We start from the raw sequence: 144,179 nt of genomic DNA, 5'->3' as shown, positions 1-144,179 counted from the left end.
AGTAGGGACATATTTGTCTTTGCCTTATCTCTGATCTTAAGGGGAAAGCGTTAAATCTTTCACCATTAGTATGATTTTAGTGCTAAGTGTTTCATAGATGCCCTTTTATCAGGATGAGGAAATTTCCTTTTACTCCTAGTTTGTTGAGTGTTTTTATCATGATGGGTGTTAGAGTCTATCAAATGTTTTTTCTTCATTTCTTGAGATGATCATTTTTTTGTTTCTTTATTCTGTTAAGATGGTGTCTTATATTAATTGATTTTCAGATGTTGTATCAACCTTGCATTCCATAAACTCCACTCAATTTTACTATGTAATGCTTTAATATGCTGCTGGATTCAGTTTCCTAATATTTTGCTAAGGATTTTTTTGTATCTATATTTATGAGAAATATTTGTCTGTAGTTTTCTTTTTTTGTGATATGTGTTACTGGACTTATGAGTTGGAAAGTATTTCCCTCTCCTCTGTTTTCTGAAAGAGTTTGTGTAGAATTGGAATTATTTTTTTTCCTTAAATATTTGATAAAATTTACCAGTGAAGCCTTCTGTGCTTGGGAAAAATTTAAATTATTAACTTAATTTCTTTACTTTTTGTTCCAGAAATTTGTCCATTTCAATAAGTTGTCTAGGGCTTCCCTAGTGGCGCAGTGGTTGAGAGTCCGCCTGCTGATGCTGGCGGGGGGGACACAGGTTCGTGCCCTGGTCCAGGAAGATCCCACATGCCACAGAGCGGCTAGGCCTGTGAGCCATGGCCACTCAGCCTGCACGTCCGCTCTGCAATGGGAGAGGCCACAACAGTGAGAGCCCTGCGTACAGCAAAGAAAAAAAGAAAACAAAAAAAAAACCAAGTTGTCTAATTTGTTGGCATAAAGTTGATCATAGTACTACCTTTTAATCTTTTAAATTTATGTACTTCTGTAGTGAATTCCTCTCTTTCATTTCTGATTTTGATAATTTTTATCTTTTCTGGTTTTTTCTTGGTTAGTGTAGCTATATTTTTTGTCTTTTCAAAGAACAAACTTTTGGTTCTGTTGACTTTCTGTATTGTTTTTCTGGGTTTTTTTTGGGTTTTTTGTTTCTTTTGTTTTTTTTTTTTTGCAGTACGCGGGCCTCTCACTGTTGTGGCCTCTCCCATTGCGGAGCACAAGCTCTGGAAGCGCAGGCTCAGCGGCCATGGCTCACGGGCCCAGCCGCTCCGCGGCACGTGGGATCTTCCCAGACCGGGGCACGAACCCATGTCCCCTGCATTGGCAGGCGGACTCTCAACCACTGCGCCACCAGGGAAGCCCCTGTTTTGTATTTTATTGATTTCTCCTCTTACTTTTATTACCTTCTATCTTCTTACTTTGGATTTCAGCTCTAGGTGTTTATTCCTGTTTCTCTGTAGCTTAGTGTCTAGCCACTGATTTCGGCAAAGTTATGCTGAAACATCTCAAACCTATAAGATTTTCACCTTCTACTGATTGATTTCTGTGTGGGTTGGGGGATACATTCAAATTTGCTACTAATTTTCAATTCTCCCTTGGTTTTTACCCTTTGCTCAATTTTCTTGGGTTTCCTCTGTGCCTGTGTGTAGTTTCTTAGATATCCAGATATGTGGAGATCTTACCTCAACCCTTTTATAGCTCTGTCATTTCCAGGATCTCACTGTTAAATTTTTGGCTTGTTACTCAACCGACCCAGGACTTCGTCCTCAAGCTGAGAATGCTGTGGATTCTCATTTGTTTTCTATCAAATTTGTTAGTTGTAGCTGATGGAACCATGATTAAACCACACCCATCCCCAATTGAATCTTCATCCTCTAGTAGCAGAGCTGTTGGTTTTCACGGCCAGCTGCATGCTGGTAAAATTAAGTTCTTACCAATGAAGCTGGGAACAGTGTATGTAAGCAGACCCAGGAATGAAAGCCATAGACTCCTGCTGTTCTTACCTGAAGCTCAAGCAATTTCTCAAGAATAAATGCTTCTCAAATTGTTTTCTACCTTTGGCCAGTTCCAAAGCTCTAAAATGGTTGTTTTCGACACTTCCGTTCAGTTTTACTCTTGTTCTTTGCTGAGAGGATTCAGCAATGTCTTAATGCCTTCACACCATAACCTGAAGTGTTTCCCCTGTTTTCTTTCTAGTGAAATTCTTAAGGTTTCTCATAGTCTCTCTTTTGCCTTCTGGTGCCAGAAATATCAGAAAACTCTGGATCTCATCTCCTGGCTTGACCATATTCCAGGATGCTCTTGGTCGGGCAATTCATTCCCTTGAACAGAACTTCCATCTGACTATCCTCATCCTCATCGTGGAACCTGGAAGCTTAGTTCTAACATAGTGAAATTTTCCGTGCATAGAGTAAGTTTTCACATGCCAAATCTTCTGCATGATAATGAGATTATTTGTATATCCAATTAGTAAAAAATTTTATTTTACTGGAAACAACCTAAAATTTGGAACAATTGCATTAAGACTGGAAATCTGGCAATCCTAGGTATGAACAGGAGACAGTTTACTTGGATTATGAAAGAGGACATAAAATTTGGGGTTGAGCAATTTACAAAAACTTTTAAATGTTGAGTGCTAGTTAAGTGTAGGTTGTAAGGTCTTTTATTACAAACCTCAATTCACAAGGCAAGAAGGTATCCACTGTGTCTAGCAAGGGTGTGGCATGAGTCCCAAGCAGTCTAGGCGGATAATATTTACTGTTGTCCTTAAGCAAATTAGAAAAGAACTGAGACCAGAAAAGTTATCTTGAAGGTGGTTGCTGTAGAATAGGAGGGGGCTTTGAAACCATTTGTAAATTGTTGTGTCATGGTGGGTTTTACCAGTGAACGATAATCCCAATTTAAGAGAGGCAATATTGTATGGTAGTTTTACAGCATATTCTTTGGAGTCAAACACATTTAACTATAGTAGGGAACCAGAAAGATCCCCTGCCTAGATTTTCCTGCTCAAACCATCTTTAGAAAACTGATATTTTTGTGCAGGGCATCTGGTAACCCCATTCACAGAGATCTATTTTTACCTGCAATTCACAACTAAGGGGAACTTTAGGTCTGACAAATTTTAAAATTCCAAGGACCACAAAATGCTAAGGATTCCCTTTTTTGAGGGTGTGGGAGTAGTATCCTGGCAGTAACAAGACTGTGGGTAACCCCCTCTCAATTCCCACAGTCTTGTGGATCCCACCAGGCTGCTACTAAAATCAGAAGCAAGGTTTGTCTGGGCTAGCTTGGGGTTCTAGGCCAGGTCAGAGGTAATTAGGGTCCATCATAGGATCAGTGATATGGGAGTGGAGAGATGGTGAAGCTTCCAAGACTGGGGAGGAGGGCTATTTTTAAAATGTTTCTTAAAGGCATTCTTTAAAAACAAACAAAAATAAAAGGGGAAGAGGAATGAATTGGGAGTTTGGGATTGACATATACACTCTACTATATTTAAAATAGATAACCAACAAGGACCTACTGTATAGCACAGGGAACTCTACTCAGTATTCTTTAATAACCTAAAGGGGAAAAAAATTTGAAAAAGAATAGGTATATGTATATGTATAACTGAATCACTTTGCTGTACAACTGAAACTAACACAACATTGTAAATCAGCTATACTCCAATATTATATAAAACTTTAGAAAAAAAACCCTCTACGTTATAACTATAAAACCTTATTAAAAATTATCTTGACAAATTTTCAGGTCAGTTTGAACCCTTTGAGATAGGTCATGTGGCTGGTGCTACCTGTTCACAGGAGCACAAGAGGCCTATAATTCAAAAGAGTATGCACTGAATACCTAGAATTTTTGAATCTTTTCAGCACTTTGCTAAATGCCATTAATACTATACTGCAGAAGTTCTCTTTGTCTTTTTGACATCAGCATTCAAAGGAAACTGTATTGCAAATATAATGTACCTCATTTTCTTACTACTTGAGATACCCATTTTTGCATTCTGAAATTGAGATACATTTTTCAATCAACCTATTCATTTAATGTGGTAGTATTCCTTATTTCTTTGAAAAACTCTTATTAAATCCAAGGTATATCTTACAATCTATGAGGTTTTAGAATAGAAGAGACAGTGAAAGTGTTAGGAGCATGCACTCTGGTTAGGCAAGAACAACATTTGAATTCTTCCTTCATAAACTACTGGTTCTGTGACCTTGGACAAGATACTTAATTTTTCTAAGCCTGAGCTTTCTTGTTTGCAAAATGGGGATAATAATACCTATTTTGAGAATGAAATGAGATAATATACATCAACTAGGAGTGAATGGTCAATTAATATAAGCTATCATCATGATATATTCATTTTTCCTTCCTGTTTTATCCTTGGATGGCAAGTATTATCTGGTTTATACTCCAGAAATCAGGCTGAGGGAAAATTTATCAAACCACTAGTATGTATGGAGGATCTCTTATGTATTCAGAACCATACGAGGCACTTTGCAGAAAGTTATAGAATCATGGTATGGTCTCTGCCCTCAGGGTTCTTATAACCTTGTTGAGGACAAAAGATAAACTCAGATCAGAGAATATATTTTTTAATAATTGGTACTTATATAATTTAACATCTAGTTATGTAAATCAGAACAAAAGTGACTCAGCACTGCTTAAAGGAAGGGACTTCAATTCATGGGAATAACATGGATCCTAGAGTCAGTTCATGGTTCAAATCCTGATTCTATCATTTACTAGCTATGTAACCTTGGGAAAGTTATCTAACTTCCTTGAGCCTCCATTTTCTTGTTGATAAAATGAGGGCAACCATATCTATGTTACAGGGTTGCTATGGGAAGTAAATATAAAGTCCATGGCCTCTATCTGGCACTTAATAGGTAGTAGTGATTATTTGATACATGTTTGTTTCCTCTACAGCACAGCACCTAACTCAGCGATCTATACAGAAATATGTAATCAGCAAATGTTTACTGAACTGAAAAATTAGCATTTGTTCGGTATTTTCTTCTTCAGGCTGTTTTATTCACTGCTGTAATACATAGGCTCATGGTGATCATCCAGGTGAAGTAAATTGGTGGACAATTTTTGGGCTGTTATATTTTCAGAACCCATCTATGATCTGGAAAAGATTCATGAATTCAAATTAAGTAAAAGGTCATTGTCTTCACCATCTCACTGATGAATATTCTAGCAGTCAATTCTAGCAGGAAATGGTATAAATTTCCTCCTTGATATTTACCGTACTGTATGTGTGTTATCTTATCCAGAATACTCTATACAGGCAAATGGATGGCTTTCCATATTAGATGTTCTTGAGAAAAATAGCAAATTACAAAGTTACTCAGTCAGTTTTCCCATTAAGGAGATTGCTTTCTGGTTAGCTTGTCAAGGGAACATTTGCTTAACAACAACAACAACAAAAAGCCTCCCTATGAACTGAAAAATATCCTAGGCTTAATCTTGCACTCATTACAGCTGGATTTTCTTAATTCATTTCACAAATATGTGTAAACTCCCACAATGTGCAAGGAGTTGTAGTAGGGGATATGGGGGGGAAAACATATATGGAGGTATTCTCTACTTTCAAAGGGTTTTGTAGCAGAGAGAGGTACAAAAACAACTATAACATGAGGCAAAATATTATTACGTGGCTTAAGAGAGGCGCAACATGCATTAGGAACATGAAAGATGGGGAGATTGATTTAGGAACTATGAAAACTCCAGGAGGATATGGGACCTAACTTCAATTCCTGAAACAAGCTGAGACCTTCTTAAGCTCTGTTGGCTACTGAAGCCAGTAAGTTTTATCGAAATCTTACATCCACTTTGGGCAGAACAATTCGTACTTTTGTGACTTTGCAAACACGGCTGATCCCCAGCTTTGACATACAACGTCAACAAACACCTACTTTCTTTCTTAAGCTTTCCCCTTTCCTCCCTTCCACAGGTTGGCACTCTTTAGGTGACCAACCCTAAATATCCCAGCTTTCTTGGCTCCTGATTGAAGTCAAAATCTATTATGTGGAGTTTGTATTTTCTAAGGGTATCGAGTTACAAATTGGCTCTCTATTCTTCACAACCTATTTTGCCTCATAAAAATATCAAATTTATCAATAAAACAAATTTCAAAAAGAAAACGCAAATACATGTTAATTTGAAATATAAATATTTATAAGATATGTAAAATGAAGCACTTATAAAAGCTGTACTTTAAATACTCTTTTGGAGGATTTTTTCTGGGAAATAGGTAAGTTAAGCCTTCTTAAAATAAATAGTTAATGAAGTTTGGATTAAAGGCCACTTCTTTTTTATTTCTTGGTAAATCTCCTTCCAGTAAGCATAAGCATTCATAATTAGGGTCATCTGTCTCAAATTTTTTTCTCTGCTGATTTGTTGTGGATAAATGCTTCTAAAAATCTCTGAAAGGCAAATGCTAGTGGGAGGCAGTTTCCATGGTGACTTCAGAGTTTGCATTGTTGTTTTTAGACATCATAAATACGGGGGTTGTTTTTGCTTGTTACTGTGCAGATCTTACTCATGATAAGAAAGGGTACAAGGTGAGGAGGGTGTGGCCAGTCCAGTGGTCTGGGCCTCCTGTGGTGTATGTTTAGAATCTTTGTGTCTCTCATGTCTATGTGTCTGTTTCATTTGATGCTGAATCTGATCTGAGGTGGACACGGAACTCAGATACCCAGATGAGCACACCAGAGAGCTATGCAGGCAGCATGCACAAAGGGGTTGGGGGAAGGGTTTCCATAACAAGTGAATGAAAGTTGATGAATGTATCTTAATAAAGCAGAAAATACAGTACTTTTTTCCCTGACAAACTCATTCTCTCTCTAAGAAAAACTATTTTAAAGTTTAAAGTAAGAGGCGAAAGAAGAGCCACGTCTTACTGCAAAGTCAAATTCATTTCCCTTTACCATCATAATGGACATATTTATAAAACATTAATATTAGGAGAATGAGAGTCTGTACGTTACACAACATTTGTAATAACTTCATTTACATTAAGACAGGTATTTCCAGATAATATACCCTTATGGAATTTGGAACTCTATTTTTTTTCCTTCAAAAGTCACATTACAACTTATGTAGTAAAGAATTCAACCTTGCCCAAAGAGAGGTCTGCCCCTTGTCCTATGCTCCTGGGAAGTAATTTCTAAGCCCCTGGAATGTCTTGCCTTGATAAAACTGTCTTTGTTTATCTGGGGGCTATGAGGCTGCTTCAGATAGTCTAACAATGTGATTTAGGGCGGGGCCTTTGGGTCATGTAGTATCAGTTTGACCAATTGAAGGGTTGGAGACTGAGGTCAGTAGAAAACCAGATCTATGTGACTGAGCTCCAATAAAGACCCTGAACGTGAAGGCTCAGGTCATTGTTATCAGGAAAGTGAGCACTGGGAGAGGACAGGCAGAAGCTCTGCATGTAGAACTTTCCTGAACTCTGCCCCTTGCATCTCTTCCCTTGGCTGGTTTTAATCTATATCCTTTCACTATAATAAACTGTGAGGATAACAGCTTTCAGTGAATTCTGTGAGTCCTATTAGCTAATTATCAAACCCAAGGGTGGCTTGGGGGGCCCTTGAACTAGCAATCAGTGTCAGAAGTAAGGGTGGTCTTGGGGACTCTTCCCTAAGTTGGCACAACTTTAGAAGAAGTTTTTTTAGAGAAGTTGGTGAGGTTCCCTCCTGTTACAAATTGGGTTCCCCAGGAAACAGATCTTGAGACTCTGAGATCTGTGTGCAGGAGATTTATTGGGGAATGTTCTAGGAACAACCCCTGTGAGAGAGCAAGGGAAGCAGGATTGGACAGAGGGAATGTCACAACAGGAGGTCTCAGCTGCTCCCTTGGGAAGCTCTGGAGCTGGGATGGGCTTTCAGAGTTGGCATGAACTGAGGCAAATGGACTGGGCCTTTATACGAACCCTCTTCACCTCCTCCACTCGCAACCAATTATTACATATAGGTTATACCCAGGGAGGGTGTGTAACCTTTGCTGAGACAGCAACCATGGGGAGAGACTCAGCTGTGAGTCATCATCAGCCAACACTCCTAGTGGCTGGAGAAATGAGTGCCTTAGGCATAAAGAGAAGATCTAGATGTGGCACCAGATTCTCCTCTATACCTCCCTTTTTAATTTTCTCTGGGTTCTACTGAGTGGCTATCAGGGCCAGGGACAACTTAAGTGGCTCTCATTTTGTGAGATGAAGATCACAGAACAGGGTGTAGGTGAAAGTCTTCTTTGGAAAACCTCATGTAGAATTACATGTTCCTACAAAATAAAATACTTGGGGAGAGACTGTTTCAATTCACCTCTCTGCCATTACATGATAGAGAGGAAAGAGGTGATGGGGAGCAAAGACAAAGAAACAAAGAACATAAAGAAACAAATTCCAACTGAAGCGCAATCACAAATAAATACAAGACATCATTAAAATTACCATGTGTGTTTGTGGAGAAAATAGTTTGGGATTTTAGAAAAGTTAAAAAAAAATGGTTCTGAAGAACCTAGGGGCAGGACAGGAATAAAGAGGCAGACATAGAGAATGGACTTGAGGACACGGGGAGGGGGAAGGGTAAGCTGGGACGAAGTGAGAGAGTGGCATGGACATATATACACTACCAAATGTAAAATAGATAGCTAGTGGGAAGCAGCCGCATAGCACAGGGAGATCAGCTCGGTGCTTTGTGTCCACCTAGAGGGGTGGGATAGCGAGGGTGGGAGGGAGATGCAAGAGGAAGGAGGTAAAGGAATATATGTTTATGTATAGCTGATTCACTTTGTTATACAGCAGAAACTAACACACCATTGTAAAGCAATTATACTCCAATAAAGATGTTAAAAAAAAAAGTTCAAGTGTAGCAGATGCTGCCAGTGCCTTACCCATGTCCCTGTGTCTATCCTGGAGAGTTCCCTACATACAGTTTCCTGTGCCTCAACCGAGGGTGTTTGACTACTTTGACCAGAACCTGAGACAGTCCAGAAGTACCACAGTGTCAATGCCACAGGGGTGCCCCTCAATTGATGTGGGGTGGAAGTTAGTGGGTACATACCCCAGCTTCCTTGATCCTCAAAGGGATATTTCTGAAGCCTGTTCTAAACAGTGCTGTTCAATGCAGTAGCCACCAGCCACATGTGGCTCTTGAGCATTTTAAACTGCAGCTAGTCTGATTTGAGATGTGCTGTAAGTATAAAATACATGTTGGATATCAAAGTCTTAGTATGATAAAAGACTATCAAATATCTCATTGATATTTTTCTATTGATCACACATTGAAATGATAATATTTAGATATATTGTGATAAATGAACTGTATTATTATCATTCTTCTTACCTGTTCCTTTTTAGTTTTTTTAATGTGGCTATTAGAACATTTTAAATTACATATGTGGCTGGCATTTTATTTCTATTTTACAGCACTTTTCTAGTCTCAGAAAATCCCCAGAGAATTGAAGCCCAGCTGCCTATAGGTATAATCAGCTCATTAGCAAACCCTTTGTGGATTTCTCCCTTCCCTGTCTTACTCCCTCATTCTCTCATCATGCTTCCCGGGATCACCTCCCAAATAAACTACGGGTGCCCAAGCCCTTGTTTCAGGGTCTGCTTTGAGTAGGTGCATGGGTAGGGGTTGAGGGGCAAACTAGAGACATTAGATGAGCTATTCTTTTATGACCTGAACCCAGAAGGTTCCTGGTGCTACTAGAGTTATGATCCCCTCCTCCCATCAAAAATTTCTTTTGACCCTTTAATGCACCTAAGAAAAAGTTCATACTTTAGCATGGCATATGAGATCCCTCACCATCTGCCCAAGATATACCTCACCTTGAAACTCACAGACTTGTTACACTGCATGTTTGTTATATTTCCTTACTCATATATTCTTTTCTCCAAACCTGAAATTTGATTTCCCTTTCTTTCCTCTCTCTCTCTGGCAAATTCTCATCCATATTTGAGCTCAATTGTCAACAATTATGTTAGATATTCCCTAGAGTATCTAATCTCTTGGAATCTTACCTCTTGGTAATCCCACAATTTCCTTTTCCGTATATTGAAGTGTTACAAGCCATATTATAATTACCCCCTTTTGTCTATCTCCTACATTGTAATTACTATGTGCTAAGAGCACTCTGTGTCTCCAGTAGCAAGCATAAAAGCTGACTGTGAAATGTGGACTGAAGAGTCTTAGGGGCCTTAGAACAGGACTTCTCAAAGGTTTCCATTTAAGAAGCCATGACTGGAAGGGATGATAGGATGTGAGGGGAGAAGTGAATAGCAGGAGAGTATTCACTATGAGACAAACTCATGGCAGTAAGTAAGATTTCATAGCTAATCTAAAAAATCCATATGGAATTTGTATTTTATTCTATAATCTGTCTCTGTATTTTAGTATTAAAATGTGTTAAACTGACGCTAGGGAAACAAAACACACAAATTCTTTCCCACTTGTCTCATTAGCTAATAGGCAAGATGCTTTGGAGTTGAATTTATTAATTAAAAAATACTGTACTGAACTGAAGCAAGCAAAAATTACCTGGAAGATTCAGTATTAGGCAAATCCCTGCAATGTCTAGAAAACTACAATATATTGAAAGCCCAGATGCACGTAAAACCACGGATAAAAATGGCAACAGCTTTTTTCTTGTCTTTCCTTTCCCTTTTTGTTTTCATTTTCCTTTTCCTTTTCTCTTCTCTTCTTTCCAAGCTTCTGTGCTTTCTTCAATGTGTGTTCTTGGTGCCTTTGTCAAAGATTAATTGACGGTATATGTGTGGGCTTATTTCTGGACTCTCAATTCTGTTCCACTGGTCTATGCGTCTGTCTTTATGCCAGTACCATACTGTTTTGATCACTATAGTTTTGAAATACAGTTTGATATCAGGAACTGTGATGCCTCCAGCTTTGTTCTTTCAGGGGGTTGTTGTGGCTATTTGGGATCCTTTGTGGATCCATACACATATTAAGCTGGCAGCATGCAGTTGCACAGATGCAGGGACTGGCTGTAGGCACACATAGAGGTGTAGGTCAGTGACAGGAGTCAGAACTGGATCCAAGCCTACAAACAGCTGTGCAGGCCTTGGCTGTTGGTGTGTACTTGTGTGGCTACAGAGGCTCCCCATGTGCATATGCCCAGTGGTGGAGGCTTGTGATGCAAGATGGTGCTGGTGGCATGCAGGTGCACAACTGCAGGGGCTAGCTGCACACACATACAGCAATGCAAGCCAATGACAGGATTCAGGGCTGGATCCAGGCCCACAAGCCTCTGTGGGGACCTTGGCTGTCTGCATGCACACGCAACTGCAGAGGCTGGGGCTGGCTGCCACTGTGGATCCCTGGCCCTGGTGGGGAGGGGGGGCAGAGGGAGTGGGAAGGAACCCAGGCAACAGGCATCTGCAACCACGATAACTTGTGGGGCAAAAACCTCAGCAGTAAATTCTGCAGGGGGTCTGTGGTGGCTTTACTTTTTTTTTTTTCCCATCTCTGCTCTAACACTCAGCACTTTCTACTCCATCTTCTTCCTTATCACTGCTTTTTGCACTATGTTGGCCAGTGCATTTCACACAGTGTGAACACTGTAAATATTTGTTCAATATGGTTACTTCATGAAAGTGCCTGTTTTAAAATGAGTGTGCTAATGTGGTAATGGAGAGAAGTGAGTTTTTAACTTTATTATGACTGAGTTATGGTATTTTTTTTAAATATGGAAAATAAAAAATGCAAAATGTCAAAATCCTTTTATAAAGTGGGGTGCTGGCCTTTCTCCCCCTTTTTTCCCTGTAACTGCCTAACAAAATTTGTTTCCAAATTAAGCCAGCAGTAGATTCTTCAGCATTATCACTCAGTGGTAATTTTCTGAGACTTTGGTTTTTCAACCTCATGTTATAAAATGCGGTGCTTTTCTGTTCAATTTAAGATACCAATTACTCTGGCTGCTTTGAAAGGCATCACAGCAGTATCTCCTCAGTTAGCTCAGTGCATTGAAGTGTGTATAACATCACTAGGCAGAAATAGTCTCTTGTTCCTTCTACTCCAGGCAAATCTGAAAAACGTCTGTGGGGAATTGGATAAACATAGCACAGGCACAAGGGAAAGGGTCTTCTTAATTGCATTTTTAAAAACTGGATTACCCTAATATTCAATCTGGGATCTGGTAAGTTCTCAGCTCCTTCATCACCACTACCCAGATCTAAGGTACTATCATCTCTTACTTGAAATCCTGCTGACTCCACCTCCCCCCCGCCCCCCCATAGTTTATTATCCACATAGAAGCCACCTGATCTGATAATGTCATTTGGCTCAAAATCCTCCAGTGGTTTTCCATCTCACTCAAAGTAAAATCCAAGTTCCCATTACATGATCTAATCTCCTGTTAACTCTTTGACCTTATTTCCTACCTCTCCAGCTCTTCATTCCTGATGTATTGGTAGTTTTGCTATTTCTTGAACTCATCATACACACTCCTATCTTGGGGCCTTTGCAGCGTCAGTTCCCTCTTCCAGGAAAACTCTTCCCTCAAATACCCACTTGCTTCATTCTGCATTGTCTTTTGATGTCTGTTCAAATGTTACTTTATCTAATAGGACTCTCCTTTCTGATAACAAAAGAATATTCTCTATATCCTTACCCCACATTATTCTACATCTGCATTGTAGTATTTGTCATCACCTGGCTGTATATATTTATATTTATACTTAATCCTTGTTTATTTGCATATTGTCTTTCTCCCCTGACTAGAATGTCAGTTCCATGAGGGCAGGGACTTTGTCTGATTTGCTCTCTCCCGTATCTTTTAGGACCACACCTGGTGTATAGGAAGGTCTTGGCAAACACTTGTTAAATGGTTGACTCCAGGTGCTATAACTACTCCTGACTAACAGAATTAGCCTCAGGCTCACATAAGCATACACTAGGCTCTATTTTCCTTTGTATTAATACCTAGTGATGTCTAATATGGTCCTTTCATTCCTCTCCAGGACTGAGTAAGCTTCTCATGGGCAGGAACTAGGTTCTGAGTCACTGGATGATGTTTAAAGGGCTAGGACCAGAGGGGAAGGATGATCTTGTAGGTGTTACTGAGTGATTAAAAAGGCAGAGTAGGGAATTCCCTGGTGGTCCAGTGGTTAGGATTACATGCTTTCACTGCTGAGGGCCCGGGTTCGATACCTGGGCAGGGGAATTAAGGTTTCCCCCAGGCTATACAGCCAAAAAAAAAGGGGGAAGCAGAGTAGTAATGGACCTCTACAGCACTTTTCCATCCCACATGACCCACATTTCTGCCCAACATGATGGCAACTAAGAGGAATGCTGGTAACCTGTATTGTTTTTTGTTTTTTTTATTTTAGACTGCTGGATTTCTAAAGCCAGAGAATTCCAGTGGCAAATTCCTTATTGTGTGATTTACTAGCAAGTCCGTTTTGACAGCTATTTCTCCACAAAGAAGAGTAGGTAATGGAGAGTGGAAAGAAGACTGGTAAATTCTTTTTTTGAAAGCTAGATCAAAACTCTTTCAGGGATGTGAAAGGTAGTCAAGCATTCTTTAATCTGCTGGCAACAGTAAAAATCTTTGGAATCTTTAAACTGATCTGACCAAATCTTCAGGAGAGTTGGCACTATTAATACTAAGGATGGTATCATACGAAGGAAAGTTGAGGAGATTTTTTTTAAGTTATATGTTTCTTTCCCAAGATGTTTTAGTAGCTGCAAATCTATACATCAGCATACATGATAAAGGTCTTTTCTCCATTTTTTTACCAGACTAGGCCAATGGCAATAAGGTGTGGATATCCAGGAGGTTCACCCAATTTAAGGTTTTGTGTATTACTATTGAGTGACACAGTTGTAATGCTACAAGAGCAATCAATAGGTGTAGTGTTTCAATGTCTCTACTTAAAGGAAACACTGAAAACCATGGTGACTTGTACAATAAAAAAAAAAAACTTTGTAAGCTTCCTCCCAAAATGCCCTGTTTGCACCAACATGGTTAATGGGAACAGAGAAACATTAAATAAGGACTCCAGGTGTTGTCTCATGGGCTTGGTAATTAATTCATGCAATAAAGCACTAACTTAACTTTTCATGGGTAATTATGATACTGAAACACCAATGAAGTCTAGTAAAACTTCAAATCTTTTAAGTTACTACCAGATGTACAAGCTTTGGAATAATTCTCAGTTTCATACCAATAAATACATGCTGTATGTTTTCTTAATTTCAATTGAATATTTTTTAGTCTAAAATGAACTTGAGTGGCAATAAAATGGTATCCATAAAAATAAAACCACTGCTTATTTCACATTTGAAAGTTAGGGTTTGGTCATCATAAAGCCTGAGTTAACAGTGTCTCAGACTTATAACTTCTCTATTATACTGAACATCTGAAATTTAGCACTAAAAAGACCCTAGGAAGTGAATCCAGAGTTTTCCCTTAAGAAAACTGAAAAATAGAAAAAATAGCTTCTTAATGTGTTTCCCCACATTGATTCCCCTTTGATTCTGAGAATTCATATCTCCAAGTCTGACCACTCTTTCAATGAACATTTACATAGCCCTTGACCACCCAGGTCTCTCCCTCTCCCACCCATTGAAATTTTAGGGGTCTCCATCCTGTTAGGATGGAGTCATTTGACAGAGATAGACTTGAATATTTTGGATAAATCTTGTACAGTTGTTTCCAGATTAATCATTTTAAACTCTTTCCTGCATCTCAACACCAACATTAACCATTAAACCATAAATTAAAAGGTGGAATAAGGGACTTCTGATTTCCAGTTCCACACATAAGGAGCGAGGAAGTCATCACTCTCTCCTAATAATAAGCAAACACCTGAACAGACTGAAAAATCAACAGTTCTTCTTGAATCCAGAAGAGAGGAGACAGGGCAAACTGTTGCCCTCAAGTTTGGAGAGACAGACAAGTGAACACAAGGAGTTGCAGTTCACCTGAGCAGAGACTCACAAGTGGAAACCACTGTAGGCACCAGTGCCAGGATAGGAAAACGTGAATTGTAATTGGCAAATATAGGCTCAGGCTGGACAACTCTAAGAGTTATAAACTCCAGGGGGACCCAGTCATGGGGGACCCCACAATATTATGAGATTTACCTCTAGGAGTTCTACCAGATTCCCACAGTAAATATCAGAGAAAAATTACCTTGGGCAGGGGGAGGGGAAAATATCAGAGAAAAATTACCTGCAGGCAGGGGGAGGGGAAAAGTAACTGATCTGAAACATTACAGAGGACTCTGTTCTTAAGGCCTGCTCTGAGGGGACATGAGTTAATCAGTGCCTAACCAGCTGGGGTATTATCATAACCTAACTAATCTGGGGAAGGGAAATACCCAATTCCAGCCCACTCTAGTCATCTTGTCACATGGAAAGGGAGAGAAAAAACTGAAAAACACCTGTGAAATTTACAGTGCAGAAGCACAGGCTTAATAAAGATTGATACCTAATTATAGGATTATAGAATGCTTCCCCTTATCTCACACCTCACCACTTATTACTAAAGGCTTATTTACAGCAGTTCTTTTACCCAGTATATGATGTCCAACTTTCAAGAAAAAAAAAATACAAGGCATACCAAAAGGCAAAAAAACACCATTTGAAGAGACAGAGCAAGCATCAGAACCAGACTCAGGTATGGCTAGGACGTTATAATGATCACCCAGTAATTTAAAACAACTATGATTAATATGTTAAGGGTTCTAATGGATAAAGTAGACAGCATGCAAGAACAGATGGACAATGTAAGCAGAGGTATGGAAATCCTAAGAAAGAACCAAAAAGAAATGCTAGAGATCAAAAACACTGTAGCAGAAATGAAGAATGCCTTTGGTAGATTTATTAATAGATCAGACATGGCTAAGGAAAGAATCTTTGAATGAGAGGATATATTACTAGAAAACTCAAAACCGGAAAATCAAAGAGAACAAAGACTGGAAAAACAATTGAACAGAATGTCCAAGGACTGTTGGACAACTACAAAAAGTGTAACATACATGCAATGGGAATACCAGAAGAAGAAGGAAAGGAGAAGAAAATAGAAAAAATATTTAAAACAATAATGACTGAGAGTTTCCCCAAAATTAATGTCAGACACCAAATCACAAATCCAGGAGGCTCAGAGAACACCAAGAAAGATCAATGCCAAACTTATATATATATATATACACACACATATATATATATACATCCAAACTACAGAATTACAGATATATATATATATATATACATATACACACAGAGGGGAAAAACACCTTTCTTATAGCGGAAGAAAGATAAAAGTTACACCTGACATCTCCTCAGAAACCTGCAAGCAAGATGAGAGTGGAGTGAAATATTTAAAGTTTTGAGAGAAAAAAAAACCTAGAATTATGTACCCTGCAAAATTATCCTTCAACAGTGAAGGAGAAATGAAGACTTCCTCAGGCAAACAAAACTTGAGGAGAAAGGCAAATACAGTATGATATTACTTGTATCTAGAAAAGCCAATCTCATAGAAACAGAGAGTAGAATGGTGGTCACCTGGGGCTTGGGGGTGGGGGAATTGGGGAGATGTTGTTTGAGAGTACAAAACTGCACCTGGAAGATGAATAAGTTCTGGATATCTAATACACACCATAGTGATTATAGTCAACAATACTGTATTGTAAACTTCAAGGAAGCTTGATCTTAACTATTCCTACCACAAAAAAGAAATAATAATAATGTGATGTGATAGGGATCTTAGCTAACACCTCAATGATAATCATATTGCAATATATAAATATATCAAATGAACATGTTGTACACCTTAAAGTTACAATGTTATGTGTCAATTATATCTCAATAAAAAATTAAGGAAATTTGTTGTCAGTAGACCTACTTTGCAGGAAATGGTAAAAGAAGTTTTTTTAGAGAGAAGGGAAACAATATAGGTAGAAACTCAGATCTACATAAAGAAAAGAAGAGTTTAAAAGAAAGAATAAGTAAAGCTAAAATTAAAACTTTTTTTCTTGTTCTTAATTGGTCTAACAGATAACAGTTACTTCACAAATATAACAACAATGTACTCAATTATATATGCTTAGGTATAATTATGTATAATTGAAATTAATGAAATGAATGACAGCAATTGTACAAAGACTGGGAGGAAGGAATTATTATAATCTTATTATTATAAAGTACTCACACTACCTGTAAGTGGTATAGTGTTGGTTGAAAATGGACTTGGATTACTTGTAAAATGTATATTGCAAACTCTAGTGCAATCACTAAAAATGTTTTTTTTTAAGTATAACCAATATGCTAAAAAGGAAAGAAAATGGAATCATATAAAATTCTCAATTAAACAAAAAAATGAAGAAAAAGAGTAAAAGACAAAAACAGGAACAGAAACCAAGGGCAACAAATAGGAAACAGTAATGAGTATGGTAGATATTAATCCAAATATATCAGTAATCCCTTTGAGGGTGAAGCATCTAAATGTTCCAGTTAAAAGACAGATTATTAGAATGGATCAAAAAATATGATCCAACTATATGCTGTCTACAAGAAACTCATCTTAAATATAAAGACACATATAGGTTAAAAGTAAATAGATGGAGGAAAATATACCATGCTAACACCTTTAAAGGAAAGAAGGAGTAGCTCTATTAATTTCAGACAGAGTAGACTTCAAAGTAAGAAATGTTATCAGGGATAAAGAGGGACATTACATAATGACAAAGGAGTCAATATCTCCAAGATGACATGAGAATTCTTAACATGTATGTGCCTAACAACAGAGCATCAAATTACACGAGGCAAAAACTGATAGAACTTCAAGGAGAAATAGATGAATCCACTATCATGGTTGAAGACATGAACACCCCTTTATCAGAAATACACAAATCCAGCAAGCAGAAAACAGTAAGGGCATAGGTGAACTCAACAACACCATTAATCTACTGAGTATAATAGATCGGCTACTTCATCCAGTAACAGCAGAATACACATTTTGGGGGGCTCACATGGAACATTTACCAAGATAGACCACATGCTGAGCCATAAAACATACCTTAACACATTTAAAAAAGAGAAATCATACAATGTCTCCATTCTGACCACAGTGGAATTAGACTAGAAATCAATAACATAAAGATAGCTGAAAAATCCCCAAATATATGGGGATTAAACAACACACTTCTAAATAGCACATGGGTCAAAGGAAAAAAGTCTCAAGAGAAATTAAAGTATTTTGAAATAAATAAAAATGAAAATAGAATTTATCAGATTTGTGGGATGCAGTGAAAGCAGTCATCAGAGGAAAATTCATAGCATTGAATGCATATATTAGAAAATAAAAAAGACGTAAGATCAGTAATCTAAGCTTCTACCTTAGGAAATTAGAAAAAGAAGAAAATTAAATCCAAAGTAACCCGATTAAAGGAAATTCTAAGAACCACAGCAGAATCAATAAAATCGAAAATAGGATATCAATAGAGAAAATCAACAAAACCAAAAGCTGGCTCTTTGAAAAGATCAATAAAATCAACAAGCCTCTAGCCAGGCTAAGAGAAAAGAGAAAGAACACAAATACTAATATCAGAAATGAAAGAGGACACATCACTCAGGTGCCATGGGAATTTAAAGGATAATAATAAAGGATAATAAAGTAATACTCTATGCCCACAAATTTGATAACCTGCATGAAATGGATCAATTCTTTGAAAGACACAACTTGTAAAAACTAACAAACACAAGAAGAAATAGATGATCTGGATATACCTGTATTGATTAAGGAAATTGAATTAATAATTAATAACCACTCAAAATAGAAAACACCAAGCCCAGAAGGGTTCATTGGTGAATTCTACCAAACATTTAAGGAAGAAATTATACCAATTCTCACAATCTCTTTCAGAGACTAGAAGCAGGATGAATACTTTCCAAATCATTCTATGAGGCCAGTATTACCCAAATACCAAAATAGGACAAAGACATTACAAGATAAGGAAACTACAGGCCAATATCTCTCATGAATAGAGATGCAAAAATCCTCAGCAAAATATTAGCAAATTTAATCCAAAAAAGTATGAAAAGAATTATACACCATAACCAAATAGTATTTACCCCAGGTATGCAAGGCTGGTTCAACATTCAAAAATCAATGTAATCTGTCATATCAACAGACTAAAAAAGAAAAATCACATGATCATATCAGTAGATGCAGAAGAAGCATTTGATGAAATCCAACCCTCTTTCATGATAAAAGAATTTTTAAAAACTCAGTAAGCTAGGAATAGAGGGGAATTGTCTCAATGTGACAAAGACTATCTACCAAAACCTACAGCTAACATCATATTTAATGGTGAGAAATCCAAAGCTTTCCCACTACCATCAGGTACAAGAAAGGAGGTTTGCTCTCACCACTCCTTTTTAACATCATACTCGAAGTCCTTGCTAGTGCAACAAGGCAAGAAAAGGAAATAAAAATTATACGAATTGGAAAGGAAGACATAAAACTGTCTATTTTCACAGATGTCATGACCGTCTATATAAAAATTCTGAAAGAATTGACCAAAAAACTCCCGGAACTAATAAGCAATTATAGCAAGATTGCAGGATGCATGGTAAATTTTAAAAAGTCAATCACTTTCTCATACATAGACAATGATTAAGTGGTATTTGAAATAAAAACACAATACCATTTACATTAGCACCTACCTCCAAAAATGTAGGTATAAATCTAACAAAATATGTACAAGGTCTATATGAAGAAAACTACAATAGTCTGATGAGTGAAATCAAAGGACTAAAAGAAATAGAAAGATATTCCATGTTCATGGATAAGGAGAATTAATGTTGTCAAAATATCAGTTCTTTCAACTTGATCTATAGTTTCAATACAATTTCAATCAATAATCCAGCAAGGTTTTTTTTGTGGATATCAACAAACTAATTCAAATTTTTTTGGAGAGGCAAAAAACCCAGAATAACCAACACAATACTGAAGAAGAATAAAGTTGGAGTACTGACACTACCCAACTTCGAGGCTTACTATAAGGCTACGGTAATCAAGACAGTATGGTATTGGTGAAAGAATAGACAAATAGATCAATAGAACAGAATAGAGAGCCCAGAAATAAACACACATAAATATAGTCAACTGATGTTTGACAAAGGGGAAAAGGTAATATTATGGAACAAAGATACTCTTTTCAGAAAATGGTGCTAGAACAACTGGATATCCACATGCAAAAAAATGAATCTAGACACACACCTTACAACCGTCTCAAAATTAACTCAAAAATGAATCATAGACTTAAATGTAAAATGAAAAACTATGAAACTTCTAGAAGATAACATAGGAGAAAACCTACATGAAGTTGGGTATTGTGATGCCTTTTTAGATCAACACCAAAGATATGATCCATGAAAGAATAATTGATAAGCTGGACTTCATTATAATTAAAAACATCTGCTCTGCAAAACACAATATCCAGAGAATTAGAAGACAAGCCACTGACTGGGAGAAAATATTTGCAAAAGATACATCTGATAAAGGACTATTATCTAAAATATACAAAGAACTGTGAAGACTCAACAATAAGAAGACAAATAACCTGATTAAAAATGGGCCAAAGACTTTTACAGGCTCCTCACGAAAGAAGCTACATAGATTGCAATAAGCATAAGAAAAGATGCTCCACATTATACGTCATCAAAGAAATACAAATTAAGACAAGAGTGAGATACCACTACACACCTATTAGAATGGCCAAAATCTGGAACACTACAACACCAAATTCTAGCAAGGATGTGGAACAATAAGAAGTCTCATACATTGCTGGCGGGAATGCAAAATGATTACAGCCACTTTGGAAGACAGTTTGGTGGTTTATTACAAAACTAAACATACTCTTCCTTAACGATCCAGCAGTCATGCTCCTTGGTACTTACCCAAAGGAATTGAAAACTTATGTACACAGAAACACCTACGCATGGATGTTTCCATCAGCTTTGTTCATAATTACCAAAACTTGGAAGCAACCAAGATGTCCTTCAGTAGGTGGTACATCCAGACAATGGAATATTATTCAACACTAAAAATAAATGGGCTATCAAGCCATGAAAAGATATGGAAGAAATTTAAATGTATTTTACTAAGTGAAAGAAGCCAATCTGATAAGGCTCCATAAAGTATGATTCCACCCATATGACTTTCTGGAAGAGGCAAAACTGTGGAGACATTAAAAAGATCAGTGGTTTCCATGGGTAGAGGTAAGAGGGAGTGATGCATAGGCAGAACACAGAGGATTTTTTTAAAAAAATAATTTATTTATTTATTTTTGGCTGTGTTAGATCTTCGTTGCTGTGCACGGGCTTTCTCTAGTTGTGGCACGCAGGGGCTACTCTTCGTTGCGGTGCACGTACTTCTCATTGAGGTGGCTTCTCTTTGTTGCAGAGCACGGGCTCTAGGTGCACAGGCTTCAGTAGTTGTGGCACGTGGGCTCAGTAGTTGTGGTGCACGGTCTTAGTTGCTCCGCAGCATGTGGGATCTTCCAGGACCAGGGCTTGAACCCCTGTCCCCTGCATTGGCGGGCGGATTCTTAGCCACTGCACCACCAGGGAAGTCTACACAGGATTTTTAAGGCAGTGAAAATACTATGTATATTACAATGATGGATCTATATCTCATACATTTGTCCAAACCCATCAGAGGTACAATATCAAGAGTGAATCCTAAGGTAAACATGGATCTGGGTAATTATGACATGCCTGTATAGGTTCATCCTTCATTTAGAAAAATGTACCATTCTGGTAAGTGATCTTGATAATGGTGGAGGCTATGCATGTATAGAGCAGGGGATACAGGAAAAATCTGTACCTCTCTCTGAATTTTGTTCTCAATCTAAACCTGTTCTAAAAAAATAGTCTAAAAAAAAAGGAAACCCAATGTAGGGATAAATGAACAGTCCCACAGTTCCTCTACATACACGTCCACACACCAGAATTAGAGGTGGTATCACACTGGTTGTAAGTTTAGCAGGAAACCTTCCAGACCTTTACAATTAAAGAAAAAATTTTAAATACCAGTGGTCTCAACAATGCAAAAAAAGAGTGAAATAGAATAGAAAGTACTAGAGTACATAGCATGTAGTGAAGATAAATACCATTTCAAGAAGGTTATATTTATATATTTCGAGAAGGTTTTATATATATGTATATTTATATACAAAATCTTATACACAAACATACATACACATACACAAACATGCATACAAGTATGTGTCTGCTGTATCACCGTGCATTTAATGTATTTCTCCCTATCAGTCATGATCAAAAAACTTGAAAGAGAATTTGAGTGAGCCCGAGAAAAGACAAGCCTTTCAAATGATGTCTTCCAGGGAACTACTTGATAATGACTCCTATTTGGGAGTAAAGTTTTAAAAGATTTCCAGCCCTCCTCTGCTTTTCACAGTACTGAGAATGTAGGCTGTTATTTTTCAAGAGGCTGTGGAGCTGTGGCGACATGGATGGGACTAGGGTACGTTTAAATGCTACAAATCTTGCTGTTCCTATCAAGATGCAGCCACTTTTCTGGACTAAGTACTCCCCCGTGTTGCTGCAAGCCTTTAGCTAGTTTCGAGTACTATAAAAGTTGATTTTGACAATTTTTGTCAATTTTCTCATTGCTTTTACGAAGCAGCAAAATTTCTGAGTTCCTTACTCCAACGTTCTCACTAATGCCTCCTCCTGTTATTTTTTGACATTTCATCTTGTAATGGAAAAATCATCCATTTTTTAAAAAGCAAAATTTCAGAGTTCCTTATTTGAACGTTTTCACTGATGCCTCCCCCCTTATATTTTGACATTTCATCTTGTAATGAAAAATCATCTACTTTTTAAAAAGAGTTTTTTATTTGTTCGTTTTGTTAACCCAACTGTGGCTAGAATGACTTCATTAATGAAAATCTTTACTTTTGAAGCCAAATTTGACCCACCATATTATTATTCCTTTAGACATTCTCACTGGAAAAGAAGTAAAATTAAGAGAACAAATTTAAAAGTCTGAATCAACATTTCCAGAATCATAGATACAAAGAATTATAAATGTACACAGCATTTTGAAGATGGTAAATTATATAGAAGCAAGCAAAAAGTAAAAAGCAATTTCTGCCTAGAAGAGTTTAGATTCTATATAATGCTGAGATGGTGACACAAGCTATTTCAAGTTAAAATTAAGACTGACACAGCAATGAACCAAATTCTATTTCAACTTACTTTGAAGATGCTGTAAGTATGGAATAAAGTGTCAACTTGTCTTAATTTGGACTTCTTTATTACCTTTAAAAGTTAACCTGAAACATTAATTCTATCATTTGAAACTGAGTTTTAGGGTATTTCCAAGTCTTACACATTCTTCCTAAAGAAAATGGTTAAAGCTTTTGTGAAAAATTTGCCTTCAATAGGTCAATAATGAAACTACTTGAAATGCAACTGAAATTTGAGTCATTTTAAATGCAAAATATCTGTGACTTTCTCACATAATGTTTATATAATGATATAATCATTAACAGATCTGAGGTGGGACGTGGATTTGATTTCAAAATCTTTTATAGACTTGTCAGAATATGGAAGTGTGTGTGTGTGTGTGTGTGTGCGTGTGTGTGTGTGTGTGTACGTGTGTGTGTGTGTGTGTGTGTGTGTTAAAAAAACAGCTTGCCTTATTTGGTATTTGAACATGTCTTATATTTCCAGTTAACAGTAATGGAAGTGTTGGCCGAAAATTGATCAGATTAGTGGCATGTGGGTGGGATTCCGGCAGCATCCAAATATTCACATGAAAAATAAATGCAAACCCTGGAGCAAAAAATGCTTCCTTGCATGGAGGACTTGGCCACATGTCATAGCTGGAAACTGTGCAGAGACAAAATGTGCAAGATGCACTACATTTCAATTCTCTGCACTTTCAGCACCCTCCAAAATATTCTCTCTGTGCAAAATGGTGATACAAATTCTGTTGCCAATATTCAGATTTAAGATGAAAATAGAAGCTCTGAGGACAATCCCTGAGTCCCTCATCCTTAGATTTCAGAGGCATACGGTGCCTTGAGATATTAGTTTGGGGTCTAGAATTTTTATTGTAGTTTGTTCTGTAAATAGGTGTTTTACTTCATGGAGGAATCAGAGGGAGTGTTCTGATTATTATGATAAAAAAAATGTACAGACTGCCCTTGCATGCAAAACAAGTCATCAAGTCATCATACAGGGAGTTAACATTCACAGCCGTAGTCCTCCAGACATTTCAAGTATGAAGTAGACAGCATTGCCATGGTTACGCATAGAGGAGGGCTGCACAAAGCAAGCCCATTACACAGCGTTATGCACATACTGTGGGTAGTGCAGGAGGCAGTTAGAAAGCTGTATGTTTAGAGGATGTGGAAATATGAAAACATGCCCTGTCATGGCATGGTCATGACTCTCTAACTCAGTATATAAGCACCGATGTGATCTCATTCTTTAATGGCTCAGGGCATAATTAAGCTGAATTCTGACTACACACTCAGAATAATTCATTTATTCAAGTATCAAATATTAATTGAGTACCCACTATGTGTCAGGAACGGTTCATAGAGAAACCATTGGGCATTTGGGAAACAGAACTACAAAGCACTTCCCAGCAAAGACTACATTTAGAAGTTCTCTACAAGCAACCAAGAAGCAGGATTTTGCAATTGAAATTTGTAGCTGAAGAAGAGTGAAATTCATTCATTAATATGTACTAGTATGTTCCTCCCCTGCCACACTTTCAACACTGGGCCTTGAAGACTTAATGGAATTTAGATAAATGGATGGGGAAAGCCTTTCTGATGAGGAGAACAGCATGAGCAAATGGATAGATGCAGGACTATATAGAACACAATGAGAAACCCAGACTCCTTAAAATGAAATAACTTGAAAGTCTCAGTTATCTGATAAAAATATGGAATGTTTTCTGTACAAATTTAATTTGTTTAAGTGAGAAATGCAAGTATAAAATTGCCACATTCTACCAGTAGAATTCTTCTCTAAAAATGTAGTCCAACATTTTAATCAAATAAGACACTGTATATAAAAATGTTTTGAAAGCCCTTAAGTGCTCTAAAAAGTGCCTTATTTAGTGCATTATTTAGTCTTATCTTCCTTACTTACTCCATGAAAGTAAGCAAGAATGAGAAGAAGAAAACTGGTGTGCTGGCCACTATTTGGCTGTGTCTTCCTGAAACTAGAATCTTTTCTGAAGTTTTCGTTTTCTTTCTCTTCATTTCTTTTCTTTTCTCTTCCTTTCCTTTTCTTCCTTTTCCTTTCCTTCCCTTTCCTATCCTTCCTTCATTCAAAAGATATTTAATCAGTGCCTTATTTTTGCAAGGTTCTCTCTGCTAGGGATATAGCAGTAAACAAAACAGGCAAAAATTCTTGCCCCCATACATCTTAAATTATAGTAGGGGGAGAGAAATAGTTTCTTAGATGATGATACATGCTATGAAGATAAATTAAGTAGGGAAGAGAATAGGAAGTATGTATGTAGGGTGGGGGAGGGGAGTTGTAATTACCTCATTGAAAAGGAAATATTTTGACCAAAACTTGGAGTGATCCATTTAGATATCCGGAAGACTATTCTAGGCAGAGGGAACAGCTAGTGCAAAAGCCCTGAGGCAAGTTTCTGCCAGGATGTTCAATGAACAGCTAAGCAGTCAATGTAGTAACAACAGAGGTTACAGAGGGAGAGAGTTGAAGTCAAAGAGATGTGTGTATGTGTGTACATTGTGTGTTGGGGGAAGGGGGTACAGATGGTGTAGGGCCTTGTAGGCTTTTACGCTGAGTGAAATGGGAAGCCATTGCTCATTTTGTTTTTGACATGAGTGTATTTGATGATGCAATCCATTAAAAAGATTTCTGTGTTTTAAATGCTAAGAGCATAAACAGAAATATATCAAATAGTGACATGGGGGGAAATATGGAGCTTTGATTTCAGTTCAGTGCATTAATATCTATTTGCAATCTGTTTTAATCAGAGGAAGGCCCCCAATCTACTACTTTGTGATGAATCTGCCCATCTCCCAACTCTCCCAAAGACAGGATATCCTCTGATGAGTATTCACTCCCCATTGTCTATAGCCCATCCAAATGTGAGGGGATGTAGGAGGAGACCACGAGTGTGGTTCTTCCCCAAGGGTTCCTGTAAATTTCTCCATTGCCTTTTACTCCCTGCTCCACTTCCAAGCCAGTGATCTAAGAGGTTTGCCTCTCCCTCATACAAGCATGCGAGCTACACAAAAGCAGGAGCCTTGTCTATCTTGTTCAGCACGGTATCCCAGAGGCTAGAAGATTCCTTGACCAGAGGACTTTGTTGTATTAATTTATAAAAGAAAGTTAGCCCCTCAAACGTAATAGCTGAGAATCCTTAATCCAGGGGTACTCAAATTTTAATATATCTACAGGAAACTTTCTTCAGTCCAAATAAATGATTCTACCAAACAGTGATTATATTAGTCAGGGTTCTCCAGGACAGAGCCAATAGGATGAATATCTATCTATCTATCTCATATACACTTTTTATTATATATATCAATCATATTTATTATAGATTTATATGATTTCTTGGAATTGGCTTATGTGATTATGGAGTCTGATTCTACTAAACAGTGGTTGTATTAGGGTTCTCTGGAGAATGCAGAGAAATCAGTATATACAATAAATCATATATATACAATATATATAATAATCATATGTATATAACCAATAGCATATGTACATATATAATAGTGTTTATAATAGTTAAAACCAATAGTGTGTGTATATAGATTTTATATATATATATATATATATATATAATATATGAGGCTAAGAAGCCCCCAAATCTGCAGTCAGCAAGCTAGAGACCCAGGAGAACCAATGTAAATTCTGATTTGAGTCTACATCTTAAGGCTGGAGAAGACTGTCGTCTCAGATCAAAGACAATATACTCAGTCTACCAATTCAAATGTTAATCTCATCCAGAAGCATTCTCACAGACACACCCAGAATAATGTTTAACCAAACGTCTAACCAAAACTAGGCACCCATGGCCCAGTCAAGTTGGCACACAAAATTAACATCACAGTGTTGTACAAAGGGTGGGGCAGCAGGAAGTGATATGCCATGGATACAAGCAATAATGGGGTATATTGTCGGTAGAGAATGTAAAAAATAAAATCAACTGAAATCAACCTTACTTTTATTATTATCATGTACTAGCAATTCTATCAGTATCAGTAATTACATAATTCTCCCTCCCCCAATCTTTTGTTTGTCTCAATTCTAAGCAATTACTGCAATTATTGATGAGGTTTAAAAAATTGTGGTAAAATATATATAAAATAAAATTTACCATATTAACCATTTTTAAGTGTACATTTCAGTGGCATTAAGTACATTCTGACTTCTGACCTACTTTTGTGTATATTCTATAGATATTTTCTTTGTGGTTACCATGGGAATTACATATAATTTTGTCATACAGTGGAGTGGGATGTTAAAATATTATCCACTCTGGGTATCAAATATGCAAGGTTTGCCACTGACATTTGAGTAAAACCATATTCAACAGTGAGCTGATCATTTAGAGAATGATATTCTCACCCAATACTCATATTCATTCCTAGAGGAATCCTCACCCTCTCAAATGTTAAAATGCAGACCTTCTCGCCTTGGAGTTGTGGCAGAGTTTCTAAAACTGTCACATTCCAAAACAAGGTGCCAGAAAATCTACAGAGGACTTGCAGAAGAGGTGGCAAAAGATGGTTTGCTCCCCTCAGGTCATCACATGTACAGGGCATACAAGATTAATAAGGAGAAATTGTTGCATTGATAGGGAAAAGTTCTTTAGAGAAGCATTCAATGAAGTACTGTCGTGTTTCCCTATTTTCCTTTTCCTTGGTTGAGTGGTTTAAGAAAACCACCTGGGCATCTGTGCCCTCTGAAATTTGGAGGCTGCAGGGATTGGAATGGAATTGGGCTCACAGGCTTTCCTTAGGGCAAAGCAAGAAGAGAGGCTACTATGGAAGTGAGCCGCACTCTCATGAGTGGAGTGGGGAGGTTGTTGGTGGAGTATGGGGGGGTGCAAAGATATAAAATTTATTGAGAATCTCATATCATCTTCAATCATATTAGACTAATGCCCTCTTTTTATAATAAATATTTTATAATACTCCTCTTTAATATCCTGAAATGAAATTTATAAATAATACAGCCTACACATAATTTGAAAAATAAAGAAATGTAATGCTATAACTGTAATATGGAGAAATAAAAGAAAGGAAAGCAATTTATATAATAAAATATTACACATTTTGATATATAAATACTTTAGCATGACTACAGTAGATGGTGACATAATGAATCAAATACTGGCAACTACTTATAATGAACAAATCTAGATTGAAGTGAAGTAACACCATTCATTTGAATATAGTCAACGTTTTTTCTTCATATTTAACCATTTGAAATAAGAAGTAAATATAACCATATATCTAACTATATATATATATATATGTATCTACCATGAATGCAACAGCTACTAATAAAGTCTGTTACAAATGTGTTGTATTGTTATTTACATGACACAAATGATGTGTCTCTCAGTAAAATGATTTTCCAAAATGGTGAACAATTCTTTGTAAAGTTCTGAACAAGACAATATCCAATAGTCCTTTGACTTATTCAGTGTTTGCAATTTTGGAAAATTGAGTATATAGTAAACCAGTGGAAAAAATACTTTGTATTTATATGTTTTTCATGTACATGAATATCTAGCAAGACATTCAAAATCCATGCTGTACCACAAACAAGTGTTCACTTACTGGCAGAAACCCTATTCTATCTGGCCCTTATCTAGACAAATTCCGTTAAATCTCACCCACTATGAACGCAACAACCAAAAGTGCCCCATGAATTTCTAATGCTCACCCTCCAGTGAGTGGTGCCTCATTTGTTGAGAAACACAGCTTTAGAATTACTGGACATTTTCATATCTAAAAGCCATCAAATTAGCCATGCTTATCTGTCTAAGATTTCATTCAGGGCCGAGGAAGAAACAATTTGACAAAAGAGCAGTAGTAAGAAAGAGTAAATTGCTTTCTGCTTGCACTCTCTATGGAATTTCGCTAGTTCAATGAAAATCTGTTGTATTAACAATAACTCTAGCAATACTAGAATGATGGTTAGTTCTAGTAACCAGCAAACACAAGAACTCAGAGGTAGAAATACTTGCCATGTTTAAGGAAAAGTATAATGGCTAGAATGGCTGGAGTGTAATGGTAGGAATGTAGAAAGCAAGGGGAAAAGTAAAAGGATTTAAGGTAAAAGAGTGATTACAAGATGTAAGGCCTTGTAGGCCTTGGAAAGGGGTTACAATTTTATTTGAGATGCAGTGGGAGGGAGAGATATGACATGAACTGACTTGCACTTATAAAAAAGTATCAAAGTTATACTGATCTGAGAAGTATAGGTTGTAAGGAAATAAGAATGGCGGCAGGGTAAACATTTAAAAGGTGATTTCAGGGCTTCCCTGGTGGCGCAGTGGTTGAGAGTCCGCCTGCCGATGCAGGGGACACGGGTTCGAGCCCCGGTCCGGGAAGATCCCACATGCCGCGGAGCAGCTGGGCCCGTGAGCAATGGCCGCTGAGCCTGCGCGTCCGGAGCCTGCTCCGCAACGGGAGAGGCCACAACAGTGAGAGGCCCGCGTACCGCAAAAACAATAATAATAATAATAATAAAAAAAGGTGATTTCACTCTTCCAGGCAAGGGCTGGGGCTAGAATAGAAGCAGCCAAAATGAAAATACTAAAAGAGATCGAAGAGGCTGAGGTGATTGTACTTGCTGATGAATGGGTGTGGATGGAAGGGGGCTAGAAGCTGTAATGGCCTTGACCCACTGTGGGGATGATGATGCCCTGGACTGGCGTGGGGTAGATACTTGAGAATAGAATTCGATAGACCATTAAAAAGACAATTTTTCCCTTTCATCAAAATATGTCTTCTTAGGGGAAAGACAAATGTGTTAAGTAGATAGTTAAGGACTTCCAATTAGAAAATAGCCATCTCAGAATCTTCATCCTCACTGTCACTGATTAATACCTTTAAAGGTATGAATACCTTTAGCATAACCTGGCCTGAATCTAGCTTTCAGCAATTTCCATCTGAGTTCAAGTTGAAATCTTGCCTCTCCCTTATTTTTAAACCAGGATTTCAACATAATTTCTTTATCCATAAAACTTTCATAAGGATAACTAATTCCATAAGATATGAGAATTAATTATTGAATGATTATACAACCCTCAGCAAATATTAAAACTGATATTGTAAGGGGAGCTGCTTTTAAAATGGAAAAGTGTTTCTTGATGTCTCTACGATTAAGAATAAGAAAATCAATAATCATGTGCTCCTCTCATTAAGTCTGGGGAACAATTGCCACACACAGGTGTTGGAGAGGGGATCATGTATGGGTGGGCATGAAGATGAGCCAGCTGGGCATGGTTCCACTCCCAAATGAGCCTCCAAATTATTGTCCATACGTGGAAACAAAAACAAGAAGCAACCTGAATTAGCACTGAATTTAGAACCTAGTCAAGATGAGTAAAAGGGTCAAAATATTGTGTCTATTCAATTTGTTGTAGCTCCTTCAAGATGCCATTTTTCCTGGCAGAGTACAAACACAACCGCTTGAAAGTAACTGTTATGGGGCTCCCAGTTTCTTGAACATGTCAATGTGAAGGGCCAGGGCTCCTTTGGGGTGTTGCTAGAGCAAACACACACATTAGCTCAGGTTCTGTGGGGCAAAGTTGAACAAGGGAAAGAAAGGTCCAAATCACAGGATGTGATCACATCTTGGTAAGTGGCAAAGGGAGAGGCACAGCATGAAGACAATTGCAGTTTAACATTGGAAAAGGGGCTAAAGATGGATAGGAGGAGCAAGTAGAAAGGGGGTCTGAGGGCACCAGAGATCATGTCCACTATTACACTATTTTTCCTAGGGCTGGCTGATAAAAGAGATGGTGGTGGAGAGGTTAATTCGAGGGAAACAGGGTTTTGTCAAGAGACTCTCTAAGGTAATAGAACAGTGAGAAAGTTTTCCTCCTCCCAACCTCCTTACCATCCCATCGTTAGCCACCCCTTACATCCCTCTGTCTGCTTCTCTCAGTGGTGGAGCTGAAGTAACCAAAAATATAATCAGTGGGTAAACCCCGCCACTGGTGGTGCCCACTGATTGAAATCTTCCCTAGTGAGCCATTTGGCTTTCACACCTCAGCTAGTCACCCAGAGTATTTGAGCCCCAGGAACTCCTTTGATGAACTGATTGCCTTTTGTCTAGTTGAGAGCAGCAAGGGGAGAAAACAGAGACCTTAGAGGGAATTGCAATCTATTCTTTTTTTTTTTTTTTTGCGGTACACGGGCCTCTCACTATTGGGGCCTCTCCCGTCACGGAGCACAGGCTCCGGAAGCGCAGGCTCACCGGCCATGGCTCAGCGGCCATGGCTCATGGGCCCAGCCGCTCCGGGGCATGTGGGACCCTCCCGGACCGGGGCACAAACCCGCGTCCCCTGCATCGGCAGGCGGACTCCCAACCACTGCGCCACCAGGGAAGCCCTGCAATCTATTCTTAATCTATCTTCTGCAAGACAGCTTGCTTGGGCTGAGAAGATAAGCAGTGTCTGTTCTAAGCTGTCTTATAAAGTATTGGGTTTAGTTGAAGAGTGGCCATGTGAAAAGGGCAAGTCGATGACCTAAACAAGTTAAGTTTTCTTTAATATTTCTGAATCATTTCTTCAGTTGTAAGAGAAATTAATAGCATGCTGGATTTGTACCAATTGTTGGAATCATGGTATGGCTGAAACAGATCAAAAATAAAGTGCTTGCCTCTGGTCAAAGTTCACATTAGGCTTGCACATTCTTATGGAATATCAGATTACGGTAGGCCTCTTTAGTTCTGAAAACCAAATGAATCTTTTTCTATCTAGGGGAGCATGCATGAATTTGTTTAATCAGGCCTGTGACTGTCAGTGTTATCTGGGCATAGGGTTCAGTCAGCTGCACACAATTGGGCACAGAGCATGTGCCCTGGAAAAATATGGGTGTGGAGTCTTATATTCTCTCTTTGCCTTATTTCACTGTCCCTATCCTCGCCCCCCACACTTCTTCCTACACGCTCAGTCCCTGGCCTTGAGCCCTGCTATATCTTTCCCCATCCTCATCCTTATAGCTGTTGACAGGCTCATGCCTGGACCTCCCCAGCCTCCCTTAGGACATTTCAGTACAATCCTGGTTGTTCTTGCCACCTCTGGTTTCTCCTCAAAGAGCCCTATTACTGTTCACCATATGCTTACTGGATGTTCCCTGCATGCTCACTGCAGTCCAGACATTGAGCCAAGCACTTTGTATGCATTTCTTCATTAACTTCAGAACAACCCTATGAATAGCTCCAACTTGCAGATGGGAAAACTGAGATCCAGTGAGCTTGGGTAACAGGTCTTAGGAGACAGAGCTAGTAGAGGTGCATTTTTTTAGCGTATGGAACACTAAAATTTATTCACTTTATTTACATATTTAACTCAGGACTGCTTGATCCCCAATTGTGAGCTCGTAACCATCACAGTACAAGTTCTGCAGTTCACCTCACACACTGACTACAGAATTATCTTTGTATTGATAAAGCACTGTACAGTACCAAGTTATTCACCTCCTTAAAGCCTTCAGTCATCCACTCTAGTACTATGCCTTTAAACCAAATTAAACAATTTGCCTCAGATACTCAGACTCTGTTTACATGAAATGGATGGGATTTCACAGCCTTGCTTGGCTCTAGTTTCTTATTCTATTTCAGTTCTGCCTAAGTCCCAGTCTGTGGGGTGTTTTTTTTCTGCTTTTGGTCTTTTTCCTATCTGCTCGGACTTGATGATTAAGCTCAGTTTTCTCAGACTTGACCCTTAACCTCCTTTCAGTATTCCTACTTTGCCCTTTACTGTTCTTGGTTTCTTTAAGCAAATGGGCCCTCATCCTTCCTCAGGCTTCTGGGATCCCACCCTGACACATTCCTTCAGTGTTCCAATATGCCAAGCCACCACAATTCAACTCCTTAGACTGACTGAGTACCTGACACTGACTTCAAACTGCCTTTCAAGTCTCAACTCCTGTTCATTCCTTAGGGTTTATAAGCCTTTTAAAATGACTTTTAAAGATCAATTTTGGAAAATTTTCAGCATTACCTTTTTTTTTTTTTTTTTTTAGCATTACCTTTTTAACTGTTGCTCCTGTATAGGTATTTCTTTTCTTTTCTTCTGGGACTCGAATTAAATATAAACAAAATCTTATCACTGATTCCTCTAGATAATTTACTCTTCCTTTTGGATTTGTCAACCTTTTTTCTCTCCATGTTTCTGTCTGGATATTTTCATCTGGTCTATCTTCTAGTTCACTAAATCTCCTTTCATTTGTGTCCAATCTGCTGTTAAACATACCCAACAAGTTCTTAATTTTTTAATTTCTAAATTCTAGAATTTCCATTCCTAATCATGTATTTTATCTTGTTTGTAGCAAACACAATTATTTTTAAGTTGTTGCCTGATAACCCTAATACATGGAATCTCTGTGGGTATATTCCTACTGTCTATTGTTCCTCTTTGTTTTTAACCATGTATCTTATTTTCTTTGGTCCCTGATTATTGTGTGTGTGTGTTGACATTGTATTAGCAAAATTGTTAGAAGTTATTTGAGGCCTAAATTAATGTTCTCGTCTCCAGAGGGGATTTATGTTTGATTCCATCAAGTGGATTGTTGGCACGAGAAATAAGGGTTTATTTCAGTGCAAATCTAGGGATTGAGATAATGGTTTAAAGCTGAGCTAGAGTCAGAATAATGGACGCTTTCTTCCAGCCCACTCTTCTGTTACAATACATGATTTAGAGTCCCATCCGTAAGTGAGACTCTCTAGTCCCTGACCTCCCCTATCCCAACTTTGGCAGTCCCAGGACTCCAATCCCTGTCTACCCAGCCCTGCAAAGTTATTAAAAATGCTACTCAACAGCTCAACTACTTACTATCCTCCTCTGAAATGGGAAAACACAGCCAGAGAAAACAGGGTCCAAGTGAAGGTCTTAATTTCTGGGACCTGTGCCCTCACCACATTCTGGTTCCGTAGTTTTTCATTCTCTTTTTAGTTTTCTGATGCCTTTATAAAGATATTTTTTATATTTTTTCCAGTTTTTAAAGTTGTCATCAATGGGAGAGTTGGTTTGACTTTGCCAGTCTGTAATTACCTGAACGGGCAATGACATATCATTCCATGACCTGCTGGCTTTCATTCATAGAGAGTTTGACACGTGTCCCTCTCCCTCCAAAAATTTACAGTGCAAACTAGTTACCACTGACAACTCTATCACTTGAAGGATACAGTTAAGTCCATATTGAAACAATATATACAAATACATTTGCATTTATGCTAGTCATAGTGCACCATGATTTCCACTAACTTCTACCTTGTTCTTAGTACTGGCCTCCTTTTCTCTAGCTTTGATTAATGAAGCACTATTTTGCAAGCAAAATGTTGGTTACTGGTAATCAAATGCCCACAATATTTAAACCCCATGGCCCAGTTTGCAAAATATAAACACAATATGGCAAATTGAGAAGATTTTGTCAGTGATCACTGGTCCCAAATGGACGGTAAGTCATTTTGCTTCAAGGAACACTTAGACTATGAGGATATTGGTAAAGAGTGTGGAAGATGTACAACAACTAATCTCCATTAAAAGCACATTTAGATCTGAGAGTAATAGTTGAAAGTCTGGAATGGAAAGTAAAGCCATCGGTGGAGATAGCAAAAAGGTTACTAAATTTGGAGGTCAGTATCTGAAATGACTTTGCCTGTAGATAGATATTGGTTTTTAAGTATAAATAATGTATAAATACTTAAAAAGCACATTTGGTTTAAAATCTAAAAGTATTTATGAAAGTGCATTTGGATTATTTTATTTGACTATCATTCAATTTCTTTATAAATATTTATGATAACTATTACATGACATTACACGAGAGAATTTTTTAAGGAAAAATTATCCTACCTCTCAAATTAGTCTTTCTCTATTTTTTCTCAGAACCTAACTCAAAACTCCAAGACTGCTTTACTGAAGTATTTTCCTACTTTAAAAAAAAACACACACACACAATAGCTTTTTCACGAGGGGAGAGACAGCATGCTCCATCACATTAAATCTTTCTTATTGATGCCTCTCTTAGTCTTTAGTGGTACCAGGCCATCAGAAATCAATTATGGATCTTCCCAACAGTTCCTACATTTAAGCTCCTGAGAGCTACTAGAGAAAATCTTACAACACACAAATATTTGCCTCTGGAAATAAAAGACCTCCAACCTCAACTGGATCATTAACTAGTTGGTCCTGGGTTCACTCATTTTTTCATTCCCAGAAGAGCTATTTCAAACTTTTACCATTCCTTTTAAGCCCTCAATCCACAACCTTAACTTCCAGCAGAAACCCTTTTCTTCTACTTCACAGAGAAACTTAAGCCATCTTCTGAGTATTACAGCAATCTTCTACCTAAAATTTCTTTCTTGATGTTTTTCAGCTATTATGGAAAAGTTAAAACATATTCAGAATTAGACAGATTATAAAGTGAACCCTCAGGTACATATCATCAAGTTTCCATAATGATCAACTCATGGCCAATATTGTTTCATCGACTACACCTTTTAAAAACTGCATTTCTATTCATTCTTACTTTCTTCATGTCACTCTGAAAGAAGTTTCTTTTCTATCTGAGGTTATTCTCTGCATCAAGATCTGGATTTCATCCCTTGTAGCCTCTTCAAACCCTTGCTCTATTATCCCTCTTTTTAAACACTCCCTTTATACTGACTGATTTCAGTCAGTATTTAAACAATTAATTTACTTTTTTTTTTTTTTTTTTTTTTGCGGTATGCGGGCCTCTCACTGTTGTGGCCTCTCCCGTTGCGGAGCACAGGCTCCGGACACGCAGGCTCAGCGGCCATGGCTCACGGGCCCAGCTACTCCGCGGCATGTGGGATCCTCCCGGACCGGGTCACGAACCCGCCTCCCCTGCATCGGCAGGCGGACTCTCAACCACTGCGCCACCAGGGAAGCCCCCAATTAATTTACTTTTATATTAGGAAACACACACACACATACACACACACACACACACACACACACACACACACACACACACACACATCCTCTTGACACTACATATACCTTTAGCTACCATCCTTTCACCTTCCATTTTCTGCATAAAATCTGGAAAGAGTATTCTGTACTCACTGTTTCTATTGCCTTATTCCCTCCCACACCACAATCCAAGCAGAAAGGTTGTTTCTAGATACAACACTCTGCTGAAACTGCTCTCATTGAATTTACTGATTTTTTTTAAAGAAAATCTTCTTCAAACTCTTGCTTCCTTTTGATCCCATGAAAACAATTTCTCCCACATTTCCTCCTACAGCTCTGACTTCTCCCTCCTCAATCTCCTTCTTTGACTCTCCTTTGTCTCTTTCATGTGGGTGTTCCCTGGAATCTGTCTTTGGCTCTCTTCTCATTTACAATATCTTGGACCAATCTAGCCCACTGCTTATGTCATCACCATCTGTACAGTTTTTCTCAAACATTTGGAGTCTAACCGGATAATGACACATGTGAGAATGAACAATTTTTTTTAATTAAAAGATTCATTTCTACTTGTAAAAACGAAAAAATAAATTCATATTACTAAAGAAAAACTGATAATAGGTATACAACAGAGAAAATAACGACATTATTTGTAGCAGTTCTTCACTGTTTCTGTATCTGACTTGTGGAAACGCTTGGCTTTTAGGTCAAATTTCATATGTATCTGCTTCTTTTTTCCCCCTCTTTATACTAATTTAGAGGGTCTTAACTCACAATTTTGACTTGTAGGAATGGTATTAAAGACTTGCTACATTTACCAGATAAATTTTGGATATTGGATTAAGCAACAAACCAGAAAATATGAAGATGATTCTAACTAAAAATTAATGTTTTTACAGATGCTAAGCTGAATAACATATCACAGACAAAAACTAGAAGAATGAATGATTTGACTTGGAAAATGAGAGCAAATGGATTATTGATCTACTCTTTGGTTGTATTCTATTTTGAAAATATTACTTCATATTCCGATGTGGTACTTGGAGGTGTTTTAAAATATGTTCTATGATATATCAATGACTAATCCTGTTAGAAAAGTGTCAGCTCTTGAGGATTGAGAATTGTCTATCACAGTTTAGTCTTCTTAAGACATCCTAATTTTTTAAAAAATATTTTTACTTGAGTATAACTGCTTTACAGTGTTGTTTTGGTTTCTGCTGTATACCAAAGTGAATAAGGTATATGTATACATATATCCCCATATCCTCTCTCTCTTGCATCTCCCTCCTTCCCTCCTGATCCCACCCCTCTAGGTGGTCACAAAGCACCGAGCTGATCTCCCTGTGCTATGCGGCTGCTTCCCACTAGCTATCTATTTTACGTTTGGTAGTGTATATATGTCCATGCCTCTCTCTCGCTTTGTCACAGCTCACCAATCCTCCTCCCCATATCCTCAAGTCCGTTCTCTAGTAGGTCTGTGTCTTTATTCCTGTCTTACCACTAGGTTCTTCATGACATATTTTTTTCTTAAATTCCATATATATGTGTTAGCATACGGTATTTGTCTTTCTCTTTCTGACTTACTTCACTCTGTATGACAGACTCTAGGTCCATCCACCTCATTACAAATAGCTCAATTTCGTTTCTTTTTATGACTGAGTAATATTCCATTGTATATATGTGCCACATCTTCTTTATCCATTCACCCGATGATGGGCACTTAGCTTGTTTCCATCTCTGGCTATTGTAAATAGAGCTGCAATGAACATTTTGGTACATGACTCTTTTTGAATTTTGGTTTTCTCAGGGTATATACCCAGTAGTGGGATTGCTGGGTCATATGGTAGTTCTATTTGTAGATTTTTAAGGAACCTCCATACTGTTCTCCATAGTGGCTGTACCAATTCACATTCCCACCAGCAGTGCAAGAGTGTTCCCTTTTCTCCACACCCTCTCCAGCATTTATTGTTTCTAGATTTTTTGATGATGGCCATACTGACTGGTGTGAGATGATATCTCATTGTAGTTTTGACTTGCATTTCTCTAATGATTAATGATGTTGAGCATTCTTTCATGTGTTTGTTGGCAGTCTGTATATTTTCTTTGGAGAAATGTCTCTTTAGGTCTTCTGCCCATTTTTGGATTGGGTTTTTTGTTTTTTTGTTATTGAGCTGCATGAGCTGCTTGTAAATTTTGGAAATTAATCCTTTGTCAGTTGCTTCATTTGCAAATATTTTCTCCCATTCTGAGGGCTGTCTTTTGGTCTGGTTTATGGTTTCCTTTCCTTTCCTTTGAAGTTTCATTAGGTCCCATTTGTTCATTTTTGTTTTTATTTCCATTTCTCTAGGAGGTGGGTGAAAAAGGATCTTGCTGTGATTTATGTCATAGAGTGTTCTGCCTATGTTTTCCTCTAAGAGTTTGATAGAGTCTGCCCTTACATTTAGGTCTTTAATCCATTTTGAGCTTATTTTTGTGTATGGTGTTAGGGAACGATCTAATCTCATACTTTTACATGTACCTGTCCAGTTTTCACAGCACAACTTATTGAAGAGACTGTCCTTTCTCCACTGTACATTCCTGCCTCCTCTATAAAAGACAAGGTGACCATATGTGCGTGGGTTTATCTCTGGGCTTTCTATCCTGTTCCATTGATCTATCTTTCTGTTTTCGTGCCAATACCATACTGTCTTGATTACTGTAGCTTTGTAGTATAGTCTGAAGTCAGGGAGCCTGATTCCTCCAACTCCATTTTTCGTTCTCAAGATTGCTTTGGATATTCGGAGTCTTTTCTGTTTCCATACAAATTGTGAATTTTTTTGTTCTACTTCTGTGAAAAATGCCAGTGGTAGTTTGATAGGGATTGCATTGAATCTGTAGATTGCTTTGGGTAGTAGAGTCATTTTCACAATGTTGATTCTTCCAATCCAGGAACATGGTATATCTCTCCATCTATTTGTATCATCTTTAATTTCTTTCATCAGTGTCTTATAATTTTCTGTATACAGGTCTTTTGTCTCCTTAGGTAGGTTTATTCCTAGATATTTTATTCTTTTTGTTGCAATGGTAAATGGGAGTGTTTTCTTGATTTCACTTTCATATTTTTCATCATTAATGTATAGGAATGCCAGAGATTTCTGTGCATTAATTTTGTATCCTGCTATTTTACCAAATTCATTGATTAGCTCCAGTAGTTTCCTGGTAGCATGTTTAGGATCCTCTATGTATAGTATCATGTCATCTGCAAACAGTGACAGCTTTACTTCTTCTTTTCCAATTTGGATTCCTTTTATTTCCTTTTCTTCTCTGATTGCTGTGGATAAAACTTCCAAAACTATGTTGAGTAAAAGTGGTGAGAGTGGGCAACCTTGTCTTGTTCCTGATCTTAGTGGAAATGCTTTCACTTTTTCACCATTGAGGATGATGTTGGCTGTGGGTTTGTCATATATGGCCTTTATTATGTTGAGGAAAGTTCCATCTATGCCAACTTTCTGTAGAGTTGTTATAATAAATGGGTGTTGAATTTTGTCAAAAGCTTTTTCTGCATCTATTGAGATGATCATATGGTTTTCTCCTTCAATTTGTTAATATGGTTTATCACATTGATTGATTTGCGTATATTGAAGAATCCTTGCATTCCTGGAATAAACCCCACTTGATCATGGTGAATGATCCGTTTAATGTGCTGTTGGATTCTGTTTGCTAGTATTTTGTTGAGGATTTTTGCATATATGTTCATCAGTGATATTGGCCTGTAGTATTCTTTCTTTGTGACATCCTTGTCTGGTTGTGGTATCGAGGTGATGGTGGCCTCGTAGAATGAATTTGGGAGTGTTCCTCACTCTGCTATATTTTGGAAGAGTCTGGGAAGGATAGGTGTTAGCTCTTCTCTAAATGTTTGATAGAATTTGCCTGTGAAGCCATCTGGTCCTGGGCTTTTGTTTGTTGGAAGATATTTAATCTCAATTTCAGTGTTTGTGATTGGTCTGTTCATATTTTCTATTTCTTCCTGATTCAGTCTTGGCAGGTTGTGCATTTCTAAGAATTTGTCCATTTCTTCCAGGTTGTCCATTTTATTGGCATAGAGTTGCTTGTAGTAATCTCTCATGATCTTTTGTATTTTTGCAGTGTCAGTTGTTACTTCTCCTTTTTCATTTCTAATTCTATTGATTTGAGTTTTCTCCCTATTTTTCTTGATGAGTCTGGCTAATGGTTTATCTATTTTGTTTATCTTCTCAAAGAACCAGCTTTTAGTTTTATTGATCTTTGCTATCGTTTCCTTCATTTCTTTTTCATTTATTTCTGATCTAATTTTTATGATTTCTTTCTTTCTGCTAACGTTGGGGCTTTTCTATTCTTCTTTCTCTAATTGCTTTAGGGGCAAGGATAGGTTCTTTATTCGAGATGTTTCCTGTTTCTTAAGGTAGGATTGTATTGCTATAAACGTCCCTCTTAGAACTGCTTTTGCTGCATCCCATAGGTTTTGGGTCATCGTGTCTCCATTGTCATTTGTTTCTAAGTATTTTTTGATTTCCTCTTTGATTTCTTCAGTGATCACTTCATTATTAAGTAGTGTATTGTTTAGTCTCCATGTGTTTGTATTTTTTACAGATCTTTTCCTGTAATTGATATCTAGTCTCATAGCGTTGTGGTCAGAAAAGATACTTGGTACAATTTCAATTTTCTTAAACTTACCCAGGGTTGATTTGTGACCCAAGATATGATCTATCCTGGAGAATGTTCCATGAGCCCTTGAGAAATATGTGTATTCTGTTGTTTTTGGATGGAGTGTCCTATAAATATCAATTAAGTCCATCTTGTTTAATGTATAATTTAAAGCTTGTGTTTCCTTATTGATTTTCATTTTGGATGATCTGTCCATGGGTGAAAGTGGGGTGTTAAAGTCCCTTACTATGAATGTGTTACTGTCGATTTCCCCTTTTATGGCTGTTAGTATTTGCCTTATGTATTGAGGTGCTCCTATGTTGGGTGCATAAATTTTTACAATTGTTATATCTTCTTCTTGGATTGATCTCTTGATCATTATGTAGTGTCCTTCTTTGTCTCTTCTAATAGTCTTTATTTTAAAGTCTATTTTGTCTGATATGAGATTTGCTACTCCAGCTTTCTTTTGGTGTCCATTTGCATGGAATATCTTTTTCCATCCCCTTACTTTCAGTCTAGGTCTGAGGTGGGTCTCTTGTAGACAGCATATATATGGGTCTTGTTTTTGTATCCATTCAGCCAATCTGTGTCTTTTGGTGGGAGCATTTAGTCCATTTACATTTAAGGTAATTATCAATATGTATGTTCCTATTCCCATTTTCTAAATTGTTGTGGGTTCATTATTGTCGGTATTTTCCTTCTCTTGTGTTTCTTGCCTAGAGACGTTCCTTTAGCATTTGTTGTAAAGCTGGTTTGGTGGTGCTGAACTCTCTCAGCTTTTGCTTGTCTGTAAAGGTTTTAATTTCTCCATCAAATCTGAATGAGATCCTTGCTGGGTAGAGTAATCTTGGTTGCAGATTTTTCTCCTTCATCACTTTCATTATGTCCTGCCACTCCCTTCTGGATTGCAGAGTTTCTGCTGAAAGATCAGCTGTTAACCTTATGGAGATTCCCTTGTGTGTTATTTGTTGTTTTTCCCTTGCTGCTTTTAATATGCTTTCTCTGTGTTTAATATTTGACAGTTTGATTAATATGTGTCTTGGCATATTTCTCTTTGGATTTATCCTGTATGAGACTCTCTGTGCTTCCTGGACTTGATTAACTATTTCCTTTCCCATATTAGGGAAGTTTTCAAATATAATCTCTTCAAATATTTTCTCAGTCTCTTTCTTTTTCTCTTCTTCTTCTGGAACCCCTATAATTTGAATGTTGGTGCATTTAATGTTGTCCCAGAGGTCTCTGAGACTGTCCTCAGTTCTTTTCATTCTTTTTTTCTTTATTCTGCTCTGCAGTAGTTATTTCCACTATTTTATCTTCCAGATCACTTATCCGTTCTTCTGCCTCAGTCATTCTGCTATTGATCCCATCTAGAGTGTTTTTAATTTCATTTTTTGTGTTGTTCATTGTTGTTTGTTTCATCTTTAGTTCTTCTAGGTCCTTGTTAAATGTTTCTTGCATTTTGTCTATTCTATTTTCAAGATTTTGGATCATCTTTACTCTCATTATTCTGAATTCTTTTTCAGGTAGACTGCCTATTTCCTCTTCATTTGTTAGGTCTGGTAGGTTTTTATCTTGCTCCTTCATCTGCGGTGTGTTTTTCTGTGTTCTCATTTTGCTTATCTTACTGTGTTTGGGGTCTCCTTTTTGCAGGCTGCAGGTTCATAGTTCCCGTTGTTTTTGGTGTCTGTCCCCAGTGACTAAGGTTGGTTCAGTGGGTTGTGTAGGCTTCCTGGTGGAGGGGACTAGTGCCTGTGTTCTGGTGGATGAGGCTGGATCTTGTGTTTCTGGTGGGCAGGTCCACGTCTGGTGGTGTGTTTTGGGGTGTCTGTGGACTTATTATGATTTTAGGCAGCCTCTCTGCTAATGGGTGGGGTTGTATTCCTGTTTTGCTAGTTGTTTGGCATAGGGTGTCCAGCACTGTAGCTTGCTGGTCGTTGAGTGAAGCTGGTTGCTGGCGTTGAGATGGAGATCTCTGGGAGATTTTTGCCATTTGCTATTATGTGGAGCTGGGAGGTCTCTTGTTGACCAGTGTCCTGAAGTTGGCTTTCCCACCTCAGAGGCGCAGCACTGACTCCTTGCTGCAGCACCAAGAGCCTTTTATCCACACAGCTCAGATTAACAGGGAGAAAAAGTAGAGAGAAAGAATTAGTAGAAGTAGGAAGAAAGAGAGAAGGAAAGAAAGGAAGGAAGGAAGGAAGGAAGGAAGGAAGGAAGAAGAAAAGAAGGAAAGAAGGAAAGAAAGAAAGAAAGAAAGGAGGGAGGGAGGGAGGGAGGGATGGTGGGAGGAAGGAAGGAAGGAAGGAAGGAGGCAAGGAAGGAAAAAAGAAAGAAAGAAAGAAGATAAAGTAAAATAAAATAAAGTAAAATATAATAAAGTTATTAAATTGAAAAATAATTATTAAGAAAAAAAATTAAAACAAAAAAAACGGCCGGGTAGAACCTTAGGACAAATGGTGGACGCAAAGCTATACAGACAAAATCTCATACAGAAGCATACAGATACACACTCACAAAAAGAGAAAAAGGGGAAATAATCATAAATCTTGCTCTCAAAGTCCACCTCCTCAATTTGGGATGATTCGTTGTCTAAAGGAGGGAAGGAAGGAAAGAAAGAAAGAAAGAAAGAAAGAAAGAAAGAAAGAAAGAAAGAAAGAAAGAAAGGAAGGAAGGAAGGAAGGGAGGGAGAAAGAAAGAAAAGATAAAGTAAAATAAAATAAAGTTATTAAAATAAAAAGTAATTATTAAGAAAAATAATTTTTAAAAAAAGACAGACGGATAGAACCCTGGGACAAATGGTGGAAGCAAAGCTATACAGACAAAATCTCACACAGAAGCATACACATACACACTCAGAAAAAGACGAAAAGGGGAAAAAAATCATAAATCTTGCTCTCAAAGTCAACCTCCTCAATTTGGGATGATTCGTTGTCTATTCATGTATTCCACAGATGCAGGGTACATCAAGTTGATTGTGGAGCTTTAATCCGCTGCTTCTGAGGCTGCTGGGAGAGATTTCCCTTTCTCTTCTTTGTTCTTACAGCTCCCAGGGGCTCAGCTTTGGATTTGGCCCCGCCTCTGCGTGTAGGTAGCCAGAGGGCATCTGTTTTTTGCTCAGACAGGATGGGGTTAAAGGAGCCACTGATTCGTGGGCTCTGGCTCACTCATGCTGGGGGAAGGGAGGGCCACGGAGTGAGGGGCCAGCCTGCGGTGGCAGAGGCCGGCGTGACGTTGCACCAGCCTGAGGCACGCTGTGCGTTCTCCCGGGGAAGTTGTCCCTGGATCCCGGAAACCTGGCAGTGGCGGGCTGCACAGGCTCCCCGGAAGGGAGGTGTGGATAGTGACCTGAGCTCGCACACAGGCTTCTTGGTGGCGGCAGCAGCACCCTTAGCGTCTCTTGCCTGTCTCTGGGGTCCGCACTTTTAGCTGCAGCTCGCGCCCATCTCTGGAGCTCCTTTAAGCAGTGCTCTTAATCCCCTCTCCTCACGCACCAGGAAACAAAGAGGGAAGAAAAAGTCTTTTGCCTCTTTGGCAGCTCCAGACTTTTTCCCGGACTCCCTCCCGGCTAGCCGTGGTGCACTAACCCCTTCAGGCTGTGTTCACGCTGCCTGTCCCTGCAGTCCGACCAAAGCCGGAGCCTCAGTTCGCAGCCCCGCCCGGCCCGGCGGGTGAGCAGACAAGCCTCTAGGGCTGGTGAGTGCCGGTCGGCACCGATCCTCTGTGCGGGAATCTCCCTACTTTGCCCTCCACACCACTGTTCCTGCGCTCTCCTCTGTGGCTCCAAAGCTCCCCCGCTCCATCACTCGCAGTCTCCGCCCGCAAAGGGGTTTCCTAGTGTGTGGAAACCTTTCTTCCTTCACAGCTCCCTCCCACTGGTGCAGGTCCCGTCCGTATTCTTTTGTCTCTGTTTTTTCTTTTTTTCTTTTGCCCTACCCAGGTACGTAGGGAGTTTCTTGCCTTTTGGGAGGTCTGAGGTCTTCTGCCAACGTTCAGTAGGTGTTCTGTAGGAGTTGTTCCACGTGTAGATGTGTTTCTGGTGCATCTGTAGGGAGGAAGGTGATCTCCGCATCTTACTCTTCTGCCATCTTCCCCTCGTCAAGAATCGTTAATTATCTGTTTGTAGATTTTTTTGATGATGGCCATTCTGACTGGTGTGAGGTGATACCTCACTGCAGTTTTTATTTGCATTTCTCTAATGATTAGTGATCTTGAGCATCCTTTCATGTATTTCTTGGTAATCTCTATATGTTCTTTGGAGAAATGTCTATTTAGGTCTTCTGCCCATTTTTGGATTGGGTTGTTTGTTTTTTTGATATTGAGGTGCATGAGTTGCTTGTATATTTTGGAGATTAATCCTTTGTCAGTTGCTTCATTTGCAAATATTTTCTCCCATTCTGAGGGTTGTGTTTTCGTCTTGTTTATGGTTTCCTTTGCTGTGCAAAAGTTTTTAAGTTTCATAAGGTCCCATTTGTTTATTTTTGTTTTTATTTCCATTTCTCTAGGAGGTGGGTCAAAAAGGATTTTGCTGTGATTTATGGCATAGCATGTTCTGCCTATGTTATCTTCTAAGAGTTTTATAGTGTCTGGCCTTACATTTAGGTTTTTAATCCATTTTGAGCTTATTTTTGTGTATGGTGTTAGGGAGTGTTCTAATTTCATTCTTTTACATGTAGCTGTCCAGTTTTCACAGCACCACTTATTGAACAGGCGGTCTTTTCTCCATTGTATATTTTTGCCTCCTTTGTCAAAGATAAGGTGACCACATGTGCGTGGGCTTGTCTCTGGGCTTTCTATCCTATTCCTTTGACCTATATTTCTGTTTTTGTGCCAGTACCATACTCTCTTGATTACTGTAGCTTTGTAGTATAGTCTGAAGTCAGGGAGTCTGATTCCTCCAGCTCCATTTTTTTCCCTCAAGACTGCTTTGGCTATTCTGGGTTTCTTGCGTTTCCATGCAAACTGTAAAATTCTCTGTTCTAGTTCTGTGAAAAATGTCATTGGTAGCTTGATAAGGATTGTACTGAATCTGTGGTTTGCTTTGGGTAATATAGTCATTTTCACAATGTTGATTCTTCCAATCCAAGAACGTGGTATATCTCTCTATCTGTTTGTATCATCTTTAATTTTTTTGATCATTGTCTTATAGTTTTTGACATACAGGTCTTTTACCACCTTAGGTAGGTTTATTCCTAGATACTTTATTGTTTTTGTTGCAATGGTAAATGGGAGTGTTTTCTTAATTTCACTTTCAGATTTTTCATCATTAGTGTATAGGAATGCCAGAGATTTGTGTGCATTAATTTAGTATCCTGCTACTTTACCAAATTCATTGATTAGCTCTAGTCGTTTTCTGGTAGCATCTTTAGGATTCTCTATGTATAGTATCATGTCATCTGCAAACACTGACAGTTTTACTTCTTTTCTGATTTAAATTCCTTTTAATTCTTTTCCTTCTCTGATTGCTGTGGCTACAACTTCCAAAACTATGTTGAATAATGGTTTCTGTTTTTCACCATTGAGAATGGTGTTGGCTGTCGGTTTGTCATATGTGACCTTTATTATTATTATTATTATTTTTGTGTGTGTGTGGTCCGCCGGGCTCTCACTGTTGTGGCGTCTCCCATTGCAGGGCACAGGCTCCAGACGCACAGGTTCAGTGGCCATGTCTCATGGGCCCAGCCGCTCTGCAGCATGTGGGATCTTCCCGGACCGGGGTGTGAACCCGTGTCCCCTGAATCGGCAGGCGGACTCTCAACAACTGTGCAACCAGGGAAGCCCTGACCTTTATTATTTTGAGGTAGGTAACCCATGCCCACTTTCTGGAGAGTTTTTAACATAAATTGGTGTTGAACTTTGTCAAAAGCTTTCTCTGCATCTATTGGGGTGATCATATGGTTTTTATACTTCAGTTTGTTAATATGGTGTATCACATTCACTGATTTGTGTATATTGAAGAATCCTTTCATTCCTGTGATAAACCCCAATTGATCACTGTGTATTATCCTTTTCATGTGCTGTTGGATTCTGTTTGCTAGTATTTTGTTGAGGATTTTTGCATCTATGTTCATCAATGATATTGACCTCTACCTTTCTTTTTTTGTGACATCCATCTTTGTCTGGTTTTTGTATCACGGTGATGGTGGCTTTGTAGAATGAGTTTGGGAGTGTTCCTCCCTCTGCTATATTTTAGAAGACTTTAAGAAGGATAGGTGTTAGCTCTTCTCTAAACGTTTGATAGAATTCTCTTGTGAAGCCATCTGGTCCTGGCCTTTTGCTGGTTGGAAGATTTTTAATCACAGTCTCAATTTCCGTGCTTGCGAGTGGTCTGTTTATATTTTCTATTTCTTCTTGGTTCAGTCTTGGAAGGATGTACTTTTCTAAGAATTTGTCCATTACTTCCAGGTTGCCCGTTTTATTGGCATATTGTTGCTTGTAGTAATCTCTCATGATCCTTTGTATTTCTGCAGTGTCAGTTTTACTTCTCCTTTTTCATTTCTAATTCTATTGATTTGAGTCTTCTCCCTTTTTTTCTTGATGATTCTGGCTAGAGGTTTATCAATTTTGTTTATCTTCTTAAAGAACCAGCTTTTAGTTTTTTTGATCTTTGCTCTTGTTTCCTTCATTACTTTTTCATTTATTTCTGATCTGATCTTTATGATTTCTTTCCTTCTGCTAACTTTGGGGGTTTTTTTTGTTCTTCTTTCTCTAATTGCTTTAGGTGTAAGGTTAGGTTGTTTATTTGAGATGTTTCTTGTTTCTTGAGGTAGGATTGTATTGCTATAAACTTCCCTCTTAGAAATGCTTTTGCTACTTCCCATAGGTTTTGGGTCACCGTGTTCTCATTAGCATTTGTTTCTAGGTATTTTTTGATATCCTCTTTGATTTCTTCAGTGATTTCTTGCTTATTTAGTAGTGTCTCGTTTAGCCTCCATGTGTTTGTTTTTTTTTACAGTTTTTTTCCTGTAACTGATATCTAGTCTCATAGTGCTGTTGTCAAAAAAGATACTTGATATGATTTTAATTTTCTTAAATTTACCGAGGCTTGACTTGTGACGCAAGATATGATCTATCCCAGAGAATGTTCCATAAGCACTTGAGAAGAAAGCGTATTCTGTTGTTTTTGAATGGAATGTCCTATAAATATCAACTAAGTCTATCTGGTCTAATGTGTCTTTTAAAACTTGTGTTTCCTTATTTATTTTCATTTTGGATGATCTGTCCATTGGTGAAAGTGGGGTGTTAAAGTCCCCTACTATGATATTGTTACTGTCGATTTCCCCTTTTATGGCTGTTAGCATTTGCCTTATTTATTGAGGTGCTCCTATGTTGGGTGCATAAATATTTACAATTGTTATATCTTCTTCTTAGATTGATCTCCTGATCATTATGTGGTGTCCTTCTTTTTCTCTTGTAATAGTCATTATTTTAAAGTCTATTTTGTCTGATATGAGAATTGCTGCTCCAGCTTTCTTTTGATTCCCATTTGCATGGAATATCGTTTTCCATCCCCCACTTTCAGTCTGTATGTGTCCCTAGGTCTGAAGTCATCTCTTGTAGACAGCATATATACAGGTCTTGTTTTTGTATCCATTCAGCCAGTCTGTGTCTTTTGGTTGGAGCATTTAATCCATTTATATTTAAGGTAATTATCATTATGTATGTTCCTATTACCATTTTCTTAATTGTTTTGGGTTTGTTTTTGTAGGTCTTTCCCACCTCTTGTGTTTCCTGCCTGGAGAAGCTCATTTAGCATTTTTTGTAAAGCTCATTTGGTGGTGCTGAATTCTCTTAACTGTTGCTTGTCTAAAGGTTTTCATTTCTCTATTGAATGTGAATGAGATCCTTGCTGTGTAGAGTTATCTTGGTTGTGGCTTTTTTCCTTTCATCACTTTAAAAATGTCCTGCCACACCCTTCTGGCTTGCAGAGTTTCTGCTGAAAGATCAGATGTTAACGTTATTGGGTTTCCCTTGTATGTTATTTGTTGCTTTTCCCTTGCTGATTTTAATATTTTTTCTTTGTATTTAGTTTTTGATAGTTTGATTAATATGTGTCTTGGTGTGTTTCTCCTTGGGTTTATCCTGTATGGGACTCTCTGCACTTCCTGGACTTGACTATTTCCTTTTCCATATTAGGGAAGTTTTCAACTATAATGTCTTCAAATATTTTCTCAGTCCCTTTCTTTTTCTCTTCTTCTGGGAACCCTATAATTCAGATGTCGGTGCATTTAATGTTGTCCCTGAGGTCTCTGAGACTGTCCTTAATTCTTTTCATCCTTTTTTCTTTGTTCTGCTCTGCGGCAGTTACTTCTACTCTTTTATCTTCCAGGTCACTTATACTTTCTTCTGCCTCAGTTATTCTGCTATTGAGTCCTTCTAGGGTATTTTTAATTCCATTTATTTTGTTGTTCATCATTGTTTGTTTGCTCTTTAGTTCTTCTAGGTCCTTGTTAAGCATTTCTTGTATTTTCACCATTTTATTTCTGAGATTTTGAATCATCTTTACTATTATTACTCTGAATCCTTTTTCAGGTAGACTGCCTATTTCCTCTTCATTTGTTTGGTCTGGTGGGTTTTTACCCTGCTCCTTCATCTGCTGCATATTTCTCTGTTTTCTCATTTTGTTTAACTTACTATGTTTGGGGTCTCCTTTTTGCAGGCTGGAGGTTCATAGTTCCTGTTATTTTTGGTGACTGCCTCTTGTGGGTGGGGTTGGTTCAGTGGCTTTTGTAGCCATCCTGGTGGAGGGGCTGGTGCCTGTGTTCTGGTGGGTGGGACTGTATCTTGTCCTTTTGGTGGGCAGGGCCACGTCCAGTGCTGTGTTTTGGGGTGTCTGTGAACTTATATGAATTTAGGCAGCCTCTCTGCTAATGGGTGGGGTTGTGTTCCTGTCTTGCTAGTTGTTTGGCATGGGGCATCCAGCACTGGAGCTTTCTGGCCATTGGCTGGAGCTGTGTCTTAAGGTTGAGATGAAGATCTCTGGGAGACCTCTCACCAGTTGATATTACATGGGCCCAGGAGGTTTCTGGTGGTCCAATATTCTGGACTCGGCCCTCCTATCTTGGAGGCTCAGGCCTGATACTTGGCCAGGGCACCAAGACCTTGCCAGCCACACAGTTCAGAAGAAAAGGAAGAAAGATAAAAAAACAACAAAACAAAACAAAACAAAAACAAAAATTCGGACAGACAGAACTCTAGGATAAATGGTAAAAGCAAACTTATACAGACAAAATCACACAAAGAAGCATACACAAACATACTCACAAAAGGAGAAAATGGAAAAATATATATATATAAAGGAAGAGAGCAACCAAACCAATAAACAAATCCACCAATGATGATAAGCTCTAAGTACTAAACTAAGATAAACATAAAACCAGAAACAAATTAGGTGCAGAAAGCAAACCCCAAGTCTACAGTTGCTCCCAAAGTCCACCACCTCAATTTTGGGAACATTCATTGTCTATTCAGGTATTCTTCAGATTCAGGGTTTATCAAGTTGATTGTGGGAATTTAATCTGCTGCTCCTGAGGCTGCACAGAGAAATTTCGCTTTCTCTTCTTTGTTCACACAGCTCCTTGGGTTCAGCTTTGGTTTTGGCCCCGCCTCTGCATGTAGGCTGCCCTCAGGAGTCTGTTCCCCACCCGGACAGGACAGGGTTAAAGCAGCAGTTGATTAGGGTTCTGTTGCTCTCTCAGGCCGGGGGCAGGGAGTGATGCAGTAGTCATAATTGGAATGCGGGGCAAGCCTGATGTGGCAGAGGCCAGTGTGACGTTGCACCAGCCTGAGGGGTGATGTGTGTTCTCCTGGTAAAGTTATCCCTGGATCATGGGACCCTGGCAGTGGCGTGCTGCACAGGCTCCCAGAGGGGGAGGTGTGTATATAGTGACCTGCACTTGCACACAGGATTCTTGGTGGCTGCAGCAGCAGCATTAGCATTTCATGCCTGTCTCTGGGATCCAAGCTGATAGTCGCGGCTCACGCCTGTCTCTGGAGCTCATTTAGGCAGTGCTCTGCCTTCTGTGGGCAGACAGGGAAGGAATCCCCTCTCCTCACACACCCCGAAACAATGGTCCCTTGCCTCTTAGGCAGGTCCAGACTTTTCCCCAGACTCCCTCCAGCTAGCTGTGGAGCACTAGCCCCCTTCAGGCTGTGTTCACACCGCCAACCCCAGTCCTCTCCCTGGGGTCTGACCTCCAAAGCCCAAGCCTCAGCTACCAGCCCCACCCGCCCTGGCGGGCGAGAAGACAAGCCTCTCAGGCTGGTGAGTGCTGGTTGGCACTGATCCTCTGTGTGGGAATCTCTCCACTTTGCCCTCTGCACCCCTGTTGCTGACCTCTCCTCCATGGCTCCAAAGCTTCCCACCACCCCCCCACCCTCGTCTCCACCAGTGAAGGGGCTTCCTAGTGTGTGGAACTTTTCCTCCTTCACAGCTCTTTCCCAGAGGTGCAAGTCCTGTCCCTATTCTTTTGTCTCTGTTTTTTCTTTTTTCTTTGGCCCTACTCAGGTATGTGGGGATTTTCTTGCCTTTTGGGAAGTCTGAGGTCTTCTGCCAGTGTTCAGTAGGTGTTTTGTAGGAGTTGTTCCACATGTAGATGTATTTTTGATGTATTTATGGGGAGAAAGATGATCTCCATGTCTTGCTCCTCCACCATCTTGAAGGACTCCTCCATCCTAATATTTTATTCTGAATGGAAAACCATGACCTGGGTCCTTGAAATGATAGGAAGAAATCATTGAGTATATATATATATATATATATATAAAATATATATATATATTTTTTGCAGTACACGGACCTCTCACTGTTGTGGCCTCTTCCGTTACGGAGCACAGGCTCTGGACGCACAGGCTCAGCGGCCATGGCTCACAGACCCAGCCGCTCCGCAGCATGTGGGATCTTCCCGGACTGGGGCATGAACCCGTGTCCCCTGCATCGGCAGGCTGACTCTCAACCACTGTGCCACCAGGAAAGCCCCATTGAGTATATTTTTAAGTAATTGAACTTGAGCAATCCACTTAGAATCAGAGAAATAGTCTTTATTGGCATTATTTGTGATGAGGAGATATTGCTATCTCAACTCTCATTTCAAATTCTCATGTGAGCCACTACCCCAGACAGTCAGCTTACTTCAGTTTGGAAAAGCAGGCCTGAAAAGATACATGTTCAGTGACTTCAGTCAGGTTATCTTCACAATCTTCACTGTAAGGGAGAGATTGTTATCCCTAATTTATAGATGATAAAACTGAGGCTTAAATAGGTTAAGAAACTTTCCTAAGAAGACATTTGGACAGGCTGACTAAGAGTCAGCAGTAGTTTTTAAGAAAAATTCAGATTGAACTGCTCTCAATTAAGTTTTCTAAAAAACTGGCCTTAGCAAAGCAGGCAAATTTTCTCTTTCATGTTTTCAGACTTCCCCTTCTCTGTCCCTGTTGTAATTTTAAAGCATTACCCCAATGTTCTGTAACATTCCTACAACTGAATAGTGAAATCTATAAACCTTCCTCATGAATCTGGGCTTTGTGATTGTTTGACCAATTGAATGTTATAGAAGTGATGTTGTGCTACTTTCTGAGCCCAGGCCTCAAGAAATTGTCAGCTTCAACTTCTTGTCCCTTGGGAAGATCATTCTTATAACCCAGCCCCCATGCTGTGAGGAAGCCCAAGCCACTATATAGAATAGTCCAACATGGAGAGGAACAAATAACCAGTACCAACTTGCCAGCTATATGAGTGAGCCATCTTGGAAGTAAATGCTCAACCCAGCTGAGCTCAGCTCAAGTAAAACCATTATATGTGGCACTACATGGAGCAAAGACAAATTGTCCCCAATGAGCCCTTCCCAAATTTCAGATTCATAAGCAAAATAATTGATCACTGTTCTTTTAAATCTCAAAGTGGTTTGGTGTGAAGCAATAGATAACCAGAATAACCCCCTGCTTTTAACACTCCTCTCCCTCTCCTTCCTTTCTTGTTAATTTTACTTGCTTTCCCCCAAATCTGTCTCACAATCAACAGAAACATTTTTGCCTTGGGGAAGGATATGTTCAATACTGTCATTCTTTTTATAAGATGATGAACAGCAAAGATTCTTATTTTGTTCATTTCTGTGTGGACTGAGTAGAAGCTCAGCAAATTTTTTTCTTAGTCTTTTGGGCAGCTATAACAGAATACCATAGACTGGGTGGCTTATAAACAGCAGGAATTTATTTTTCACAGTTCTGGAGGCTAGGAAGTCCAAGATCAAGGTACCAACAGATTCAGTGTATGGTGAGAGCTCACTTCCTGGTTCATGGTTGTCTTATTGTTGTGTCTTCACATGGCAGAAAGGACAAGGGAGCTCTGTGGTCTCTCTTATAAGGGCACAAATCCCATTCATGAGGGCTCCAACCTCATGACCTAATCACCTCCCAAAGGCCCCACCTCCAAATACCATCACTTTGGGGGTTAGGATTTAACATATGAATTTTGGGAGGACACAATCTATAGCAAATTTATTTAACTGGATTGATTGATAGCAGTCATTTTAACCAGTTTTCCATTATTTTTATTAAAAGGTGTTTGAACTACTCCTCATAGCTACTGAATCATATGTTCCAGAGTGGGGCTTGGGAAGCTACATTTTTAATAAGCTTCCCAGCTAATTTCTACACATATCAAAGTTTGAAAACTTTGCCACAGTGGTCATTTAAAATTCCTTTGGAATGAGGATTATTGCGAGATTTAAAGAGACTCTAACTGCTATAAAGCATGGAACTCGGCATATTATAAGAACTAAACAAATTTCATTTACTACCATCATCGCCAACATCATCATTGCTATTTTTAAAGGTTATCTTTAATTTTGGAAGATACTTACTCATGTGTCTTTGGGGGCAAACAGGGATTGTCAGTGTGCTAGTTTGCCTGTTAAAATAAGCAGTTGTTGCTTATTGTTCAGAATGTTCTGTGCCCCAGGAATCAGATGTAGGCTAGCAGTTATCTCCAGGAGACCAGAGTAAGTTTAGGCAAAACATTCTTCAGAGTGTCTACCCACCTGATTCAGGTACACATACATATGTACAAGAGACAAGACATAAAGGTTTATCTGATATATACTCTGAAAATGGTTTACTATCAATGATTTACTATCATTGACACTAGGTCTTTTCAGAAAACTCTAGATAGAGGATCTTCATATCTTTGGAAGAAGGCACCCACAAGGAAATTCTAGTAAACACTTCACCAAATTTCCCTGGTTCCCTCTGGGAATATGTGGGACCTGATATTCCATTTCAATATAGAAGCAGATGTACTAACTTACGGGCTGAAAGCCTGATTGGACAGGCTAGTCATAAATCAGCAGCACTTTTTAAGAAAATTCAACACTCTCTACAATTTATTTTCCTTTGGATTTTTTTTTTTTTTTTTTTTTTTTTTGCAGTACGTGGGCCTCTCACTGTTGTGGCCTCTCCCGTTGCAGAGCACAGGCTCCGGACGTGCAGGGTCAGCAGCCATGGCTCACGGGCCCAGCCGCTCCGCGGCATGTGGGATCCTCCCGGACCGGGGCACAAACCTGTGTCCCCTACATCGGCAGGCGGACTCTCAACCACTGCGCCACCAGGGAAGCCCTGGATGTGGTTTTTAAGGGCACCTGTTTGGTGGAAAGCATTCAGATTAGATTATTAAGTTTCAGTTAGGCTGAATGCTTAGAGAAGGGGATACTTTGACATTCAAATTTATTGATTAACTTAGGGTCAACAATATCACATTTTCTTTCAATCCTTGTTGCTAAAAAATAACAACTCTCTACAGTGTTCTGCCCTAGTAAGAACAGTGTAGTGAATAGTTTGAATCTGTGTAAATTACTTTACCTCTCTCTGCCTCAGTTTCCTCATTTGTAAAAAAGAGGAATCATAATGGTACCTCAAAAGATTGTTCAAGATTAAATCAGTTAACGTATGAAAATGCATAGAATACTTTTTGGCACATAGTAAGCAGTATAAAGGTATTAGCTATTATTATTATTATTATTTGGAAAGAAACCACATTACTGGGCAATTTTTCTCTTAGTACAGACCTATAACTGAGATAAAAGATAAAACTAGAAGAAATGTAGAAATCAGGCTGAGGCCAGGACACCTGACTATTCCCTAAGGGTGAGATCAGGATTTTTCCTGTTCACTTCAGAACTTTTAGAATCTTGCATCTTGTCTGGCACAGGATTGGTGCTCAGTAAACTTCTGTTGAATAAATGATGGTTCCTAAAAGATGAATACTTGTTGATTATTAAGATTTCTTCTTGTCTTTTGTCTCTATGCTTAGAGTTTGACTGTGACAAGAGTGCTCTTTAGTTGATGATTATTGTTAGATTCTGTGCCATTGTGTATGACTATTTTTGTTGCTTATCTCTTGTTAGAGGAACCTGATGGAGAAAAAGAAGGGAAAAAGTAACATAAGTGGCCCCAGAAACCAATAAAGAAGGTGAAACAGCTGGCTGCAAACTTTATGGTCTAAAGAATTTTGACTTATCTTTGAAGTGTATTTAAACGATAAAAAGAAAAGATCTCAACTGACCAGGGTGTAATTACAGGGACTAAACCTGTAAAAGACAATAATCCCCTCCACACTCTCTTTTCTGAGAGATATTATAGGCATGTAATGGCAACAGTCAAAAATTGTCCAGCTCAGTGTTTTGCTGTGTTTCAGAGCCCAGGCAGCAGTGCTTGATACAATCTCATCAAAGTAAATATCAAACTTGGTCACAAGATTGAATCACTGCATGTTGAAAGTCTATGTGACGTCAGTACCTAATCAGGCAAATATGGACATTTTCTATAAGTGCATTTTTGTTAAGAGTTAGTGTGTATCAAATTCAGGATTCCATGGAAATGAAAAGCTATGAGTAATAAATCCCTAGAGCCTTTGATGGGAGTAGGAGTTTTCAGCCTGTTCATCTGCCATGCTGCAGATCAGGAATATATTCATTCTTCTTCATTTTCCTCATTGCGTCACTTGGGGAGATGCTTCTGCCATGTTTATTTAGAAAGCCCCAGGCTGGAATCAAACTAAGAAAAAAAGTCACTGCTGTTTCCTAATTTACAGTGGAGCTCCCTCCTCACCCGCCCCAACACCACTTTAGTATCACCTTGATCCATATGTATATATAGATTGATGTTGAATGCCTTGAGATGTGGGCAGGAGAAGTGGAGATTGTTGGTAAAAATAAAGGGCTCTACCAACAGTTTTTCAAAGCAGATGGCCTTCAAAAAGCTGTACATAGACTCACATGTCCAAAAATTTGTTTTATATATTTCTTTTTAAAGCTTAAACATCTAAAAGAAAATGATAAAACAAAATTAAGACCGGAAAAAAATACACTTCCTAGTCTCTTGATTCAAGAAACCGTAAGATATGAAGTATGATTTATTCTAATGGAATGGGTTATCAGCACAATAAAGAAATGTAGGCATCCATTAGCTTTTGCAGTGTTAAATAAAATCCCAACACTTAGTGCCTTAAAGCAATCAGTCCTTTCACTCATGATTCTGTGGGTTGGTTGGGCAGTTTTTCTGGTCCACTAATCCCTGCTGGCAGGTTGGCTAAAGGCTGGATGACCTAAGACAGTCTCACTCAGATATCTTGTCTCTCATCATTCAGCAGGCTAGCCCTGGGTTCTACACGTGGTGGTCTCAGAGTTCTAAGAGTATGAAAGCAGAAGCTGCAAGATTTCTTAAGACCTAGGTTGACAATTATACAATATCATTTCCATTGCATTCTGTGGTCAAAACAAGTCACAAGATTCAAAAAGTGGATAAATGGACTATCTCCTGATGGTAGGAGCTGCAGACTATTGCTGTATTTGCAGTCTCCTGGATGAAGTGTACATACAATGCATGGCACCCTAATCACAATTATGCTAAGCAAACCTACTGCTAGAGACAGAGGTGTGATGGTGGCAAGCATGCTAGAAACTGGACTCCAAAGCCCAGGGTTCTAGAGAAGGTCTTGCCATGTATTATTTCCTGACCTTAAATAAATCCACTCTACTTCTCTGGGCCTCAATTTAGTCATCTCTGAAATGAGGGGTTGGATAAGATAACCTCTAAGGTCTCTTCCAGATTTCTCAGGACTCTAAGAATCCAACACATTTCCCAGTTTTCGAAGGCAAGATTTACTAGTTCTAAAGATCTCAAGGGGACATTGCAAAATTCTAAACTTTTATTTTAACTTTGTGACTCTAATTTGGAAAAAAATCACATGGTATGATTACAACCATGTAAAAGTATAATTATGAAAGAAAATATTTAATAATTAATGGCAGAATGGTAGGTTTGAGGGTTTTAAATGTTATTTTAACAGATTTTAAAAATATTTGTTACTATATTATCTCTTCAATAAAAAGGAATAAATAATTTTCACGTAATATCTCTAAAAAGAAAATTGTCCCCAGATCAGCAGGATCACAATTCTTACAGCTTCCAGAAGCAACAAGTAATCACTTGCTTGTTCAGCCTTTTCCATTCTCCAGTACACAGCAGAGAGAATGGTGAGAGCAATCTTTGCCTCCTATGCCCTTCTCTCCCTGTCACATGCCCTGCCCAGACTCCCCACAAAGCACATCACTTTTCTTGCTCAGACATGAACACTTAAACTTTGGATTGGAAATTATTTTCCCTCAAATTGATCAAACTTTCAGGAAAAGTGTTCTGAGAAATAAAGAAAGAAAGTAAAATGAAGGATTTGGCTAAGGAGTCCTCCATTTCCAATTTGAGCCATCAATCTCCTATTGACCCATTTTCTTGGATCTTTCCAGGCTTATCTTACTTGACCTCTCAGGTGAGTTAGACCTTTTTGACCACTCCCTTTTTTCTGGGTGGTTCTTTCTCCCTTAGTTTCTTTCCTTCTTTTTTTTTCTTTTTTAAATGATGCCTTCATTTTATTTTTAAAATTTATTTAATTAATTTATTTTTGGCTGCATTGGGCCTTTTTTTCTTTTTACATCTTTATTGGAGTATAATTGCTTTATAATGGTGTGTTAGTTTCTGCTTTATAACAAAGTGAATCAGTTATACATATACATATGTTCCCATATCTCTTCCCTCTTGCATCTCCCTCACTCCCACCCTCCCTATCCCACCCCTCCAGGCGGTCACAAAGCACCGAGCTGATCTCCTTGTGCTATGCGGCTGCTTCTCACTAGCTATCTACCTTACGTCTTCATTGCTGCACGTGGGCTTTCTCTAGTTGTGGCGAGCGGGGGCTACTCTTGGTTGCAATGCGCAGGCTTCTCATCACGGTGGCTTCTCTTGTTGCAGAGCACGGACTCTAGGCACGTGGGCTTCAGTAGCTGTGGTGTGTGGGCTCAGAAGTTGTAGCTTGTGGTCTCAGTAGTTGTGGCACACAGGCTTCGTTGCTCTGCAGCATGTGGGATCCTCCTGGACCAGAGCTCAAACCCGCGTCCCCTGCATTGCAGGCAGATTCCTAACACTGCACCACCAGGGAAGCCCTCTCCCTTAGTTTCTGAGACACTGCTCTGACTTCTTCCTCACAGCCTTCTTTTCCATGGCCAGTCACTTGAGTGTTGGTGGTGTCTAAGCTTTGTCTCTGGTCCTCTTCTCCGATCATCCTACACTAATCCTGAGTGAACTCACTTACGCCCATGATTTCAAAGACTTTTCACGTTCTGTTGACTCCTGGTTATATATCTCTATCACAGACTTCTCTCCTGATCTTCAGATTGCACCCTTGGCAGCTTTACAATGACTTCCATTAGGCACCTTCAACACAACACAATCCCAAACTCCTGTATCCTCAGCCCAGTGAATTACTGTCCACCCAGTCACCTACAGTAGAAAACTGGGAAACCACATTCTCACTTCAGTAAGCCAGGTCTATTTTCCTTCAGAATCGCTCCCTGTCATTCCTCTGCTCTACTCAGGAGGACTGATGGCCTGCAGGTTGCATCTGTCATGCTTTTATATCAACCAGCTTCTGACTGGGTTTTTATTTGAGAGGCCCTGGTGTTAGATATTAGCAAGACTCAATAATGGGGACTTTTTTTTGCCAAAGCTGATCTGCCACTGCTACTGCTGAGTGCTGGCCCACCAAATCAAGGACTAATTTGGCACCACTGAGCTCCTAATTTAGCATCATTCTCTGTGGGGGACCAGCCAGCTACCTGATGGCAAGTTGATTACATTTGGCCCTTTCTTATCATAGAGGGGCCACAGTTTGTTCTTACTATTATGAGTATAGATTTGCCTTCTCAATATTACCATCTATGGGCTTATGGAATGCCTAATTCACAATCATGTTATCACACACAGCAATGCTTCTGTCTAAGGGATATACTTCACTGCAGGGAAAGTACAGTAATAAATCATGCCACTACAATTTCCTTATCTTGGCTTGTACCCCATCACTCAGGAGCTGCCAGCCTGATAAAATAGTAGAATGTCTTAATTGAGATGCAGTTATGGTAACAACTGTGAGGTCACATTCTGTGGTGTTGGGATGTTCTCCCTCAGGATGTGGCATATTCTTTGAACCAGTGACCAACATATATGGTATGTTTCTCCCTTATATAGAATACATGGGTCCAGGAATTAAGAGGAAGAAGTGGTAATGACCTTTTTCACTATTATATCTAATAATCACCTAACAGAAATTTTGCTTCCTGTCCATAGCATTTAGCTCTATGGGTATAGAAGTCTTGGTTCCAAAGGAAAAAATGCTCCCAGTCAGTGTCAATATAAACTGGAAGTTGAGACTGTCACCTGCCATTTGGAGCTCCTCATACCACTGAACCAACAATCAGAGAAAGGGTAATTATATTGGCAGATGTGATTGATCATGATTAACGATGGGCAATTGGCTTGCTGCTATACAATGGGGGGTTGGGAGGACTATGTCTGAAACCCAGAAGATTCATGGGAGCATCTTTTAGTACTTCTGTGTCTGATGGTAAAAGCCAATCAAAGTCTCCAGCAACCTAATTTAAGTATAGGAGCACCAAGGATTCAGAAAGAAAGATCCTGAAAAGGAATGAAGGATTGGATTGCCCAACTGGGAAAACTACTCCAACCAGTCAATGTGCTAGCTGAGAGGGCAAGAATAACAAAACATGAGGTAGAAGAATAAAGTGATAAATATCAACTATGGCCACATGCCCAGTTACAGGAACAAGAATTGCAGCAGCGAGTTGTACTTCATTATGTGTGTATTAAACAACAATGTCCCTTTTCATTTCATTTCTCTCTCCCTACTATTTTGTATGATGAATGTTGGTAATAAGCACTTGGCTTTTTAACTTACAGGTCAACAGACTCCAAGGAACCACATCTAGTATTTACAAGAGTGATTCCATAATTCCAAGAAGTCTTGGACTTAAGATAGAAAAATGACTAATGAAACTTTCCTCCTCCCCTTGTTGGAGAGAGCTGTGACTTGTATCATGAGTAGTTGTCTCATGTCTGGCAGAAGCATGAATTTGTTAAATGTGGCTATGAGGTGAGAATGGATGCTGAGTAGCTAAGAAGACTGGCTATGTTAGTTCTTTGTCTGTTTGCCCCCACATCTGTTTCTTGCCTTTCCCCAACTCTGCTCTGTATCCTAGGGAGTTGACTTCTATGGGTTACATTATCCAGACTCTCAAGTCATCTGGCTCGCAACTGGACTTGACATTGGTAGGAGATTGGAGGGTGGGAATGAGAAAGAAGCTAGGGTGTTTACACCCTTTCTCTCTGATGTAGGCAGATTTCCAGCTGTGGCTTCAGTTCTTGCCAGACAAGCTACTGTATTTCCAACTTCCTCTGTGTAATCCTGGCCCCTGAGCTTCAGTAACATGGCTTCATCTATTGCCCTCTGGTTGAGGAGTGGTGGGAGCTTCTTGCTGTTGACAATCTCTGGAGTCCCTCACTGTGCTCTGTTTGGCTCCCAGCTCCTCTCTCATTTGTGTAATCAACTCTCTGCATTAAATTCCCCAAATGATACAGTCAAATTCCTATTCCTTAATATGTCCTGTGACTGTTCATTCCTGTCCACTTCTTACAACCACTATCTTACATATATCAGTTTCTCACTACCTTTCACCTGGGTTATTGGTCTTACTTTTCAAACTCCACTCCACCACTCCCCCTCTCTCTTAATTAACACACGTAGGCTCTATGTCTTTAGTTTCTTCTCCTCTACTTCAAACAAGAATAACTTTCAGACGTGTAGGTCCATCAGTCATGTTGTTTTAAAACTAGACCTTTTAACTTTATGACCTAGTGACTTGTGCCTTCTACTCAGTATAGAAGTTGTCTTTAGAAACTGAGAAACCAAGGAAGGTTGGCAGAAATGATATTGGAAGTCCAAAATTCTCTCCTTTCCATCTTTGCTGAAATGTTAATATTACTAAAATTTATTTGTCTCCCTAGCTTCAGTCTTTCTCTTTGTATATTTCTAAAGAACATTGTTACATTGATGCTCAGATGAAATACTTCATTTTTCTGACAGTATCTTTAGATGTTCATCATGAATATTTTGAAAGTTCAGAATAGTATAAAGAAGAAATAATCATCCATAATTCCACAACCCCAAAACAATCATTGTTAGCAGATCATTGAATAATCCTCTTGTTTTTTCTATGCATTTAAAAAACAAAGTTGTTATATATAAAATAGATAATCAACAAGGATCTACTGTATAGCACAGGGAACTCGACTCAATATTCTGTAATAACCTATACGGGAAAAGAATCTGAAAAAGAATGGATATATGTATAGCCAAATCACTTTGTTGTACGCCTGAAACTAACACAACATTGTAAATCAACTATACCCCAATATAAAATAAAAATTAAATTAAAAAATAATGAAAAAATTTGTTATAAAACATATTCAATTCACATTTACTTTGTATCTTAATTGGTGGTCTAGGTCCACATCAAGTTCAAGAGAAAAAAAACAATAAAATGTATACAAAAATAAAGTTGAGATCCATATTACTTTTATTTAAAATTTTTATTGAAATATTTGTATATTCGCATACAGTTGTGAAAAAAAAATAGAATTCCCTTGCACACCTGACCCAGTTTCATCCAATGGTGATACTTTGCAAAACTATAATAGAATATCACAACCAGGATATTGACATTGATACAATGCAAGCATCTTATTCATATTTCTCCAGTTTCACTTGTATCATTTATGTTTGTATGTATGTGTGTGCATGTTTGTGTCTATGTATTACTTCTTAAACAATTGTATCAGCCATGTGGTTTCGTATATCCACCACCACAGTCAAGATACTTAACATTTCCAACACTCAAAGATCTCTCAAGTTACACTTTTATAACTACACCCACTCTTGCCTCTCCCTCCTTGTCTCTAACTTCTGGCAATCGCTAATCTCTCCTTAATTTCTAAAATGTAGTCATTTCAAAAAGTTATATAATTGGAATCATACAGTATGTAACCTTTGTGGATTGGCTTCTTTCACTTAGCATAGTTTCCTGGAGATTCCTCAAAGTAGTTGTGTGTATCAATAGTTCTTTCCTTTTTCTTGCTAAGTAGCATTCCATGGTATGGATCTACCACAATTTCTTTAACTGTTCACCTGTTGAAGGACATATGGGCAGATAAATAAAGCTACTATGAACATTTGTGTACAGGTTTTTGTGTGAATATAAGTTGTTATTTCTCTGGGATAAATGCCCAAGACTGCAATTTCCAGGAAGTATTGTAATTACATGTTTAGTTTAAAAAAAAACTGCCAAAGTATTTTCAGCAAGACTGTACAATTTTACATTTCCATTCTCAATGTTTGAATGATCCAGTTTTTCCACATCATTATCAGTATTTGATGTTGTCACTATTGTTTACTTTAGCCATTTTGATGGGTGTAGGGTTATCTCACTGTGGTTTTAATTTTCATTTCTTTGATGGCCAATGGTGTTGAACGTCTTTTCATGTGCTTACTAAATGGCTACCTATATATCCTCTTCGGTGAAATGTGTGGTCATGTCTTTTGCCCATTTTTTAATTGGATTATTTTTTTCTGTTGACTTTTTTTTTTTTTTTTTGTGGTACACAGGCCTCTCACTGTTGTGGCCTCTCCCGTTGTGGAGCACAGGCTCTGGATGCGCAGGCTCAGCGGCCATGGCTCATGGGCCCAGCCGCTCCGCAGCATGTGGGATCTTCCCAGACCAGGGCACGAACCTGTGTCCCCTGCATTGGCAGGCGGACTCTCAACAATTGCGCCACCAGGGAAGCCCTTCTGTTGACTTTTGAGAGTTCATTATATATTTATGATACAGGTCTTCTACTGGATATGTAGTTTGTACATATTTTCTTCTAGTTGTCTGTCATCCTTTTAACAGGGTCTTTTGCAAGGGAAACTTTTAAATTTTGTTGAAATCCAGTTTATCAATTTTTCCTTTTGTGGATCATTCTTTTGGTAACAAGTCTAAAAACTCTTTGTCTAGCCCCAGATTCTGATGATTGTCTCCTACATTTTGTTCTAAAACTCTTGTAGTTTTACATTTTACATTTAAATCTGTGATCAATTTTGAGTTAATTTTTGTATATGGTGTAAGACTTAGGTCAAGGTTTATTTTTTTGCCTATGGGTGTCCAATTGCTTCAGCACAATTTATTGAAAAGGCTATCATTTCTCCACTGAATTACTTTTGCACCTTTGTCAAAAGTCAGTTGGACATATTTGTGTGGGTTGATTTCAAGAGTCTCTATTCTATTCTATTTTTCTGTGTGTTCATCCCTCTGCCAATGATAGCACACAGTCTTGATTACTGTAGCTATATAGTAAGTCTTGAAATTAGGTAGACTGTTTCTTCCCATTTTATTCTTCTTTTTCAAAATTGTTTTAACCATCCTGTTTTCTTTGCACTTCCACATAGAAAAATCTTGTCTGTACCTAGAAAAAGAATCTGGCTGGGACTTGATAGAAATTGTACTGAACCTGTATATCAGTTTGGGGAGAATTGACATCTTTACTATGTTAAATCTTCAAATTCATGAACAAGACATGACTCTCCATTTATTTAGGTCTTCTTCGACTTCTTTCATCAGCATTTTGTATTTTTCAGCATATAAATGCTGTGCATTTTTTTGGTTAGAGTCACACCTAAGTATTTAATTTTTTTGAGCAATGGTAAATGATATATTTTTTTAATCTGGTTTTGTAAATGATATTTTTTTTTAAATTTCAATGCTCACATATTCATTGGTAGTATATAGAAGGAAAATTGATTTTTATATATTTACCCTGTGTTCTGCAATTTTGCTGAACTCACTTACTAGTTCTGGGAGTTTTGCTTTTTTGTAGGTTCCTTGAGAATTTCTACATAGATAATCATACAATCTGCAAATAGAAACCATTTTCTTTCTTCCTTTATGATTCATATGACTTTTATTTCCTTTTCTTGCCTTACTGAACTAGCTAGAACCTCCAGCACTATGTTAAATAACAGTGGTGTTAGCTGATATCCTCACCTTATTCCTGATCTTAGGAGGAATGTATTCAGTCTTTCACCATTAGGTATAATGATAACTGTAGGTTATTTTGCAGATGCTTTTTACCAAGTTCCCTCTATTCTTATTTTTCTGAGAATTTTTATCATGAATGTGTGGTGAATTTTTTCAAATGTTTTTTCTATATCAATTGATATGAACATATGATTTTTCTTCTATATCCTGTTGATTAATCACCTTGTTATTTGAATATTGAACTAGCTTTGCATGCCTGAGATAAACTCCACTTGATCACAGTATAATTCTTTTTATATATTGCTGAATCTAGTTGCTAATATTGTGTTGAGAATCTTTGTATCTATATTCGTGAGAGGTATTGGTCTGTAGTTTTCTTATTTTTAGTCATTTTCTAATTTTGACATCATGGTAATACTAGCTTCATAAAATGAATTGGAAGTATTCTCTCTCTTTTATTTTCTAGAAGAGGCTGTGAAGAATTTATGTTAATTCTTCTTTAAATATTTGGTAGAATTCTCCAGTGAAAGGCATCTGGGCTTGGACATTTATTTTATGGGAATTTTAAAATTACAGATCCAATTTCCTAAGTAGTTATAAGTTATTCAAATTTTATTTAGTTATTTTATATTTAGCTATTCAAATTTTCTGTTTCATATGGGTTAGTTGTGATGGTTTGTGTTTTTCAAGGAATTGGTCCATTTCATGTAAGTTGTCAAACTTGTGCCTGCAAAATTGTTTGTAATATTCCCATAGTATCCTTTTGATGTCTATAGCATCTACAGGTACATCCCTTATTTTGTTCCTGATACTGGTAATTAGTGTCTTCTCTCTTTTTTCTTTGTGAGTCTTGTTAGATGTTTATCCATTTTAGTGACCATTTTGAAGAACCAGCTCTTTGTGTTGTTAATTTTCTCTATTCTTCTGTTCTCAATTTTGTTGATTTCTGCTCTTATCTTTAATATTTCCTTTCCTCTGCTTGCTTTGGGATTATGTTACTGTTCTTTTTTTAGATTCTTGAGATGGGAGCTTAGACTATTGATTTAAGACTTTTCTTGTTTTCTAATGTAAGCATTTGGTGCTCTAAATTTCCCTCTCCACTGCTTTAGCTGTGCCTCCCAAATTTTGACATGCTCTATTTTAATTTTCATTCAGTTCAATATATTTTCCCATTTTCCCTTTGGCCCATGGATTATTTAGAAGTGTGTTATTTAATTTCTAAGTCTTTGGAGATATTTCCTTTATCTTTCTGGTAATTCTAGTTTAATTCCACCACGGTCAGAGAAAATACTCCGCTATGATTTCAGTTCTTTTAAATTTGTTGATGTTTGTTTTGTGACCCAGGATGTGGTCTATCTTGGTATATATTCCATGGGAACTTTAAAAGAATGTTTTTTCTGCTGTTGTTGGGTGTAGTGTTCTATAAATGTCCACTAGATTCTGTTGGTTGATAGAGCTGTTAAGTTCTTCTATATCCTTGATGATTTTCTGTTTAATTGTTCTATTAGTTATTGAGATAGAGGTGATGAAGTCTCCAACTATAATTGTGGATTTATCTATTCCTCTTTTCAGCTTTATCACTTTTTACTTTATGTATTTTAAAACTCTCTTGTTGTGTGCATACACATTTAGATTTGTTATATCTTCCTGGTGGATTGATCCTTTTATCATCATGTAATGTCACTCTTTTACTCTAGGATTTTTATTTGAAGTCATTTTATCAGGTATTAATATAGCCACTTCTGCTTTTTCACATTAATGTTTGCATGGTTTATCTTTTTGTATTCTTTTACTTTCGACCTGTCTGTGTCACTGAATTTGAAGTAAGCTTCTTGAAAATAGCATACAATTGGGTTGTGTTTTTTAAATGCCCTTTGCCCATCTCTGTTCTTTGATAGGTATATTTATATGATTTATATGTAAAGTAATTATAGATATGTTAGTGCTTAGTTAAATTTGCCATTTTGTTACCTGTTTTTAATTTATTTCCACAGGGTCTTTTTCCTCTGTTTGTTTTGTTTTTTTATGGGTTACTTGAGTAGTTTTTAGGATTCAATCTTGATTTATTTATAGTAGCTTTGGATGTAACTCTCTTTGAAGTTTTTGTAGTGATTGCTCTGAGCATTACAATATACATATGTGACTTATAACAGTCTACTTGTATCAACATTTTACCACTTTGAGTGAAGTGTGGAAACCTCACTTCAACTTAGGTAAATTTACCTTCACTACTTTAAAATATTGTTGTCTTGAGTATCATATGGTGCTATAATTTTTGTTTTAATCATCAAACATGAGTTATAAAACTCATGAGGGAAAGCATATTCTATTATATTATCCATAGTCTTGCTCTTCTGTTCCTGATGCTCCAAGCATCTTTTTTTTTTTAATCATTTCTGTTTGAAGAATTTCCTTTAGTCAACTTTTTAAAATGGCCTTCTAGCAACAAATTCTTTTAATTCTCTTTTATCTGAGATGTTTTTAATTTTTCCTTCATTCTTAAGGATAATTTTGCCAGATACAGAATTCATGGTTGATAGTTCCTTTCTTCCAACAGTTCTTTCTGGTCTCCATGGTTTCAGATGAGAAATCCCCTGTCCTTTGTATTGGTGTTTCTGTACAGGTAATTTATCATTTTCTCTGGCTGCTTTCAAGTCTCTTTGGGATTTGCTCAACTTCTTTGTGTCTTTTGCTAAGCTTGGGAAGTTTTCAGCCATTATTTCATATTATATCATATCTAAGAAGGCTTTGCCTACTGGTTTATCTTTGAATCTAAGAATATAGTGCTATGGCTAGCACATTGTTGATGCTCTCTTTATATTTATCAAATGAATGAATGAATAAATCTAAGAATAACTAAGTGAATAAATGAATTTTTGAGGAAGTAGGTACAATGAATGGTTAACTGTAATTTGGAATTTCAGGTCTCTTGATCAAAATTTTTTTTTCCCATAAGGAGCTGAACCAGTTTTATTTGTCTATTTATAAGCTATGATCATAGGTGAAATGCAGTTCCCTAGGGAGCTAACAATGTCTTTTGTCCTTGGTTATTTGCATCTTCACATTCTGAAGCATCTAATCTCATGTATTGATTAAGGAAAAGAATGAAAGTAATGGGGGAATCTCATGAGAACTCTTGAAACTCCCAAGGGGGATAGGGAGCTGTCCAGGAGACTGAAATTACCAAGGCCCTACTTTGCCACCTACCCTGTTTCGTCCCCATCTTATGTATCTCTTAAAATACACACATTAAAAATCACCATTAGGGTAAATAAACATGGATGAATTCTTAGATATGTCTTTGGATAGAAAATTAAATGTTCCCAGATGCCCAGAAGGACAGTGCTCTTGACACTGTGTCCCAGCAGTTACTCCTATCTATAGCTTACAGGACTGAGCAGTAGTGCTTTTTTTTTTTTTTTTAACATCTTTATTGGGGTATAATTACTTTACAATGGTGTGTTAGTTTCTGCTTTATAACAAAGTGAATCAGTTATACATATACATATGTTCCCATATCTCTTCCCTCTTGCGTCTCCCTCCCTCCCACCCTCCCTATCCCACCCCTCCAGGCTGTCACAGAGCACCGAGCCAATATCCCTGTGCCATGCGGCTGCTTCCCACTAGCTATCTACCTTACTACGTTTGTTAGTGTGTATATGTCCATGACTCTCTCTCGCCCCGTCACAGCTCACCCTTCCCCCTCCCCATAACCTCAAGTCCGTTCTCTAGGAGGTCTGCGTCTTTATTCCTGCCTTACCCCTAGGTTCTTCATGACATTTTTTTTTTCTTAAATTCCATATATATGTGTTAGCATACTGTATTTGTCTTTTTCTTTCTGACTTACTTCACTGTGTATGACAGACTCTAGGTCTATCCACCTCATTACAAATAGCTCAATTTCGTTTCTTTTTATGGCTGAGTAATATTCCATTGTATATATGTGCCACATCTTCTTTATCCATTCATCCGATGATGGGCACTTAGGTTGTTTCCATCTCCGGGCTATTGTAAATAGAGCTGCGATGAACATTTTGGTACATGACTCTTTTTGAATTTTGGTTTTCTCAGGGTATATGCCCAGTAGTGGGATTGCTGGGTCATATGGTAGTTCTATTTGTAGTTTTTTAAGGAACCTCCATACTGTTCTCCATAGTGGCTGAACCAATGCACATTCCCACCAGCAGTGCAAGAGGGTTCCCTTTTCTCCACACCCTCTCCAGCATTTATTGTTTCTAGATTTATTGATGATGGCCATTCTGACTGGTGTGAGATGATATCTCATTGTAGTTTTGATTTGCATTTCTCTAATGATTAATGATGTTGAGCATTCTTTCATGTGTTTGTTGGCAGTCTGTATATCTTCTTTGGAGAAATGTCTATTTAGGTCTTCTGCCCATTTTTGGATTGGGTTGTTTGTTTTTTTGTTGTTGAGCTGCATGAGCTGCTTGTAAATTTTGGAGATTAATCCTTTGTCAGTTGCTTCATTTGCAAATATTTTCTCCCATTCTGAGGGTTGTCTTTTGGTCTTGTTTATGGTTTCCTTTGCTGTGTAAAAGCTTTGAAGTTTCATTAGGTCCCATTTGTTTATTTTTGTTTTTATTTCCATTACTCTAGGGGGTGGGTCAGAAAGAATCTTGCTGTGATTTATGTCATAGAGTGTTCTGCCTATGTTTTCCTCTAATAGTTTGATAGTTTCTGGCCTTATATTTAGGTCTTTAATCCATTTTGAGCTTATTTTTGTGTATGGTGTTAGGGAGTGTTCTAATTTCATTCTTTTACATGTACCTGTCCAGTTTTCCCAGCACCATTTATTGAAGAGGCTGTCCTTTTTCCACTGTACATTCCTGCCACCTTTATCAAAGATAAGGTGTCCATATGTGCATGGGTTTATCTCTGGGCTTTCTATCCTGTTCCATTGATCTATCTTTCTGTTTTTGTGCCAGTACCATACTGTCTTGATAACTGTAGCTTTGTAGTATAGTCTGAAGTCAGGGAGCCTGATTCCTCCAGTTCCTTTTTTGTTCTCAAGATTGCTTTGGCTATTCGGGGTGTTTTGTGTTTCCATACAAATTGCGAAATTTTTTGTTCTAGTTCTGTGAAAAATGCCAATGGTAGTTTGATAGGGATTGCATTGAATCTATAGATTGCTTTGGGTAGTAGAGTCATTTTCACAATGTTGATTCTTCCAATCCAAGAACATGGTATATGTCTCCATCTATTTGTATCATCTTTAATTTCTTTCATCAGTGTCTTATAGTTTTCTGCATACAGGTCTTTTGTCTCCTTAGGTAGGTTTATTCCTAGATATTTTATTCTTTTTGTTGCAATGGTAAATGGGAGTGTTTTCTTGATTTCACTTTCAGATTTTTCATCATTAGTATATAGGAATGCCAGAGATTTCTGTGCATTAATTTTGTATCCTGCTACTTTACCAAATTCATTGATTAGCTCTAGTAGTTTTCTGGTAGCATCTTTAGGATTCTCTATGTATAGGATCATGTCATCTGCAAACAGTGACAGCTTTACTTCTTCTTTTCCGATTTGGATTCCCTTTTATTTCCTTCTCTTCTCTGATTGCTGTGGCTAAAACTTCCAAAACTATGTTGAATAAGAGTGGTGAGAGTGGGCACCCTTGTCTTGTTCCTGATCTTAGTGGAAATGCTTTCAGTTTTTCACCATTGAGGATGATGTTTGCTGTGGGCTTGTCGTATATGGCCTTTATTATGTTGAGGAAAGTTCCCTCTATGCCTACTTTCTGCAGGGTTTTATCATAAATGGGTGTTGAATTTTGTCAAAAGCTTTCTCTGCATCTATTGAGATGATCATATGGTTTTTCTCCTTCAGTTTGTTAATATGGTTTATCACATTGATAGATTTGCGTATATTGAAGAATCCTTGCATTCCTGGAACAAACCCCACCTGATCATGGTGTATGATCCTTTTAATGTGCTGTTGGATTCTGTTTGCTAGTATTTTGTTGAGGATTTTTGCATCTATGTTCATCAGTGATATTGGTCTGTAGTTTTCTTTCTTTGTGACATCCTTGCCTGGTTTTGGTATCAAGGTGATGGTGGCCTCGTAGAATGAGTTTGGGAGTGTTCCTCCCTCTGCTATATTTTGGAAGAGTTTGAGAAGGATAGGTGTTAGCTCTTCTCTAAATGTTTGATAGAATTCGCCTGTGAAGCCATCTGGTCCTGGGCTTTTCTTTGTTGGAAGATTTTTAATCACAGTTTCAATTTCAGTGCTTGTGATTGGTCTGTTCATATTTTCTATTTCTTCCTGATTCAGTCTTGGCAGGTTGTGCATTTCTAAGAATTTGTCCATTTCTTCCAGATTGTCCATTTTATTGGCATAGAGTTGCTTGTAGTAATCTCTCATGATCTCTTTTATTTCTGCAGTGTCAGTTGTTACCTCTCCTTTTTCATTTCTAATTCTATTGATTTGAGTCTTCTCCCTTTTTTTCTTGATAAGTCTGGCTAGTGGTTTATCTATTTTGTTTATCTTCTCAAAGAACCAGCTTTTAGTTTCATTGATCTTTGCTATTGTTTCCTTCATTTCTTTTTCATTTATTTCTGATCTGATTTTTATGATTTCTTTCCTTCTGCTAGCTTTGGGGTTTTTTTGTTCTTCTTTCTCTAATTGCTTGAGGTGCAAGGTTAGGTTGTTTATTCTAGATGTTTCCTGCTTCTTAAGGTGGGCTTGTATTGCTATAAACTTCCCCCTTAGAACTGCTTTTTGCTGCATCCCACAGGTTTTGGGTCGTTTGTGTCTCCATTGTCATTTGTTTCTAGGTATTTTTTGATTTCCTCTTTGATTTCTTCAGTGATCACTTCATTATTAAGTAGTGTATTGTTTAGCCTCCATGTGTTTGTATTTTTTACAGATCTTTTCCTGTAATTGATATCTAGTCTCATGGCGTTGTGGTCAGAAAAGATACTTGATACAATTTCAATTTTCTTAAATTTGCCAAGGCTTGATTTGTGACCCAAGATATGATCTATCCTGGAGAATGTTCCGTGAGCACTTGAGAAAAATGTGTATTCTGTTGTTTTTGGATGGAGTGTCCTATAAATATCAATTAAGTCCATCTTGTTTAATGTATCATTTAAAGCTTGTGTTTCCTTATTTATTTTCATTTTGGATGATCTGTCCATGGGTGAAAGTGGGGTGTTTAAGTCCCCTACTATGAATGTGTTACTGTCAATTTCCCCTTTTATGGCTGTTAGTATTTGCCTTATGTATTGAGGTGCTCCTATGTTGGGTGCATAAATATTTACAATTGTTATATCTTCTTCTTGGATAGATCCCTTGATCATTATGTAGTGTCCTTCTTTGTCTCTTTTAATAGTCCTTATTTTAAAGTCTATTTTGTCTGATATGAGAATTGCTACTCCAGCTTTCTTTTGGTTTCCATTTGCATGGAATATCTTTTTCCATCCCCTTACTTTTAGTCTGTATGTGTCTCTAGGTCTGAAGTGGGTCTCTTGTAGACAGCATATGTAAGGGTCTTGTTTTTGTATCCATTCAGCTAATCTGTGTCTTTTGGTGGGAGCATTTAGTCCATTTACATTTAAGGTAATTATCGATATGTATGTTCCTATTCCCATTTTCTATATTGTTTTGGGTTCGTTATTATAGGTCTTTTCCTTCTTTTGTGTTTCTTGCCTAGAGAAGATCCTTTAGCATTTGTTGTAAAGCTGGTTTGGTGGTGCTGAACTCTCTCAGCTTTTGCTTGTCTGTAAAGGTTTTAATTTCTCCATCAAATCTGAATGAGATCCTTGCTGGGTAGAGTAGTCTTGGTTGCAGGTTTTTCTCCTTCATCACTTTCAGTATGTCCTGCCACTCCCTTCTGGCTTGTAGGGTTTCTGCTGAAAGATCAGCTGTTAACCTTATGGGGATTCCCTTATGTGTTATTTGTTGTTTTTTCCCTTGCTGCTTTTAATATGTTTTCTTTGTATTTAATTTTTGACAGTTTGATTAATATGTGTCTTGGCGTATTTCTCCTTGGATTTATCCTGTATGGGACTCTCTGTGCTTCCTGGACTTGATTAACTATTTCCTTTCCCATATTAGGGAAGTTTTCAACTATAATCTCTTCAAATATTTTCTCAGTCCCTTTCTTTTCTCTTCTTCTTCTGGAACCCCTATAATTCGAATGTTGGTGCGTTTAATGTTGTCCCAGAGGTCTCTGAGACTGTCCTCAGTTCTTTTCATTCTTTTTTCTTTATTCTGCTCTGCAGTAGTTATTTCCACTATTTTATCTTCCAGGTCACTTATCCGTTCTTCTGCCTCAGTTATTCTGCTATTGATCCCATCTAGAGTATTTTTAATTTCATTTATTGTGTTGTTCATCGTTGCTTGTTTCATCTTTAGTTCTTCTAGGTCCTTGTTAACTGATTCTTGCATTTTGTCCATTCTATTGTCCATTCTATCTCCAAGATTTCGGATCAACCTTACTATCATTATTCTGAATTCTTTTTCAGGTAGACTGCCTATTTCCTCTTCATTTGTTAGGTCTGGTGCATTTTTATCTTGCTCCTTTATCTGCTGTGTGTTTTTCTGTTTTCTCATTTTGCTTATCTTACTGTGTTTGGGGTCTCCTTTTTGCAGGCTGCAGGTTCGTAGTTCCTCCTGTTTTTGATGTCTGTCTCCAGTGGCTAAGGTTGGTTCAGTGGGTTGTGTAGGCTTCCTGGTGGAGGGGACTAGTGCCTGTGTTGTGGTGGAAGAGGCTGGATCTTGTCTCTCTAGTGGGCAGGTTCACGTCTGGTGGTGTGTTTTGGGGTGTCTGTGGCCTTATTATGATTTTAGGCAGCCTCTCTGCTAATGGGTGGGGTTGTGTTCCTGTTTTGCTAGTTGTTTGGCACAGGTTGTCCAGCACTGTGGCTTGCTGGTCGTTGAGTGAAGCTGGGTGCTGGTGTTAAGATGGAGGTCTCTGGGAGATTTTTGCCGTTTGATATTATCTGGAGCTGGGAGGTCTCTTGTGAACCAGTGTCTTGAAGTTGGCTCTCCTACCTCAGAGGCAGAGCCCTGCCTCCTGGCTGGAGCACCAAGAGCCTTTCATCCACACGGCTCAGAATAAAAGGGAGAAAAAGTAGAGGGAATTAGTAGACGTATGAGGAAAGAAAGAAGGAAAGGAGGGAAGGAAGGAGGGAAGGAAGGAAGGAAGGAAGAAAGAAAGAAAGAAGCAAAGAAGGAAAGAAGGCAAGAAGGAACGAAAGGAGGGAGGGAGGGAGGGAGGAAGGAAGGAGGGAAAGAAGGAAAACAAAAAGAAAGAAGATACAGTAAAAATAAAATAAAGTATAATAAAGTTATTGAATTAAAAAATTCTTAATTAGAAAAAAAAAAGGACGGATAGAACCTTAGGACAAATGTTGGAAGCAAAGCTGTACAGACAAAGTCTTACACAGAAGCGTACACATACACCCTCATAAAAAGAGGTAAAGGGGGAAAAATCATAAATCTTGCTGTCAGAGACCACCTCCTCAATTTGGGATGATTCGTTGTCTAAAGGAGGGAAGGAAGGAGGGAAGGAAGGAAGGAAGGAAGAAAGAAAGAAGCAAGGAAGGAAAGAAGGCAAGAAGGAATGAAAGGAGGGAGGGAGGAAGGAAGGAAGGAGCGAAAGAAGGGAAAACAGAAAGAAGATACAGTAAAAATAAAATAGAGTATAATAAAGTTATTGAATTAAAAAATTCTTAATTAGAAAAAAAAAAAGGGACGGATAGAACCTTAGGACAAATGTTGGAAGCAAAGCTATACAGACAAAGTCTTACACAGAAGCGTACACATACACCCTCACAAAAAGAGGTAAAGGGGGAAAAATCATAAATCTTGCTGTCAGAGACCACCTCCTCAATTTGGGATGATTCGTTGTCTAAAGGAGGGAAGGAAGGAAGGAAAGAAAGAAAGAAAGAAAGGACGAAGGTAAAGTATAATAACGTTCTTAAAATTAAAATTGATTATTAAGAAAAAAAATTTTAAGAAAAAACCATGGACGGATAGAACCTAGGACAAATGGTGGAAGCAAGACTATACAGACAAGATCTCACACAGAAGCATACACATACACATTCACAAAAAGAGGAATAGGGAGAAAAATCATAGATCTTGCTCCCAAAGTCCACCTCCTTAATTTGGGATGATTGGCTGTCTATTCATGTATTCCACAGATGCAGGGTACATCAAGTTGATTGTGGAGCTTTAATCCGCTGCTTCTGAGGCTGCTGGGAGAGATTTCCCTTTCTCTTCTTTGTTCTCACAGCTCACAGGGGCTCAGCTTTGGATTTGGCCCTGCCTCTGCGTGTAGGTCGCTGGAGGGCGTCTGTTTTTTGCTCAGACAGGACGGGGTTAAAGGAGCCGCTGATTCGGGGGTTCTGGCGTACGGAGGCCGGCGGCGGGGAGGGAGGGGCACGGAATGCGGGGCGGGCCTGCGGCGGCAAAGTCCGGCGTGACTCTGCACCAGCCCGAGGCCCGCCGTGCGCTCTCCCGGGGAAGTCGTCCCCGGATCCCGGGAACCCGGCAGTGGCGGGCTGCACAGGCTCCGCGGAAGAGGGGAGTGGAGAGCGACCTGCGCTCGCACACAGGCCCCTTGGTGGCGGCAGCAGCAGCCCCAACGTCTCCCGCCCGCCTTGGGGTCCGCGCCTCCAGCCGCGGCTTGCGCCCGTCTCTGGAGTCAGCGCCCTCAGCCGCGGCTCGCGCCCGTCTCTGGGGTCCGCGCCCTCAGCCGCAGCTCGCGCCCGTCTCTGGGGTCCGCGCTTTCAGCCGCGGCTCGCGCCCGTCTCTGGGGTCCGCGCTTTCAGCCGCGGCTCGCGCCCGTCTCTGGGGTCCGCGCTTTCAGCCGCGGCTCGCGCCCGTCTCTGGGGTTCGCGCTTTTAGCCGCGGCTCGCGCCCGTCTCTGGAGTTCCTTTAAGCAGCGTTCTTAAACCCCTCTCCTCACGCACCAGGAAACAAAGAGGGAAGAAAAAGTCTCTTGCCTCTTCGGCAGGTGCAGGCTTTTCCCCGGACTCCCTCCCGGCTAGCTGTGGTGCACTAACCCCTTCAGGCTATGTTCAAGCCGCCAACCCCAGTCCTCTCCCTGCGCTCCGTCCGAAACCGAAACCCTAGCCTCAGAGCCTCAGCTCGCAGCCCCGCCCGTCCCGGCGGGTGAGCAGACAAGCCTCTCGGGCTGGTGAGTGCCGGTCGGCACCGATCCTCTGTGCGGGAATCTCCCCGCTTTGCCCTCCGCACCCGTTGCTGTGCACTCCTCCGCGGCTTCGAAGCTCCCCCCTCCGCCTCCCGCAGTCTCCGCCCGCGAAGGGGCTTCCTAGTGTGTGGAAACTTTTCCTCCTTCACAGCTCCCTCCCACTGGTGCAGGTGCCGTCCCTATTCTTTTGTCTCTGTTTATTCTTTTTTCCTTTTGCCCTACCCAGGTACGTGGGGAGTTTCTTGCCTTTTGGGAGGTCTGAGGTCTTCTGCCAGCCTTCAGTAGGTGTTCTGCAGGAGTTGTTCCACGTGTAGATGTATTTCTGGTGTATCTGTGGAGAGGAAGGTGATCTCCCCGTCTTACTCTTCCGCCATCTTCCCTTACTCCGGCAGCAGTAGTGCTTTGAATACCCCTTTCAGCCTAGGCTGGAAGCAGTAACACGCTTGCACTTGATTTCCAAACCAACAGTGACAAAGCAAAGGTTTGATCAATAGATTTTGCTAGAGGCAGAAGCAAGTTTACTGTGGTAGTTTATTGGAAAATCCTCTTGTTTGTGCTAAATGCATCATTGGTTATATGTGTTTTCTCATGCTTTCATTTTTTCCTTCCTTCCCTCCCTCCCTTCCTGATTCTTTCTTTCTTGTCAATTAAAGGCTACTTTCATACACAGAATACACCCAAAAACTAAAACCTTTAATGCTTGTTGAATTAGTGTCAATTTAACTATAAATTTAATGAAAATATATTTAGACAAGAGCTGTACATTCTTTGGCAAATGATTTTAAGTGTACTGAAAAACAAAGCAAATGATAATAAGTCAAATAATATGTATATATTCTGGTGAGCACAATTTAATGGAATTTTCTTCAATTGGCAGCGGAAATGACTTCTAATCCTAGCTGTGGTAAGGTTTTTCAGAGCATAGCCTGAAACCTGTGGTCCTTTATCACTTGGGACCAGTTAAGCATTCCTGTTCCTTGACATTTTTGAAATGATTTGGGGAAACTTAACCAGGCTGTGGCAGTGTGAAGGCCAGGGGTCCCCTGGGGAGGCTGTGGCTGTTACTGCCCATAGACCAGCCTAAACCTAGCTCCATGTTCACACAGGTCACTTCCAAACTTCCAAGACTACTTGAGGTACAAAAAATGGGTCTTAAAGCAGTAGAGTGGTGATGTATGGTCAGTTTCAGGCTCTGTCCACAAGAATAAATTGCAGCCTAGAATTTTAGCCAACTCTGGGAATGTCCAAAGGGTTTTCATGTTTACCATAATTCTAGGTGAGAGAGCCAGGATAAAGGAAAGCCACAACCACAGTGGGAACAGGGTTATTTAGAACTGAAATATTTAAATGTTCATAGAAAGAGTGAGGCCATTTTGTGTCCCTGTTAAGTGCTCTTCAAAGTTGTTAGTTTGGTTAATATGCTCTCTTTATTTGGATGAAATACTGGGTTTGTCTGCCAAAAGATTGTCTAATTATATGTTACTTTGTTTTTCTAAGTGGCCCCAAATTTTTCTTTGGTGCTTCTATATTTGCTTTATATACCTGATCTTCACTGGAGTAGGGGCTGTTTCAGGAATTAACATGAATAATTAAAATGAATTAATCCTTTGTTTGTGACATAAATTGCACTTTTTAATTGAAGTATAGTTGATTTACAATGTTGTGTTAGTTTCAGGTGTACAGCAAAGTCATTCAGTTATATATATATATATATATATATATATATATATACATACATATATATGTGTATATATATTCTTTTTCAGATTCTTTTCCATTATAGGTTATTACAAGATATTGAATATAGTTCCTGGTGCTATACAGTAAATCCTTGTTTATCTATTTTATATATAGTAGTGTGTATCTGTTAATCCCAACTCCTAATTTATTCTTCCCTCCCTTTGGTAACCATAAGTTTGTTTTCTACATCTGTGAGTCTATTTCTATTTTGTAAATAAGTTCATTTGATGAGGAAACTGAAGCACAAAGACTGCTCATTTGAATCATTTATTTTAGATTCTACATACAAGTGATATTATATGCTATTTGTCTTTCTTTGTCTGACTTACTCCACTTAGTATGATAACCTCTAGGTCCATCCATGTTGTTGCAAGTGGCATTATTTCTTTCTTTTTTATGGCCGAGTAATATTCCATTGTGTATATATATATATATATATATATATATATATATATATATATATATATATATAAAACCTCTTCTTTATCCATTCATCGGTTGATGGACATTTAGGTTGCTTCCATGTCTTGGCTATTGTAAATAGTGCTGCTATGAGCATTGGGATGGATGTATCTTTTTGAATTAAAGTTTTTCTCTTTTTCTGGATATATGCCTAGGAGTAGGATTGCTGGATCATATGGTAGTTCTATTTTTAGTTTTTTAAGGAACCTCCATACTGTTCTCCATAGTGGCTGCACCAATTTGCATTCCCACCAATGGTGGAGGAGCATTCCCTTTTCTCCACACACTCTCCAGCATTTGTTATTTGTGGACTTTTTGACGATAACCATTCTGACTGGTGTGAGGTGGTAACTCATTGTAGTTTCGATTTGCATTTCTCTAATAATTAGCGATGCTGAGCAGCTTTTCAGGTGCCTGTTGGCCTTCTGTATATCTTCTTTGGAGAAATGTCTATTTAGGTCTTCTGCTCATGTTTTGATTGGGTTGTTTGTTTTTTTGATATTGAGCTGTATGAGCTGTTTGTATTATAAATTGCAATTTTTTTCTTAGTTTTTCCATGTCTTTTGACTTGATGAATTTTTAAGCAGAAACTTATTTCTTAGGTAGTCAAATTTATCCATTTTTAATGTTATAGTTTCGGAATTTTGAAATTTAAAAGAACCTCCTTACTCTGAGGTAATCAAGTAATTTCTCCATGTTTTGTTCCAGCACTTATAGGGTTTGTTTTACATCTTTGATCTACTTGGAATTTATCCTGGTAGATGCTGTGAGGTATAGATCCAAAGTTATTATTTTCCAGATAGTTACCTAGTTTTTCCAAAACAGTATGTTGGATGTTTGTCTTTTCAGCACTGATCTGAGAGGCCACCTATATCATAAATTAAATTATTGTATGTATTTCAGTCTACTTCTGTATTTTCTCTTCTGTTTCAATTGTTTGCCTTAATATTTAGGCACTAATATCACATTGTTGAGGGCCCATAAAATGTTTTTCTGATTGGTAGAGATGGTCTTCCCTACTTTACCCTATTTCTAAATTTTCCCTATTATTCTTATTTATTTTTCTATATGAGTTTTAGAGTCTTATTTTGTCTTATTCCTACCCACATCATCAAAATTAAACAAGTAAATAATATCTACTGCAATTCATATTGCTATCCCATTGAATTTATGAATAAACTTAGAATTTACAGCTTTTGCAAATTGAGTCTTCCCATGCAAGAACATGGGTTGCTTTTCCATTCGTTTCTTTGGTGTACTTCAAAAGTGATTTAAATTATTCTTCACATGTTTTTGATATTTCTTGGTAAATATACTCCTATGCTTTTTCAATGTCATTGACACTATTGTAAAAGTGGTGCTTTCCTTCATTATAAATTCTAACTATTTGTTATTTAAGCAAAAAGAAATTTATATGATAAAATCTTAAAGCTTTCTTTAGAAGGAAATTTCAGAGATGTCACAGAAGCTTGCCCATGATTCCATGATACTTCAATTAGCAAATTCCCAATAATGAAGTTTCATTTTAATATTGTATACTATGCTAAAACAATGTTTCTGGCAATACGGTAGTGCTTAAATAAAGCCTTACAAATGCCTGTGCCTTTTGATTTATATATGCTTACAGGCTATAAGAATAGATAGGATGATGCCAAGAATGGCTGGCTCTATGTTAGAAGGGTTTGTGGAAGAGTTTACATTTCCTTGTTTTCTGTTTGTTTGCATGTTTCTGATTTTTAAATCTCAAACGTGCATTACTTTTATGAAATAAATGCTTTTTTCAATTAAAAAATCCGTCTTCATAAATCATAGAAATTACACACGCATACACAGCCACATGTCAACAGCATCCCCTCCTCCACAGCGTGGGTGTGCTGATGAATAGTGCACACAAGCAGCTCTGCTGAACAGGAAAGAGAAGAGGGTGTGGGAGTGAGCTGGGCCTGAGATCTAACCCCAGCTCTGCCACGTGCTAGCTTTGTGTCCCTGGACAGGTTACTTAACTTTGGACATTGTCTCACCTACAATATAGGCTTGCTGTTAGGTTAGAGAAAATATAAGTAACAACAACATTTATCACACAGCAAGAATTTGAGAAAGGGTAGTTGCTTCAGTGATTCAACAGAATCAGGACAACCCTAGGTAACATTGAAAAGTCTAAGCAAGTTTTCTCCTCCCTTTCTTCCCTCTTGGTGACTCCCTTAGCTCCTTCTCAATAACTCTGAATATTCAGTATATACATTTTTGTTCTTCATGTATTCTCCTTGTTAAAAACCCCTTCCTGCTGTCAAAACAGGAAATTATTTACAACTCTTAATTAGTTAGCTGATTGCAAACAGCATTCTCAAGTAAATATTTTATCCTTCATGTACAATAGAATGAAAAATAACTGTTCTCAGTTAAAGGAATTTCATGCCAGGGTGATTTTGTCCCTCCCACCACCCAGGACCAATCCAATATTTTATATTTTCCACAGCACTTTACACAGTATTAATTGATATTGAGTTATCTATGCATCATTTATGATTTATTTTACTTCACTATGAATATAGTCCTTACTGATATTGTTAAATATCAGTTAAATAAAATCTTCATGTCTCCCATATTACTTCTTCCAAGAGCAGTAAAGTTTCTGAATGCAGTATGTGCTGTCAGAACATATTTTTTTGTTAATATATACTAGGTTAGAATATGCTTATGTTTAAGATTTATAATGCAACAAAAGGAGCGCTTTAGTAGCACATTCTTATTATTTTTATTGAATAAATTTGACATGTTAACGTGTAAGTTTAAGGTGTACAGCTGTTATTTTGTTACATTTATATATTGTAATATGATTGCCAATGTAGCCATATTTATCACATTACATAATGTCCGTAATTCGGGCTCCTTTGGTTGTGTTACCCAAATGTGTTAGTGAGCCTAAACAGAAATACAGTGCAGCATCCCTAAATAGGAAGAAAAGTAATCAATAGATAGAGACAATTTAAGTGATGTTTCAGCACAGTTAGGAACTGGCTGCAGAGGCTGAATGTCAAGGTCTTCTAGGCCAGAAAAAGTAAGATTAAAGACATAAAAAAGACTTCCCCCTTATAAGTGGGAGGACCAGAAAGGGAAAAGGGAACCTACTGTGCTAAATGAAGTCAGTTCCAAAGATTTGCAGTTCTCTGGTTATGCGGGTCACCCGGAAACGGATGGAGAGAGGGTGACGGCAAAGCAGGTCTGTCAGGAGAGCTAAGGCAAGAGGTGCTGAGGGCAAAGATTGAGGTGCAGGCAGCTTTGAGCGCAAGAAGTATGTAGGTATGCGCAGATGGGAGGAAATGCCAGAGCGGCTGATACCAAAAAGTACCCCATCCGTCTTTACATGGAAAGGGAAAGGATTTCGGGAGACAGGCATACCAAGGTTTCTCAGGTCAGAAATGCCAGCTTTAGGAAAAGAAGCAGTGGAGAGTGAGGCAGACACCCATAAACAAACGAAATTACCTTCCTTAAGGACAAATCCAAGGCTTATGGGGGCTCGTGCGGCACAGGTGAGGCATCAACCAGTAAAAATCTCAAAACAGCCTTTGTGCTTCAGTTTCCTCATCTAAACATGGGGAAAATAAAACTACATGTACCTTATCGAGTAATGGACTTGTTTACAATGAGGTAATCTATGAAAAAGGCTCAGAATAGAGCCTGGCACATAGTAAATGCTATGCATGTTTGCTATTATTATTCTGACACTAATCCCGACTTAATGTGCACCTTCTAAGGGCAGCCCCAGCGGCCTTTGTAGAGGAGAAGAGCATCATCCAGCAGTAGGGCAGTAAAAGAGCACTACTCCAAGGACCACATAATACACAGTTACTTCATTACTTTGTGCCACCTTAAGGAAGCTTCCAACTTCCGTAAGTTTAGAACATTTGTGATGCTGATGGTAGATGTCAGGAAGGGAAAAGGTAGAGAAGTGGTCAAACTCACACATTGTTTTCTAAAAGTTGTGTACGATGGGTAAAATAAAGTCTTCACAATTTTCTTCTTTTACTCAAATTTCCCTTTCATTTCATTTACCCATCGTACGTAACTTTTAGAAAACAATGTGTGAGTTTGACCGCTTTCATGTTCTATTTAACATAGCTCACCCAAGATATCGCCATGCAGGTGCCAGGATGGATTCATGGGGCACTTACTGGCTCCTTCAAAACAATTGAAGAAGCAGGCAAGTGGCCTCTATAGACCAAGGAGTCAATACTCCTTTTCTTTTTGGGGGTGCGGAACTCCCAGCAGAAGCTATTAACAATGAATTGTTTTGCATTTCATTGAGCTGTAAATTGTATACGCCTCCCCCAATCCCTACTGCTCTCTCACATTTCCTTCCTCTGAGCACTATGTCTAAAAGATCTAACTAGTTAATGAGCTCTGTGTTCCTTTTACTTCCTAAGAAAAAAACGCAAACTTTGTGAACCTTATTAGTAACACTGTTCTTGCTAGAAAAATAAAGCAGAGTAATTTTAATCCATAATCCACAGCTAAGTATGTCTAAGATGCTTAGCATTATAACAATTAGTACTTACTCAAGATAATGAAATCTTTCTCTAGGTCATCCATCCTTCTTTTCTTCCTTCCTTCTGAGAAATGGCTCTGAGGAATGGCCAGGACCCCTCAGCTCTGGGGGTTATGAGTAATAAGATATATAAAAATTTCAGCCTCCTGCTATCAAAGAAAGAGGTCTTGGAAGACTAAGATACATCATGCACAAAGTCAAACATTTATGACTCAAACGCCGTTGCCAGCACCATCCTAACAATTGTCTTGATTTAGAGAAAATGACATTCCCCAATGGGATTCCTGTTTCTCTTTGCCTACCAATGGCAGGCAACAGGAGAAGAATTGTAGAAGCTTTGGATTGTTTTGATAATTCTCAAGGATAGTAAAAAATGAAAAAAACCTGCTAGGGGAATAGATAGGATCAATATACTTTTTTTAAATAAACTTTTTATTTTTGAATAGGTTTAGATTTACAGAATTATCGTAAAAATAGTACAGAGTTCCCATACCCCTCAAACCCAGTTTCCCTTATGATTAGTATCTTACATTAGAACAGTGCATTTGTCACAATTAATGAATCAATATATTATATATTATTTTAACTAAAGTTCATACTTCATTCAGATTACCTTAGTTTTCCACTAGTGTCCTTTTCTTATTCTAAGATCTATCCAGGACACAATATTACATTTAGTTACTGGGTCTCCTTACACCCTCTTGGCTGTGACAATTTCTTAGACTTTCCTTATTTTTGATGCTCTTTGACAGTTTTGAGGAGTACTGGTCAAATATTTTGTAGAATGTCCATCGATTGGGATTTGTCTGATGTTTTTCTCATGATTAGACTGGGGTTATGGGGTTTGGTCAGGAAGATCACAAAGGTGAAGTGCCATTCTCATCACATCATATCAAGGGCCCATACCATCAACGTGACCTATCACTGTTGATGTTAACCTTGATCATCTGACTGAGATAATGTTTGTCAGGTTTCTCCACTGTACAGCTACTCCCTCTATACTATACTCTTTGAAAGCAAGTCACTAGGTACAGACCATACTCAAGGGTTGAAAAGTTAAGCTCCACCTCCTTGAAAGGCAATGTCTATATAAACTATTTGGAATTCTGTACAGGAAGTTTGTCTATTTTCCCCCATGTATTTATTCATTTATTTCTATCAGTATGGACTTATGAATATTTATTTTATTCTTTGGGTTATAATCCAATACTACTTTATTTTGTTTCTCAAATTGCCCCAGCTTTGGTTATCAATAATTCCTTCAGTCAGCTGGTTCCTGTATCCCTTTGACATATGCCAACCATTATTTATTCGTTTGTATTTCCTTACTTTCTGGTGCTATGAGATGCTCCAGACTCATCTTGTATATTTCTTGTCTCCCTCCTAAAATCTGTCATTTCTCCAAGGGGCCTTGGTTCCTTTTATTGGAGAACAATATTAGAAACCAAGATCTGGGTACTAGGTATTGGGTTTTCATTGCTTGTAGGCCCTCTCAGTTGATGGAGCAAAAAGACATATGTGTGTATACAAACCCATGTATATACATATACCTACAAATGTTCCTATATGTAGTTATGTATATCTATATTACGCTAATCATGAGTTCATATGGATATCAACAACTCATTCTAGCCTCTTCTTCTTGCCTATCTGTAATCTCCTGCTCCAACAGTGAGAAACCTGGCACCCACTATCCATCATCCATTTACTTAGCTGTTTATTATAGTATACATGTGTACATGTATGTATAGCTGTTTATTACCCCATATGCCCATGGGGGAAAACTTTATCAGCTAGAGCAGTGCTTATGTATAGTTCCTTTTGCCTTTATTCTTACAACTCCACTCATTTCCAAAATTACTTAGGTTAGCATCTTATTCCCCCATCCCCTTCAGTGAGGTTGTTTTATACATTTGTAATACAGTTAGACTATTTTGTCACATTCTGCATTCCACTCTGGAATCCTCCAACTTTCTAAATGATTTTTTAAAATTTGCATACATTAAGGTTCACTCTTTGTATTTTAAGTTCTATGGGATTTGACAAATACTTAAATGTCTTATATTCACCATTACAATATCACACAAAATAGATTTACTGAATTAAACAATCTCCTGTGTTTCACCTATACAACCCTCCCCTCACACCCCAAACTTCTAGCAACCACTGATCTGTTTACTGTCTTTATAGCTTCTCCTTTTCCAAAACATCATATAATCAGAATCACACAATGTGTAGCCTTTTCAGACAGGCTTCTTTCACTTAGTAATTTGCACTTAAGATTCACGCATGTCGTTTTGTGGCTTGATAATTTATTTCATTTTATCACTGAATAATATTTCATAATATAAATGTGCCATCATTTGTTTATTCATTCACCTATTGAAAGACATCTCAGTTGCTTCCAGGATTGGCAATTATGAATAAAGATGCTATAAGCATTTGAATGCAAGTTTTTGTGTAACATGTTTTCAAATTATTTGGGTAAGCACTTAGATTACTGATCATATGAGAATATTAGATTTAGTTTTGTAAGAAACTGCCAAACTATCTTCCAAAAAAACTGTATCATTTTGCATTCCCATCAGCAATGAGTGAAAATTTCTGTTGCTTTTGCATCCTGGCCACCAATTGGTATTGTCAGATTTTTGGATTTCAGCCTTTCTAATAGGTGTGTAGTTGTATCCAATTGTTGTTTTATTTTACAATTCCCTAATGGCAAATGATGTTGGACATCTTTTCATATGCTTATTTGCCACCTGTATGTCCTCTTTGATGAAGTGTCTGTTTAGGTCTTTTGCCCATTTTTAATTGAGTTGTCTCTTTTCTTGTCGCTGAGTTTTAAGAGTTCTGTACATTTTGACACTTTATGACATAATTCACAGCAAGATCCTTTTTGACCCACCTCCTAGAGAAATGGAAATTAAAACAAAAATAAACAAATGGGACCTAATGAAACTTCAAAGCTTTTGCACAGCAAAGGAAATCATAAACAAGATGAAAAGACAACCCTCAGAATGGGAGAAAATATTTGAAAATGAAGCAACTGACAAAGGATTTATCTCCACAATATACAAGCAGCTCATGCAGCTCAATATCAAAAAAGAAACAACCCAATCCAAAAATGGGCAGAAGACCTAAATAGACATTTCTCCAAAGAAGATATACAGATTGCCAACAAACACATGAAAAGATGCTCAACATCACTAATCATTAGAGAAATGCAAATCAAAACTGCAATGAGGTATCACCTCACACCAGTCAGAATGGCCATCATCAAAAAATCTAGAAACAATAAATGCTGGAGAGGGTGTGGAGAAAAGGGAACCCTCTTGCACTGTTGGTGGGAATGTAAATTAATACAGCCACTATGGAGAACAGTACGGAGGTTCCTTAAAAAACTAAACATAGGGCTTCCCTGGTGGCGCAGTGGTTAAGAATCTGCCTGCCAATGCAGGGGACACAGGTTTGAGCCCTGGTCCGGGAAGATCCCACATGCCATGGAGCAACTAGTACGTGCGCCACAACTACTGAGCTTGCACTCTAGAGCCTGCGTGCCACAACTACTGAAGCCCGCATGAGTAGAGCCCATGCTCCACAACAAGAGAAGCCACCACAATGAGGAGCCCGTGCACTGCAATGAAGAGTAGCCCCCACTCACTACAACTAGAGAAAGCCTGTGTGCAGCAACGAAGACCCAATGCAGCCAAAGCTAAATAAATAAAATAAATAAATAAACTAAAAATAGAGCTACCATATGACCCAGCAATCTCACAACTGGGCATATACCCTGAGAAAACCATAATTTAAAAAGAGTCATGTACCCCAATGTTCATTGCAGCCCTATTTACAATAGCCAGGACATGGAAGCAACCTAAGTGTCCATCGACAGATGAATGGATAAAGAAGATGTGGCACCTATATACAATGGAATATTACTCAGCCATAAAAAGAAACGAAATTGAGTTATTTGTAGTGAGGTGGATGGACCTAGAGACTGTCATACAGAGTGAAGAAAGTCAGAAAGAGAAAAACAAATACCATATGCTAACACATATATATGGAATCTAAAAAAAAAAAATTGGTTCTGAAGAACCTAGGGACAGGACAGGAATAAAGACGTGGACATAGAGAATGGACTTGAGGACACGGGGAGGGGGAAGGGTAAGCTGGGACGAAGTGAGAGAGTGGCATGGACATATATACACTACCAGATGTAAAATAAATAGCTAGTGGGAAGTAACCGCATAGCACAGGGAGATCAGCTGGGTGCTTTGTGACCACCTAGAGGGGTGGGAGGGAGGGAGACGCAAGAGGGAGGGGATATGGGGATATATGTATACATACAGCTGATTCACTTTGTTATAAAGCAGAAACTAACACACCATTGTAAAGCAATTATACTCCAATAAAGAAGTTAAAAAAAAAAGAGTTCTGTACATTTTGGATAATAGTCCTTTATCAGCTATGTACTTTGAAAATATTTTCCCCAGTCTGTGGCTTGTCTTTACATTCTTTTAACATTGTCATTTACAGAGCATAAAATTGCTGATTGCCAGTGCTTTCTCCCACAGTGGATGTGGTTTTGGTGCCCTTTGGGAGCTCATACTCACCAGAGGTAGGGCTGGCCTCCAAGCCAATTGTCAGTGTTCCCACAGTGGATACAGGTCTGGGGGTGGCACCAGCAGGAGCGGACTGGGGGCATGCACACCGGGTGGTGGTTGACATCACAGAATCGCATTTCCCCGTGGACAGCACCTGGGGAGGAATACCCAGTGGCTCCTTTCCCAGTGAGAGTTCTCTAGTCCCACCTACCTCACACTGGAGCTTAGAACCAGATCTGGGGGCTTCTACTCCAACAACTGGGGAGCAGACCCTGCCCCCAACAGGACTGTAACAGCCATAGAGCAAAGACGAGGCCCTGCCCAACATTTAGTGCAGGCTCTTGTCACCACAACACCAAACACACCCCCTATCAAGAGGACAACATACAGCACATTCTGAGGAAAGATGTGGCAGGCATCCATACCAAACACAGCACTCACACCAAAAACATTGGACTCTCACAATCTACACAGGGATGCTTCCACATAAAAACAGCCCTTCAGGACCACAGGTGATAACTGTTTCTCCTAAATTCATAGAGTCAGAGAAATTTAAGTAAAATGAAAAAGCAGAGGAAATACTCCCAATTAAAAGGACAAGAGAAATCTCCTGAAAGAACAGACAATGAAACAGATCTCTCCAGTATATCACACCCCGAGTTCAAGAAGGAGGTAATAAAAATGCTAAAGGAAATAAGAAAGGTTATTGTTAGAAATATAGACCACTGTAACAAGGAACTAGAAATTATAAAGAGGAACCAATCAAAATTAGACAACTCGATTGCCTAGATAAAAACCCAGCTAAAGGCAATGCATAGCAGACTAAATAATAAAGAAGAATGAATAAGTGATCTGGAAGACAGAATAATGGAAATCACACAATCAGAACAGCAGACAGAAAGACAAGTGAAAAAAGTGAAAGCAACATATGAGATCTATGGAATAATATAAAACACGCCAACCCATGCATAATAGGGATCCCAGAAGGAGAAGAAAGAAAAGTGGATCGAGTCTTTCAGTCCATGAACATGAGCTATTTTTCCATTTATTTAGATCTTCCTTGATTTTTTAATCAGTGTTTTGTAGTTATCTACATACAGGTACTGTACATATTTTATTTATCCCTAAGTATTTGCTTTTTAAGTGCTATTATAAATGGTATTTTTTTAACATTTCAAATTCCATTGATTCATTGTTGGTATATAGGAAAGCAATTGACATTTGCATATTGCAACCTTGTTCTTTATTAGTCCCAGGAGATTTTTGTTGGTTTCTTGGGATTTTCTACAAAGACAATCATGTCATCTGTAAGTAGAGAGTTTTATTTCTTCCTTTCTAGTCTGTATATCTTTTATTTTCTCTTCTCACCTTATAGCATTAACTAGAACTATATTGAGTAGGAGAGGTGAGAGAGGACATCCTTGCCTTGCTCTTGATCTTAGGGGAAAGTGCTCAGTTTCTCACTATTAACTGTGGTCTTATCTGTAGGGTTTTTGTAGATTTTTTTTTAATCTATTTGAGGAAGTTCCCTTCTATTCCAAGTTTGCTGAGAGTTTTTCTTTTTTTTAAATCATGAATTGATATTGAATTTTGTCAAATGCTTTTTCTAAATCAATTGATATGTTTACGTGATTTTTTTCTCTTTAGACTATTGATGTGGATTACATTGATTGTGTTTTGAATGTTGAGTCAGTCTTGCATACCTGTTATAAATCTCACTTGAGTGTGGTATATAATTCTTTATATGCATTATTGGATTTCATTTATTAATATTTTGTTGAGGATATTTATTTCTATGTTCATGAGAAATATTGGTGTAATTTTCCTTTCTTGTAATATCTTTATCTGGTTTTGTTATTAAGGTAATAATGGTCTCCTAGAATGTGTTAAGAAGTATTTCACTTTCTATTTTTTAGAAGAGATTATGGAGAACTGGTATCATTTCTTCCTTAACTATTTGGTGGAACTCACTGGTAAAACCATCTGGGCCCAGACATTTTTTTTTTGTGTGTGTGTGTGGTACGCAGGCCTCTCAGTGTTGTGGCCTCTCCCATTGTGGAGCACAGGCTCCGGATGCACAGGCTCAGCGGCCATGGCTCACAGACCCAGCCGCTCCACAGCATGTGGGATCTTCCCTGACCGGGGCACGAACCTGTGTCCCCTGCATCGACAGGCAGACTCTCAACCACTGCACCACCAGGGAAGCCCACAGACATTTCTTTTTTGGAAGGCTATTAAATTAAAATTTTCTTGTAGTCACATTTTAAAAAGTAAAAAGAAACAAGTGAATTTAACTTGAATAATAAACTTATTTAACCTAATATATCCCAATTATTGTCATTTCAACATGTAGTTAATATAAAATATATTAATGAGATATTTTATATTCTTTTCTTGAACTAAGTCTTTGAAATACGGTGTATATTTTATACTTACTGCACATCTCAATTTGAAGTAGCCACATATCAAGTGCTCACATATCAATAGCCACATGTAGCTAATGGCTACCATATTAGACAGTACACCTAAGGTCTAAATCAAAGCTGTTGTTACTGTTGAGTTTCAATAATATATATTATATCTTGTCTCTCATTAGGATATTAATGATAGAGTACAGATTTATTATTTTTTAAAGGAAACACTCTGATACTTTCCCTTAAGAGAGAATCATATTGACCACTATCAGAAAATAAGCTTTGCCAATGAAAAGATACTATGTATGATATTATTTCTCATGTTGTAAATGCAAATTAATTTTAGGAAATGTCACAAAATCTTCAAGAGGCAAATAAACCAAGCTGCAATGTGATAACTGGAAACTACCCTTTTCTGTGATAAAGTGCCTCTAACAATTTCAAATTGAGTTACTATACTCAGAGAACTGTAAAACCAAAGCTATCCACTAGCAAAGTGACTTGACCTTGTTTGCACTAAGCCATTTATTGTTAGCATAAATTTACAATGTGGACTACTCAACAAATACAACAGAGCAATTAGTTCTATTGAATATACATCCCTGTGTGATGTTGGCTTAATGAGGCTTTTCTCCTTCATTATATAAGCCACTTTCCCTTTCCAGACCTGTCCCTATTGGTCCTCAGAAAACCCAAACATTATGGGACCAACAAGTTGACCAGTGCTTTGGATTTGGCCAGGAATGCAAAAGATGCAAGCAAGAGTAGTAGGAACCTTATTTCTGGCTCAGAGGTCCAGTGGCTAACAGGTGTTTTAGCCTCCATGAGGTTCCCCAAATCTTGGCAGCATCCAGCCAAAATCAGGAATGGGCTCCTTATCTGTATTGTGCTCACCATTGTACCCCTGAGACCTAGAAGGGGTGAGCACATTATAAGTGGTTAATAAATAACAATTGGATGGATGGATGAGTCAATGAACAAATGCATGCATAAATGAATGAATAAAAATAAACTGCCTTCTCAGGGATCTGCAGTCCCCCTGCCTGCCAAAGTGTAGGCTCCAGGCCAAATTCTGAAGTCAGAAAGCTTTGTATTTGATTTCCTCTCATCTCCATTTTTTTTTTAACATCTTTATTGGGGTATAATTGCTTTACAATGGTGTGTTAGTTTCTGCTTTATAACAAAGTGAATCAGTTATACATATACATATGTTCCCATATGTCTTCCCTCTTGCGTCTCCCTCCCTCCCACCCTCCCTATCCCACCCCTCCAGGCTGTCACAAAGCACCGAGCCAATATCCCTGTGCCATGCGGTTGCTTCCCACTAGCTATCTACCTTACTACGTTTGTTAGTGTGTATATGTCCATGACTCTCTCTCTGTCACAGCTCACCCTTCCCCCTCCCCATAACCTCAAGTCCGTTCTCTAGTAGGTCTGCGTCTTTATTCCTGCCTTTTCTTGGTGCCCTTATGTTCTCATAAATTCTAGCCTATGTCTTATTCCCACATTTTCTCCTAATCCTTTGTGATGCGATTATTTTCCCTATTAGGTACCATTTCCACTAAGATCAGGAAAAAGACAAAGTTGCCCACTCTCACCACTATTATTCAACATAGTTTTGGAAGTTTTAGCCACAGCACTCAGAGAAGAAAAAGAAATAAAAGGAATCCAAATTGGAAAAGAAGAAGTAAAGCTGTCACTGTTGGCAGATGGCATAATACTACACAGAGAGAACCCTAAATATGCTACAAGAAAACTACTAGAGCTAATCAATGAATTTGGTAAAGTAGCAGGATACAAAATTAATGCACAGAAATCTCTTGCATTCCTATACACTAATGATGAAATATCTGAAAGTGAAATTCAGAAAACACTCTCATTTACCATTACAACAAAAAGAATAAAATACCTAGGAATAAAGCTACCTAAGGAGACAAAAGACCTGTATACAGAAAATTATAAGACACTGATAAAAGTAATTAAAGATGATACAAATAGATGGAGAGATATGCCATGTTATTGGATTGGAAGAATCAAAACTGTGAAAATGACTCTACTACCCAAAGCAATCTACAGATTCAATGCAATCCCTATCAAACTACCAATGGCATTTTTCACAGAAATAGAACAAAAAATTTCACAATTTGTATGGAAACACAAAAGACCCTGAATAGCCAAAGCAATCTTGAGAAAGAAAAACGGAGCTGGAGGAATCAGGCTCCCTGACTCGGACTATACTACAAAGCTACAGTAATCAAGACAGTATGGTACTGGCACAAAAACAGAAAGATAGATCAATGGAACAGGACAGAAAGCCCAGAGATAAACCCACGCACATATGGTCACCTTACCTTTGATAAAGGAGGCAAGAATATTCAGTGGAGAAAAGACAGCCTCTTCAATAAGTGGTGCTGAGAAAACTGGACAGCTACATGTAAAAGAATGAAATTAGAACACTCCCTAACACCATACACAAAAATAAACTCAAAATGGATTAAAGACCTAAATGTAAGGCCAGACACTATCAAACTCTTAGAGGAAAACATAGGTAGAACACTCTATGACATAAATCACAGCAAGATCCTTTTTGACCCACCTCCTAGAGAGATGGAAATAAAAACAAAAATAAACAAACAGGACCTAATGAAACTTAAACGCTTTTGCACAGCAAGGGAAACCATAAACAAGACGAAAAGACAACCCTCAGAATGGGAGAAAATATTTGCAAATGAAGCAACTGACAAAGGATTAATCTCCCAATTAGATAAATGGAAAAGCAGGCTCAGAAGCAAGCAGAAGCTCTGAATGCTAATCTTGACTCTGACTTTATCCATCAGGATGATCTTGAACATCTCCCTTCAAGCCTGGGACTCAGATTAATGCCTTCTATTCCTACACAGCTTGGATGGCTGCTACTCACCATCTGTGTGAATTTAGTCAGATTACTTTCCTTCTATTAGCCTCAGTTGCCTTATCTGTAATGTCTAAGTAAATATCTGATGGGTTCATTTACCTGATGGGTTCATTTACCTGATGGGCTGTTTAAAAAAAGTAAATAGATGAAATAAGGCTCATAAACCCCTTAGCACAATAACAAGCATATAACAAATACTCAATAAACATTAACTATTATCACTTCTATTATCTCCCATCTGTCAAATGGTTGTCCTATCTATGCTTAAAAATAATAATACTGAAATAATAAATAACTAACATTTATTGAGCAAGGAAATGTGCAAAGCTATTTACATATGTTATCTCGCCTAATTCTTGCATAATAACACCCTCATAATTTTGCAGGAGAAGAAATTGAACCTCAAAATGTGTAAGTAACTTGCCTAAGGGCACAATTGCTTAGTGGTAGATTTGATATTTGAAAGTATATCTTTCTAATTTCAAAGCATGTGCTCTTTCCACTATATTAAAAGAACACTCCTAGCTCTAAAAGTCTATGACTTCCAACTATTGTTTGATTTATGAAAATTTAGTGAGTCAAAAAATAAATCTATTAAAGGCCAACTTTTACATGGCTGTAAGCTAGTTATTATGAAGGGTACAAGATGAATAGGACAATATCCTTAGCCCCTCATATTCTGGCAACATGAAGTAATTATTTCATTTTGGCCAGTTTTCCTTGGACTTCTCTTCTGATATAATCCTAAAATTGAGCAGTAATTTCTCTGACTCTCTCATTTTTATAAATTGTTAGTTTCAAAAATGTGTTTTTAAAGAACCACATTTGCTAAATTAACAGTGCTAACAAAGGCTGATTATCTCATCACAGTAGATTGTCAGCATCAATGTTTAGGCTTTTTAATTAGCTTGAAATTGTTATTACTAAGTGACCCTTTATGTAACACAATAACAAATCATTTCAAAAACCTTTTTTGACAACCTACAATAAATTAGGTGGTATCAAAAAAAACACCCCCAAAAGCCCACCCATGTTTAAAGATTTTTTTTGAAGAAAGATTAAAATTTATAGGGGATTCTCCCACTCACCCATCTGTAAAAAGATCTGTTCTATTGAACATCTGCTGTGATATATGGTGCTTGATGTATAAGCAGATATAAAGTATAAGGTATGAGGTATGAGCTTTTTAATTCTAAATCAATTGAAAGATCACCATAATTGGTTTATGGGTTGGAAAAAAACAGTATGAGATATCAAGCTAACTGATCAACAGGAATCCAGTACTTCTGTTTAGATGGAACAAAAATTTTAAAAATCACTTTTTATGCTAACATAAATGTATAAAATACTTCCTCTATACCCCTAAAATGAAGAGACATTAGCATAATAAAAATAACTGGGCAATTTCTATTGAATTTATTCTCATTTCTCATGCTTCTGGTTCTCATAGTTTCAGGAATCAGAAAATGAAAGGCTTAATCCTATTGTTTTCAAAAAACTTATGGTTACCAAATGAGGGAGAGAGGGGAAGGAGTACAAATTAGGACTATGGGATTAACAGACATAAACTACTATACATAAAATAGATAAGCAACAAGGGTTTACTGTATAGCACAGGGAATTTTACCCAATATCTTGTAATAACCTATAATTCAGTATAATCAGAAAAGTCTTAAAAATAAATAATCACATTGTTTTCACATTGATCAGGAAAGGAGGATGTAGACAACAGGCCTTTATGGAGAACCTGCACATGTCTACTTTCCTGCTCCAAAATTTATATTTGAAGTCAGGGCAGAAGTTTTATTAACAAAAAAGTGTTTTTCCATCTCAGAGTCTTTCAAAAACTAGGTCTTTCTAACTTTACCAAGACCTCTGCTCTTCATTTAGTCTTTTCATTATTACTTACTGTTTCCCTCTCTACTAGGCAAACAGGTATTTACCTGTCACTCAGGTTATTTGGAGTCAGACATTCTCCTTAACAAAGGAGCACTAAATTGTTTGGAGATCAGTTAGGAGATAGATGACTGAAAGTTTGGGTCATGGATGAAATTCTGTTCAAATCACTTGTTGATAGAAAATAAACTACTTTCATTAAAAGATGAGGACTCATAAACAATAAAGGGGACTCATGGTCATCATCTCAGCTTTCATCAACATTTCCATGTCCAATTACTCTGAGATTCTAAAGTAACTTCAAAGTTATGGGGGTCTGGGAGAGAGGAATCCTACAGACCCAAATCCATGGGTTGTCCTCTGTGGAAAACCATGCCTACCTTTCCACGTCTTCTTTGCTCTCATAGTACAATAATATCTTTGCAGTACAATGAGTTACACTTCATAGACTAGATCAACCCATAGACTATCCTAACCCTCTCCCCGGCCCAAACTCTTTCCTTTTCCTGTCTTAACCAACATTTTTTTTTTGGCTGCACTGCATGGCTTCTGGGATCTCAGTTCCCTGACCAGGGATTGAACCCGGGCCACAGCAGTGAAAGCATCAAATCCTAACCACTAGACCACCAGGGAACTCTCTTAGCCAACGTTTTTTATCCATACTTACTAGATTTCTAGATGACCATCTGGGCAAGCAATATCCTGTGTAACAGAAAAAGAATTGCAGAAGATCTTGAGAAGTTGGGATGATTGAGATGAGTTACAGGGGATGAAATGCAACAAGAATAAATGCAAGGTTCTCTACTCTGGCATGAAGAACTCAACTGGGCAGGCTTGGGGTAGAGGAGTCATGATGTTTATGTGTAGCCAAAGATGTAGGGGTTAACAGAAGTAGAAAGTCTACTGTCTTTTTTAAAATTGAAGTACAGCTGATTTACAATATCGTGTTAGTTTCAGGTATACAGCACAGTGATTCAGATATATATATATATATATATATATATATATATATATATATATATATATATATATATTCCTGTTCAGATTCTTTTCCCATATAGGTGTTTTATTTATTTAATTATTTATTTTTTGGCTGCATTGTATCTTACTTGCCTTATGTGGGATCTTAGTTGCGGCATGTGGGATCTTTCGTTGTCGTGTGCGAGCTCTTCATTGAAGCATGCAGGCATCTCTCTAGTTGTGGCATGCAGGGTTTTTTTTCTCTCTCTAGTTGAGGCATGTGGGCTCCGTAGTTGTGGCATGCGGGCTTAGTTGCCCTGCAGCATGTGGGATCTTAGTTTCCTGACCAGGGATCGAACCCGTGTCCCCTGCATTGCAAGGTGGATTCTTTACCACTGGACCACAAAGGAAGTCCCTCTGTTATAGGTTATTACAAAATATTGAGTATAGTTCCATATGATATGCAGTAGGTCCTTGTTGGTTATCTATTTTGTATACAGTAGTGTCTTTTGCTTGGCCTCTGACTGCTGCATTGCATGGAATTTTGAGAAAGGAAAGAAGGAAGGAAGGAAGGGAGGGAGGGAGGAAGGATGGATTTGCAATTTATTCAGAAGGAGATTAAGAGGAGGTAAGGGAAAGAACAAGGAAAATAAAAGGAGAGCAAGACGGAAATGAGCAAAGGGGAGAACTGGGGAAAGGAAAAGGAGAACTATAGTGAAGGATTGGTCTGCCATCTGAAACGGAGGATCAGAGTTACAGCCTCAGAAATCACACTTAGAATTCAGGCTTCTCAGCCTCTCTCTTTATACCACTCCTTCCCTGTCAGGCCGCCTACCATGTCAGGACCTGGAACAGTGCTCAGTTGAGGCAGTTTAGATAGCTGAAATAAAAGGCAAGTAAAGGGGCTTCCCTGGTGGCGCGGTGGTCGAGAGTCCGCCTGCCGATACAGGGGACACGGGTTCGTGCCCCGGTCCGGGAGGATCCCACATGCCACAGAGCAGCTAGGCCCGAACATGTGCTCCGCAACGGGAGAGGCCACAGCAGTGAGAGGCCTGCGTACCGCAAAAAAAAATAAAAAAAAAAAAAGCAAGTAAAGGATAATTATGACTCTCACTTGTAGTGTTTTCCTAAAGAAACAAAAAGACACAAATTTTCAACTTTCTTATCAAGTAGGCAAGTACAACTACTATATCAACACAATCTGACTTTTTGGTTTAGGGACCTTGTAACAAAGTATTTATACCAATAGGCAAAGAGGTCTCAATCTAGGCCATAACCTATATCCCAGTGGTTCTTAAACATGTATTTACCTAATGTGCCAATAAAACTAAAGTCAAAATACAAGTGTTTAGTGGATTCTGTGATGACCCTGGCTGCCAACTTCTGGTTTCTAGGGATGCAAATCCGGGTCACACTAACGCTACCATTTCCTCCAGGCACTTGGTTCTCCTGTGTGTTTGGACCAGTCCCCATGTCCTACTGTGGGGCCTCTGTAGCCTTTGGCTTTATTGAGATATAATTCAGATACCATAAAATTTACCTATGTAAAGTATATAAATTGAGAGACCTTCAAGATGGCAGAGGAGAAAGACGTGGAGATCACCTTCCTCCCCACAAATACATCAGAAATACATCTACGTGTGGAACAACTCCTACAGAACGCCTACTGAATGCTGGCAGAAGACCTCAGACTTTCAAAAAGGCAAGAAACTCCTCACGTACCTGGCCATGTGGCTGACAGGGTCTTCATAAGGCCTGTGCCTCTGAGGTGGGAGAGCCAATTTCAGGACACTGGTCCATCAGAGACCTCCCAGCTCCACATAATATCAAATGGTGAAAGTTCTCCCAGACATCTCCATCTCAATGCTAAGACCCAGCTCCATTCAACTACCAGCAAGCTACAGTGCTGGACACTCTATCCCAAACAACTAGCAAGACAGGAACACAACCGCACCCATTAGCAAAGAGGCTGCCTAAAATCATAATAAGGTCACAGATACCCCAAAATACACTACCGGAAGCAGTTCTGCCCACCAGAAAGACAAGATCCGGACTCATCCACCAGAACATGGGTCCCTGTCCCCTCCACCAGGAAGCCTACACAACCCACTGAACCAACCATAGCCACTGGGGGTAGACACCAAAAACAATGGGAACTACGAACGTGTAGCCTGTGAAAAGGAGACCCCAAACACAGTAAGTTAAGCAAAGTGAGAAGACACAGAAACACAGAGCAGATGAAGTAGCAAGGTAAAAACCAAAGAGACCAAACAAATGAAGAGGAAACAGGCAGTCTACCTGAGAAAGAATTCAGAGTAATGATGGTAAAGATGATCCAAAATCGTGGAAATAGAATGTAGAAAATACAAGAAACATTTAACAAGGACATAGAAGAACTGAAGAGCAAACAAACAATGATGAACAACACAATAAATGAAATTTAAAATTCTCTCTAAGGAATCAATAGTAGAATAACTGAGGCAGAATAATGGATAAGTGACGTGGAAGATAAAATAGTGGAAATAATTACTGCAGAGCAGAATAAAGAAAAAATAATGAAAAGAATTAAGGAGAGTCTCAGAGACCTCTGGGACAACATTGAATGCACCAACATTCGAATTATAGGGGTCCCAGAAGAAGAAGAGAAAAAGAAAGGGACTGAGAAAATATTTGAAGACATTATAGTTGAAAACTTCCCTAACATGGGAAAGGAAATAGTTAATCAAGTCCAGGAAGCACAGAGAGTCCCATACAGGATAAATCCAAGGAGAAACACACCAAGACACATTAATCAAGCTATCAAAAATTAAATACAAACAAAAAATAATAAAAGCAGCAAGGGAAAAACAACAAATAACATACAAGGGAATCCCCATAAGGTTAACAGCTGATCTTTCAGCGGAAACTCTGCAAGCCAGAAGGGCGTGGCAGGACATATTTAAAGTGATCAAAGGGAAAAACCTACAATCAAGATTATTCTATCCAGCAGGGAACTCATTCAGATTTGACGGAGAAATTAAAACCTTTAGAGACAAGCAAAAGCTAAGAGAAGTCAGCACCACCAAACCAGCTCTACAACAATGCTTAAGGTACTTCTCTAAGTAGGAAACACAAGAGAACGAAAAGACCGACAATAACAAACCCAAAACAATTAATGAAATGGTAATAGGAACATACATATTGATAATTACCTGAAATGTAAATGGATTAAATGCTCCAAACAAAAGACATAGACTGGCTGAATGGATACAAAACCAAGACATGTATATATGCTGTCTACAAGAGACACACTTCAGACCTAGGGACACATAGAGAGTAAAAGTGAGGGGTTGGAAAAAGAAATTCCATGCAAATGGAAATCAAAAGAAAGCTGGAGTAGCAATTCTCATATCAGACAAAATAGACTTTAAAATAAAGACTAGTACAAGAGACAAAGAAGGACACTACATAATGATCAAGGGATCAATCCAAGAAGAAGATATAACAATTGTAAATATTTATGAACCCAATATAGGAGGACCTCAATACATAAGGCAAATGCTAACAGCCATAAAAGGGGAAATTGATAGCAACACAATTACAGTAGGGGACTTTAACTCCCCACTTTCACCAATGGACAGATCATCCAAAATGAAAATAAATAAGGAAACACAAGCTTTAAATGATACATTAAACAAGATGGTCTTAATTGATATTCATAGGCCATTCCATCCAAAATCAGCAGAATACACTTTCTTCTCAAGTGCTCATGGAACATTCTCCAGGAGAGATCACATCTTGGGTCACAAATCAAGCCTTGGTAAATTTAAGAAAATTGAAATCATATCAGGTATCTTTTCCAACCACAATGCTATGAGACTAGATATCAATTATAGGAAAAAAACAGTAAAAATTATAAACACATAGAGGCTAAGCAATACACTACTAAATTACCAAGAGATCACTGAAGAAATCAAAAGAAAATCAAAAAATACCTAGAAACAAATGTCAATGAAAACACAGTGACCCAAAACCTATGGGATGCGGCAAAAGCATTTCTAAGGGGAAAGTTTATAGCAATACAATCCTACCTCAAGAAACAGGAAACATCTCAAATAAACAACCTAACCTTACACTTAAAGCAATTAGCGAAAGAAGAACCAAAAAAAACCAAGGTAAGAAGAAGGAAAGAAATCATAAAGATCAGATCAGAAATAAATGAAAAAGAAATGAAGGAAACGATAGCAAAGATCAATAAAACTAAAAGCTGGTTCTTTGTGAAGATAAACAAAATTGATAAACCATTAGCCGGACTCATCAAGGAAAAGAGGGAGAAGAGTCAAATCAACAGAATTAGAAATGAGAAAGAAGAAGTAACAACTGACACTGCAGAAATACAAAGGATCATGAGAGATTACTACAAGCAATTATATGCTAATAAATTGGACTACCTGGAAGAAATGGACAAATTCTTAGAAAAGCACAATCTTCCAAGACTGAACCAGGAAGAAATAGAAAATATAAACAGACCAATCACAAGCACTGAAATTGAGACTGTGATTAAAAATCTTCCAACCAACAAAAGCCCAGGACCAGATGGCTTCACAGGCAAATTCTATCAAACATTTAGAGAAGAGCTAACACCTATCCTTCTCAAACTCTTCCAAAATATAGCAGAGGGAGGAACACTCCCAAACTCATTCTACGAGGCCACCATCACCCTGATACCAAAACCAGACAAAGGTGTCACAAAGAAAGAAAACTACAGGCCAATATCACCGATGAACATAGATGCAAAAATCCTCAACAAAATACTAGCAAACAGAATCCAACAGCACATTAAAAGGATCATACACCATGATCAAGTGGGGTTATCCCGGGAATGCAAGGATTCTTCAATATACGCAAATCAATCAATGTGATACATCATATTAACAAACTGAAAGAGAAAAACCATATGATCTTCTCAATAGACACAGAAAAAGCTTTCAGCAAAATTTAACACCCATTTATGATAAAAACCCTCCAGAAAGTAGGCATAGAGGGAACTTACCTCAACATAATAAAGGCCATATATGACAAACACACAACCAACATCGTTCTCAATGGTGAGAAACTAAAACCATTTCCACTAAGATCAGGAACAAGGCAAGGTTGCCCACTCTCACCACTATTATTCAACATAGTTTTGGAAATTTTAGCCACAGCAATCAGAGAAGAAAAAGTAATAAAATGAATCCAATTTGGAAAAGAAGAAGTAAAGGAGACCAGACTTTGAAAAGGAAGAAATGAGGGTGGTGAGAAAGTCAAGTGGCTTACCTTTGCAATCTCAGGTAGCTACTGGCAGACTTGGTGCCCAAGTCCCTTGTGATCATTCCACTATATTTCTTAAAGTGTAGTCCTCAGAATGTTATTTTGTTAGATTTTCTACACGAAAGGGGACCATGGTTAAAGAAATTTCAGGACATGCTGTACTATATAGTCATTTTAGAGATTCGCAATGAACATGATCACATTAAAGTTTCTAAGAAGTCCTGTATGTTTAACTCTGATCTGTGAAACACACTGGAAAAAATTACTCTAAATTTATGCTGCTTCTACAGTGGGCTAGGTCTAAATTCTATATCTTCTATCCAAAGTAGTACCAAGATAAGGCAGAACAAGTTGGAAACTAAAGAGTTTACTTCAATCTGGATATCAAAAAACTTAAGAATTTCATTTCTTATGCCTAAAGTGAAATTTAGTTTTGTGGATCTCATTAAATTACGTGGTTCAAATCACTCATGGCAAATGCTAAGAGACTGTTTTAGCACGTTTTAATATGTCAAACTGTACTCGGCACTGGGCCAAGGACAGGGCAATTTTTCTGTGTTTTCAGAGAGCTTGGTTGGTTGTAGATATTTGGGGATAATTGCTTTTATGCAATGTTAAACTGGGATGAAGCGATTGGAAATGTTTGTGGGAAAACACTGCCTTTCCCATAAGGCAAGTTTGGGGCCTCCTGAAGGACAGCCATGCCTTCTTAGTTTTATGCTTTGTTTTAGACTTCATTTTTCTACAAATATTGTTGGACATAAGAAAGAGAATTTCTGTTTTTCTTAGGCATATTATACACTTATGTGTTAAGAGGGTTAAAAAAGAGCAAGATTGCTATCCATTACTCTTTGGATGGGACTAGGGCTCTCAGAAAGCTATCTTATTTAATAATATTACCAGAAGTTTTTTATTTCAAACCATTTTCCCATAAAGGTAGAAGACTCTTCTACCTAGGGAAAGGCATTGAGGCTTTTCAAAATCATCCTATTGTTGAGCCGGTGGCTTTTGTCCCTGGAGAGTAATTGATTCCTTATTTCTTCGAGCCTTCCAGGAAGAGCAGGGAATGGATATCCAGGGCAAGCTAAAGATGTAGGGTTTAGAACCCTGTGGACTCCAATTAGAATGCAAATTTCTTGTCCTGAGTTCTCTCAGTTCCAGAGAATGTTAGCTACCTTTCCAGAGAAGAGCTTTTCACCATCCCCTACTCTAGTAGCTGGGAACTCAGAGTTTAGGAGGAGCAATGTGCATTATCAGAGAGGAAAAGTACATTATCAGCTAGCCATGCTTCTATTATATGTAGAAACCTTGGACGTCTGATTTCCCCAGGGAATCAGCAAGACCTTTTTCTTACCCATGCTGAATAAACCAACCTACTAAATGTAGGGAAGTTATTTCTATTAGAAAACCTCAGCCCTTAATTTGGCTCTTTTATTTTCCTTCCACAGCAGAGAAATATTTCCAAAAACTGAAGTGGTTCTGATTAGTGGTAAAGTCAAAAAGCCTTCAGCTCCAATTAAAATGTGCTTTAAGTCATTTTGTGTGGTAATGGCAGCAGTATAAAAAAAAGTTAAATTTCTCTTGATTTTTGATCATGAGTTTGGCTTTTGAATTCTTGTATTCACTAGCAAATCCTGGCACCGTTTTCTGGGCTGCCTGTGGAGGAGGCATTCACGGGCTTCCCAATTAACACCCTGTTAAGCTGTACACCTGTGGTGGAATTACCCTCAGATCACGATATTGAAGCTTTGAACCCCATGACACCTATATTATTGTCCTGAAAGTCAAACTTAAAATGTTATAAAATGATTCCTGTTGTCTTGGCAAAGGTAATTTGTTTCCTTGGTATTCTTGTCAAGTGTAGAGGCATATCTAGGGAGTCATTGTGAAGCAATTTATTTATTAACAACTTTCTTGTGGTATGATTTACATACCATAAAATTCATCTATTTTAAATGTACAATTCAGTGATTGTTAGTATAGTTTCAGAGTTGTGTAACCATCACCACAATCCAATTTTGGAACATTTCCATCACTGTATAAAGAAACTAGTACCCATTAGCCATCACTCCCCATTCTTATATCCCGCTTCAGGCAACCACCAATCTATTTTCTGTTCCTATAGATTTGCCTTTTCTGGACATTTCATATTAATAGAATCATGCCATATGTGGCACTTTGTGTCTAACTTCTTTCATTTAGCATGTTTTCAAGGTTAATCCATGTTGCAGCATGTATCAGTACTTCATTCCTTTTTATTGACAAATAGTGTCCATTGTATGGATACAACACGATTTTGTTTATCCATTCATCAGTTTGTAGACATTTGGGTTGTTTTCATATCTTGGCTATTCTGACTAATGCTGATTTGAACATTAGCATTCAGGACTTTGTGTGGACATAGCAATTTATATTAAACACAGCAAAAGCAGACTCAGTCTAAACCCTCATCTTCAGCCAGAACATTATTAGTAGAGCTATGGGGTGCTGTGATATTTGCAGAGTAAATGGCAGTTATACAAAATTGCTAATAATCAGAATGCTAGTTAATATAAAAATCTGTATAAATTCCCAAGGATTTTATGAAAATTTGGGGTTTTGTGAGACTTGCCATGTCCATTGGCAACAAGCTTAGTTTTCCCCAATGATGGTAAAGAATGTCAAGGGTTAGAATACTTGATGGCCTGAGTTTAGAGGACTGGTCTGGGACTTAAGAATTCTGTCTGCCTTTTCTATAACCCTCTATGCTGTCCTGGGAAAATCTTGTCACCAGACTCCTCAATTTCCTTGTCTTCAAAATGGGGATAAATGATTCCTATACAGATCCAAAGGCAGTTATGAGGTTAAACATTTTCCAGGCATTTAAAACACCTCAAAAGAAAGGTAATACACTATATAAGCATAAAGAATTTTTGTTGGCAAAATGAAAGGAAGGTTTAGTCAACCTTTTTTTTCTTTTTGGAAAACCTAAAAAATAGATAAAACCACAAGGTTTAATTTTGTATATTTGAGCTGGCAAGAATGTGATATTCATTTCCTCCAAGGCCAAAAATGTTCAAAGTTCCAGTAATGTTAAGCCCTTGATTGAAGGAACAGTTTTTCTGAGTTCCCAAAAGCTTTGCTAACTATATTCTAAAATTAAAGCCTTTTACCTTCTCATCACAAAACAACAACCATTTGGTTTAGAGCAGAATATGAAAAAAGTCTATAGAAGGAAATTAATACAATAAGCAGTTACCCAGCAAGTCCTCACTGAAAGAGACACAAGGTGTTTCTGGCCTTAAAGAATGTGTTATTCTGATGGGGTTCAAAGAGAATTAACAATAAAGAAACTATACCTATTTCATTTTAGTGCCCCATGTCTATTTCTATTCCAGAAAGGTATCTGGCCTGTTGAAGATAATTTTTTTTAAATGATGAAGTTTTGACTGTCATAGGAATATAAAAATGAACATACGTTGAAGATTTTATTTAACGCATAATGAGAGAACCAGGCAGATGTTATAACCAATTCAAAGGGAATACAAAGAACAGACATATATATAGATCAGGAATATTCAAATGAATGTGCAAATGGAGGCTAAATGTGGCATCTTCCACAGTGGGAAAGTGAAGTCAATTAAATCTCTACCAGACTGGTCTCTAGAGTGTTCAGAGAATATCTTTAAAGTTACTGGATGAAATAACTAATCAGACAATAAAGGCAGCAGAACTCAGGAGGAAACTGATAAAGATCTGTAAGGTTTATGAAAAAGATGGGCAGGGATTAAGTTTTGAAGATATTTGGTTAAGGTCAGGGTTCAGAGGAGGAGAGGGATGGGCAGTCTAAGCAGGGCAGAGGTGGTCTGTTGAAAGTCCAGGACAGTTGGAAGTGAAGACATGGATTAACTTCATGATAGGGATTAAGAGGTAGATCATCTATACACAAGTTCCCAGAGAAAGAGCTGGCTGTATCCCCAGTTGCTTTGTAAGTGTAGAATCAGTCCCTGGGAGCACAGAGTTACATAATATCGCTTATACAATGTGTGGAATTGCAAGCAGAGAACAGTACAGAGAAAGTGAATGCTGGGTCATACTTCGTGAGCTATGAGTGCTTCACTATCCCTGGGGTGGGAAGCATTAGGAAGCAGCAGGAGCATTGGGGCTGACAAGTGGTCTTGCTAGACTAAGGAACTTTGGGCTTTCTGCTGAAATGGAGGTCCATTGAAATGCTTTATGCAGGAGACTAACAGTCATTTTTGTAACTTGAGTTCCTGGTAGCTGTATGGAGAAAGGGTTGGGATAAAGGGAGTGAGACTGAATGTTCAGAAACCTGTGGCCATTAAAGGGAGAAGTCCCATGATATTTAGGCAATAAACTCAAAGAAAGGAAAATATATCCTAAACTCCTTATAAAATTAGTCCAGCAAGATATTTTATTTTAAAAGGGTATTCTATGATCACACAAGTTTGGAAAACGCATTGTCACCCTCTTAGATACACACTAGAATATTAAGGGCTCTGGTAACTAATTCAACAGGGAAAATCTGTTTATTTTTTGTTTAACCCAACAGTTCAAAATTTTATCAAATAACTTTAAATTTTGCATAACGCCTATTAATATTTTGTTCTGTTGGGTTTGCCTTTGGGAATATTGGCCTAGAATGGCTTCCAGGGAGTTCTGGCTTGCTTAATAAACAGTGGTTCTATTAACTGAGTTTGGGAGTACATGAATAAGAAGAGATTTGTGGGACAAGATATTGAGTTTAGTTTGCATATTTTGAGTTTTAGGAGGATACCTCCAATAAACAATTGAATAGATGAGCCTAGAACTTAAGGATGAGATCTGGGATGGAGGAACAGATTTGGGAATCACCTGTTGAATTTTAAATGGTAGGTGATGTTTCTAAGAAAAGTACATCTAGGGAGGAGACAAAAGGGCTGAGGGTGGCCTTGACAGCACTATTTACTGAATTCTTTTCCCACTGAGTTTCTTCTTACAGATTTCATATTTCACTTATGTAGGTCTATTAACTGAACTCTTTATTTGATTCCAGTGCTCTATCTATTTCTCTGCCAATATTATGGGACATTAGTAGTAATTAGCTTTATGATAAGATGATATCTGGTAAGGGAAATTCATTTTCACTGTTCTTCAAAACTTGCTTTACAGTGGCACTTTGATCTTCCACATAAACTTTAGGATAAGTTCATCAAGGTCTAAAAAACTACCACTATCCATATTTCTATTGAAATTGCATTGAAGTGATTAGTTTAAAATTGATATTTTTATTATAGTGAGTCTTCTCATCCATGAACAATAGTGTGTGTGTGTATCCATGTATTTGTCTTATTACATTTGGTTAGCTGTGTATACATTTTACTTCAATGTTCTTAAATGTCTTTTGAAGGGATTAATGCTATCTATGTACATTGTTGTTTTATTGTCATTGTCAAAAGACTTTCCCCCCATCCTTTCTATTGTCTAATTGTCTATAACAGGTGTCCAAGAATGCTATTGATTTCCATATGTTGAACTTGTGTTCAATAGCCTTGCTGAACATTTTTTACTATTTCAAAAAGTTTGCATCCTCTCTTGAATTTTTTATTGAAGACAACCTATCATCTTCAAAGAAGGACAATTTAATGCTTCTACTCCATTCCTTTATATCTTTTATTTTTCTTGTCTTTTTGCACTGACAAAGACCTCTGGTACAATTTTAAATTAAAAAAAAAGGATGGTAACCATCTTTGCCTTATTCATAAGATTTATAGGAATGCTTCTAATTTTTAAAATTATGCTTTCCATAATTTTTATTAAATAGACTTTCATTTTTAGAGCAGTTTTAGGTTCATAGCAAAACTGAGCAGAAGGTACAGAGAGTTCCCATTCACCTCCTACCCCCACACATGCATAGCCTCCCCCATTATCAATATACCCCAACAGAATGGTACAATTGTTACAGCTAATGAAAGTACATTGACACAATTTTATCATCCAAAGTGTGTTCTCTGAGCTTCCTGGATCTGTGGGGGCTTTTTTGTTTTTAGGTCTAACATTAATCTGGGGAAATTCTTAGTCCTTGTTCTTTCAAATATTTCTTCCATTCCTTTTTCTCTTTCTTTTTCTGGTATTCCCATTACACATATGTCACACCGTTTTTAGTTGTCCCACAATCCTTGGTATTCTGTTCTGGTTCTTCCGTCTTTTTTGTTTGTTTGTTTGCTTTTCAATTTTGGAGGTTTCTATTGAGATATCCCCAAGGTCAGAGATTCTTTCCTTAGCCATGGCTGGTCTACTAATAAGCCCATCAAAGGCAGTCTTCATTTCGGATACAGTTATTTTTATCTGTAGCATGTTTTTGGGGGGTTCATTCTTTGAATTTCCATCTCTCTGCTTACATTGCCCATCTATTCCTTTTTGGGAGGAGGTGGGTTTTAATACTTTATTTAGCATGCAAACAACTTCAGGTTGTTTCACTTTTATATTAATGGTAGGCTTTCAAGATGGACCAGTATTTCATTTTTTTAATTTTAAATTTTTTATTTTTTAAATTGAAGTATAGTTGATTTACAATGTTGTGCTAATTACTGCTGTACAGCAAAGTGATTCAGTTATACATATATATATTCTTTTTTGAAATATTCTTTTCCATTATGGTTTATCAGAGGATACTGATTATAGTTCTCTGTGCTGTACAGTAGGACCTTGTTGTTTATCCATTCTATCAATATATATAAAAGCTTACATCTGCTAACCCCAACCTCCCACTCCATCCCTCTCCAAACCCCCTCCCCCTTGGCAACCACCAGTCTGTTCTCTATGTCCATGATTCTGTTTCTGTTTCATAGATAGTTTCACTTGTGTCATATTTTAGATTCCACATATAAATGATATCATATAGTATTTGTCTTTCTCTTTCTGACTTACTCCACTTAGTATGATAATCTCTAGTTGCATCGATGTTGCTGCAAAAGGCATTATTTCATTCATTTTTATGTCTGAGTAGTATTCCATTGTATATATATTACCACATCTGCCCATCTGTTCTTTTTTTTTTTTAACATCTTTATTGGAGTATAATTGCTTTACAATGGTGTGTTAGTTTCTGCTCTATAACAAAGTGAATCAGCTATACATATACATATATCCCCATATCCCCTCCCTCTTGATCCTCCCTCCCACCCTCCCTATCCCACCCTCTAGGTGGTCACAAAGCAACGAGCTATGCGGCTGCTTCCCACTAGCTATCTATTTTACATTTGGTAGTGTGTATTGCCCATCTATTCTTGAATGCTATCTATTTTATCCATTAGAACCTTTAGCATACTAAACATCATTGCTTTAAACTACTGGTCTGATAATTACAACATCCTTTTTTTTAAATTGGGGTATAGTTGTTTTACAATGTTGTGTTAGTTTCTACTGTACAGTGAAGTGGAGTTCCCTGTGCTGTACAGCAGGTTCTCATTAGTTATCTATTTTATACATATTAGTGTATATATGTCAATCCCATATCTAAGTCTGGTTCTAATGCTTGCTCTGTCTCTTCAAACTGTGTTTTTTGCCTTTTAGTATGTCTTGTAATTTTTTCTTGATAACCAATTTTTTCTTGATATACTGGGTAAAAGGAATTACTGTAAATAGGCCTTCAGTAATGTGATAGTGAGGTGTGGGGAAGGAGAAAGCATACTGCATGTAGTTCTATGAGAGATCACAGTCTTTTTTGAGCCTATGCCTCTGGGCTGTGAACTTCACATGTGCTCCTTTGTCCCCTGTCCCCTTGTGACGGGACAGGATGGCTAGAGTGGGCTGGAGTTGAGTATTTCCTTTTCCCCCAGGTCAGTTATGCTCTGATAAAACCCCAGCAGGTTAATCTCTGGTTGAATACTTTCTCCTAGGACAGACCTTGTTAAAAGGAACAGAATGTTCTGGAGTATTCGAAATGGCTTATTGCCACTCCCCCAGCTGGAAGCAGGAGGGGATTTTTCTCCAATATTCGCTGTGAGAACCTGGTAGAGTTTAGGAGGTAAAACTCACAAGAGTATCGTATTTCCCTGATAACTGTGTGTATGTGGAGTTTTTAATTCCTCAGACTTGTCCACACTCAGCCTTCAGCAACTTGTCAATTACAGTTCAGGTTAACCTACCCCAGGACTGGTTCCCTCAGAGATTTCTACTCATGAGTTAAGATTCTCTGTATCCACTTGTTTGTTTCTCCAATTTGTGGGGGTGGGGGGGTCAGTGAGTTGCCCTGTGACCCACTTCTTTTATGGATCTAAAGAGAGTTGTTGTTGTTTTAGTTTGTTCAGCTTTTTACATGTTGTTAGGATGGGGTGGTGACTTTCAAGCTTCTTACATGCTAGACCGGAAACATTTTCCATAAATTTTGAAACATGCTTTTATCAGGTTACAGAAGTTAACTGCTTTTCTGAATTCCCTGAACGATTTTTTTCCTCAATGAGTGTTGAATTTTATTGAATGTGTTTTCAATCTCTCTACATATAATCATGTATTGTTTTTGTATCTGTTCATATAGCAAATTTATTACATTGATAGATTTTTTTCTATATTAAATCATCTTTGCCTTCCTGGGATAAACTTTATTTGATTGTGGTAGGCAGAATTCTAAGATGTCCTCTGTGACTCCCACCCTGTGGTAACCCCCTTCGTGTAACCCCCTCCCCTGGTATGTGTGTGGAACCTGAAACTTGCCTCTAACCAATAGAACATGGCAAAGTGAAGTGAATTTTCAGATGCAAGTAAAGTCCCTAGACAGTTGACTTTAAGTTAATCAAATGAGAGATTATCCTGAATGGACCTGACCTAATGAGGTTATTCCTTTAAAAGAGGGTCCAAGTACTTTGAGATATTCTCCAGGTGGCCTTGAAGAAACAAGCCCTCCTAAATTCCACAGCTGCAAGGAAATGAATTCTGCCAATAATCATGTGAGCTTGGAAGAGGACCCCAGGACTCAAATGATACCCCAGCCCAGGCTGACAACATGATTGTAGCCTTGTGAGCCCCTAAGCCAACGATTCATTTAAGCTGTGTCTGAACTTCTGACCTACAGAAACTGTGTGATAATAAATGGGTGTTGTTTCAAACCAATAAGTTTTGTGGTTATTTGTTACACAGCAATAGAAAACTAATACTTTGGTATAATATATTTTTTAATATGCACTGTCACTAAATTAATAACTTAGTTAATAAGTTTTTAGAACTTTATATCTATGTTTATATGTGAGAATGGTCTATAAGTTTAATTTTTGTACTATCCTTATCCAATTTTAGTATCAAGCTTTTATTAGCCTCATAAAATGAATCCAATAGCTTTCCTTCTTATAATCTGTGAAACAGCTTGTATAAAATAGGGAGAATGTGTTCCTTGAGAGTTGATAAAACTTGCCTATAAAATCAACTAGGCATGATGTCTTTTGAATAACACATCCAATTGCCTGTTTAATTGTTTAAAATTTTGTTGGTTAATTCATATGTTCTCTTTATTGAATGAATTTTTATAATTTATATTTTCTTAGAAATTATTTATTTCATCTGTTTCCAAATATATTTCTATATATTTTTTCTCATATTATCCTTTAATCTTAGAAAATTCTGTTTATAATGTCATACTTCCTTATTGTTTCTAATATTGTTTATTCATGCTTCCCTTTTTTTCAATGTTACCAGAGATATGTCTAATTTATAGACTTTTAAAAAAGTTTTTAGTTTTGTTGATTCTATGGATTTCTCTGTTTTCCGCTTCACTCTTACTGCTCTTGTCCCCTTTATTCCAACCTATTTTACAGTGTTATTTCCTTTATTTTTAATTTAGTATTTATTTTTATAAAAGTTATATGCATATATTTGGAAAAGTCATACTTGTGCAAATATTGTTTCATAACAAATTGCATGTATCCTGTCACATCTCTCCCATTCCTCCTCTCCAGAAGCAACAATTTTCAACTCTTTCAGCTAATTCTTATGATTGACGTGTGTTAAAAACATGCTAACATTGCTATTTCTTGCTTGTGAAGTTTTAAACATTTTCCATTAATTTCCCAATACAGATTGATATCTGTATCTGTGTGTTTAGATATATTTCACCATTACTCTACCTCCACCACTCATGTCTATACTCCCTGTGACCTATCCTTCCAGGGCAGTTCTATGGTTACTTTGGTTAAATCACAATCATTTAATCATAATCATAAACCATTATTGGAACTATATAAATGCTATTTGTCCTGGAGTCTTCCTTCTTGAATAATTTTTTGTTTTCCTGGAGTTAATATCTTTTTATTTTGTTTTGTTTGCAAGTGTCTCACTCTCAAATTCTGCTCCATTGTGTAAATAGCTTCATAATATATTAACATATATTAGAATCTATCAATTTCATTTTCTTGAAGAAATCTCTTCTGGAAACTACTGGGTGTTCTCTCACTGCTCTGCAGTTGTCCTTCAGAGATTTCACTCCAAGAATCATATTGCGGATTTCTTTTGCTCTTCCTTGTGTCAGCTCCCATTGCTTGAACCCCGTGTCTTCCTCTTTCTGGGTTTACTCCCGCAAAATGGTTGAGATATTACACTTATGGGGGAAAAACGTCTTTATTCTACCGTCACACTTTTTTGATGATTTAGCCGCTTGCTAAATCTTAGATTAGAATTATTTTCTCAGAATGATGCTGCTCCACAGGTTTTTCGCTTTCATTAATGCTGGTAAGAAGATCAATGCTATTCTGATTCTTTTACATTCCTGTTAAACCTTTTCCTTTTCTCCTCTCTGAAAGCTGAAGAGTCTCCATTGTTCTAAACTTTTATGAAGAGTTGGAAAGATTTGAGTCCTTCAACTGCTGGATCCATTTAAAAGTGAAACTGGGGTCATTCAACTGTGGGAAACATTCATTTATTGTTTTTTAACATTTTTATTGGAGTATAATTGCTTTAAAATGATGCGTTAGATTCTGCTGAATAACAAACTGAATCAGCTATACATATACATATATCACCATATCTCCTCCCCTTGCGTCTCCCTCCCACCCTCCCTATCCCACCCTTCTAGGTGATCACAAAGCACTGAGCTGATCTCCCTGTGCTATGCGGCTGCTTCCCACTAGCTATCTATTTTACATTTGGTAGTGTATATATGTCCATGCCACTCTCTCACTTCGTCCCAGCTTACCCTTCCACCTCCCCGTGTCCTAAATTCCATCCTTTACGTCTGCGTCTTTATTCCTGTCCTGTCCCAAAGTTCTTCATAACGATTTTTTTTAAGATTCCATATATATGTGTTAGCATATGGTATTTCTTTTTCTCTTTCTGACTTACTTCACTCTGTATGACAGACTATAGATCCATCCACCTCACTAAAAATAACTCAATTTCATTTCACTTTATGGCCGAGTAATATTCCTTTGTATATATGTGCCACATCTTCTTTATCCATTCATCTGTTGATGGACACTTAGGCTGCTTCCATGTCCTCACTAATGTAAATAGAGCTGCAGTGAACATTGTGGTCCATGATTCTTTCTGAAATATGCTTCTCTGAGAGTATATGCCCAGTAGTGGGATTGCTGGGTCGTACAGTAGTTGTATTTTTAGTTTATTAAGGAACCTCCATACTTTTCTCCATAGTGGCTATATCAATTTATATTCCCATTAACAGTGCAAGAGGGTTCCCTTTTCTCCACACCCTCTCCAGAATTTATTGGTTGTAGATTTTTTGATGATGGCCATTCTGACTGGTCTGAGATGATATCTCATTGTAGTTTTGATTTGCATTTCTCTAATGATTAATGATGTTGAGTATTCTTTCGTCTGTTTGCTGGCACTCTGTATACCTTCTTTAGAGAAATGTCTATTTAGATCTTCTGCCCATTTTTGGATTGGATTGTTTGTTTTTTTGATATAGAGCTGTATGAGCTGCCTGTAAATTTTGGAGATGAATCCTTTCTCAGTTGCTTCATTTGCAAACATTTTCTCACATTCTGAGGGTTGTCTATTCGTTTTGTTTACGGTTTCCTTTGCTGTGCAAAAGCTTTTAAGTTTCATTAGGTCCCATTTGTTTATTTTTATTTTTATTTCCATTTCTCTAGGAAGTGGGTCAAAAAGGATCTTGCTGTGATTTATGTCATAGAGTGTTCTGCCTATGTTTTCCTTCAAGAGTTTTATAGTGTCTGGCCTTACATTTAGGTCTTTAATCCATTTTGAGTTTATTTTTGTGTATGGTATTAGGAAGTGTTCTAATTTCATTCTTTGACATGTAGCTGTCCAGTTTTCCCAGCACCACTTATTGAAGAGGCTGTCTTTTCTCCACTGTATATTCTTGCCTCCTTTATCCAAGATAAGGTGACCATATGTGCGTGGGTATATCTCTGGGCTTTCTATCCTGTTCCATTGATCTATATTTCTGTTTTTGTGCCAGTACCATACTGTCTTGATTAGCTTTGTAGTATAGTCTGAGTCAGGGAGCCTGAATCCTCCAGCTCCGTTTTTCTTTCTCAAGATTGCTTTGGCTATTCGGGGTCTTTTGTGTTTCCATACAAATTGTGAATTTTTTTGTTCTAGTTCTGTGAAAAATGCCATTGGTAGTTTGTTAGGAATTGCACTGAATCTGTCGATTGTTTTGAGTAGTACAGTCATTTTCACAATGTTGATTCTTCCAATCCAAGAACATGGTGTATCTCTCCATCTGCTTGTATTATCTTTAATTTCTTTCATCAGTGTCTTATAGTTTTCTACATACAGGTCTTTTGTCTCCTTAGGTAGGTTTATTCCTAGGTATTTAATTCTTTTTGTTGCAATAGTAAATGGGAGTGTTTCCTTAATTTCTCTTTCAGATTTTTCATCATTAATGTATAGGAATGCAAGAGATTTCTGTGCATTAATTTTGTATCCTGCTACTTTACCAAATTCATTGATTAGCTCTAGTAATTTTCTGGTAGCGTATTTAGGGTTCTCTCTGTATAGTATCATGTCATCTGCAAACAGTGACAGTTTTACATCTTCTTTTCTAATTTGGATTCCTTTTATTTCTTTTTCTCCTCTGATTGCCGTGGCTAAAACTTCCAAAACTATGTTGAATAATAGTGGTGAGATTGGGCAACTGTGTCTTGTTCCTGATCTTAGTGGAAATGGTTTTATCTTTTCACCATTGAGAATGATGTTGGCTGTGGGTTTGTCATATATGGCATTTATTACGTTGAGGTAACTTCACTCTCTGCTTACTTTCTGGGGAGTTTTTATCATAAATAGGTGTTGAATTTTGTCAAGTTTTTCTGTATCTGTTGAGATGATCATATGATTTTTCTCCTTCAGATTTTTAATATGATTTATCACATTGATTGATTTGCATATATTGAATAATCCTTGCATTCCTGGGATAAACCCCACTTGATAAGGGTGTATGATCCTTTTAATTTGCTGTTGGATTCTGTTTGTTAGTATTTTGTTGAGGATTTTTGCATCTATGTTCATCAATGATATTGACCTGTACCTTTCTTTTTTTGTGGCATCCATCTTTGTCTGGTTTTGGTATCAGGGTATGGTGGCCTCACAGAATGAGTTTGGGAGTGTTCCTCCCTCTGCTATATTTTGGAAGAGTTTGAGAAGGATACGTGTTAGTTCTTCTCTAAATGTTTGAAAGAATTCACCTCTGAAGCCATCTGATCCTGGGCTTTTGTTGGTTGGAAGATTGTTAATCACAGTTTCAATTTCAGTGTTTGTGACTGGTCTGTTCATATTTTCTATTTCTTCCTGGTTCAGTCTCGGAAGGTTGTGCATTTCTAAGAAATTATCATTTCTTCCAGGTTGTCCATTTTATTGGCATAAAGTTCCTTGTAGTAATCTCCCATGATCCTTTATATTTCTGCAGTGGCAGTTGTTACTTCTCCTTTTTCATTTCTAATTCTGCTGATTTGAGTCTTTTCCCATTTTTCCTGGTGAATCTAGCTAGTAGTTCATCAATTTTCTTTATCTTCTCAAAGAACCAGCTTTTAGTTGTATTGATCTTTGCTATTGTTTCCTTCACTTCTTTTTCATTTATTTTTGATCTGATTTTTATGATTTCTTTCCTTCTGCTAACTTTGGGGTTTCTTTGTTCTTCTCTCTTTAATTGCTTTAGGTGTAAGGTTAGGTTGTTTATTTGAGATGATTCTTGTTTCTTGAGGTAGGATTGTATTGCTATAAACTTCCCTCTTAGAACTGCTTTTGCTGCATCCCATAGGATTTGGGTTGTCGTGTTTTCCTTGTCATTTGTTTCTGGGTATTTTTTGATGTCCCCTTTGATTTCTTCAGTGATCTCCTGGTTATTAAGTAGTGTATTGTTTAGCCTCCATGTTTTTATATTTTTTAAAGAATTTTTCCTGTAATTGATATCTAGTTTCATAGTGTTGTGGTTAGAAAAGATACCTGATATGATTTCAATTTTCTTTTTTTTTTTTTAACATCTTTATTGGGGTATAATTGCTTTACAATGGTGTGTTAGTTTCTGCTTTATAACAAAGTGAATCAGTTATACATATACATATGTTCCCATATATCTTCCCTCTTGCGTCTCCCTCCCTCCCACCCTCCCTATCCCACCCCGATTTCAATTTTCTTAAATTTACCAAGGCTTGATTTGTGACCCAAGATATGATCTATCTTGGAGAATGTTCCATGAGCACTAGAGAAGAAAGTGTATTCTGCTGATTTTGGATGGAATGGCCTATGAATATCAATTAAGACCATCTTGTTTAATGTATCATTTAAAGCTTGTGTTTCCTTATTTATTTTCATTTTGGATGATCTGTCCATTGGTGAAAGTGGGGAGTTAAAGTCCCCTACTGTAATTGTGTTGCTATCGATTTCCCCTTTTATGGCTGTTAGCATTTGCCTTATGTATTGAGGTCCTCCTATATTGGGTTCATAAATATTTACAATTGTTATATCTTCTTCTTGGATTGATCCCTTGATCATTATGTAGTGTCCTTCTTTGTCTCTTGTACTAGTCTTTATTTTAAAGTCTATTTTGTCTGATATGAGAATTGCTACTCCAGCTTTCTTTTGATTTCCATTTGCATGGAATTTCTTTTTCCAACCCCTCACTTTTACTCTCTATGTGTCCCTAGGTCTGAAGTGTGTCTCTTGTAGACAGCATATATACATGTCTTGGTTTTGTATCCATTCAGCCAGTCTATGTCTTTTGTTTGGAGCATTTAATCCATTTACATTTCAGGTAATTATCAATATGTATGTTCCTATTACCATTTTATTAATTGTTTTGGGTTTGTTATTGTCGGTCTTTTCGTTCTCTTGTGTGTCCTACCTAGAGAAGTTCCTTAAGCATTGTTGTAGAGCTGGTTTGGTGGTGCTGACTTCTCTTAGCTTTTGCTTGTCTCTAAAGGTTTTAATTTCTCCGTCAAATCTGCATGAGATCCTTGCTGGGTAGAGTAATCTTGATTGTAGGTTTTTCCCTTTGATCACTTTAAATATGTCCTGCCAGTCCCTTCTGGCTTGCAGAGTTTCTGCTGAAAGATCAGCTGTTAACCTTATGGGGATTCCCTTGTATGTTATTTGTTGTTTTTCCCTTGTTGCTCTTAATATTTTTTCTTTGTATTTAATTTTTCATAGTTTGATTAGTATATGTTGTTGTATGTTTCTCCTTGGATTTATCCTGTATGGGACTCTCTGTGCTTCCTGGACTTGCTTAACTATTTCCTTTCCCATATTAGGGAAGTTTTCAACTATAATCTCTTCAAATATTTTCTCAGTCTCTTTCTTTTTCTCTTCTTCTTCTGGGACCCCTATAATTCGAATGTTGGTGCATTTAATGTTGTCGCAGAGGTCTCTGAGACTTTCCTCAGTTCTTTTCATTCTTTTTCCTTTATTTTGTTCTGCAGTAGTTATTTCCACTATTTTATCTTCCAGGTCACTTATCCATTCTTCTGCCTCAGTTTTTCTGCTATTGATTCCTTGGAGAGAATTTTAAATTTCATTTATTGTGTTTTTCATCATTGTTTTTTTGCTCTTTACTTCTTCTAGGTCCTTGTTAAACGTTCCTTATATTTTCTCCATTCTATTTCCACGATTTTGGATCATCTTTACTATCATTACTCGGAATCTTTTTTCAGGTAGAATGCCTATTTCCTCTTCATTTGTTTGGTCTGGTCGGTTTTTACCTTGCTCCTTCATGTGCTGTGTGTTTCTCTGTCTTCTCATTTTGCTTAATTTACTGTGTTTGGGATCTCCTTTTTGCAGGCTGCAGGTTTTCAGTTCCCATTGTTTTTGGTGTCTGCCCCCAGTGGCTACAGTGGGTTGTATAGACATCCTGGTGGAGGGGACTGGTACCTGTATATTGGTGGATGAGCCTGGATCTCGTCTTTCTGGTGGGAAAAACTGCGCCCTGTGGTGTGTTTTGGGGTGTCTGTAACCATACTATGATTTTAGGCAGCCTCTCTGCTAGTGGGTGTGTTTGTGTTCCTGTCTTGCTAATCGTTTTTCATAGGGTGTCCAGTACTGTAGCTTGCTGGTCTTTGAGTGTAGCTGGGTCTTAGCTTTGAGATGGAGGTCTCTGGCAGAGCTTTCGCCATTTGATATTATGTGGAGCCTGGAGGTCTCTGGTGGACCAAAGTCCTGAATTCTGCTCTGCCACCTCAAAGGCACAGGCCTGACACCCAGCCAGAATACCAAGACCCTGTCAGCCACACAGCTCAGAAAGAAAGAGAGAAAGAAAGAAAGAAAGAAAGAAAGAAAGAAAGAAAGAAAGAAAGAAAGAAAGAAAGAAAATCAAAATAAAGTTATTAAAATATGAAATAAAAAATTATTAAAAATTAAAAAGTAATTAAAAGAAAGATAGAAGAGAGCAAACAAATCCACCAATGATAACAAGTGCTAAAAACTATACTAAGAAAAATAAAACCAAACAAAAAAAACCAGACAGACAGAACCTTAGGACAAATGGTAAAAGCCAAGTTATACAGACAAAATCATACAAATAAGTATACACATACACACTCACCAAAAGAGAAAAAGGGAAAAAAGAAATATATCTATATATATTAAATAAAGCAGGAAGAGATCAACCAAATCAATAAACAAATCTACCCATGATAATAAACTCAATACTAAACTAATATAAACATAAAACCAAAAACCAGTGAGTTGGATACAGCAAACCGAAAGTCTACAGTTGCTCCAAAAGTCCACCGCCTCAATTTTGGGATTATTCGTTGTGTATTCAGGTGTTCCACCGATGCAGGGTACATCAGGTTGATTGTGGAGATTTAATCCACTGCTCCTGAGGCTGCTGGGAGAAATTTCCCTTTTCTCTTCTCTGTTCGCACAGCTCTTGGTGTTCAGCTTTGGACTGGACCCTCTTCTGCGTGTAGTTTGCCTGAGGGCGTCTGTTACTGCTCAGACAGGACGGGGTTAAAGGAGCGGATGATTAGGGGGTTCTGGCTCACTCAGGCTGGGGGGAGGAAGGGTTATGGAATGCAGGGCGAACCTGCAGCAGCAGAGGCCAGCGTGATGTTGCAACAGCCTGAGGTATGCCATGTGTTCTCCTGGGAAAGTTGTCCTTGCATCACGGGACCCTGGCAGTAGCCGGCTGCAGAAGCTCCTTGGAGGGGAGGTGTGGATAGTGACCTATGCTCGCACACAGGCTTCTTGGTTGATGCAGCAGTAGCCTTAGCATCTCATGCCCATCTCTGGTGTTCACGATGATAGCCGCAGCTCACACCCATCTCAAGCTCGTTTAGGTGGTGCTCTGAATCCCCTCTTCTCATGCACCCCAAAACAATTGTCTCTTGCCTCTTTGGCAGGTCAGACATTTTCCCGGACTCCCTCCCACTAGCTGTGGTGCACTAGCCCCCTTCAGGCTGTGTTCACGCAGCCAACCCCAGTCCTCTCCCTGGGATCTGACCTCTGAAGCCTGAGCCTCAGCTCCCAGACACCACCCATCCTGGCAGGTGAGCAGACATGCCTCTTGGACTGGTGAGTGCTGATCGGCACCAATCCTCTGTGCGGGATCTCTTCTCTTTGTTCTCTGCATCCCTGTTGCTGTGCTCTCCTCCATGACTCCAAAGCTTCCCCCCTGCCACCCCTGATCTCCACCAGTGAAGGGGCTTCCTAGTGTGTGGAAACTTTTCCTCCTTCACAGCTCCCACCCAGTGGTGCAGGTCCCATCCCTATTCTTTTGTCTCTGTTTTTTCTTTTTTCTTTTGCCCTACCCAGGTACGTGGGGAGTTTCTTTCCTTTTGGGAAGTCTGAGGTCTTCTGCCAGCATTCAGTAGGTGTTTTGTAGGAGTCGTTCCACATGTAGATGTATTTGTGTTGTATTTGTGGGGAGGAAGTTGATCTCTACATCTTACTCTTCCGCCATCTTGAAGCTATCATCGTGAGGAACAGTCTTGAATCATTTCTTTCTTTTCCTCTATTTTCTTGTTTCTTTTGCCTCTGTATCTAATTCTGTTATCTTTTTATCTCTTACTTTCTTAAATTTGTCTTTTCACTGTTTTATGGGAGATTTTTCTCAACATCATACTCTAATAATTTTATTGAGATTTTTCCATGTTTTTATTTCTTTGTTCTTATTATTCCTGAATATGTTTTTTAAGCTTCCTGTTCTTGTCTCAAAGAAAGATTTTTTTAAAGTTTTCTGATCCCATAAATTGTTTGCTTCTTCCATATTAATTGGAAGTCTGTCACTTCTTTTCTAATTCTAATAATTTTCTAATTATCTAATAATTAACTTCTTTATTTTCAATTAACTTTTTTGTTTTTAATCTTTTCATCTTTAAATAAATACATTTTAGATGGTAAATTTCCTTCTAAATGCTGTTTTAGCTGCATGTTACAAATTTTTAAATGTAGTACTTTCATTGTCATTCAGTTCTAAATTTCTATTCTGTGATTTCCATTGTAGCTTTCTTGTTAATCATGAGTTTGTTCTGAGAGCATTTTTGAGTTTGCAAATATTGTGTTTTTAGCCAGCTTCTTTGGGGGAGGGGTTGCTTGATTTCTAATTCAATTTATTGTGATCAGAGAAGAATATGGTCAGTATGACTACAGATATTTTATATGTTTTAGACTTCCTTTAAATTCTAGTATGTCACTAAATTTTGCAAACATTATATTTGGAAATAATGTATTTTTATATTTATTGGCTTCTAGTTAATTTTCTTATTCAAAGATTCTATATGCTTAACAATTTTTGTCTGCTTGCTTTATAAGCTTATGATAGAGGTGTTTTAAAATCTCCCATTGTGATTATGGACTTTTGTTGTATATGTCTTGAGGCAATGTTGTCAGTTGCATACAAGTTGAGGACTATCTCTCTGGTAGAATTTGAATTATATTATTGCAAATTATCTCTCTTTATTCCAACTAGTGCTTGTTTCTTCAAATTCTGATTTGACAATACAGTTTTAACATCTTTCTATGATTAGTACTTGCATGGTATATATTTCTCTCCATTCCTTTATTTTCAACATTTTTATGAGGTGTTTTTTGATGTATGTCTTATATAGATAAATGTTTAAATATTCCACTTTTTTTTTTTTTGTGGCACGCGGGCCTCTCACTGTTGTGGCCTCTCCCGTTGTGGAGCACAGGCTCCGGACGCGCAGGCCCAGCAGTCATGGCGCACGGGCCCAGCCACTCGGCAGCATGTGGGATCTTCCCAGATCGGGGCACGAACCCGTGTCCCCTGCATCGGCAGGCAGACTCTCAACCACTGCGCCACCAGGGAAGCCCTAAATATTCCATTTTTTAAATAAAAGAATGTAGTTTGTTTCATTTATTTTGATTACTAATGTATTTTGACTTATTTTATATTTTCTAGTAGCCAGTTATTCTTTGTTCCTTTTTATCATGCCTTCTGTTCAACAGATAAAATTTTCCATTTGCTGATTTGGAGGCTATATATTTTTTTTAGTTCTTTATTAATATCTTCAAATTTAAAAATAAGTATTCTTCCTTAAGCTTCCTAACAAAGAAAAACGTTGTTCAATATCTGTTTCCTTATCCTAACCCTGACAAGGTCTTTAGTCTACTTTTACTACCCAAAGAACACATTTGCCTGATCATGATTTTGTTTAGGCTTTAATTTTATATACATTTTAAATACAAAAGTAGTTAAAAATATTTAAATTAATAGTTAATTAAATTTATTCACATATCATATCATAGGTGGTGCAGTGTACTTCCATTAGGAAGCACATAGTGCCTGGTTGACTCTTTTTATGCCATCAACAGCCACTGGTGGTGACTACTTATATTCATTAATTAAATAGGGGTTACAAAATGGTGAATTTTTTTTTTGTTATTCCTTCTTCATTTATTTGTTGGAACACTTCTATAGATTGAAACTTGTACTTATCAACTATTTGTTTACCCTGAGGTACAATTCATCTAAGAAAGGTATAATTAATGCTTTATTTACCCCCTTTATTTGTCAACTCAAAATACTATATTTGTTCTCTAATTATCACCTGAGAATGAACAAAGAGCATTTAAAAAATATCCTTATAAACACACAGATTAAAATCCATTGCATGTGTTTATCCTTCATGATGTTTAGACAGGCCCATCTTTGATCAATGAGAGCCTATTCACATTGGTTTTTGAGTCCTAAAGACACAACCCTAATATTCTTTGACAGCTTCTTGCTTTGTGATATCACATGATGTTCAGATTCATCTCATAAATTTCTTGCCCAGGAGCTCTATCCCTTTTAATGGAACGTTAGAGACCACAATCTGAGCTCTAGGGGGTACTTATTACTTCTGGTTTGTTGATTTTTGCCTCCAAGACTTTTTTTCTTGTTGAAAAGAAAATACATTGTGAGTTCATAATGATGCCTTCAATTCAAAATCAGAGTTATGGGTTTTACCTAACCTCATTGAACTTGCATCTGTATTTTCTTTCTCCCATGCACAAATTCCTGATTTCAAGAACCAAGTACTCATTTGTTTTATCTAACAATAAACATACAGCAGTCTCAGAGTAATGATACCAACACTACCATCAGCAATATACTTACTAACTAGTTTTAGATTTTATTTTTCAAGTTGTAGGTCATCATTGTATTTTGTTTTGGTTTGGTTTTTGTCCTTTGGTTTTGTCCTCACTAAGGATGTACGGTCAAATTTCTGTGTTTTGAAGTCAATTAGTATAATTCTTCTCTGTGTGGTTATGCCAACAACTGTATACACATGAAGGTTCATTTGCCATCTAAATTTCAGTTTTAGGAATTGCTTTTCTTCTCTCTCCCTCTCTCTTTTTTTTAACATTTTCATTAGAGTATACTTGCTTTACAATATTCTGTTAGATTCTGCTGTATAACAAAGTGAATCAGCTATATGTATACATATATCTCTGTATGCCTTCCCTCTTGCACCTCCCTCCCACCCTCCCTACCCCAACCCTCTAGCTGCTGCTAGATAGCTATCTATTTTACATTTGGTAGTGTATATATGTCAGTGCTACTCTTGCACTTCATCCCAGCTCACCCTTCCCCCTGCTCATGTCCTCAAGTCCATTCTCTATGTCTGTGTCTTTATTCCTGCCTTGCCCCCAAGGTTCATCAGAACCATTTTTTTTAAGATTGCATATATGTGTTAACATACGGTATTTGTTTTTCTCTTTCTGACTTACTTCACTCAGTATGACAGACTCTTGGTCCACCCACCTCACTACAAATAACTCAATTTCGTTTCTTTTTATGGCTGAGTAATATTCCATTGTATATATGTGCCACATCTTCTTTATCCATTCATCTGTTGGTGGACACTTTCGTTGCTTCTATGTCCTGGCGATTGTAAATAGTGCTGCAATGAACATTGTGGTACATGACTCTTTTTGAGTTATAGTTTTCTCAGGGCATATGCCCAGTAGTGATATTGCTGTATCATATGGTAGTTCTATTTTTAGTTTTTTAAGGAACTACCATACTGTTCTCCATTGTGGCTGTATCAATTTACATTCCCACCAACAGTGCAAGAGGGTTCCCTTTTCTGCACACCCTCTCCAGAATTTATTGTTTATACATGTTTTGATGATGGCCATTCTAACTGGTGTGAGGTGATACCTCATTGTGGTTTTGATTTGGATTTCTCTAATGATTAGTGATGTTGAGCATTCCTTCATGTGTTTGTTGGCAATCTGTATATCTTTGGAGAAATGTCTATTTAGGTCTTCTGCCCATTTTTGGATTGGGTTGTTTGTTTTTTTGATATTGAGCTGCATGGGCTTCTTGTAAATTTTGGAGATTAATCCTTTGTCAGTTGCTTCATTTGCAAATATTTTCTCCCATTCTGAGAGTTGTCTTTTCGTCTTGTTTATAGTTTCCTTTGCTGTGCAGAAGCTTTTAAGTTTCATTAGGTCCCATTTGTTTATTTTTATTTTTATTTCCATTTCTCTAGAAGGTGGGTCAAAAAGGATCTTGCTGTGATTTATGTCATAGAGTGTTCTGCCTATGTTTTCTTCTAAGAGTTTATTAGTGTCTAGCCTTGGATTTAGGTCTTTAATCCATTTTGAGTTTATTTTTTTGTATGGTATTAGGAAGTGTTCTAATTTCATTCTTTGATATGTAGTTGTCCAGTTTTCCCAGCACCACTTATTGAAGAGGCTGTCTTTTCTCCACTGTATATTCTTGCCTCCTTTATCCAAGATAAGGTGACCATATGTGCGTGGGTATATCTCTGGGCTTTCTATCCTGTTCCATTGATCTATACTTCTGTTTTTGTGCCAGTACCATACTGTCTTGATTAGCTTTGTAGTATAGTCTGAGTCAGGGAGCCTGAATCCTCCAGCTCCGTTTTTCTTTCTCAAGATTACTTTGGTTATTCGGGGTCTTTTGTGTTTCCATACAAATTGTGAAATTTTTTGTTCTAGTTCTGTGAAAAATGCCATTGGTAGTTTGTTAGGAATTGAACTGAACCTGTTGATTGTTTTGAGTAGTACAGTCATTTTCACAATGTTGATTCTTCCAATCCAAGAACATGGTGTATCTCTCCATCTGCTTGTATTATCTTTAATTTCTTTCATCAGTGTCTTATAGTTTTCTACATACAGGTCTTTTGTCTCCTTAGGTAGGTTTATTCCTAGGTATTTAATTCTTTTTGTTGCAATAGTAAATGGGAGTGTTTCCTTAATTTCTCTTTCAGATTTTTCATCATTAGTGTATAGGAATGCAAGAGATTTCTGTGCATTAATTTTGTATCCTGCTACTTTACCAAATTCATTGATTAGCTCTAGTAGTTTTCTGGTAGCATATTTAGGGTTCTCTCTGTATAGTATCATGTCATCTGCAGTGACAGTTTTACATCTTCTTTTCTCATTTGGATTCCTTTTATTTCTTTTTCTCCTCTGATTGCCATAGCTAAAACTTCCAAACCTATGTTGAATAATAGTGGTGAGAGTGGGCAACCTTGTCTTGTTCCTGATCTTAGAGGAAATGGTTACAGTTTTTCACCATTGAGAAGCATATTGCTTTTCTTAAATCTACTTTTGCTTTGTTAATGTGTAAAATATTTATATAGTTGCAAAGTCAAATATGCAAAATGAGGTATATTCAATGAAATCTATCTCCTATTTCAATATCTCACCTTATTCTCCCCAGAAATAACCATTTTTAATGTTATATTTTATCATTTCAAGTGTACATATGAACATAATTATGCACATATTTATAGTTAACATTTCCCCTTTCCTAGTTAAAAAAAATGGCATCTGCCCTGTTTTCTCCTTCTTGCTTTTCTTCTCTAAACAGCATACCCTAAGATTACTCCATAGGGATATTTCTTATTCCTTTTTGCACCTGCATAACCCTTTACTTTTAAATACCACGTTTATTTAACTAGTTTCCTATTGATAGACATTTGGACCAGTTCCTGCTTTTCTTATCATTATAAATAATGTTTCAGCAGATGGCCTTTTACATATACATTTTGGGGGGTTTGGGCAATGTATATTTGACATGGATACTTAGAAGTGAGAGTGCTGGGTTACAGGATAAGTGCATATGTAATTTACAGGATAGTTTCAAATTTCCCTCTATAAGGATATTCCATTTTCTACCACCAGCAATGTTGCCTCAAGGCCTCAGCCAATCTGGTGTGAAATGGTCTTTCTGCACTCTTTGTATTTCTTTCATCTTGAGTTAACCATCTTGTGTTAAGGTCCATTTATTTTTATTTTTTCTGTGAATTCTGTGTTCATATCTCTACCCCAGTTTTCTCTGGGACTGATGGTCTTTTTCTTCTCTTCTTTTAGTAGTTCTTTATCTTTCCTAGTTTTCATTTCTCTTCTTACTTTATCATGGTGGGGTTTTTTCCCCAATGTTCTGTTTATTGTTTTGATTATCTCTCATAGCATTAGATTACTTCTTGCATTTTGGAATTTTGATTTGTAGCCTCATTTGCTTTCCCTTTCTCATACTTACCTCTGCATTCTTCTCTTTATTTTGGCAGTTTTGTAGTTGCTCATTCTTGTCCTTCTGGGCTCCCAGTCCAAAACTAGGTCTAATAATGACATTTGGGGGCTCCTGTCTCACAGTGATCTTGGGGGACCTGAGAGATCTGGTCAAGCAGGGGGCTTGGTTAAGCCCTAGGTTCCAAGGATGTGTGTCTGTCCTTTTGCTTTTGGGGACCTGCAGATTTATTCTAGCTCTACCATCAGGCAACATTTGGGGTCATTTTTCAGGCTCCTTTCAAGGGGATGAGTTGGCATCCACATCCTGGCTTCTGGCTGCACATTGTGAGCCTGCGCCCGTTTCCCTGACTTATCTGAATCCCTCCAGTCTCCTTGACCATGCAAGAGCTAAATCTCTGACTACCACTCTCTATTCTTGGGTACTGAATTCAGTAAGCACATAGTCTCAGCTCATTTCTTGTTCATGGATATATGTCTCTTGTATTTGATCTTAACTACATCTTTTTTATTTTTACTTTTTATATCTTATTTATTATTGCTATGTGTTTGCCTCAGAGAAGATTTTCGAAGCAAGGAGTCACTGAGGAATTTTCATTGGAAGTCTACCTGATTCTGATTCTTTTCAGCATTTACTCAGGACTTAACATTCACTGTGGCTGCATATTATTGTCTGAACCCAGGTCACATGTCTGAATCAAAGGTTTAAGGGAACATAAAAAGTATCTGGCACTTTCAGCTCCTATAAGGAGAGATAACTGCCTTCCCCCAAAACTCATAATTTGGTGATTTCCCAAACTCTCAAAGAGGATTCAGATTTAGGGTTGCCAAACAAAATAACTATCTACTATGACGTATACCTTGGAAATCTATGAAGAGATATCCTCTATCTGACCATTACGCACATTTCTTAATCTCTGTACAAAACCACATAACTACACAAATGTTAACAAGCTAAAGTTTAATTTCTATGCATTGCAGAGCTGCAGGCCCTACAGATCAGCACGACCATACAAAGCAGAGCTTTTGTTTTAAGTATGACTAAAATGCACAATGGCCTGATTTTATACTTTATAATAGCTTTTAATCTGCATTGGTTGGAACTCTAGAGGCCCATCTGTTCTAACAGAAGATTTTGTCAACTTTATATTTTTATGACACTACTGAAATTGCAAGTTTTTGTGATATTTGTAGTGTTCGAGCTGAAAATAATGAGAAAAATAATCTATAAAAAGGTTTGGGATGCCATCGACTTTCTAGCAGTTACCATGCAATCACAGATGCCAGGGACATTTAATGATTTAATCATATGGAACTTGAGACTCTCTTTCCAGTTTCCAAACTTGTGGACTTTTAGTATCAGAGATAATGGGGGAAAGAAAAAAAGAATGGAGTTTCCAGATTCCCTTTCCTCTCACATCCGAGAAAATAGTCCCTTTGCCTTATGCCCACTGGAAAAGATTAACACTCCTTTGGTCCTTTAAAAATCTCCTTTTACAACTTCTATATGGAAAATGAAGGTGTCTAGGAACCCTCTCTTGAACCTTTGTCAGTCACTCTGTGCCTTTTCTTCATATACCATGAGTGAATTAAAACATGGACTTCTCAGGCTTCTCTGGTGGCGCAGTGGTTGAGAGTCCACCTGCCGATGCAGGAGACACGGGTTCGTGCCCCGGTCCGGGAAGATCTCACATGCTGCAGAGCGGCTGGGCCCGTGAGCCATGGCCGCTGAGCCTGCGCGTCCGGAGCCTGTGCTCCGCAACGGGAGAGGCCACAACAGTGAGAGGCCCGTGTACCGCAAAATAAACAAAACAAAACAAAACATGGGCTTCTCTTCTTCCCCAAGACATGAACCTATCTCTGCAATGTCAAAGCCTGCAGGTTTTCTTGCAAAATTTTAGAGTTAAATTCCAACATGATATTGGTTTTACTCCCCATACTGATCCTTATCAGTGATTAAGGCACATCTAACTCCATATATGGACACTGTGACCATTTGAAAGTATCTTCACCTTAGAAGATAACTCACTTGTAAAGATTGTGTATAGTCTCTGTAATATGTCTGAATTACTACCTCAGCACATTCTTGGGGTATCGTCTTTTTCTTCTTGACCCTCATTTTAGGGATAACCTAGAACATGATCAAAAATTCTCTGTGCATTCACCAGATGAGAGATTTATTGATTGACGGGAATTTGGTGATGATCTATCACCTTCTTCTCTGAATGTTCATCCCCTTTTACCATCCAATGTCTCTGTTTAGATATATTTTTAATACCTCAAGCTGGATATTGGTTAAGACTAAGTTCTCCTTATCCTGAACACAACTGGTAACACTTTGACTGGAAGAGGTAAAGGTGTAGTAAGGAGGCAAACAGGTCTGGGAGCCAAGCTTGGGAGTGAATTAAGAAACATGTGTTTTTATTTATTTTTATAATTATTTTTTGATGTGGACAATTTTTAAAGTCTTTATTGAATTTGTTACAATATTGCTTCTGTTTTATGTTTTGGGTGTTTGGGGGTTTTTTTGGCCCCGAGGCACAGGGGATCTTAGTTCCCCAACCAGGGATAAAACCCACACCCCCTGCATTGGAAGGTGAAGTCTTAACCACTGGACTTCCAGAGAAGTCCTGAAATGTGCATTTTTAGAATGGGAGAAAATATTTGCAAATTATGTGACTGACAAGGGATTAATCTCTAAAATATACAAAGAGCTCATGCAACTCTATGTCAACAAAACCAAACAACCCAATCAAAGAATAGGCAGAAGACCTAAATAGACATTTCCCCAAAGAGGACAAAAAACACATGAAAGGATGCTCAACATCACTAATTATTAGAGAATTGTAAATCAAAGCTATAATGAGGTATCACCTCACACTAGTCAGAATGGCCATCATTAAAAGTCTACAAACAATAAATGCTGGAGAGGGTGTGGAGAAAAGGGAACCCTCCTATACTGTTGCTAGGAATGTAAATTGGTACAACCACTATGGAGATCAGTATGGAGTTTCCTTAAAAAACTTAAAATAGAACTAACCATTTGGTCCAGCAATCCCACTCCTGGGCATATATCTGGAGAAAACCATAATTTGAAGATACATGCACCCCAATGTTCATTGAAGCACTATTTACAGTAGTCAAGACATGGAAGCAACCTAAATGTCCACTGACAGGTGAATGGATAAAAATGATGTGATACATATATACAGTGGAATATTACTCAGCCATAAAAAAGAGCAAAATAATGCCATTTGCAGCAACATGGGTGGACCAAAGATTATCATACTAAGTGAAGTAAGTCAGACAGAGAAAGGTAAATATCATATATCACTCACATGTGAAATCTAATTTTTTAAAAAAAAGATACAAATGAACTTCTTTACAAAACTGAAGCAGACTTATAGATATCAGAAAAAACCTTATGGTTACCAAAGGGGAAGTGTGGGGGGTAGGGATAAATCAGGAGCTTGGGATGAACACACACACACTGCTGTATATAAGATAGACCTATATATAAGATATGTCAACAAGGACCTACTGTATAGCACAGGGGACTCTACCCAGTATTCTGTGATAACCTATATGAGAAAAGAATCTGAAAAGGAATGAATATATGTATATGTATAACTGATTCACTTTGCTGTACACCTGAAACCAACACAACATTGTAAATCAACTATACTCCATTAAAATTAAATATTAAAAAAGAGAAGAAATGTGTGGTTTCCATCCAGAAAAAAACAGTTAAACACACACCATTTGCTAGTCTTGTCTCCTCAAAGAAAAGGTCCTTGAATTAGCTATTAGTGCACTTGTGATCTTCTCCATGGTACATGGCATACTGTGAATGTTTAGAAAAGGTTGCACTCGGCTTCTCTTTCATATTCTGTGTGTTAAATTCAAGGTTAAAATGAAAATATAACAAATATAACAAAACACAGTGAGCTTATATTAGACTATTCATTGTGATTGGTCAAGTGATAAAAATTGTATTGAAAGTAAATAATTGAAGAAAAACACATTCAGATTCTTAAGACAGTGAAACAAATATTTTAGAATTTTCTAAATAGTCATTCATTTAAAATGGAATAAATATTTTAAATAAATATTTAGTTAAACTCCCATATCTTTATGGACATATTCCTTTTGAAATTATTAGGAGCAGAAATGAGTGCTCTTTAAGAAAGATACATTGTATTCTGGCATCAACAAAGTCAAAAAGAACACTATTTCACCACTAAAATCTTATTTCTTGGCTTCTAGTCTTTGAAGCAGTGATTACTTCAAATTTACATCAGACTTAAACAAAAGAAAATAATCTAAACACTACACTTGTTATTTTACCTAGCTTCCTCAAAACTAAAATTAAGCTATTTGGAGGGCATGCAGTGAGAAAAGAAATAGGTTGCATTGTGAGATTTACCCTTTCTCTTGCGTTCAAGAGAAAGCCCTGGTCACACTACAGTAAAAACAAGATCTAAAAACAAATGAAAATAGGCTAGACTCAAAATCAAATTAGGAGTTTAGGATTAACATACACACACTACTGTATATAAAATAGATAACCAACAAGGACCTACTGTATAGCACAGGGAACTATACACAATATCTTGTAATAATCTATAAGGGAAAAGAAACTGAAAAAGAATATATATATATATATGAAACTGAATCACTTTGCTGTACACCTGAAACTAACACAAGATTGTAAATTAACTATACTTCAATTTTTTAAATAAATAAATAACAACAACAACAAAAGTTAATATTAACACAAAAGTAAGGACAAGAAAAGGTAGAACTCTAAAGTAATTTTCAACGCAACATAGAATGAAAACAAATTGTCCCCTTTTACATCTCACACTCATGTCATACTGCTGCTACCTGCCACACACCAGAGATAAACTTGGGGAAAAAGTGATATTTTTCTGAACAAAACCAGGGATAAAGGTCTAGAGAAGGCTGGATGAAAAGCTTTTCTTTAAGGAATAAATAAGAAGGGTGAAGGAGGAGGTGGTGGCTGAGGAGGAGTTTAACTAGGAATAAAATGTGACAGTTTGACAACCCCCTCCTGTAATTTCTTTATAGTCACAACTCCTCTCCCTCCCATCTCCAACTCCTAGCAAACACTGATGTGCTCTCCATCCCTATAGTTTTCTCTATTTCAGAATGACATAAATGGAATCATACAGTATGTAGCCTTTGTGCCTGGCTTCATTCACACAGCATAGTTCCCTGGAGACTCATTCAATTTTTTGCATATATCGATAGTTTATTCCTTTCTATTGATGAGTAGTAGTACAGTGTATGGATGTACTACCCTTTGGTTTAACCATGAACCTCTTTGAAGGACATCTGGGTTCCTTCCAGTTTTGGTCTGTTATAAATAAAGTTGCTATTCATGTACAAGTTTTGTATGATCATATGTTTTTATTTTTCTATGATAAATGACCATGAGTGTAATTGCAGAGTTGTATGGCAAATACATGTTTGCTTTTGTTGTTTCTTTGTTTGTTTGTTTTTTCACATCTTTATTGGAGTATAATTGCTTTACAGTGGTGTGTTACTTTCTTCTTTAGAACAAAGTGAATCAGTTATACATATATATATATGTCCCCATATCTCTTCCCTCTTGCGTCTACCTCCCTCTCACCCTCCCTATCCCACCCCACTAGGTGGTCACAAAGCACCGAGCTGATCTCCCTGTGCTATGCAGCTGCTTCCCACTAGCTATCTATTTTACATTTGGTAGTGTATATATGTCCATGACACTCTCTCGCTTTGTCCCAGCTTACCCTTCCCCCTCCCCGTATCCTCAAATCCATTCTCTAGTAGATCTGCGTTTTTATTCCCGTCTTGCTCCTAGGTACTTCATGAGCATTTTTTTTATAGATTCCATATATATATATATATATATATATATATATATATATATATATATATGTTACCATACGGTATTTGCATTTCTCTTTCTGACTTGCCTCACGCCGTATGACAGACTCTATGTCCATCCACCTCACTACGAATAACTCAGTTTCATTTCTTTTTATGGCTGAGTAATATTCCATCGTATATAAGTGCCACATCTTCTTTATCCATTCATCTGTTGATGGACACTTAGGTTGCTTCCATGTCCTGGCTATTGTAAATAGAACTGCAATGAACATTGTGGTACATGACTCTTTTTGAATTATGGTTTTCTCAGGGTACATGCCCAGTAGTGGGATTGCTGAGTCGTATGGTAGTTCTATTTTTAGTTTGTTAAGGAACATCCATACTGTTCTCCATAGTGGCTGTACCAATTTACATTCCCACCAACAGTGCAAGAGAGTTCCCTTTTCTGCACACCCTCTCCAGCATTTATTGTTTGTAGAATTTTCGGTGATGGCTATTCTGACTGGTGTGAGATGATATCTCCTTGTAGTTTTGATTTGCATTTCTCTAATGATTAATGATGTCGAATATTCTTTTGTGTATTTGTTGGCACTCTGTATATCTTCTTTGGAGAAATGTCTATTTAGGTCTTCAGCCCACTTTTGGACTGCTTGGTTGTTTTTTTGATATTGAGCTGCATGACCTGCCTGTAAATTTTGGAGATGAATCCTTTGTCAGTTGCTTCATTTGCAAATATTTTCTCCCATTCTGAGGGTTGCCTTTTTGTCTTGTTTATGGTTTCCTTTGCTGTGCAAAAGCTTTTAAGTTTCATTAGGTCCCATTTGTTTATTTTTGCTTTTATTTTCTTTTCTCTAGGAGGGTCAAAAAGGATCTTGCTGTGATTTATGTCATGGATTGTTCTGTCTATGTTTTCCTCTAAGAGTTTTATAGTGTCTGGCCTTACATTTAGGTCTTTAATCCATTTTGAGTTTATTTTTGTGTATTGTGTTAAGGAGTGTTCTAATTTCATTCTTTTACATGTAGCTGTCCAGGTTTCACAGCACCACTTACTGAAGAGACTGTCTTTTGTCCACTGTGTATTCTTGCTTTCTTTATCAAAGATAAGGGGACCATATGTGCGTGGGTTTATCTCTGGGCTTTCTATCTTATTCCATTGATCTATATTTCTGTTTTTGTGCCAGTACCATACTTCTTGATAACTCTAGCTTTGTAGTATAGTCTGAAGTCAGGGAGCCTGATTTCTCCAGCTCCATTTTTCTTTCTCAAGATTGCTTTGGCTATTCGGGGTCCTTTGTGTTTCCATACAAATTGTGAAATTTTTTGTTCTAGTTCTTTGAAAAATGCCAGTGGTAATTTGATAGGGATTGCATTGAATCTGTAGATTGCTTTGGGTAGTATAGTCATTTTCCCAATGTTGATTCTTCCAATCCAGGAACATGGTATATCTCTCCATCTATTTGTATCATCTTTAATTTCTTTCATCAGTGTCTCGTAGTTTTCTGCATACAGGTCTTTTGTCTCCTTATGTAGGTTTATTCCTAAATATTTTACTCTTTTTGTTGCAATGGTAAATGGGAGTGTTTTGTTAATTTCCTTTTCAGGTTTTTCATCATTAGTGTATAGGAATACAAGAGATTTTTGTGCATGAATTTTGTATCCTGCTACTTTACCAAATTCACTGATTAGCTCTAGTAGTTTTCTGGTGCCATCTGTAGGATTCTCTATATATAATGTCATGTCATCTGCAAGCAGTGACAGCTTTACTGCTTCTTTTCAGATTTGGATAAATTTTATTTCTTTTTCTTTTCTGATTGCTATGGCTAAATCGTCCAAAACTATGTTGAATAATAGTGGTGAGAGTGGGCAACTTTGTCTTGCTCCTGATCTTAGTGGAAGTGGTTTCAGTTTTTCACCATTGAGGATGATGTTGGCTGTGGGTCTGTCATATATGGACTTTATTATGTTGAGGAAGGAGAGTTCCGTCTATGCCTACTTTCTGGAGGGTTTTTACCATAAATAGGTGTTGAATTTTGTCAAAAGTTTTCTCTGCATCTATTGAGATGATCATATGGTTTTACTCCTTCAATATGTTAATATGGTGTATCACATTGATTGATTTGCATATATTGAAGAATCCTTGCATTCCTTGGATAAGCCCCACTTGAACATGGTGTATGATTCTTTTAAAGTGCTGTTGGATTCTGTTTGCTGATATTTTGTTGAGGATTTTTGCATCTATGTTCATCAGTGATATTGGCCTGTAGTTTTCTTTCCTTGTGACATCTTTGTCTGGTTTTGGTATCAGAGTGATGGTGGCCTTGTAGAATGAGTTTGGGAGTGCTTCTCTCTCTGTTTTATTTTTTGAGAAAGATAGGTCTTAGCTCTTCTCTAAATGTTTGATAGAATTCGCCTGTGAAGCCATCTGGTCCTGAGCTTTTGTTTGTTGGAAGAATTTTAATCACAGTTTCAATTTCCGTGCTTGTGATTGGTCTGTTCATATTTTCCATTTCTTCCTGGTTCAGTCTCGGAGGGCTGTGCGTTTCTAAGAACTTGTCCATTTCTTCCAGGTTGTCCATTTTATTGGCATACAGTTGCTTGTAGTAATCTCTCATGAACCTTTGTATTTCTGCAGTGACAGTTGTTACTTCTCCTTTTTCATTTCTAATTCTATTGATTTGAGTCTTCTCCCTTTTTTCTGGTGAGTGTGGCTAATTGGTTATCAATGTTGCTTATCTTCTCAAAGAACCAGCTTTTAGTTTTATTTATCTTTGCTATCATTTCCTTCATTTCTTTTTCATTTATTTCTGATCTGATGTTTATGATTTCCTTTCTTCTGCTAACTTTGGGGTTTTTTTTTTCCTCTTTCTCTAATTGCTTTAGGTGTAAGGTTAGGTTGTTTATTTGAGATGTTTCTTGTTTCTTAAGGTAGGATTGTATTGCTATAAAATTCCCTCTTAGAACTGCTTTGGCTGCATCCCATCGGTTTTGGGTCATCGTGTTTTCATTGTCATTTCTTTCTAGGTATTTTTTGATTTCCACTTTGATTTCTTCAGTGATCTCTTGGTTAGTGACTTGTGTATTGTTCAGCCTCCATGTGTTTGTATTTTTTACAGATTTTTTCCTGTAGTTGATATCTAGTTCATAGCATTGTGGTCAGAAATGATACTTGATACGATTTCAATTTTCTTAAATTTACCAAGGCTTGATTTGTGATCCAAGATATGATCTATCCTGGAGAATGTTCCATGAGCACTTGACAAGAATGTGTATTCTGTTGTTTTTGGATGGAATGTCCTATAAATATCAATTAAGTCCCTCTTGTTTAATGTATCATTTAAAGCTTGTGTTTCCTTTTTTATTTTCATTTTGGATGATCTGTCCATTGGTTAAAGTGGGGTGTTAAAGTCCCCTACTATGATTGTGTTACTGTTGATTTCCCCTTTTATGGCTGTTAATATTTGCCTTATGTATTGAGGTGCTACTATGTTGGGTTCATAAATATTTACAATTGTTTTATCTTCTTCTTGGATTGATCCCTTGATCATTATGTAGTGTCCTTCTTTGTCTCTTGTAATAGTCTTTGTTTTAAAGTCTATTTTGTCTGATATGAGAATTGCTACTCCAGCTTTCTTTTGATTTCCATTTGCATGGAATATCTTTTGCCATCCCCTCACTTTCAGTCTGTATGTGTCCCTAGGTCTGTGGTTGGTCTCTTGTAGACAGCATAGATATGGGTCTTGTTTTTGTATCCGTTCAGCCAGTCTATGTCTTTTGGTTGCAGCATTTAATCCATTTACATTTAAGCTAATTATCAATTTAAGCTAATTATCAATATGTATGTTCCTATTACCATTTTCTTAATTGTTTTGGGTTTGTTATTGTAGGTTTTTTCCTTCTCTTGTGTTTCTTGCCTAGAGAAGTTCCTTTAGCATTTGTTGTAAAGCTGGTTTGTGGTGCTGAATTCTCTCAGCCTTTGCTTGTCTGTAAATGTTTTAATTTATCCGTCAAATCTGAATGAGATCCTTGCTGGGTAGAGTAATCTTGGTTGTAGTTTTTCTCCTTCATCACTTTAAATATGTCCTGCCAGTCCCTTCTGGCTTGCAGAGTTTCTGCTGAAAGATAGGCTGTTAACCTTACGGGGATTCCCTTGTGTGTTGTTTTTTGCTTTTCCCTTGCTGCTTTTAATTTTTTTTGTTTGTATTTAATTTTTGAAGTTTGATTAATATGTGTCTTGGTGTGTTTCTCCTTGGATTTATCCTGTATGAGACTCTCTGGGCTTCCTGGACTTGATTAACTATTTCCTTTCCCATATTAGGGAACTTTTCAACTATAATCTCTTCAAATATTTTCTCAGTCCCTTTCTTTTTCTCTTCTTCTTCTGTGACCCCTATAATTCGAATGTTGGTGTGTTTAATGTTGTCCCAGAGGTCTCTGAGACTGTCCTCCATTCTTTTCATTCTTTGTTCTTTATTCTTCTCTGTAGCACTTATTTGCACTATTTTATCTTCCAGGTCACTTATCCGTTCTTCTGCCTCAGTTATTCTGCTGTTGATCCCTTCTAGAGAATTTTTAATTTTATTTATTGTTTTGTTCATCACTGTTTGTTTGCTATTTAGTTCTTCTAGGTCTTTGTTAAACATTTCTTGTATTTTCTCCATTCTATTTCCAAGATCTTGGATCATCTTTACTATCATTATTCTGAATTCTTTTTCAGGTAGACTGCCTATTTCCTCTTCATTTGTTAGGTCTGGTGGGTTTTTGCCTTGCTCCTTCATCTGCTGTGTGTTTCTCTGTCTTCTCGTTTTGCTTAACTTACTGTGTTTGGGGTCTCCTTTTCACAGGCTGCAGGTTCATAGTTCCCGTTGTTTTTGGTGTCTCTCCCCAGTGACTAAGGTTGTTTCCGTGGGTTGTGTAGGTTTCCAGGTGGAGGGGACTAGTGCCTGTGTTCTGGTGGATGAGGTTGGATCTTGTCTTTCTGGTGGGCAGGTCCATGTCTGTTGGTGTGTTTTGGGGTGTCTGTGGCCTTTTTATGATTTTAGGCAGCCTCTTTGCTAATGGATGGGTTTGTGTTCCTGTCTTGCTAGTCGTTTTGCATCGGGTATCCAGCACTGTAGCTTGATGGTTGTTGAGCAGAGCGGGTCTTGGCATTGAGATGGAGATTTCTGGGAAATTTTCGCTCTTTGATATTACATGGAGCTGGCAGGTCTCTTGTGGACCAGTTTCCTGAACTTGGCTCTCCCACCTCAGAGGCACAGACCTGAAGACTGGCTGGGGCATCAAGAGCCTGTCATCCACACGGCTCTGGCACAAGGTAGCCATCCATGGTTTCACATCAATGTGATCTCAGTCACAAATCTTCTTTTTCCATTTTGTCTTTAAGTTACTTGTTGAAACAACCGGCCTGCAGTCCCAAGGACTGTCACGGCTTTGGCTGCTGGGGCCCCTCCAGAGCTGGCAGCCTCAGTGAAGGCCACCCTCCCCTCGGGCTCTGGTGCAGTTCAGTGACGGCAGAGGGAAGAGACCCCCAAGCCAGGAGTTCCAGCTCTGCAGAAACGTGGGCCCCGTTCCATGTTTGGTTTTATAAGAAACTGTCAGAATTACTGTACCATTTTACATTCCCACCACCAGCAATGTACAAAAGATGCAGTTGCTCTCTGTCATCAACAGCATTTGCTATTATCAGTGTTTTTTACTTTAATCATTCTAATTGGCATGCAATTGTACCTTATTGTGATTTTAATTTATAAATAATTTTTATGCTTCAGTTGAAAACATTATGTGATTTTTCCTTCCTTATTATGTTAATATAGTGGATAACATTGATGGATTTTTTTTTGAGGAGGCAACTTTTTAAAAAATAATGAATATATGTATATGTATAACTGAATCACTTTGGAACTGAATCACTTTGCTGTACACCTGAAACTAACACAACATTGTAAACCAACTATGCTCCAATAAATGTTTTTAAAAAGTTATTACAAAATAATGGCTATAATCCCCTGTCTTGTACAACATATCCTTGTTGCTTATTTTTTTATACATTGTAGTTTATATCTGTTAATCCCATACCTCTGTCTTGCCCTTCCCACTTCCCTCTCCCCACTGATTACACTAGTTTGTTTTCTATATATGTGAGTCCATTTCTGTTTTGTTATATATATTGATTTGCATCATTTTTTAGATTCCACATTTAAAGTGATATCATACACTATTTGTCTTTCTCAAAAGGGAAAAATTCTCAAATCTGACTTATTTCACTAAGCATAATATTATCTGAGTCCAACCACATTGTTGCAATTTGCAAAATTTCATTATTTTTAATGGCTGAGTAATATTCCATTATATATATAGATAGATAGATATAGATATATATAGATATATATATACCACATCTTCCTGATTCATTGGTCAGTTGATGGACACTTAAGTAGGTTGCTTCCATATCTTTGCTATTGTAAATAGTGCTGCTATGAACATTGAAGTGCACATATCTTTTTGAATTAGTGTTTTTATTTTTTTCTGGATATATACCCAGGAGTGGAATTGCTGGATTATATGGTAGTTCTATTTTTAGATTTTTGAGGACCCGCCATACTGTTTTGTATAATGGCTGCACCAATTTGCATTCCTACTAACAATGTACAAGGGCTCCTTTTTCTTGCCATCCTTGCCAACATTTGTTATTGGTAGACTTTTGATGGTCATCTTCCTGACAGGTGTGAGGTGATATCTCATTGCTGTTTTGATTTATATTTCTCAAGTAATTAATAATGTTGAGCATGTTTTCACATGCCCCTTAGCCATCTGTACGTATCCATTGGAAAATTGTCTATTCAGGTCCCTTTTTGATTGGGTTTTTTTAATATTGAGTTGTATGAGCTGTTTATATATTTTGGATACTAACCCCTTGTAGGTCATATCATTTTCAAATATTTCCTCTCATTTCATAGGTTTTCTTTTCATTTTGTCAATGGTTTCCTTTGCTGTGCAAAAGCTTTTATGTTTAATTAGGTCCTATTTGTTTATTTTTCTTTTATTTCTTTTGCTTTAGGAGACAGACAAAAAAATATTGCTACAATTTATTTCAAAGAGTGTTCTGCTTATGTTTTCTTCTGGGAGTTTTATGGTTTTAGGACTTACATTTAGGTCTTTAATTCTTCAATTCATTTTTACTTTATTTTTGTATATGGTGTGAGGAAATGTTCTAATCTCATTCATGGCCAGTTTTCCCAGCACCACGTATGGAAATGAATGTCTTTTCCGCTTTGTATAGTCTTGCTCTCTTTGTCATAGACTAATTGACCATAAGTGTGTGGGTTTATTTCTGGACTTTGAATTCTTTGTCTGGTAAATTGTTTATTTTTGTTTCATTATTTATTTTTCCACGGTTTTCTCTTGCTCTTTCAACTGAGAGTACTTCCTCTGCCTTTTCATTTTGCTTAACTTTATCTGCCTCTATGACTTTATGTGAAACAGTTACCTATTGCAGTCTTGAAAGTGTGTTCTTATGTGGGAGTATCCCTATATAGACTGTGTGTGCTCAAAGCCTTTGGGGGAGAGCTGGATTTGATGTGGATGCAAGTCTCATCTTTTCTCAGGGTATGCTGGAAACTGTGGCCTTGGTAGCAGGTGGGGCTGGAGATGGAGGGATTACAACTGGAGTCAGGTGTAAGGTAGAACTTCCCCTCTGCTCAGTAGCAATCACCACCCTACTGGGGGTGAGGTCTGATCCCAAGTTGCTGGAACAGAAACTCTGAGGGTCTGGTCCAAGCTGGCTTTGTTCCATTTAAGTGTGTGTTTTCCCCCTCCCAACACTGGGACTCCTGCCTCAGATGGGGGAATTTCTGTGACAAGGGGAGCCCATCTGGGGTTTTGGCTCTTGTTGGCCACAGACAGAGACCCAAGCTGTCTCTAATGCACTGCCTCACTCTGCTCAGACACAGCCTTGAGTGCAAGTCCCCATCGTTCCTCACAGCCCATCTCTGCCATCAGCTGCCCTTGTCCTGTTGTGGAGCCACTCCACTAAGCAGGTAAGGCCCATGTAGACTCTTAGCATATATCAAGGTATGAGCTGTGGTCAAGTGGCTGCCACCAGAGATCTAGACTTCCTCTGAAGTGCTGCTTGAATAAGTGCCAACATGGCTGCTGCCACCCCACCCAGGCTCTGCCCTGGGACCAGGTAGCTTCTGTGTCCCACCGTCATGTCTTCTCCCCAGTCATGACCACGCCAGACCCAGTGCTGCAGTGTGACATGGCATGAGCACCACCAGAGTGTTCACTTGATTCAAGCTGGGGTGCAAGACGAAGCAGTCATGGGAAACCTGGCAGCCATTAGAGCAGTTCTTTAACCACATTCTATGCTCTGCCTCAGGGGATAGCCAGAGCATGCACGCTCCTCATAAGCAGAGTCTAGGCTTCCCACAGTCCTCCTGTAAGTCCCAGTGGTTCTCCAACCAGCCAATGTGGCTCCTCCCCACTGTGTAGGATCCCAGGACTGGGGCACCCAATCTGTGGCTCTCACTGCTTATTCCCAAGGGTGGGTGTCAGACTGTATATTCTCCCTTTTCCTCTGAGTCCCCTTCCAGGGGCATAGATCCTGACCCAATCACTTTCTTTTCCTTCCTATCTGATTACATGTGGATCTTTCTTACAGTCTTTATTCTGCCAGTTTTCAGTTAGTTTTCCATGAGAATTTTTCCACTGAAGACATATTTTTGATGTGCTCATGGGGGAAGGGGGAGGTGAGCTCCACATCCTCTCACTCCACCATCTTGATCAATCCCACTCAGGTTCAATATTTTTTCTTGAGTAAAAAGCTTCTCAATTTTATGTCTGACTTTAGTCAGTTTCCAGAGTCCTGACATGGTTGTTTTTGTTCATTTATCCAGTTTTATCATTGAGAGAATTTACCTAGCTCCTTACTTCACCATTCTGCAAGTTCTGTCCCTTGATCAATGTAATTTTATTTCTAATTAGGAAATTAATGTGTTGAGCATCCAATGTAGCACAAGTTTCTGATTCTATCATTCTTTCCCCTTTCATATATTTGGTAATATAAAAATGAATGGGTTACAGTGATCTAAATGGGATCATGGAGCCAGAAACTCAGCTAAGCCAGTACCACAAGACCCAACAGTATATGAACAAGCAGAGAAAGCACATTTATGTTCATGTCCAGCTAAAAGTACCTAAAATGTTTTGCAGGTATTCTTCAGTACTGTGGATCCAATTTCTTCAGTTACAAAATCTGTACTAGTGAGTTCCTAGATAACTAGGTGTACTCGCAATCATTTTGAATACAGTTCGTTAATACTCAGATATGTGTGGACACTATTCTTCATAAAGAACCAAACAAATCTCAAAGCAGTTTTCAGTACTATAGTTTGTCCTTCCTCTAGTAGTTTCTGAAAATTAGTTCTTAAGTCTGGATTTTTACCTTAGGCTTAGAGTATATTTAGCAGAATTACATAATGTTGTCAGTGTGAAATTCATTGTCTCGTAAATTAATCATTCCTCACTCTTTCTGGTAATTAACCCTGAATTATTGTGGCATTATTTTAAGGAAAGGAGGGATTCCAGGGACTGGCCCATTTTATCTAAACCTTAGTTGCCATTGGCCCAGTCACTTAGTTGGTTAGTGCACCTGTCTGGTAAACCTTAGTTGATATGAATTATGATTTAGGATTTGACAATTAGCTGACTCTGATATGGACCAGGTGCAGAAGGAGTTATTGACCCTTTGTATCTGATGTTCTTCTGCTTAGAAAGTTCTCCTAACAGCCTTTAAGCTCAGCCAAAGTGAAAATGCCATTTTCACAAAGATACCCTGGATCTTCACTGTTTATTCCCCCAAATTATCAAAAGAGTTTGCTGATGAACTATTAGAAGGGAATGTTTTTTTCCCTTCTCTCTGGACTTTCTCCTCCCCAGATTTATTACTTTCCATGGAAGAGAAATTTGCTTAATATGATTGGTAAATTTGGAGAAAATAAACTGGGCATCCTCAGCTCAGTTCTGATTTTTTTTCTCCTTGAAACAATCCTGCTCTCAGGGAGTAGAAGTTATCCTCTGAAACTCAGTGGTAGAGTCTCATCAACCCATTTTACCCATGATAGAGTGGTTTAGTTTACCTAATTAGTCTGCTATATCCTCCAATTTAGCCTTTATTAGTGATAAAGTTAGTAATTTGGCCTCTAAACCATTCTTTTATATTTTTATTTGACTCTGCTTCTTTCTTTTCTTTTTTCTTTCAGTTTTACTGAGATATAATTGACATACAGCACTGTATAAGTTTAAGGAGTATAGCATAATGATTTGACTTATATACATCATAAAATGATTACCACAGTAAGTTAATGAGCATCCATCATCTCATACAGATATAAAATAAAAGAAAAAAAAGAAGGTTTTTCCTTTGTGATGAGAACTCTTAGGATTTTACTCTCTTAACAACTTTCATATATAAGATACAACAGTGTTAATTATATTTATCATGTTGTACATTACACCCCTAGTACTTATTTATCTTATAACTGGAAGTTTGTACCTTTTGACTGCCTTCATACAATTCCACCTCCCCTCACACCTTCCCTCTGGTAACCACAAATCTGATCTCTTTTCCTATTAGTTTGTCTGTTTGTTTGTTTTGGAAGTATAATTGACCTACTACACTATGTAAGTTCCTGGTGCACAACATAGTGATTTTTATGTATTACAAAATGATCACTACAGTAAGTCTAGTTACCATCTGTCATCATACAAAGATATTACATTATTATTGGCTATATTCCCCACACCATATATTTAATACCCATGACTCATTTATTTTGTAACTGAAAGTTTGTACCTTTTAATCTCCCTCACCTATTTATCTCATTCCCCCACCGCTCTGCACTCATGCAACCAGCTTTTTGCCTCTATATCTATTTCCCTGTTTCTGTTTCGTTATGTTTGTTCATTTGTTTTGCTTTTTACATGCCACATATAAGTGAAATCATACAATATTTGTCTTTCTGATTTACTTCACTTAGCATAATGCCATCCAGTTTCCTCCATGTTGTCACAAATGGCAGGATTTCCTTCTTTTTATGTTTGAATAATATTCCATTGTATATATATCCTGCATTTTCTTACCCATTCATCAATTGAAGGACATTTAGGTTGTTTCTATACGTTAGCTATTTTGAATAATGCTCCAATGAACATGGGTGTGCAGATATCTCTTGGGATACTGATTTCATTTCTTTTGGATATATACTGAGGAGTGGGATAGCTGGATCATATGGTAGCACTATTTTAATTTTTTTGAGGCGCCACCATATAGTTTTCTATAATGGCTGCACTAATTTACCTTCCCACCAACAGTGTATAATCATTCCTTTTTCTCCACGTCTTCACTAACATTTGTTATCTCTTGTCTTTTTGATAATAGCCATCCTAGTAACTGTGAGATGATAACTCATTGTGGTTTTAATTTGCATTTCCCTGATAATTAATAATGTTGAGCACTTTTTCATATACCTATGGGCCATTTGTATGTCTTCTTTGGAAAATGTCTATTCAGGTCCTTTGCCTTTTTTTTTTTTTTTCGGTACGCGGGTCTCTCATTGTTGTGGCCTCTCCCGTTGCGGAGCACAGGCTCTGGACACGCAGGCTCAGCGGCCATGGCTCACGGGCCCAGGTGCTCTGCGGCATGTGGGATCCTCCCGGACCGGGGCACGAACCCATGTCCCCTGCATCGGCAGGTGGATTCCCAACCACTGCGCCACCAGGGAAGCCCCCTTTGCCTATTTTTAAATTGAATTATTTGATTTTTTCCTATTGAATTTCATGAGTCCTTCACATATTCTGGGTATTAATCCCTTATCAGATATATGGTTTTCAAATATTTTATCCCATTCTGTATGTTACCTTTTCAACTTATTGACTGTTTCCTTTACTGTGCAGAAGCTATTTAGTTTGACGTGGTCCCACTTGTTTATTTCAGCTTTTGTTGCCTGTGCTTTTAGTGTCTTATCCAAGAAATCATTGCCAACACCAATGTCAAGGATATTTTCCCCTATTTTTCTCCTAAGAGTTTTATGGTTCAGGTCTTAGATTTAATTGTTTGATCCATTTCAAGTTAATTTTTGTGAGTGTTGTAAGATAGTGGTCCAATTGCATTCCTTTGCATGTGGATATCTAGTTTTTCAACACCATTTATTGAAGAGACTCTCATTTCCCATTTTGTGTTCTTGGCTTCCTTGTCAAAAATTAATTGATGGGATTGACATAATATACACTAATATGTATAAAATAGATAACTAATGAGAACCTGCTGTATAGCACAGGGAACTTCACTTCGCTGTACAGTAGAAACTAACACAATGTTGTAAAGCAACTATACCCCAATTTAAAAAAATTGATTGTTTATGTGTGGGTGTATATCTGGTCTTGCTATTTTGTTCCACCAGTATATGTGCCTGTTTTTATGCCAGTACCATACTGTTTTGATTACTGTTAACTTTGCAATAAAGCTTGAAATCAGAAAGTATGATACCTCCACCCTTGTTCTTCTTTCTCAAATTTCTTTATCAAGGGTCTTTTATGTTTTCCGTAATGAATTTTAGGGATAGGGTTTTTTCTATTTCAGTGAAAGAAATGCCATTGGAATTTTGATACTAAAGAGCTTCTGCACAAGGCAAAGGAAACAGTCAATAATTGAAAGGCAATGTTGAATCTATAGATTACTTTGTGGGAAGTATAGATATTTTCACAACTTTAATTCTTTTAATCCAAGAACACAGGGATATTTTTTCATTTATTTGTGTTTTCTTCAACTTCTTTGATCAGTGCCCTTAATAAGTGTTCACATACAGGTCTTTCACCTCCTTGGTTGAATTTATTCCTGAGGTTGTTGCTGTTGTTGTTTTGGTGCTATTGAAATGGGATTGGTTTCTAAATTTCTCTTTCAGATAGTTCATTTTACTGTATAGAAATGCAACCGATTTTTATATGTCAATTTTGTATCTTGCAACTTTACTGAATTTGTTGATCAGTTCTAACAGTTTTAGTGGAGTCTTTAGGGTTTTCCACATAAAAGGTCATGTCATCTGCAAACAAAAGATAATTTTTACTTCTTTATATCTGATTTGAATGTGTTTTATTTTCTTTTTCTTTGCACCAATTGCTCTGGCTAGGTCTTCCAGTACTATGTTGAATAGAAATGGTAAGAGTTGGCATTGTTGCCTTGTTCCTGATCTTAGAGGAAAGGTTTTTAATTTTTCACTGTTGAGAGTGATGTTAGCTGTGGACTTTTCATATATGGCCCATAGTATGTTAAGGTATATTCCTTCTGTATCTAATTCATTGAGAATTTTTATCATGAAAGGAGGTTTAATTTTGTCAAGGATTTTTCTGCAACCTATTGAGCTGATCATATCATTTTTTACCCTTCATTTTGTTAATGTGGTGTGTCACATTGATTGTGCAATGCTGAAACACCTTCATCTCAGAGATGAATCCCACTTGATCATGCGTTGCCACATATCCTCTTTATTATGCACTTGAATTCAATTTCCTAGTATTTTGTTGAGGTGGTTCATCAGCTTATTGGCTGTAATTTTTCTTTTCTTGTACTGTCCTTGTCTGA

This window comes from Tursiops truncatus, chromosome X (assembly GCF_011762595.2).
Source record: "Tursiops truncatus isolate mTurTru1 chromosome X, mTurTru1.mat.Y, whole genome shotgun sequence".
Classification (NCBI taxonomy): domain Eukaryota; kingdom Metazoa; phylum Chordata; class Mammalia; order Artiodactyla; family Delphinidae; genus Tursiops; species Tursiops truncatus.
This window is presented reverse-complemented; position numbering follows the sequence as displayed.